The sequence below is a fragment of the Nelumbo nucifera genome, chromosome 8 (genome assembly GCF_055504915.1).
Source record: "Nelumbo nucifera cultivar China Antique chromosome 8, China Antique-T2T, whole genome shotgun sequence".
Classification (NCBI taxonomy): domain Eukaryota; kingdom Viridiplantae; phylum Streptophyta; class Magnoliopsida; order Proteales; family Nelumbonaceae; genus Nelumbo; species Nelumbo nucifera.
In genome coordinates this window covers 47,084,997-47,211,037 of record NC_142656.1, presented here as the reverse complement: position 1 = coordinate 47,211,037, position 126,041 = coordinate 47,084,997, and the positions used below count along the sequence as shown (strand labels likewise).

General features: G+C 37.9%; 2 protein-coding genes across 8 annotated transcripts; both read right to left on the bottom strand.

Moving 5' to 3' along the window:
• Nucleotides 1-4,351: 4,351 nt before the first annotated feature.
• On the bottom strand, nt 4,352-95,679 carry EMB1997 (para-aminobenzoate (PABA) synthase family protein). Of its 7 annotated transcripts, none has more exons than XM_010275249.3 (14): nt 94,850-95,679; nt 90,883-91,265; nt 90,105-90,236; nt 84,837-84,904; nt 79,735-79,799; nt 79,383-79,449; nt 72,120-72,413; nt 71,813-71,920; nt 61,261-61,506; nt 41,903-41,982; nt 29,050-29,152; nt 15,411-15,493; nt 7,982-8,620; nt 4,352-5,072 (listed from the first exon to the last, which is right to left on the bottom strand). In XM_010275249.3, the coding sequence occupies exons 2-14, from the start codon at nt 91,205-91,207 to the stop codon at nt 4,580-4,582; spliced, it is 2,703 nt and encodes a 900-aa protein (XP_010273551.1). In that variant the 5' UTR covers nt 91,208-91,265; nt 94,850-95,679; the 3' UTR covers nt 4,352-4,579. The 7 variants fall into 7 exon arrangements, with proteins under 7 accessions (XP_010273551.1, XP_010273552.1, XP_010273548.1 ...); XM_010275250.3 differs by lacking the exon at nt 94,850-95,679 and adding an exon at nt 91,976-92,131 and having other exon boundaries at nt 61,261-61,460; nt 71,800-71,920; XM_010275246.3 differs by lacking the exon at nt 94,850-95,679 and adding an exon at nt 91,976-92,131.
• Nucleotides 95,680-111,425: 15,746 nt separating this feature from the next.
• On the bottom strand, nt 111,426-116,592 carry LOC104609051 (protein CHLOROPLAST IMPORT APPARATUS 2-like). Its single transcript, XM_010275253.3, has 3 exons — nt 114,714-116,592; nt 114,049-114,201; nt 111,426-111,872 (listed from the first exon to the last, which is right to left on the bottom strand). Exons 1-3 carry the CDS (start codon nt 115,719-115,721, stop codon nt 111,822-111,824), a joined length of 1,212 nt encoding a protein of 403 aa, XP_010273555.1. The 5' UTR covers nt 115,722-116,592; the 3' UTR covers nt 111,426-111,821.
• Nucleotides 116,593-126,041: the final 9,449 nt, after the last annotated feature.

Genomic DNA, 126,041 nt, shown 5'->3' with positions numbered 1-126,041 from the left:
ACTTACTTTAGGGTTTTGGAGGACAACCACAGTGGTTTTGGCAAATTTTATAGAACCTGCTCTGGTATTAACATGTTCAGGAGTGCCGCTCGATGGAAAGAGGTTTGGTGGTCTAGTCTCCTATTTTAGGAAGGTTATTGCTGGCTATAGAAAACAATGAATGTCTTATATTCTTTAGGATGGGATTGTTTGGGAACAGGAACTTGATGAAAATTCAGTCATTTTTTTTTCACATGGTTGTTGCTAAGGGAGTGTATGAGCCAATTGATGCTAATTACATACAAGGTAGGTTTAATCCTCCCAAAATTAAAGCTTGTTATATGACTTCTGTTAGCCTCATAGAGTTCTTATGATGGATCACCCAATCAAGTTTTGAATTTTTAATATAGACTCAGGTAGGGACCCTACTGGATTGGTCAAACGTTTAACCCTACAGTCCAGTGTCAGTTATATGCTTCAGAAAAAACTTTATCTCTTGGGGGCCAATAGTTTATGCTGTTGAGAAAATTTTTGAGAATGCCACGTTACCATGAGAATGGGTAAATTAGTAATTACATCTTAATTTATTTTTACTAAAAACCAAAGCATGGGCGTGAACTGGTGAACTGCCCAAAACATGCCCAGCTTAAAAACTGTCTCAACAGCCTATGCTGTTGGGCCCCAAAAGCCAAAGTTAACCCATATGCTTCACTTTGTGTTTGATGGTTTCCATAACTACCATTAGCCCCTTAAAGTTATTGTTTTTAAATATAAAAAAATACATGAAAATTAGGGTTATTTTCAAGGTTCAAAGTATCAGATACACTTAGCGTATCGCGAAGACAATTTTAAGATACGTATCGAGATACACCTTGGATATGCATGCGTATTGGAGAAAAATTAAGATACGCATAGATATGCATAGAAATGCATAGATACACATAGAAACACTAAAAAACTTCAGTATAACATAAACATGCATCAATAATGCTAAATATAAGGCTTTAATAAGATATATACATTAAATTAATATTTTAATAGAATTTATGAGGAGTCGCATCATAGTCAAACATACATGAACATCTAAACAATGTTTATTAGAATTATAATCACATCAATATTTAATAATTAAATTCAAAAAAAAAACATAATCCAACACACAAGATATTAATGTCTAATAATTAAAAAGTATTTGTTTTTAATTCTAAAAATTACAAAAAAATCAACAAAAAAATCATATTTGAAGAAAAAAATATCAAATGATCTATGGATATGATAAACTCTCCATATATTAAGAATATATTCAATCATTATAGGCAAATTACGATAAAAATATATAATTAATATTTGTTTTTAATTCTGAAAATTACAAAAAATCATATTTAAAGAAAAAAATATCAAATGATATATGGATATGATAGATCAGACATATATTAAGAATATATTCAATCCTTATGGGAAAATTACAATAAAAAATAACTAATTAGTATTTGTTTTTAATTCTGAAAATTACAGAAAAAATCATATTTAAAGAAAAAATATCAAATGATCTATGGGTATGATAGATAATCCATATATTAACACTATATGCAGTTCTTATGGACAAATTAGAATAAAAAATAAATAATTAATATTTAATTTTTATTCCGAAAATTACAAAAAATTAAAAAAATCATACTTGAAGAATAAATGCTAAATGATCTGTGAATATGATAGGTCAGCCATATATTAACAGAATATGCAGTTCTTATGGACAAATCACAATAAAAAGTAAATAATTAATATTTAATTTTCAATTCCGAAAATTACAAAAAATTCAAAAACAAATTACACAAAAAATTTTAAATTTTACATGGATATGGTAGATCATCCATAGGTTTCTAACATATTTATTTCTTACATTCAAATAAAAAAAATGAACATTTTTTTTTCAATTTTTTCTTTATTTTTTATTTTTTCCTCATAAAAATCCATAGATCTACACATATAATAAAAAATTTTGTGATTTTTGACATGGAAAATGTAGATCAGCCAAGATTATAACACATTCAGCATTCATACAAAAAAAAAAGCAACAAATCAAAAGGATTAAATGAAAAAAAAGTTGAAAAAGTCACCTATTTTTGCAATATTTTCGGAAACTTGAAAAGTTAACTTTTCAAAGATTTGGAGTGGTTTGGGGGGGGGGGGGGAGGCTTTTTTTAGGAGAAAGAAACCTTCTTTCACCCGTTTGTTGTTTTAAGTTACCGTCCATATCGTTTTGGTAGTGTATCAGTCGATACGCCACCATATCGATAGTGTATCGACCGATACAACATCAAAATGCCCAAAACACTATCGTATCATATCAATACGGTACCAATACACATGAAGAAAGACGATACATCCAATTTTCATGCATATCCTATATCTCCTTTTCAAAGATACGATGCAATGTCCTGTATCAGGCATATCATATCGATACTTTAAATCTTGGTTATTTTACAAATGTGGCAATGTTTCAGGTCAAAAGATTTCTTTCATTAATACAGGGTTTGGAGGAGGCTCTTTTTGAGATTCAAATTATTTCAGCATGTTTGTAAACTGAAAATTGAAAAAAAAAAAATGCCACAAACAAAGCGATTACACAAATAGCACTATTTTAGCATCTATAGAGAGGTATACATAGGAAAATATTAATTTATAAACAAAGGCAGCAAAGGTGAAATAAAATATATTGATTATTAAATTTAAAACAATAAATAGAGATGAACAAGGGAAAATGAACATAACAACAATCTAAGGTCCTATTGAGTTGATATTTAAAAGGAGTATAATCCCTACTGCTATAAAACAGAGAAAAGTAGAAATAATAATACTTAACAACATCAACAGGGGCATGGTAAAAATAGATAATACACTCCCAAAAAAATGAGCAAGAACCAACACCCTTTTACAGCAATTAAAATGATAGCTTTTTTTTTGTTCTATAAAAAAAAATGATAGCCTTTTGTTGGAAAGTAACTCGTCTTAAAATTAATACTTGTAAAATTCTTCAAAGAAAATCAGATTGCCCCTTTCTCAATTCTCATAGATGTATTCACTGTAAGATTGGGAATCACTTGACATTTCTAGTTTCTTTCTCTATTAGGCTGTGTTTGGTTTGATAGGAAATAAAAAAGAAATAGAAAGTTGCGGGAAAGTTCTTAAGGAAATTTGTGAAATTCCTTTTAAAACATCCCTCAATTTCCTGATTTTCTCTCTCTTATTTTCTATCAAATAATCAAACCAAACACTGTCTCATTACTAGCATTTGAGAGTATATACTTTTATTCTCTTTGGAGTTTGGTAGATTCCATCAACACTGCCTCTTTAGTCCTTGATTCTTCTTTCCTCCAAGAAGACAAGGAAAGATTGTGTGGAGCTGCCTCAAAAGTTGTAGTTTTATTATTGATATGGGAAGAAAAAAATGTTCAAACATTTGATGGTAGGACCCATATAGAAGTTGCTTTTATTTGAGACAAATGCATTGGTTCAAGCCATTAGAAGAATTCCAGATCTTTAGCACAAACGTCATTATTTGGAACTGATAGGTGGTGACTATCTTTGCAACTAGGGGGTGTAATAACTCCTTCCTATTGGTCTCTCCTGAGCAAAAGTTTTTTTCGAAAACAGGGTGAAATTTCGCTAGTATATTGAGGTCCCATTGGCAATTGAAATTCAATTTGGTCTCGGCTATTTCCTTTATTTCAAGGGATTGTTAACCTCATTTCCACTCAATGACTGTATATTTGTATCCTAACCCTATTGGAGAGGCACGATTTTTGGCATCTATATTGAACACCTAGTTTAGGTGAAATTTCTTTTCATGTTCAGAAAACACATCAACCGCTGTTCTACCTTTCTGAAGAGAATCCAGATAACTAAATAATGATTATTCAGTTGGAATTCCAAGTTAGAGATTTGTTTTGAATAAAAAATTAGTTCATTGCACAAGCATCCACACCATTAAAAAGAGCAATCAGAAAGTCGATTGGTGATTGGGTTATGGCTCATCCAGTTCAGACATTAATAAAAGGGATCTGGGGGAAAATTTGAGGGAAGTGCTGGAAATCCAGATATGTAATTGTAAAAGGTGCACTGAGTTTGGATACCTACTTTCATGGTTATAATTGGGTGATGGCTCATTACCTCATCTTCTATTTTTCTTTTATTTTAATGAAATTTTCGTTTCTTACTTATCAAAAAAGAAAAAAAATAAATAAAAAGAGCAATTATTGAATAGTGCCATCTATTAAAAGTGAAACAGTAATTTATAAAAACAATTTATGTATCACTAATGATTATAGTTGTCATGAAGGGAAGTGAGTGCAAACCGTGCAAGAACAAAATGTTAAGCAAATTGAAACATAAATCAGATGCATTCACGTGGTAAACATATCCTGGCAATCATGACCACAGGACGTGAATCAAACAACAAATTGAACTGTTTTACAAGTTTGCCAATTTAAATAAGAACTTGGACAAGTTGTCTAATTCTATGATGATTACACAACCCCACCAAGGGAATGATAATAATACAATGTGAAATGGTATAAAAACAGAGGATACTAGACTACTTTCAACCTGATTTGCTTTGATATTCTAAAACAGTATTTACTGGTGCCCGTGTTTTTAAAACCATTTCTTCATATTCATTTTCAGGGTTTGACAAAGCAACGATAGCCCCACCAGCTCCTATCGAAGCTTCACCTTCATGTATGACAACTGTTCTAATCACTATATTCAGATCAAATGTTTGGTTGTAAGAGAAGAATCCAATAGATCCAGAGTAGATGCCTCGAGAACAGCTTTCAAGAGAATCGAGAAGTTCCATTGATCTCAACTTGGGTGCACCAGTCATTGAACCTCCAGGGAATGCTGCTCTGACACAATCGACTGGGCTCACGTTTGATTGTTTTTTTCCTCGGATTGTACTAACCAATGTATGGACAGTTGCATATGATTCCACCTCCATCAGATGGGGCACGTGCACTGTCCCAGGTTCACAGACACGGCCAAGGTCATTCCTCAGAAGATCAACAATCATTAAATTTTCTGCTTGATCCTTTTCGCTGTTCAAACAGTAAAATAAAAAAAAAAGACCAGAAAAAGAACTATTTAAGTTCATATGGATGGAACAACATATCATTACAAGTTTCTATTGAACCCTACCATATAATTTCCTGGCATGGGAAATGAGGATGAGAAATCAAATCTTATATTGAGATGACAGTTGAAATCCATGAGATAGTGGTTATAGTCATCCATGAACAACATATACCTACAAATGCAACTCGGGATGGGGTTCAACTTGAAAGTGAAACCAAACTCATCAAACCAGATAATATGAATGGCTTGTATTCTGTTTCTCTCTTTTTTTAACCCCAAGTATTCCTGGTGGAAGGGTGGCCGCCATTAAATTTATAATTTGTTTCTGCTCTGTTTCAGATTTCTGGAATCTGAGCCCAATAGTGTACAACATTTACATATACATGTCTACCAAAGCACAAGCAGCCAAACGGTATATAATTAGCGATTGGTTAATGTCCAGGAGGGTGTAAGCCAAGTTTTTTTTTATTCAAATTCATTATAATTTGCTTTTAGCCTACATGATAAAGTAACCCAAACCTGAGTCCCCAACCAAACTCTGCTAGTGTCTTACACTGCTGGTCTCAAGCCCAGAAATAGGAGGGTTGTGTCTGGTTGGCAGCCAGCATAGAAACTTTTTCCATACTCTTATGAACATGGATCCTGAATTGTCTTTTCATCGAACATATTGAGGAGGAGGTCTCATAATGCGGGTTATTTTCTGGTAACATTGTATTAATAGATGAAACTAATGAAGGGTTAAATACAAAATTAGGTTCATGGGAAAATGCCTTGGAAACAAGAGGTTTTAAAATAAGTAGGACTAAAACAAAATATATGCAATGTAAGTTTAATAATAATGTGAGAGAAAATCAGGGCTAGGATTGGAGACCAAGAGATGACTAAATATAATCTTTTCTGTTACCTTGGTTCAATAATCCATAATAATGAAGAGATCGAGAAGGACAATGCTCATGGAATTAGAGCAAGATGGGCAAAACAGAGGGGTGCATCTAGAGTCTTATGCGATAGGCAAATGCCACTTAGGTTAAAAGTAGACTTTTATAAAAAAGTCGTAAGGTCAGCAATATTGTATGGAGTGATTTATTAGGCAGTAAGAAACAGCATGTCCAGAAAATGAATGTTGCAGTTGCAGAAATGCGAATGGGTGGAAAAGATAAAAAGTAAAAGACTACAAATGGACTTATTTGAAGGAACCAAGGAGAATCTCCCATAGGTGATATAATGAGGGAAAGTAGACTAAGGTGGTTTTGGTCATGTGCAGAGAAAACCATCTATAGAACCCATAAGAAGTGATATGTTACAAAGGGCTAGAAGAGCTAGGGGCAGACAAAAAAGGGCATAAGTTGTAGTAGTAAGAAAGGATTTAAGTTCTTATAATTTGACAATGGATATGGAACTGAACATAATGGGATGATGAAACAAGATTTATGTGGCCAACCCCATATAGTTAGGGAAGAGATTAGATGATGATGATTAAGGTTCAGTCAGGTCAGGTTATAAATTGACTGTTCAGTTATTGCATTTGGATTTAATCTGGCACAGGTTGCATCCTAGATGTAATTTTTATGTCATTGGCAGACTACTATACTGAGTCCACACCTCCAGGAAAGAAAAGATCAATAAGGTTTTCAATATTATTTACAAACCCAAAAATAATAATAAAAAAAAAGTCTGAGAACCAAAGGAAATGAAATTACTATTACACATACTGATTTTTCTGGTTCAATAATTCTAGTGTACTGACACGGTAAGCTAGTTTTCTTCAATAACAAAATAACAAATTTAACCAAAGTCCAAATATTCTGTATGTTTTTGGGGTTATTGAGATAGAATGTAGTTGCCAACATTTTTTCATATTTTACCAAATGCATTTTAAGGTCCCATGCATTGATTGCCATCCAACTAACACCATCATCAGAACAAGCCCAAAGCAGTAAAGGCCCAAAATTGGCATAATGATGATTCCTTGTTAACAGTTTTCAGTCCATTCCTGGGGCCATTGCTTGGTGTAATGGTAAAATCTTGGGCTGATGATTATGAGAATGTGGGTTTGAGTCTGAGAGTGGCCACTTTGTCCAAAAGAAGTGCCAAAGGATAGGTCCCCATCCACTGCACTCTTCCAAGAGACCAGATAGCTAGGACTGACATTAGGTAATGGTCTTTAGTTTTCAGCCCATTTCTGTAGTGAATAACTATGATTTAATGTATAAATCTTCAAACAATTAATATAAACTTATGGACTTATACTGGTTAGGTGATGATATATAGAATATAAAAGGCACAACATAAAGGGGGAACAGTTGGAGAAGTTTCCTTTAGGTCATCCTCCAATTAGTGGTTTGCTGGTAATGAGTTGGAAGTTGCCAAAGAAGCAATGTCAGAAAGGCAATGCTGCACTATCTTCAAAAAACTAAGATTTCAACTCCATATCTCAGCCTATTTGTCCTGGCTTTCTATGTAAACTTAGAATGTATACTAAATGCTTTATATCATATCTTTTACTGCATATTTGTAGTCTCTGTTAGCTTATACATGAAATTTCATCCAGATCTTAAACTTAGAATAAATCTTTTTTGTAATTGGCTAGTCAGGCCTAGGCATTGACTAGTTACCACATTGCTCAGGGTGGTGAAAAAAACTGGTCATCACCTCACCACATTAACAACACTGCTATGACAAAGGATTTTGGTTCCAAAGTGATCATTCCACTGCCATTGAGGGTTAGGAAGTAAATGGGTATCACATTAACTCCAGAGATTGACCTTTTGCTGTCAGGAGAAAAATGCCAATTTCCATATCAAATAGAATTGAAAAAAGCTCTAGAAATGGAGGAAATGATGATATAACAATGCAAAACATTAATTTTTACCTATGCTTAAGTTGCAATTTAAGCTGTGAATCTTCTTCTATTGTTGAACCACGTCGAATGGTGCCCTTAATGGGTTTTGCTTCTAATGTACCATTTCTGTCCAATCTTAGGAACCTCTCAGGGGAAGAACAGCAGATACATAGATTTTCCTTGGAAAAATTAAGCCAGGCTGCATATGGGGCTGGATTTTTTTCCCTTAGGCTAAGGTAGAGTCCTAGAGAATCTATGTCTCCAATTTTCTTCTTTATCTGAGTTGTAAGACACAATTCATAGCTCTCTCCATCTTTGATAAAATTCAGACACTTTTTGACATCTTTCATGTATTGGTCCTTTGATTTCTCAGCAAGAAAACCCACATGACATGGGGTCAATTTTGTTGCTTGTGACTTCTTCTCCTTGAAAGTAGTAGATGTTTTTAACTGTAGAAGCTTCTGCTCAGTATCATCCAACCATGATTTTGCAGTTGACCCTTTATGTGGTACTGAAGCATTACCAGAGTGGTGGTGTATGGATAGAATGTACACATCATCATTATCATGATCAATTACTATAAGATTATCAGCAAAGAAAAAACAAGCATCAGGTGTCCTTGACTTATGATGATTATATGTGGAACCACATTCGACTTTTAGGTCATATCTGCATGGCAGGACATATCAATATTAGTACTCGTGTATCCAATGCTATAAGGTGTTCATGCATCTGCAAATAGGAGTTATGGGAGATAATGGATAATGTGTGAATAAATTCGAAACTTAAAATTGTTTCCTAGATTGCTCTTATTTGAATATGTTTCACAATTTTTATATACCTCAAAGAGAAGTTTAAGAATGGCATTAGTGGGCATATTTTTTAAAAAACAAAATAATAGTCTCCTGAAACAGAATAATGTAGAGCAACCGTTATTATATGTAATTAAATAAGAAGATGAGAAAAGAAAGAAGGAGAAGAAGAAGAAAGAAGAGAGGGAGAAGAGAATTGAAGAAGCCACCAAAAAATTGAGCTGGTGGAGCCTCATTTTCTTTTGATCAACTTTCAATTAATAATTCAAATTTAAAAATGTTGCAACAGTCAGAATACAGAGTGCTGAAAATGATTACAAAGCAGCAGCACCCCCCCCCCCCCCCCGCCGGGTCCCTTGTTTAGCTAAACTGGCGGAGCCTCAATTTTAATATATACTTAGGGTGACAACTATACAATAAAATATGAATTCTGACAAAAAAAGCCCCTACAGCTACATACTAATAGAATTACAACATTCCCCTAAAATGTGACAAAACTCATTGTGCCACAAGTAGTGAAGACCTTTTGTAAGAACCTCTGCAAGTTGTTCCTTAGAACTGATATAAGGAGTACAAACTTCACCCTTTTCAAATTTTCTCTTATGAAGTGCTTATCAACTTCAATGTTCTTGGTTCTGTCATGAAGAACTGAGTTGGCAGCACAATTAATGGCTGCTTTGTTGTCACAGTAAAGGGACATCGAGCTGTCAACTCAAAAACCCAATTCAGCAATTAGATTTTTCACCCAAAGTACTTTAGCCACTCCATGTCCCATGGCCTTATACTTTGCTACAGCACTAGATCTAGCCACTACACTTTGGTTTTTGCTCCTCCAAGTGACTAAGTTTCCACCGACAAACATGCAGTACCCACTAGTAGACTTCCTGTCATCAATTGAACCTGTCCTGCCCAATCAGCATCAGTGTAGACTTCAACTCTCATATGATTATGTTTCTTAAACAATATACCGATCTCTGGGTACTTCTTCAGATATCTGAGACAACTTCCAGGTGGGAATTCTTGGAAACATGCGTGACCATGTTCCTTGAACAATATACCAATCCCCGGGTACTTCTTCAGATATTTGCGAACCCCCTCCTTAGCTTCCAGTGGGAAGTCTTCGGGGCATACATATCCTCAATTCACCTAAGAGAATTTTAGCCAAAGTAGTTCAGCATTCTGTGAGCCATGGCCCTATACTTGGCTTCAACACTTGATCTAGCCACTACAGTTTGTTTCTTGCTCCTCCAAGTGACTAGAGTCCCATCTACAAAGGTGCAGTATCCTCATGTTGATCTCCCATCTCTAGGAGAATCAGACTAGTTAGCATCAGTGTAAGCCTTCACATCAATTTTATCATGTTTTTTAAACAATAACCCCATTCAAGGACATGTTTTGAGGCATCTCAATGGTGGTGGATCAAAAGTAGCGCTCCATTCCTCTCTTACCCCACTAATAGTGGCATTGCCGGTTTGGTCACCCTTCAATTTAGATGTTTAAGTTGCTTGCTCTGTTAATACAACATGTCTCTTTGTTGGATTGTGAGTTGTATTAATTTGCTAAACATCATTGTGTCTTTTAGTCCTAGAACTGTTTGTCGGGTATTGAGTCCTTTTTCTTTGGTTTCAACTACTTCATAATTTTCATTGGTGACTATTCATTGTTGGCTTGGACACCCTACATTTTAATGCTAAACATCATTGTTGAGTCTTACAATTAGGGGTTATCACGGTTTGGTTAACTGAACTGTGGGCTTACTTTTAGAATCGAACTGGTATCACCGTTTTATGGAAAATCAGTAATCAAAACCGGATCAAAGCCGATTGGTTAACCGGTTGATCAGTACAGTTTGTCGGGTTTTTTATATTTACAATATATTATAAAAATATATAAAGATATAATAAAAAATCAGAAATATATAATATTATATATATGTTTATATATATAATGCATATTTATTAATTTATAATATATAGAAAATATAAAAAATATATAATATACATAAATATACCTAAAAAATATAGAATTATATGTATACCGGTCAGTTGGTTAACTGCCAATTTTCTATATTGGTTAACTGAAACCGAACCGATGCCTTTGGTTTTTAAAAATACCGAACCGAAACTGAATCGATTGATTCAGTTAACCGGATTTTCGGTTTGGCTTCAGTCGATTTTCTTGTTCGGTTTGGTTTTTTCGGTTTTTCTTGCTCACCCATACTTACAATGGTTTCAACTACTTTGTAATTTTCATTGATGACTATTCTTGAATCATGGCTTCATCTTATGAAAGAAAGACCAAAATTGTTCTCCATTTTCCAAATTTTTTATTCTGAAATTTGCACTCACTTTGGAATTCCAATTAAAATTCTTTGTTCTAAGAATGACAGAGAATGTTTCCTAACATTCTTTCAGCAATTTTTATACCAAAACAAAACAACATAATTCATCAGTTTTCCTATACTTACACCCTTCAACAAAATGGGGTAGTTGAATGGAAAAACCGTCATTTACTTGATATTGCTTATTATCTCCTTATCCACATGAATGTATTGAAAAAGTTTTGGAGTGATGCAGGCTAATAGCATGTTTCTCATTAATAGGACGCCCATGTCTATTCTCAATTTGCTCTTGGACTAGACAAGTTGGATGTGCGAGCCACTAAGAGTATCTTTCTTGGTTACTTTAGGACTCATAAAGGGTATAAATGTTACAATCCTACTCTCAACTATTCGTTTCTTTGTCTTGATGTCACTTTTTTAAGACTTTTGCATTCTTTTGTAGCACAAACACTTCCACTCCTTCATCTCCTTTATTTCCTCTAGCAGTACCTATTGAGATTGAGTTGTTACTGGTAGATCACTAATCAAGTGAGTGTATATGCAAAGATATGTACCAGCTCCCCCACAATCTTCTCCATCGCCAGAGAATCCAGTCATTAATCACATTCAAACCATAGCACCTACACCACCTACATCTTCCACCTCTCAACCTTCAAACCTTGTTCTTCCAAATAGCACTTTAGAAAGGTGAACATCATTGTACTATTCATCCTCATTCCAATTTTGTCTTAGTTTCTCATGCTATCTCCCTTACATCAACACTTTGCTTCTTTACTATCTTTTATTCATGTCCCTAAGAATGTCCAGGAAGCCCTTGCCTCTCCAGGTTGGTAGAAAGCAATGAAGGAGCAACTTTCTGATCTTGAATATGATACATGGAAACTTACCGCTTTTTCACATGGAAGCATGTTGTGGGTTGTTGGTAGGTTCATACTATGAAGTTTCTATCGATTGGTAGTGTAGAACAACTTAAAGCATGGTTGGTTGCAAAGGGGTATATAAAGTTGTATGGGGTGGACTACATGGAGACCTTTTTTTTTTTCTAAAGAATCAAGAAAAAAGAGAAATTACATCAGAGAGGTGATAAGTCATCACCAGGAGAAGAACGGTCTCAAGAACCCCAAACAGACCCTCAAACCTCACACATTACAGCCTCAGGACCCCTAAACAGATCCATTAACCTCACACTTTACAAACATGAGGTTACCCCACCCAATCCATCTGAAGATCAAATCAAACCCCCCCAAAGAAAGGCACCCTAAAATACGCAAGCCCTTGACCCAACAAAACAAACCTGAATCAAAACCCCTCCTCGCCGCCCAACCAAGACTTCAATCTTCATCTGTGGACGAAACTTCCTGGTCCGAAAGTTCCTCATCCCATGACTTAGCTCCTTTCCAATAGTCTCTCTTCAACTTCTCTTCCCTTTTTGTTTTTCTTTCGAATTCTTCAAAGCCCTTTTGGAAAACTCCTCACCTCCCCAAAAGAACAAACCCAAGCTCTTACCAATACTGACATCTATTTCCACTACTTTTTGGATATTCACTTCACCTAAGTCCCCATTCTTTTCATTATTATTTTGCTGTAACACTGAAATTGTTTTCCTGTTGTTCCTCGTCTAGAAGGGGAACCGAAGGCTGAATTTGCATCAATGTCCCCTTACGATTAGAGACGGATGTCCCTTTTCCACTCAATCTTTTCCTCCTGTAGACCCATTTGTAATTTTTTGTCGGTCCTACTCCTGCCAAGCTGAGTTTAAGCCTAGAGAATATCTTTGTGACATGCACAATATTTTGATTTCTAGAACTACGCGGTTTGTTGCTTGCTGTCCCAGCAGTCTGGCCCCCTTCTTTCTCTTCAAGAATGTTTTTCCTGCCCAAGTCTATACCCAACCTTCCAATCCTCACCTCTTCAAAATGCGGAGCATTCCCACCATGATCAACATGTTCATCTATGTATTGTTTGGCACCTGAAGCTTCCTTGTCTACCACCTCATCTGTACTCACAACCTTAGCATCGCCACTATCACTCCTTTTTCCATTTTCCTCCTCCCCACCCCTTCCATCCTCTCTGGACCAACAAAAAGCATCCCCATTTGAAGCCACAAACCTTGATTTTTCACTCCCACAGCTGGCTGCAATTAAAGCACTGGGATCGGAGGGGATGAAAGTCCCATCTGGGACACTTCTTTCTTGCATTTCATCTCGTGTGCCCTCAATTGCCAAAGAAGGCATACAGTTGTCAACGCTCACTACTGAGCCGACCACAAACATTTTCTTACCACTTTTATCAAACTTTGTGATCACCCATATCCAACTTTCTCCCTTTCTAGCCCTACACTTCGTCAAGGCACTCTTCCTACCGTTCTGCTTCTTTTGAAACTTGGTCTTTCCTCTGCCAGATTTCCTAGCTCTGTTTTTCTTACTTGCACTGTACCCATTGGTGTTAAGGTCTTGATCTCCCATCGGAGACTTTCTCTCATGTTACTGAGATTGGTTTATTGCATGTGCTGATTTCTCTTGTTGCTATGTACGATTTGGACATTATTTTAGCTTGATATTAAGAACGCTTTTCTCCATGGTGGCCTACTTAAGGAAATATATATATATATATATATATATACATAGAGAGAGAGAGAGAGAGAAACCACCAGGGTTTATTGCTCAAGAGGAGTATGGTAGACCATGTAGGTTGAAAAAGGCAATTTATGGGCAGAAACAACCCCACATGTGTGGTTTTGCAGATTTAGTAAGGTGGTAAAAAATTTTGGGATGAAACAATGCAATGTTGATCATCCTATTTTAATTATGATTCTACACTAGGGTAGATCCTTTTGGGAGTATACATTGATGATATAGTTATTAATGGCAGTGATGTTTAAGGTATTGAAAGGTTAAACTATTCTTACAAGAGCATTTGGAGACCAAAGATCTTGGTAAGTTGAAGTACTTTTTGGGTATAGAAGTTGCAAGGTCAAGACATGGTATTAACTAATGCTAGAGAAAGCATGTCCTTGATTTACTTGAAGATACAGTATTATTAGGTGCAAAACCAACTAAATCTCCATGGAACTAAATGCAGAACTCAAAATACAAAGAAGTTATTTGATAATCCAGTAACATAGAAGGTTCGTTAGCAAATTGAATTATTTGACTATCACACAGCCAGACATTATTTCACAATAAGTGTAGTCAGTCGGTTTGCATAGAATCCTCATATTCCTCACTAGTCTACAGTCATTAGAATTGTATGATATTTGAAAGGAGCTCTAGGATGTAGATTATTGTATAAATTAGGTGGAAAACTTGAAATTGAAGGGTATACTATTGTTGATTGGGCTGGATCAATCTTTGACAGAAGGACCACAACAAGATACTGTACATATCTTGGAGGCAATTTAGTCACTTAGAAGACTAAAAAGCAAACTATGGTTGCAAGGATTAGTGCTGAAGCAGGGTATAGATCCATGGCCCACACCATGTGTGAGCTTACATGGTTAAAATACCTACTTTAAGAAGCTCGATTCACCATGGAAAGTCCTATGAAGTTGCATTGTGACAACCAAGCTGTAGTCTATATCTCTTCTAATCTAGTGTTCCATGAGAGGACCAAACACATAGAGGTTGATTGTCACTTTGTGAGAGAGAAGGTACTTGGTAGAGAGATCAACACATATCATGCGAGTTCAGAGAAGCAATGGGCAGGTTTGTTTACAAATAGCTTGAGCTAGAAAAGGGTTGAATTCATATGTAGCAAGCTGGGACTGTATGATATATATACCCTCCAGCTTGAGGGGGAGTGTTAGCAATCAACTAATAGGGGGTGTTGCATCATCTTATGCTCTTTGAACATACTATAACATTTAAAGGAAAATCAATGTACTTCACAATATGAAATGAAGAGAAAATGTAAGGAATAAATTATAAAATGTAAGGGCCAGTTTAGTTCATAGTCAGAATCGAAATCAAAATTGAAATCCCTTGTAACCAGAATTGAAATGGTCAATCCCCCCACCTGTTTAGTTCAGAAATTGGAATCAGCTGGAATAAGATTCTCATTTCCAGGGGGGGTGGCCATTCCCTCAAATGGAGGAATGCCATTCCACCAGTTCCACCAGGAATGGGAATCAGATTCTGATTTCACCCAACCAGATGGTTGGAATCGGAATAGGGCATTCTGGTTCTGATTCTGGACCCCTATTTCCATGAACCAAACAGACCCTAAGAGAAAATTACAAAATAGTAGTGAAATTTTGAGATATAGATATAAAATATATAATTAGATCTTGAAAATTTTAACTTCTTACCCAATGAATCCAATGTATCCCCCGCAAAAATCAAATGGTAATCCTTTGTAATCTTCCTTATCATAACAAAATGATTGTAGTTCCTTCACATGTAAAAGAATTAAAAATTGGAATCAACAATGGCCACGAAACCATAGGACAGATCTTGATACATATGTACATTAAAATACATATATAAAAAACTCTGTGTAGCACATGCATGTTGATATCAAAAGGAGAAACACTCTTAAGTGTTAGAGGGAACCACAATGGATGTATGAGTCCAAATACAATGCATTTATGAATATTTGTTGCATGTTAAATCAAGATTCAACCAATCAGGTTAAAGCCAACACATGGTCTACTGACTTTTTATTAGTTCACATTTCACAAGGGTACTTATCATCAAGACTTTAACAATGTTAAAGGTGTCAACTGTATGTGTTGTTGTATCACTAGTTCATGTTTTTTCTTTACGGTGCAGTTCATGTACCATAAATTTTGCTTGGATGTATATACAATTGTGACTAGAAAGGCTTCTGATTACTTGTCTTTTCTCTTACCAACACTGCTTATGCTATTGGTGCAGTTAATTGCTCTTTATACTCCAAGGAGTACTTAGCTTCAAGAAGCATATATTTCATTGATGAAAGTTAAACTGGATTGATCACAAATTTTCAATCAAATGCTGCATATTGTACTCATTTGGCATAATCTACTAACTTTCATAAGTATTTAAAAGAAAAAAACACATACACACAAGTTCATCTTTTCAGGATAAGTATTGCGAAATAGGCTATAATTGCTTTCTGTTCTTTCTTATTTGTCAATGGTATTATTCATTGTTATGTGTTTGGGCCTTTGATTAGTCATTATGGACCTTTATTTTATTTCTTTTCTTGTTCCTAGCAACTGATGTAAATAGCAACGCAAGGCATAAAAATAACAATCCTCACGATTTTAGTGTTCTCTTCCATGATTTACCTCTACTCTCTTCTCTCTTCTCACTTCTTCCGATATTATTCTTAATAATTCTGCTGTTTTCGTTAGAGGTATATGTAGAGATAGTTAATAGTGTGTGTGGTTCCAACCCCACACTTCTTTATTATGTTTTTATTTCCTTTTATAGTTGGGCCGGCTGGACCTTGTTTATCTTTTTTTAATTTGTGTTGGAGTTTAAGTAGGGGTATTAGAGTAACTCCTACTCTTGTAAGGAGATTAACATTTATAAATAACAACTAATGGGGCGGCAGTAATATATAACCGAACCCCTTCTTTCTTTCTCTCTCTCTCTCTCTCTCTCTCTCTCTCTCTCTTCTTCTCTTCGAACCTGTGTTTCTTTTCTTAAATTACATCAGACCATTGCAGTATTCTATCTGTTTTGTTCAAGTTGGTATCAGAGCAAGATCTAGGGCTTCTCATGTGAGCCTAACCCAGCCGACCACATGAGAATTACCTAGGGCTGGAAGATTAGAAAGGAGCTTTCTTTGCCTGATTCTTGGAGATTACCAGAAATCTTTCGCAGCTGTCCGAAGATTGGAGAGTGTTTTTTGGTAATCAGGAAGAACCAGAGAACGTTAGAGGAATCAAGATTGGTTTTTTATCAGGATTGAAGGTGGTGATCAAAGTTTTCTGGGTAAGTTTTCATCTCTTCTGGAGGCCAGCAGTAGTAAGAAATAAGTTAGATTTATCTAGAAGGTGCGGCTGAGAAAATCTGAGTTTTCTAGGGTTTATTCTTAACCCTACGTGTTGGAAAACGTGGGGTTACTGGTTCAGATCTGAAAATAGAATTGTATATATTCCTAGGATTGTGGAAGGATTGATTTAGAAAGTTTTTTCTTTCTATTTCTTTCTTTCTATTTCTTTCTTTCTATTTTTGTACTTTCTATTTTCTCTTCTTTCTATTTTTTCTTCTTTCTATTTTTCTTTCTTTCTATTTTTCTTTCTTTCTATTTATTGCAGCAACTTACTGTATAAATATGCCCATTGGCAATAGAATGAAACATATCAGTATTCTACCATTCCAAAACATGGTATCAAAGCTCTAGGTTTGTCAACCTTGAGATTTTCTCGGCTTTCATTGCCAGTTTTTTGTGTTTTTCTCTTCTGGCCTTCAGTGTTGATCTGTAACCAGAAGTGTTCCTTTATTCTCCTTTCCTGCTGGCCTTATTTTTCCTCCATTAACAATGTCCGACATGACTGCAACAAGTGCTCCCGTCCAAACCGATGAAGGAGCAACAAATTCTCATCCTCACACTGGTGATTTGCAGAATATTCAAGCAACATATAGACTGAATGGACAGAATTACTTGAAGTGGTCAACACTAGTGCGTACCTATTTGAAGGGAAAAGGAAAAATTAGTCACCTCCTTGGAACAGGACCAAGGTTGGGCGAGCCAAATTTTGATGCTTGGGACGAAGAGGACTCCATGATTATGTCATGGTTGTGGAGTTCAATGACACCCGAGATCAGTGATACTTGTATGTTTCTTCCCTCTGCAAAGGCTATTTGGGATGCTGTCCGACAAACCTATTCCAAAGCCCATGACGCTGATCGTGTCTATGAGGTCAAAGTGAAGACTGTGGCGACCAAACAAGGGAGCAAGAGTGTTACAAAGTATGCAAATCTGCTGCAAAATTTATGGCATGAGCTTGATCATTATCGGGTTCTTGAGACAAAGTGCACAGATGATGCTGTGATCTTGAAGAATTTTATTGAAAGAGATAGGGTGTATGATTTTTTGGTCGGACTGAATGCTGAATTTGATCAGGTCCGAATACAAATTCTTGGCAAAGAAGAAGTGCCTCCATTGAATGAAGTCATAGCCCTTGTCAGAGCTGAGGAAAGCCGCCGTGGAATCATGCTTGAGCCTAAAGATCCCGAAGGCTCAGCCATGGTGGCAAGTGGAGGAAGTTACAGTGGTTCAAAGGGTGAGAACAATCACAACTTGGCTCGTGACACAACCACCCGTGACTCTAACGATAACCTCTGGTGCACCTATTGCAAGAAGTCCAGACACACGAAAGATCGGTGCTGGAAATTTCATGGGAAACCTCCCACATCCAGCAAGGAATGGGGAAATCGAGGAGTTTCAAAAGGAGTTCAACAGGCCCATAATGTCTCCACAACCCCGCAGCAAGAACACTCAAGTCAGGGACCATTTAATGATGAAGAAATTGAAAGGCTAAGGTGCTTCCTGAAATCCTTGAAACCAGGAAGTGGTTCTACCTCTCTTGCTCTCTCAGGTGAGTCTTTATCTCTAGGATTACATGCCTCGGCTAGTGTTTTTCCATGGATTCTTGATTCTGGAGCTACTGACCACATGACACCCTCTTCACTACATTTTCTCACCTATACACTCTGTCCTAGTAATAGAAAAATTTCTATTGCTGATGGTTCTTTCACCACAGTGGCAGGAATTGGGAATATTCAAATTACTCCATCCCTATTACTTAAAAATGTGCTTCTTGTTCCTAAGTTATCCACTAGCCTTATCTCTATACATAAACTCACCCAGGATGTGAACTACAATGTTGTGTTCTTCCCTTCTTACTGTGTATTTCAGGACCAGGTTTCGGGGAAGAAGATTGGACTTGCTAAGGAAAGAGATGGACTCTACTACCTTGAAGCAACCATCAAATCATCTCACACTGTTATGCATGTCACACACGAGTCATTCTTATCTACCTCCAATAAAGATTAATTTGACGTCATCATTTCCGTTTTGGTCATCCTTCATTTCCTATTTTAAAAACAATGCTTCCTTCCTTGTTTAAAGGAATTGATGTTGAAACCTTTCATTGTGATGTTTGTGAACTTGCTAAGCACAAAAGGGTTTCTTTCCCAATCAGCAATAAAAGATCTTTAACTCCTTTTTATTTGATTCATTCGGATATATGGGGCCTTTCTCAAATTCCCAACATTACTGGTTCCAGATGGTTCGTCACCTTTATTGATGATTGCACTAGGGTCACATGGATTTTTCTTCTTAAGTCTAAATCTGATGTGGGTACGATTCTTCCCAACTTTCATAACATGGTCCAAACTCAGTTTGGTGTGAGAATTAAAAGGTTTTGATCTGATAATGCTACAGATTATTTTAATCAGAATTTGTCCCCATTTTTTCAGAGAGAAGGCATTCTACATGAATCCTCCTGTGTTAACACTCCCCAACAGAATGGGGTAGCTGAGAGAAAAAATGGCCATCTTTTGCAAACCACCTAAGCCTTTCTCTTTCAAAATCAGGTGCCAAAACAATATTGGGGGGAAGCTGTCCTTACTACTGCCTACACCATAAATAGACTACCATCTAAAGTTCTTGACAACCGAAGCCCAATACAAGTCCTTTCTCAATTTTACCCTGATATTCAAGCTTCAAATAATCTCACACCAAGAATTTTTGGCTGCACTGCCTTTGTTCATGTCCATAATAAGGGAAAATTAGACCCACGAGCAATCAGGTGTGTCTTCTTGGGATATTCCCCAACTCGGAAAGGTTATAAATGTTATCATCTAGCCACCAGAAAATTCTACACCTCCATCGATGTCACATTTGAGGAAGGAAAATCATTTTTCACTCAACCTTATCTTCAGGGGACTCTCCCTAGATGTTTTACCCTCCTCACAGACATTCAATCATCAAGAATCACATCCCTCTGAGTCACATTCCTCTGAGCCCCACATTCCCGAGTCTCAACAAGAGTCAAACAACCCGACCATTGAACCAAATTCGGACACTGTTAACCCCACGAATGATGTGCATGATAATGTGAGATATATGTAGGTTTACTCTAGGAGGAAAAATCCAGATCCTCAACCTGTGCAAGTCCAAGATTCAACTCCTAATCCTAGAACTGAGGGATGCTTAGATCCTGAACCTACACCTTCACAGTCTGAGTATGAGTATGACCTACCTATTGCACTGAGAAAAGGAACTAGAGAATGTACCAAACGCCCATTGTACCCTTTAGCCAAATATGTATCATTCCAAAGATTCTCTAAATCCCATAAAAGTTTTCTAGCCAGCCTTAACACCATTCCAATTCCTAATACTCTAGCTGAGGCACTTTCTAATAAGGAGTGGAGAAAAGCCATGAGAGTGGAAATGGAGGCATTAGAAAAAAACAACACATGGGAAGTTGTGGATCTACCAAGAAACAAGAAGACGGTAGGTTGTAAATGGGTGTTCACAATTAAGTACAAATCTGATGGGTCATTAGAAAGGTACAAAGCACGTCTGGTAGCCAAGGGATATACACAGACTTATGGGGTAGATTATCAGGAGACTTTTGCCCCAGTAGCTAAAATGAATACAGTAAGGGTGTTACTGTCGTTGGCTGCTAACTATAATTGGGATTTGTAACAGTTTGATGTAAAAAATGCGTTACTCCATGGTGATCTAGAAGAGGAGATATACATGGACATTCCACCGGGTTTTGGAGAAGGCATTAAAGGGAACAGAGTTTGTCTGTTGAAGAAAGCACTATACGGTCTCAAACAATCTCCGAGAGCATGGTTTGGAAGGTTTATGAAGGTAATGCTGAGTACAGGTTACAAGCAAAGTCAAGGTGACCACACATTGTTTATCAAACACACAGCCTCAGGGGGAGTTACTGCACTATTAGTCTATGTGGATGATATAATCGTTACTGGGAATGATAAAAAGGAGAAGCATTGAAAAACTGCCTTGCCAGAGAATTTGAGATAAAAGACTTGGGGAGACTAAAGTATTTTCTCGGAATTGAAGTTGCACATTCTAAACAAGGCATCTTTATCTCTCAACAAAAGTATGTTGTTGATCTTTTGAGAGAAACAGGAAATATGGCATGTAAACCAGCTTCCACGCCTATAGATCTCAATCATAAACTTGGAGAAGTCCACGAGAATGCAAGTGTAGACAAGGAGATGTTCCAAAGACTAGTTGGAAAACTCATTTATCTTGCACATACACGACCGGATATTGCATATGCTGTAAGTGTAATAAGTCAGTTTATGCATAATCCTAAAGAAGTTCATTTGCAGGCTACTCATCGAATTCTGCACTATTTGAAAGCCAATCCAAGAAAAGGAATTTTATTCAGAAGAAATGGAGGACTGACTCTTGAAGCATATACAGATGCCGATTATGCAGGATCTCCAATAGATAGACGGTCCACTTCTGGTTACTGTACCTTCTTAGGAGGAAACTTAGTCACTTGGAGGAGTAAGAAGCAAAATGTAGTGGCTCGGTCAAGTGCAGAGGCAGAATTCAGGGCTATGGCACAAAGAGTGTGTGAATTACTCTGGTTGAAGATAATTTTAGAAGACCTGAAGATTCCACGAGAAGAGCCTATGAAACTACATTGTGACAACAAGTCAGCCATCAATATTGCTCACAATCCTGTTCAACATGACAAGACGAAGCACATCAAAATTGAGCAACACTTTATAAAAGAGAAACTGGACAGCAAGTTGATTTGCACTCCCTATGTGTCTACAAAAGGACAACTGGCCGATGTACTTACTAAAGGGCTCAATAGTACAGACTTTCGGAGAATTATAGCCAAGCTAGGAATGGAGGATCTCTATTCACCAGCTTGAGGGGGAGTGTTGGAAAGCGTGGGGTTACTGGTTCAGATCTGAAAATAGAATTGTATATATTCCTAGGATTGTGGAAGGATTGATTTAGAAAGTTTTTTCTTTCTATTTCTTTCTTTCTATTTTTGTACTTTCTATTTTCTCTTCTTTCTATTTTTTCTGCTTTCTATTTTCTTTTCTTTCTATTTTTCTTTCTTTCTATTTATTGCAGCAGCTTACTGTATAAATATGCCCATTGGCAATAGAATGAAACATATCAGTATTCTACCATTCCAAAACACTACGAACTGTTTTTTGACTGTGAGCCTCTCTTGGAGGGTGTGGCTGGAAAAGATCTGACCTTGGACCTTTTTTTGGAGGGTGTGGCTATAAAAAAAAAGAAAAAAAAAACTGACTGTGAATATTGGACTGATTACAGTCCAGGCTTGTCTACCAGGGAGTTGACCTTTTGACTGTGTTTGCACTCTTGGAAAGGATGTATCGGCTGATTACAGTCCAGGTTTGTCTACCAGGGAGTTGACCATTTTGATTGTGTTTGCACTCTTGGAAAGAATCTATTGGCTGAGTTTAAGTTCTTCGAGTTTTTTCTTGCTGAGATTAAAATTCTGGGTTGTCTTCTCTATTTTTTAGTGTTGCAGAAAAAACTATATCCTTTTAGGTCTTCTTCTTGGAATTTTTTAGCTTATTAGTGCTCTCTTAGAATGGAGAAGTTTGGAAGTGAGTTAAAAACACAAGGGGAAGGATTTTTTGGGACTGGTAACATGACTGAAAACTCTTTTCAAATTACCACTGTTAGATTTGATGGAACCAATTACTTGGAGTGGGCCCAATCAGCAATGATGGCTATTGGAGGTAGAGGTAAATTAGGCTATGTGACTGGGGATACAAAGAAGCCAGCAGAGGAAGATACATTATATCCAAAATGGGTTGAAGAGAATTACTTAGTAATGACTTGGCTATGTAATTCCATGCAGACCCATATCAGCCAAAACTATCTTTGGGCAAAATCAACAAAGGAGATTTGGGACAGCATGAAGGAAACTTATTTCCAACCACTCAATGTTGCTAGGGCTTATGAGCTGAAGTGTGAAGTGAATAACCTCAAGCAAGGGGAGAAGCCAGTCTCAGTGTATTTTGCTACTCTGAAATCTCTTTGGCATGAAATTGATCACTTGGAAACTATTGAATGGGAAAGCCAAAGGGATGCAGCAACATATAGAAAACTGATTGAAACAAATAGAGTTTTTGAGTTCTTAGCCGGTCTAAACTCAGAGTTTGACATTATAAGACAGCAACTTCTCACTAGGGAGAGTGTGACCTTATCTCAGGCCTACTCATTAGTCCACAGTGAAGAGAGTAGGAGGAAGGTTATGCTATCTTTTCAGCTCACAAAAGTAGCCTTGGCAGCAATAAAATCTAAGGTTGGAGGGGAGAATGAAAGGGAAATTAAGAAGGAAGACAAAAGAGATATTTTTTGTGATCATTGCAAGAAGCCCAAACACACTAGGGATACCTGTTGGAAGTTGCATCCTCACCTAATGCCAGCTAGACTTAGAAACAAGAAGGGGAGTGCTAATATAGCAACTACTACTGATAGTGCATCTTCTTCGAGCACAAGGACCACATCCTTGGGTGCTTTAGCAGCTGTCCGGGCTGCACTGACACAACTAGAGAATGAAGCTGGTATTTCTGGATCTACATCTCAGTCTTCAGCTACCACACCTGTTCATCCTACTTCAACCCTTGCTCATACAGGTACAAGAGCTACCGCATGTCATGCTTCTGTCCCAGGTAACACTAGGCCTTTCTGGGTAATAGATTCATGTGCTTCAGACCATATGACCAGCTTATCTACTTTGTTTACCACCTATTGTTTATCCTCTGGGAGAGACAAAGTTTCTATTGATGATGGCTCCCTTGTGCCAATTTCTGGCAAGGGAGACATCAGATTTTCTGATGCCATCTCCCTATCCTCACTTTTGCATGTTCCTAAGCTTAGTGCTAACTTGCTTTTGGTTAGTAGTATTACTAAAAATCAAAACTGTTTAGTAACCTTTTTTCCTGATCAGTGTGTTTTTCAGGATCTGGAAACGAAGAAGGTGATTGGGATTGTCCGTGAGATGAATGGAGTTTACCTACTTGTTTGTCCGTGAAGTGGGGAAATTGTTTCTCTCAGTCTTGGAGTAAGATTATGCTTTGGCATAACCGATTAGGTCATTTGTCTTTTGGGTCTTTGAAGAGTCTTTTTCAAAATTTATTTGAGTCAGTCGAAGTGTCTAGTTTTAAATGTGAAAGTTGTGAAATTGCAAAGCACAGCAAATCATCTTATCCTTTGAGTAATAAAAGAAGCAACCTTCCTTTTGAAATTGTGCATACCAATGTTTGGGGGCCATATCATACTCCCACCATGGTGGTGGGGGGGGGGGGTATAGATATTTCTTGTTATTTGTTGATGATTATACCAGTTTCTCATGGGTTTACCTTATGCACTCTCAAGATGAGGTTTCTCTGACCCAGGCTTTCCATCAGATGGTTCTAACCTAGTTTGAAATCAAGATCAAAATTCTTAGATCTGATAATGCCAAGGAATACTTTGCAGGACCCTTGGCATCCTATCTCCTTGATCATGGGGTCATTCATCAGAGCACCTGTCCTCGTATACCTCAACAAAATGGGGTTGCAGAGAGAAAGAATAGACATATTTTAGAGGTAGCTAGAAGCATCATGCTCAACTCTAATGTTCCCATACGCTTATGGGGGGATGCAATCCGTACAACCATTTACCTTATTAACAGGGTTCCTTCACGTGCTCTAAACATGCAAACATCATTCAACCTTCTGTATCTAGATAAGGACCTGTTCACTATTCCCCTCAAAACTTTTGGGTGTACTTCAAATCCTTGGACCTCATCGCTGCAAATTTGATCCCAAAGCTACTGAATGTATTTTCCTTGGGTATGCACAAAATCAAAAAGGATATTGCTGTTATGAGCCTGTTTTAGGGAAACGTTTTGTGTCCATGTATGTCACTTTTTTTTTAGGATATGCCCTACTATTACAAGGCTTCTCCTCAGGGGGAGAATAGTGAGGAAGGGGTTTCAGTTTCATCCCCAAAAGTTCCTTTACTTGTCCAAGTTATTGAGGGGGAGTGTTGTGAAGAGGGTTGTCAAAAGTGTAGGGGGTTGAGAGTGTACCACAGAAAGTGGTGGAGGTAGGTCAATTCCTGTCCACAACAGTAATTCGAGTCAATCCCAACATCTTCTACAGCCCTAGATCCAGACACTACCATTGCTCCCACACTTGAGCCTGCTATTAATATGCTTAGCCTCCACCGTCAAATGACCTTGATCTTCCAATTGCAATTCATAAAGGGAAGCACCATTGCACCTTATCCACTGCCCATTGTATCTCCAAGTTCCTTTTCTATGATTGCCTCTTAGAATCCTATAGATCTTACTTGGCATCTATTGCTACTATTCCTATACCCAGAAAAGTGCAAGAAGCCCTTTTGATACCTGGGTAGAAGGAGGCAATGAAAGCAGAGACGGATGCTCTTGTTAAGAACAACACATGGTAACTAGTTAACCATCCTGAAGGGAAGAAACCTGTTGGATACAGATGGGCGTTTACTGTAAAATATAATGCTGATGGTACTATAGAGAGGTATAAGGCCAGATTAGTTGCAAAGGGATTCACACAAACTTATGGCATAGACTATATGGAAACCTTTGCACCTGTTGCAAAGATGAACACTATCAAAGTCCTACTATCCATTGCTGCGAACTTCTCATGGCCACTATTTCAGCTAGATGTTAAGAATGCTTTCCTCAACGGAGACTTGCAAGAAGAGGCATACATGGAGTTACCCCCTGATTTTTATAGTACAAAAGCAGGAAAGAAAGTTTTCCTACTGAAGAAGGCTTTATATGGGCTGAAACAATCTCCGAGAACTTGGTTTGATATGTTAAACTGGCTTTGGACAAATTCAGCTACATACAGGCTCAGTTAGATCACACTCTATTCTTTAAGAAGATAGGTCTTTCCCTGACCCTACTTGCAGTTTATGTAGACGAATTGTGATAATAAGAAGTGATATTAGTGAGATTGAATCTCTTAAACAACATCTTCACAAGGAATTTGAAGTGAAGGGCTTAAGGGAATTGCACTATTTCATGAGAATTGAGGTAGCTCGACCTAAGCATGGCATTTTTATCTCTCAGAGGAAATATGTTCTTGACTTACTGGAGGAAATTGGAAAGTTAGGAGTGAAACCAACTGACACACCTATTGAGCTTAACCATAAAATAAGTGCAGAAAGTGGAGAACTTCTTGAGGACAGGGCTATGTACCAAAGGCTGGTTGGGAAACTTCTTTATCTCTGCCTAACTCGGCCAAATATTTCATATGTTGTTAGTGTTGTTAGCCAATACATGCATTCTCCTAGGACCACTCACCTCCTTGCAGTGGAAAGGATTCTTGCCTACTTGAAGAGATGCCCAGGGAGAGGTATACTCTTCAAGAATAGTGGTCACATGGAAATAGTAGTGTATACAAATGCGGATTGGGCTGGACGTGTTGATGACAGGAGGTCTACCTCTACGTATTGTGCATTTGTGAGGGGAAATCTTGTTTCCTGGAGAAGCAAAAAACAGAATGTTGTTGCTCACTCTAGTGCAGAAGCTGAATACAGATCCATGGCCAATGGTGTTGCAGAAGTGTTATGGCTGAAATCCTTGCTTAATGAGCTAGAAATTGATTATGAGAAGCCACTGATGTTGTATTGCGATAATCAAGCAGCAATTAATATTGCCCACAACCCAATACAGCATGACAGGACAAAGCATATCAAAGTGGACAGACATTTTATCCGAGAGTGAGTTGCATCTCAAGAAGTATGTCTTCCTTACATTGCCTCAGACATGCAGTTAGCTGATCTCCTTACTAAAGCAATCACAAAGAGCAAGCTGGAGACAGATTTATGCAAGTTGGGAATGACAAACATCTACTCCCAACTTGAGGGGGAGTGTAGAGATAGTTAATAGTGTGTGTGGTTCCAACCCCACACTTATTTATTATGTTTTTATTTCCTTGTTTATCTTTTTTTAATTTGTGTTGGAGTTTTAAGTAGGGGTATTAGAGTAAATCCTACTCTTGTAACGAGATTAACATTTATAAATAACAACTAATGGGGCATCAGTAATATACAACCGAACCCCTTCTTTCTTTCTCTCTCTCTCTCTCTCTCTCTCTCTCTCTCTTCTTCTCTTCGAACCTGTGTTTCTTTTCTTAAATTACATCAGACCACTGCAGTATTCTATCTGTTTTGTTCAAGTGTATAGTTCTGAAGTAGCAGAGATCTTGTGGTTGAAGACTTTATTACTGAAAACAACTTACAATACCATGCAAAGTCCAGATATTGTGAATAAAGAAGTCCTGACCATATTCATGGCACATATTGTTACCAGAGATCCAGAATACGATTGGGGCAAACACATTCAAGTGGATCAGAATTTAACTTGTGAAAGAGTTGCATAAACTAGATGTTTACTAGTTTAAGAATTGCTCTGCCAACCATTTAAAATTGTAAAAAATTCTACTAGAAATTATTGTAAATGAAAAAATGAACAAAAATGAAAAATCATAGCACACAACAAAGAATTTGCAAAACAAAATAATTAGTCAATATTGTTATCAATATGACAACAAATAAATTTATAAGTATAGATTATCCATATGGAATAAAGCCTGATATAAATAAACATATTAAAACAAATATACCAGTTGTGCTTCCCTTTGTATTAAACGAAATATACCAGTTGGAAACAAACTCACTGTATGTGCAGGGGTAAGGTTGTGGACATCTGTCCCTCCCCAAACCCTGCATTGGCGGAAGCCTCGTGAACTGGGCTGCCCTTTTTATTAAAAGAAATATACCAGTTAAACAAAGCCACCTCATAAATAATGTTAGGCAATATTCTGTAAAAAGGCAGCCTAGGTTGCACAAGGCTCCTGCCAATGTGGGGTCTCGGGAGGGACATACAAAGAGGCTGTTACCATGATTTGAACCCTGGTCACCTAGGTTGCAATGGAGCAACCCAACCATTGCGCCAAGGCCCACCCTCTAAGGGCAGACTTTGAGATAGTTCCAAGCATTGCACTTTGGCAAAGATACAAAGAGAGATGACTTGAAACCATTGACTCTCATCACCTCAATTTCTTGTTTCTTCTCAGAGATAGAGAGACAGGAACAAGATATTTTAATGAGTTTTTTACCTCTAAAAAATATAGCCAAGGACATATTTAGAAAGAAAAGAATAGGTATTTATAAACGCTAAGTTCTTTTCACTACACTGCTATTTATAAATAGCAACTTGTCTACTGATTTTGGTAATACAAAAGATAGGATTTGCATCTTTGATTTCTCTTCTTTGTTAATGCTGAAACTAAATATTAGAGTTATTTTACTATTGGGTACTAATATAAAGCAGTTTGAGATATGCTCTGCAATAGACAATGGTAACTTTTTAGTAATTATAGTTGTATAGAGAATAAGGATCAAAGTGAACAACTATCATGGGAGCACAATAAGATGCTTAAACTTTGTAGGTTTCCCTAATTTAAGAAGGAAGAGGGCCTTTTTAGAGATTCTTTTAGATTTTGAGGGGGATCCATAATAAGAGCTCCCAATGCTGTCTTGGTGTTGTCAAGGAACTTAATCATATCTGAATTGTGTGACATAAAGCTATACACAGAAGAAATTTTTCTCACTGCCCTATATCAATACATGAGGATTCGTACATGCATGTGTCTGCATAGAAATATCACATACATGTGAATTATAGCATGTTTTTCTTAAGGGTATGCAACAACTAATTAGTGTTAAAATATTCATAAATGTAAATTCCTATAATGAGATGCATTAAACTGGTAATTGCTACTTGGATGTGTCATGAGCTTTTTTTTTTTTTCAACTGAAGACATCAACATAAATTTCTGATTAGAAGCAATGTTGCAACAAGAAATACACTAATTCAAGGGTGGAACAATTAAACAATTATTAAGAACTTTTGAATAATTATATACCTTATTTAGAAAACTAAGGAAACCATCCTCTGTATATGTACTTCTCACAAAACCCTGGGCATCTTCAATTGATAAATAACCTCCACAACTAGAAGTAGTATCACTGAGAAATGATGTCAGAAATCATTTTCTTGAATACATATACAATTCAAAGACCCATGTAAATGAAAATAAAAAGTTAAAACACCAAATATACAAAATGTGAATATATAGCTCCATATTCTTTATTGTATGTATGCCTTCATTTCCATTTGATCCACCTCTTAAATGGGCCACTAGCCATGAGCTTAAAACATGCTCACTCAATCTTATATAATGTTGCATGCACCCAGGCATCAAAGTTTCAGATCTTTACTAGAGTTGTAATGGCTTATAATTATATTAGGAGTAATTGCTTTCTATTTCTACTCATATTTTCTTATTGATAACGAAAAATGTATTAATATAAAAACAAGGTATACAGCAATCAGCAGCTTATACAATGAATCTCTACACTCCAGAGACTGAACAAACTTAACCCTAAATCCTATAGAATAGTGTAGAGATAGTGAAGATTAAAGTTGTAATTTTATTCGTATCTTGTACATATTCTTTATTCCCTTTGTTCTTTTGTATCTTCAGGACAGAAGTGTCCTTTTGTTTTATTAATATAAGTACTCTTTCTTTGGTTGGTCAAACTACTGGACACACTACAAATCTGTTTACCTTCCTCTTGTTTGAACTACACTAACATGGTACGGAGCAGCTTCAATCATTCATTGATTTCTGCTATCATTCCTCACTATTAGATAATCAAATAAGGATTCATATCACCTTTTTGCACTGGTATCTGTTATCAACTTGGGGCCTTTTCAATCAGGACAAGAAGATCATATTTTCTGGGAAAATATGCCATTCATCTTGCTATTTATCCTGTTTCTCACAAGTGATTGCTCCATTTGGGTTGAAATCTAGATCTAGTGCCTCCCTAGGCTGTTCCTTCAGCCTATATTTTTTGATGAAGTTTGGATTGGATTTACTAGGGTTTTGATCCAACCTATTCGGCCAACCCGTGTTCTTTCCTTCTCTTGAGTGTTGAGAAATTTTCAGCATTATCTTGCACTTCCATTGGTTGATTTCTTTACTCTGTTGTTTTCGATAGCTTCCGAAAGAACTGATGTGCTTCCATTAAGTTTGATGGGCCCAACTATGCCCTATGGCAATTCCATTTTCAGTTTTATGTTGAAGGAAAGGGTCTGTGGGGGCATATTGATGGGACCACTGTCAAGCTTGATGAAACCGATGCAAAGGGACTGCAAACTTGGAAGAATAATAATGCTCAGATTGCTTCCAGGATTCTTGGTTCAGTGGATACTGATGTGGCTATCCCTATGAGAGGTCTCCGAACAGATAAGGAGATGTATGATTACTTGGAAAAGGTTTATCAGCAATCAAACATCTCTTGATGGTATCAGATTGAGAGAGATTTTTTTTTCATATTTCCAGGGTGAGAGAAAAATTCGAGGGTTTTATGCTGGTTTCATTAACCTTTGGGCGGAATATGAACTGGTTCACACTGGGGAGGTATCATCAACCTGTTGCATTAAGGCCCTAAAGGAACATTTTGATAGGAGAAAAGTGATGCATTTCCTAATGCATCTTTGGGCTGAATATAAAGTAACAAGGTCGAATATTCTGCATAAAGATATTGTGCCATCCCTAGACACTATTCTTGGTGAGCTTCAACGTGAAGAAACTAGAATGGTTACTCAGTCTTCTGTCAATGCAAAGAATGAAGGGGTGGAGACTATGTTTCTAGCTGCAGATAAGTCCAAATCAAAGAAAGATTTATCTGAAGTACAATGTTATGAATGTAAGGAATTCAGAGTGTGGTGTCTCATTGTAGGAAGAACTAAGAACATGTGTACCTACTGTAAGAAGCATGGGCATATTATACCTGAATGTCCCACTCGACCACCGAAAGGGAACCATGAAAAATCAACACATGGCACATTAGACCTAGGTTGAAGGATAAAACGACATACCATTCTCTATTGCATCGACAAAGGGAGATGCTCCTAATGTTATGACAGAGGAGAAGATTAAGAAGCTCATGTCCTCGGTAATTACGTCTGCCTTTTTTGCTTCCGGCTTGTCTGGTGAGTTTACCTATTATTGTTCTTCACCTAATCATCTCTAGATCATTGGTTTTGGCATCTCTAATTATATGATGGGGGCAACTTGTGGTCAATCTTCCTATCCTATCCCCTCTAAAACATATTGTTGCAGCCAATGGTGAGAAGTTTAACATTGTTGGTTGTAAGGACTTAGCCTTGGCTACCTCACTCCTCTCCTTTCTTATTGCCTTAAACCCTGTTTGCTCCTAAACTTACCACTTATCTAATATCTGTTAGTCAACTTGTTGAACATGGTAATACTGTCATGTTCTTACATGATGGTTGTTTGATACAGGAGCAACGCACTAGGGAGTGGTTGTAGAGTGGGGCAACTCTTCGCACTGGAATTTGAGAGGAAGCCAACTTCTACTACTACTAGTTCTTGTCTTTTGTGATGTCTTGTAATAATGATTAGAACCTTTGGCATCGTCGTTTGGACAATCCTTTTGCAAAGAAACTTGAGTCACTTTTTACTTTTGGATGTTTACCTTCATCTGTCACTTTTGTGATTTCCAGTTTCAACTACACATGCTATTGCTCCTTTTCAGTTATTGCATAGTAATGTTTGGTTGTCTCCTATGATTTCTAGAATGAGACTTAAATGAAGTGGTTGAATATGATTTCTACACATGCTATTTTCTTTGCAGCAACATGGTATACAATCCCGAAGATCTTGTCCCGACACTCAACAAAATGAAGTGGTTGAATGCAAGAATGGCCACATCTTGAGTGTTGTAAAAACCCTGCTACTAGATTCTCATCTTCCAACAACCTTCTAGTTGGAAGCTGTCTACATTGTTGTGCATCTCATTAATATTCTTTCATCGTTTGTTCTTGAAAGTTTTTCTCCAACTCCCCTCCTAACTTCTCAATACTTCATGTCATTGGGTGTATCTGTTTTGGGCATCTTCCTCATGAGCATACTAAGTTGACGGCTCAATTTGCTTTGTGTTCTTTCCTGGGCTACAATCCTAACTATAAAAGATTTGTTTATTATGATAAAAAATCTTGTAGTCTTGAATTTATCGAAATGTGATTTTTCTTGAAAATCTTTTTTTTTTCTTTGAACATGTTACCAAAATTCCTACTCCTTTAGTGTCAATCTTGCAACACTTTGAACCTACAGGTCCTTCTAAAGCACTTCGTTTTTTTTGGTTGCCATATCATGACAGATAGTTCAAAAGAGATAGTAAAAGTTGAATGGCTGTGTCAATTTGTCTACACACCCAAAGGATTTGAATTATATATCACAAGTTTACATAAAAGTGAAAGAAACATTGTGCCCTTCACTAAAACAAATAAGAAATAAGATAAGTTTACAAGAAAGAATAAAAAATACTATACAATAAGGTACAAGATAAAATGGTACTCCCAATTGATCAGCCCATAGTATCTCTACACCCCCCTCAAACTGATGTTGAGGTAGAAGCATCAATTTGTTAGCCAAGAACTCGTGGTGAGGATGCATCATAGCCTTAGTGAAGATTTCAGCTAGTTGAAGGCTAGACAAAACATGGGGAAGAGTAATGAGACTGGCAAAGAACTGATCTTTGATGAAATGGAAATCATCCTCTATATGTTTGGTACGCTCGTGGAAAGTAGGATTAAAGACAATCTTGATAACACTGATATTATCTGCATGGATGGGAATAGGAGTAGGAGTCTGGAGGTGAAGATCATTGAGAAGAGCTCGAAGCCACACAATTTCACTACAGACAGAGGACAGCTCAATATCTTGCCTTAATGGAGGACTTGGAGATAGTTTGTTGTTTCTTACACTTTTAGGACATAAGGGAATCACTCACGAAAACACACTGGCCTATGGTAGATCTTCTAGTGTAAGGGCAGCCAACCTAATAAGCATATGCATAGTCTAGCAGATTTAGAGATGACGATGATGAAGAGAAAAAATAGTCCATACGAGACAGTACCCCTGATGTACCTTATGATCCTAAGAATTGCTGTCTTATGGGGCTGTCTAGGAGAAGTAACAAAGTGGCTGACAACTTGAACTGAATAGGAGATATCAGGTCTTGTCATGGTGAGATAGAAGAGGCTATCAACAAGTTTCCTATACAATGTAGCATCAGGAAGGAGTTCACCACAATCCTTGGATGATTTCAGGTTCACCTCAAGAGGAGTATCCACCTATTTCTCATCAATGAGAAAAGCTATTCGAACCAAATCCATAACATACTTTTGCTGATTTACAAAGTATCCTTAAGGGGAATGACTTACCTCCATTCCTAGGATACAAGTCAGGGAGCCAAGATCCTTCATCTTGAATGCTTGGCTCAAGAGATTCTTGAGTTGGGAAATACCCTCATAGTGCCTGCTTTAAGACAGAGAGAATAATCAAAAGGGCTTTGCATGATAGAATGAAACCTCTCAAACCAAGCTCAAGGTTTTGTCTGGGATTCCTTTTTTTTTTTGCTTTCTTTGGTTGCAAGTGGATTACTCCTCAGGATGTAGTGAGTCTCTTCAACCCAAATTTCATAAGGCAGACGATGAAAAGAAGAAAGAGTTATGTGTAAAACAATTAGGGTAGCAGTGGTGTGGACTTCCTAAGGCAGCAGACGAAAAGAGGAAGAGTTACATGGAAAACAGTTAGGGCAACAGTGGTGTGGACTTTTTGGGAGCAAAGAAATGCAAGGATCTTTAATGAAAAGCACAAGTCAAAAGAAGAAATTGTGGATTCTATAAAGATAAAAGTTGCACACTGGCTAAAAACACTAGAGCTCTTCCAAAGTTTTTCAGTGGTTGACATAATAAGAGCATGGAATGAAGTGGTACACTCTTCTAAAGAGAAAGACAAAAAATGTGATGGATTGGAAGCCCACAGCTAGCAACAAAGTCAAGATGAACTTCAGTGGGAGCTCTTTAGTGAACCTGGGACTAGCAGGAAATGGTAGTGTATTTAGAGATTCTTCAGGGGAAGTACTGGCAATGTACTCAGGTCCTTTAGGGGTAGGAGACTCAATAAAGGCTGAGCTGCTAGCTCTGTTACAAGGTCTAAAACTTGCCAAACAAGCAAACCTTCAAAATTTGAAGGTTGAAGGGGATTCAAAACTGGTTATCTCTTGGACTACCACAAGGTGTAATGTCCCCTAGATTTATAGACACACCCTGAGAGAGATAGAAAGCCTGGCAAAGGAACTCAATAAAGGCTGAGCTGCTAGTGCTGTTACAAGGTCTAAAACTCGCGAAACAAGAAAACCTCCAAAATTTGAAGGTTGAAGGGGATTCAAAACTGGTTCTCTCTTGGACTACTATAACGTGTAATGTTCCCTAGATTTATAGACACATCCTGAGAGAGATAGAAAGCCTGGCAAGGGAACTCAATGATTCTTTCATTTGGATCAGAAGGACTGCAAATGGAATGGTCAACTCATTAGCCAAGAAGGGGGTCCATAGGCAACAATTATTTTGGGCACAATTGTAATTTTTATGGCTTTGTTGACATATTGGTTGTATTGTAATTCGACACCTGTTTCTCACTCGTTATTAAAATTAATTTTTCTTTGCTAATAAAAAAAAAGCTCAAGGTGCCTATTTGAGATTATAAAGAGATCTCTTGAGGCGACAAACCATAGATAGTCGGATCCTCACAGTATCTAGGAAGAGGCTTCATAAGCATTGTTTTCCTTCAATGACCATGAAGGAAGGCATTCTTGACATCCATTTGATGAATATTTCACTGCTTTACTGCTCAGATAGCTAATACCAAGTGTACTGTAGTCATCCTTGCAACTGGTGCAAAGGTCCACTCATAGTCAATCCCATAATCTTGCTTGTATCCTTGTGCAACCAGATGAATCTTGTATCTGTCAAGGTTACCATAAACTTCAACTTGACGGAGTGAACCCATCTACTATAAATGATTGAGACATCTGGGGGCATAGGGATGAGGTCCCAAGTATCATTCTCTATAAGGGCCTAAATTTCTACATCCATAGCTTCTTGCTAGTACAAAACTGCCATAGCCTACTAATGAATCTTTGGAATATCTATAGATGACAGGATAGCAGAGAAGGAGCTATGGTTGGTGGGAGAACCATAGCGGGGGATCTAGAGATATAAAAGGAACAGTATAGAAGAGGAGAGGATGAAACATGAGTTGAGGAAGAAGGCTTTGGATTAGTACTTATAGTGTCAAGAGGAGTGGAACTATATGAACCAGTTGAGAAGAGAGTAGAGGTGTGGGCGGCCAATCGCTTCCTTACATACTTGGGAAGAGACTCCAAGAAGGTAGAGGTGGACTTCATAGTACCTGTAGAATCAAAAGAATGCAAAACAAACATAGGAGTAGGGAGTTTTAACAATTTGAGCAAAGAAGAAAATATTCTCAAGAAAGACAACATTTCTAGAAATCTGAATCCCCCTCTACAGATATTCCTCCCTTACACACTTCTAGAATTTCTAGACCACTTGACTGCTATGCTTTTCCTTCCAACTGTAGCTCCTTTTTTGCTATGCTATCGTCTATAGATATACTGTCATATCAGTAGGTTTTTTCTCATCCTCATTGAAAAGGGGTCATGGACACTGAGATCTCTACTCTCCTTGACAAATGGAAGTCAGTTCCTCCTCATGATGCTTCTGTCATTGGAAGTTGGTGGGTTTATTCAGTAAAGTTGAAGTTGACAACAAGCTGAACCGAAGAGAGTCTATCACCATGTTTCAGGGGTGTCGAAGAATGAATCGATCCCCACCCCCAACCAGCCTTTATATATTATAATATGTACAATTACAAGAAGGTCCTTATAGGGTTGAAAGATTACAAGAAAGCCCGTATAGGGCTGAAAGAGAGAAAAAACAGAATAAGATAAAATACAATGGGAGCTATTATAATAGGATACATCAATACGCTCCACACTCTCCTTCAAACTGGTGCGACATCATAGTTTGCTCACAAGAAAGAGATGTTTTGCTCTTGCCATAGCATTTGTAAAAATGCAACAATCAACATATCTAAGGTCACATAAGCAAGTGAAATAGAACAAACAAAAAAAGGTCTATAATAAAGTGACAATCCGCTTCAATATGTTTAGTCCTCTCGTGAAAGACCGAATTCGAGGCAATATTGATAGCACTGGTATTGCCAACAAGAAAAGGAAAAGGATAGGAAGGTGAACACCAAGACCATCAAAGAGAGATGACTTGGAGACTGTTGTTTCTTGCATTTCTAGGAAATGAGGGAATCACTTATGAAGACACACCACCTAGTAGTAGAACGTCTGGTGTCTAAGCAACCTGCATAATTAGCATCAACATATGCCCTCAATAGAATAGGAGGGGAGGAATACAACAGTCCCTAGGATAATGTTCCACGAACATGCAAAATAATCTAATGAACAACAATCAAATGAGGTTGACGTGGGATAGAAACAAACTGACTAAGAACTTGAAATGCATGGGAGATGTTAAGACGAGTCATAGCAAGATAAATGAGGGAGACCACAAGTTGTCAATAGAGTGTGCATCAGGAAGTGGTGAATCTTCTGTCTTTGATAACTTGACATTCAACTCTAAAGGAGTATCAACCTGTTTCTCATCAATAAGACCAACTAAATAAGATTAGAAGCAGCACCCAGACATATAAAATGAACTATGAAGAAGGGATTCAAGTTCTCTAATTCCCTCTTCCTCATCCCCAATCAACAATATATCATCAACCTACAGAAGAAGGTTGATGATAAGATTAGAAGAATTCGAGCCATAACCAACAACAACAACAACAACAACAACATCATGAAATTCTAAAACCAGGCTCGAGGATCTTATTCCAGACCATATAGAAACTTCATTAGTTTGTAGACAAGAGAGGGATCACTACAATACCCAAGAGGAGTTTTCATATACACTGACTTCTATAGTTGGCCATGAAGGAAAACATTCTTCACATCCAGTTGATAAATGGACCAAGATTGTACAACTGATAGAGCCAAAAGAACACAGACTGTAGTAATCTTGGCAGCTGGGGCAAACATCTTTTCATAATCAATACCATATTCTTGAGTATGCCCCTGGCTAACAAGACAAGATTTATATCAGCATAGGGAGCCATCAAATTTCAATTTTATGGTGTAGACCTATCTACTCCCAATGATAGAGGCATATGAGGGTGCAGGCACAAGTGTCATCCTCATGTAAAGCATGAATCTCTGCACCCGTAGCTTCTTTCCAATGAGAGCTACTATTGGCTTGCTAGTAGGTACAATAAATATCTATAGAGGATAAGGCAACAAACAAGGACTTATAGTTTAAAGGGAAGCCATAGTGGTCAGGGATTCTAGAAATGTGAGTGAACGACGAAGATGAACAAAAGCAAGAGGGGTATCACTTACAGGCACAGTTGTGGAATGATCTTGAATTAGTAGGAAGGGGGGTCGCAGGTGTAGGGACGGGAGCACACAACCACTTGCGAGAGAAGGAATGTAGTTGATCAAGAACATAGTCATACTAGGCTACTAGCTACCTCAACCCAAAAGGAAGAAGGTGCAATTGACTCCTAAAACAAGGTCCTTACAACACTAAGAACATGTCCATTCTTGTGCTTGACCACACTATTCTGCTAAGGAGCATCTAGATAGCTTCATTGAACTTGTATCCCATTAGTCTTCAAGTAAGAAAGTCTCCATTGATGTTTTCTCTCCCTGAATCTAAGCGAAGGATATGCATACAAGACTAAAACCAGACTTGTACCATGGCATGAAATAGCTGAAATGTTGGGAATCCATGTATGAAACAGTGCACTCATCAATGAATAATTCAAAATACTTGTATCCTAAATGAGAAATAATAGATACGTATCCAAACATCAGTATGTATAATTCCTAATGAAGAAGTAGCATGCTCAAACTTGTGATAAAACGACAAAGTATGGCTCTAACTCAAACAACAAGAAATACATGAAGTATGAAAAGTTTGCAAAGACGAATTTTATTTCTTATAAAACCAAAGTCAAACAAAAGCTTTAATTTTTCAGAATGAGGGTGACCCAAAAGTTTATGCTACAAGTCCCAAACATTGTTTCTTTGACCCAAAAAGAACTAGATGAGGAAGAATTGAAGATGATGACTTGACTATGAGAGATATCTTAAACTCCAATATAAACAAGTGGCCCAGCCTACGCCCCTTCCCTTTCACCTTCCCAGTGCATTGGTCCTGAATCAAGAAACCATCAAAAGAAAAAGTAAGGAAATGACCTTCATCAACAAGATGACCTACTGAAATAAGGTTTGTAGTGAGATTGGGAACAAAGAAGTCTTGGTAAGGGAAAAGCAAGTGGAGAGTGAAATCTTAAGGGACAAATCATTACTACCAATGATGCTAAGTTTTTTCACCATTGGTAGTAACAATTTTAATGATGGGTTTTAGTATAATTACTTGAGGGTTCAGGGTAGGCTCCGGTCATATGATTAGTAACTTCATAATCAATAATTCAAATAGCAGAAGAGGAACAACCAGAAAGCTCACTGGATAAGCCAATAGCAAAGAAAGCAAAAGAGATAGCAGAGGATAGGGGTGAGCATTATTCGGTTAAAACCGAAAATTTTAGTTTCGGTTTCAGTTTTTAGAATTAGAAATTCAGTTAACCGAATTAACCAAACTTTTCAATATAGCATGTAATATATAATATATAACATATTATATTTAATATATAATATATTTATATATATATATGTTATGATATATATATATATAATATAATATAGTATATATTTTTAAAATTCGGTTTTAACCGAAAATTTCAGTTTCGGTTATTTCGGTTTTCCTCTAATTCGGTTTTGGTTCAGTTTTCATTTTTCTAATTCAGTGTTTAAAATTTTGGTTTATTCGGTTTGGCTTTTAACTGAATAAACCGAATGCTCACCCCTAGCAAAGGATATCAGTTGCAGAATTTTCTCTTCACCCAAAGGTTTAGATGATTCACTTTTAATAGAAGAATCAAACTTGGTGGAAGTGATGTCAAAAGTATCGCCCTTAGTCACCTAATAATGCATGATATGATTCTTCTTTTGAACACTCTTATCTGGTTGACCAGGGCAATTTGGAATAATGTAAACATGTTTCTTACAGTAAGTTCACACATTTCTCTTCTAACAATGTGAAACAATACGATTGAACCCTTTACACTCATAGCATTGGACCATTGAAACATCCTTAGTGGCTGGTTTCTTACTTCCATGTGCAATGAAAGCAGTGTTATCCCCAGCATCAACTAGCTTTCCATCAACTCCCACAACAGTCAAAAGTCTAGTGTCCTCCCTAAGGAGTTCTCCCATCATTGAGTCCAAGTATGGATGGGTCCCTCTACTCAAGATATTAGACCTGATTATTATAATAGGAGGATACAACACAAATAGGAACTATTATAATAGGGTACATTAATAGAAGTTTGATGGTAGCCTTGAGAAATATAAGGCTAGACTGGTTGCTCAAGGTTACAAGCAAGAGTATGGGATTGACTATGAGGAGACATTTTCTCTTGTAGCTAAGATGACCACAGTCTGTCTTCTCATTGCCACCTTGACGGATAAAAATTGGGTGATTCATCAGATGGATGTAAAAAATGTCTTCTTACATGGAGATCTAAAAAAGCGGTGTATATGAAGCCTCCTGGTTATTTTGATGACCCTAATCTTGTATGCTTCCTTAAGAAGTACCTCTATGGTTTAAAACAAGAACCTTGAGCTTGGTTTGAGAGATTTTGATCCACCACTACTGATACTGTTTTCACCTAAAGTTCCTCAAACTACTCTCTTTTCACTTCTCATTGTCCCTTGGGGATTACTCTCTTCTCCTATATGTTGATGATTTTCTTTTAATTGGAGATGATTTCATCATCTGCAACAACTCCTCAAGGGATTTCTCTCTTTTTCAGCATAGAAGTTCATCATAACTCTTGTGGTGACTTTGTCAACCAGTAAAGGTATGCTATTGATTTGGTGAAGCTTGCTCACCTCACAGACTCCAGACTGGTTGATACCACTCTAGAGATAAATTTTAAGCTTAGTAAAGATGATGGTCCACTCCATAAAGATGCCGCCCTTTATTGTCATGTTGTGGAGAGTCTTATTTACCTCACTATGATGCGTACAAATATATCTCTTACAGTTCAGACTGTCAGCCAATTTGTACAGCCGCTTTTTTGCCTCTACATCATCGCTTCAGTTGTCAGCATATGATGATGCTGACTGAGCTGGTTGTCTAGATACTCACATGCCATGCCATGTCATCCATTGAAGTGGAATACCAAGCCATGCCATCAACTTGTAGTGAAATCATTTGGCTCAAGTCTCCTATGCATGGCCTTTGCCTTGATCAAACATCTCCTGTTCCTTTATTAGCTGACAATCTCAGTGCTATCAATATCTTTCTAATCCAATTTTCCATGAGCAGACTAAGCATATTGAACTGGATTGTCACTTTAATAGGGATCTCCTTCATCTCACTTCCTCATGTTTCTTCTAATCTTCAACTGGCAGATATTTTTACAAAGGCTATGACGAGCCAAACATACCTTTCTTATGGACAAATCAATGCTAGAGAGTGAAGGTTAAAGTTGAAATTTTATTTGTATCTTGTACATATTCTTTATTCCTTTTATTCTTCATTCTTTTGTATCTTCACTCTTTGTATCTCAAGGGTAGAAGTGTCCTCTATTTTATTAATATAAATACTCTTTGTTTGTGTGGTCGAACTACTGGACACACCACAAATTTGTTCACCTTCCTCTTGTTCGAACTGCATTGACAAAGAGAAACATCACAAGCCAAATCAAATAAAGAAATCAAATGAACCCGACCTAAACAACATCCTAGTATTCTAGGAAAGCCAAACAAGGGTGAAAAATAAACCAGCTCCTAAACCTATTGCTCCTTGTCAAACATGAAGTTGTAAGAAACCTTCATCACCCGTTTTTTGGGATGTACATGAATCGCAAAATTGTAATTCTGAAAGCTTTCTTTGACTTTCCGCTTTGGTGTCTCCTCGACACCGAGTGCCTGTAATCATCCTTTTTTTATCTTAATGAAAATTTTCTTTTTACTATAAAAGAAACCTTCATCACCACTTGACCATTGCCTATCCCTATCTTCATTATTTACAAATCCCCCCAACCACACATAAAAAGCACCATTTCATTTATAAAATAGGTATTGAATTCAAAATGGTGGTGGCACTCACACTACTAGAGACTCTCCAGCCAATACAAATTCTTGTATCTCTCCCATGGGACTTAGATCCCACATAATACAACTCCAACCAGAGATTTCATTCCCATATCTCCACTTGGTTATTATCCTTACAAGCATTGCCTAGAAGAAATGTTTAAAGTCTCCCTCCACCAATTTAAGTTTCTTTGGCTATGTTTTAGATTCTTAAATTTCTATTATCCAATGATCCATATTTGTTCCACCTTTTGTGATCCATTGGTGTTAATTCTTTTAAAACCCTTGTCAAATAGGCAAACTGTTTGCCTGTGTGGCCAACTTTAAATAACATAGTTTAATACTAAGGAAGCAGCAGTATTTCCCTTAGAATAAGATTGGCTCACAAAAGGAACAAGTGTTTTTATCACAAGACAGTAATCCTACCCTCAAAATTGAACATGATAAAATAAAATGAAGTTATTTATCCATATAACAAAATTGAAATTATTATAATATTAAAAGATCAACATGCATACCAACCTTTGATTTGACAGCTTAAAAGTGACTTGCTTCCACAGAGGTCCACCTTTGCCACCCATAAATGAAAAACGTGCCCTACTCTAGAAACAAACACAAATGATGTAAGAAAACAGAGGTTTTCAACATTACGAGGTGAGAAAACAAAATAACAAGTTTCATCAAATTACTAATTATTGAATATGAGTCCAGGTTGTTGAAATGTATAAGGGGCATTTTAGTCACTTGTTATATCATTGTATTTCCCCTGTTAAGAATCACTTAACCAGGGGATTTTTGTACTTTCACATATTCTAAAGAAGTGAATAACAGTGCAGGTCGACAAGGAGAAGAAACCCATTCATATCTACTTCCTTTAGACCCTTTATCTCTCTTTTCACTTTCTTCTTGTTCCCTACTGTGTAAGACAGATTCCCCTACCATTTTCCCTTCATTTCTCCCCTTTTCCCCTTTATTCTCAGGTTGTAACACAGGTTATAGATAGCTGGCTTGAAAATGAAATAAAGTCTGTATGCTGCATTTCTTTAAAAAGATGTACAATTTCAGGTTATAGGAACTACCCCTTTCCAGGTTTTCTATATCTTACTAGGTAGCTTCCATTATCTTTTATATATGAATATCCATGGACGAAAAGATATCACTTATAAAAAAAAGCTGTCAAGGAGTTTTCAGGAAATCATTAGGGGAGATTACTCAAAAAAAAAAAAAAACTGTTGTGGCTAATGTAGAAGGGTCTAGGGATGATGCCTTCTTCAATGGTGAAGGGAGCTTTTTTCCTTGGATTACCTTGGCTACTCCCATCAAAGTTTAATTTCACGAAGTCTTTGGCTGGAGGTGTCCACAGAACCTACTCTTTTACTATTGAGGAGGAGCCTTTTGCCACTGCCTTCCAATTTCTCCATAAAACATCAAAGGACCAATAAGAGGAAGAATTCAGGGTCCTAAGCTAATGTATCACCCTCACCAATATACAATCTCTTACCTCTTCTTTACTTTTACTATTGATCCTTCCCCTCTTTTTAGGCCAAATGAAGGTAGAAGGGTCAAAAAGTTTATCTACCTCCGTTGGCAAGGACCACCTGCAATCATACAAAGAGAAAAGCCATCCCCAAATATTGAGAGATATATTGTATTTGGTTGTGTTTGGGTTGTTGGAGGTTACAGGATATAGTTGTAAAATTGATAAATTCTGGAGACCTGTATGTATTTATGGGAGAAAAGGGGGCTTATGTGCCATTCTGATATAATTTGGTCTTTTTCTTATTTAAGCTAGTGGTTGTGTGGGATTAGGGTTGAGTGAGTGTGTATGTGTGTGTGTGTGTGTGGAGGAGAGAGAGAGAGAAGAGTTGTATCTCTTGTTCTCATAGTGGATATTTTTCCTCTTCTCCCGTGGATGTAGGCTACCAAGTCAAACCACATTAAATATTGGTGTTTTCTCTATTTCTTCCTATTTTCTCCTTGATTTGCTAATTGCTATTCTGCTTTATGTTACTGTTGAAATAATTTAGTTATTTGTGTTAGGGTTTGTTTGGCTAGTTAAAGCGTTTTTTATTTTCTGTTATTTCTGTTATTGTACTCACTTACAGAAGGGGCACAAGAGTCTTTTTCCTTCTTATTTCTGCCACCCTATATAATATAATAGAAGCTGGTGCCGCTAGTACTGTTCCATTGCTCCAAACCTTTTCTTCTTCCTTTCTTTCTTCTTCCCTTCTCTTCTCTACTTCCTCGTATTTCAATCGGATTTATTGCCAAGATGGTATCAGAACAAGGCTGTTGAATTGGGCGACCAAGTTTTTCTCTTCAAGTTGCTGAATCTGGGCTGGTCAAATCAGATCTGCAACTGGTACAACCCTAAAGTTTTCTTTCTTCTTTTATTTCTTTCCTTGGTCGTGTACCAAGTGGAGAACAAATGAATCCAAACCACTGAATGTCGGCAGACTTTTGTGAGGGTTATACCTTTTTTTATTTGTTGGATAGTGTGGTCCTGTACCTGTGAAAAGGTGACTGTAGGTCATAGATGACCTGTTTTCTCTGCTCGTTAGTCTGATTTCATGTGTGTTAGGATCTCTCTTATTAGTTAATGCTGTGGTGGAACTTACTGGAAAACCAGTAGGCTGGGACTGTTCTTCATGCAGATCTGAAAATCAGTCTCATCATAGTTCTTCTTTGGAAATTGGTGCTGTATTTTGTGCTCAGATTAAGTCCAGAACTGAACTGTTGTGTGTGGAGCTTTTGTCGATATAAGGAGGGATCCTAAGTTGAGAGTTTAGATAAAAAAACTTTGTGTTTACCATGTTGTCTGAGAATTCTGCTACTTCAGATATTTCAGGGAGCCACAATGGAGTGAGTGGGGGAATGGATATGAATTTCCCCATGGCTGTTATTCCCTTTGATGGTCTGAACTACCTTGAGTGGTATAGGGGAATAAAACTCTACATCACTGCTAGGGGGAAAATAGGATACATCAACGGGAGAGTGAAAGAACCGAAGAACGGAAGTGCTGAATATGATAGGTGGAACCAAGAGAATAGTATGGTGATGTCATGGCTCTTGGTTTCCATGCTGCCACAGATAAGGAAGACTTTTATGTGGGCTGAAATTGCTTGTGAGATATGGGAACAAGCAAAGTCCACCTATTTAAAGCAGAGACACTATGCCAAAATATACCAACTGCAAGCTGAATCCTCTACTTGCAAGCAGGGGGAGAGGAGTCTCTCGATGTACTATTCTGATTTGACATCGATATGGAAAGAACTTGATCACTACCAGAATGTGAATTGGAAGTGTGATGAAGATGCAAAGGCATATAAGTCACTTGTATCTCAGCAACGGGTCTTTGCCTTCCTCTTAGGGTTGAATCCTTCATATGAGTCCATCGGGGTGCAGATCTTGGGTAGTAAAGACTTTCCATCAGTTCAGGAGGTGTATGCCTTAGTGCAGTCAAAAGAGAGTAGAAGAAGTGTGATGAATTGTGTAGAGGGGGAGCCAGTTGCCCTAACTGTCCGGGGAAATTCAGATACAAATGTCGGAGGTGCTTTTAAGAAAGGTGACTCTCAGAAGAGAACAGATGATAAGAGTAAACTTTGGTGCACTCACTGCAGGAAGACAAGACATACTAGAGATAGATGTTGGGATCTCCATGGAAAGCCTAAATGGGCACAGGATTTGGGTAAGAAGTCAACACCTGTTCAAGGCAAGAAAACCAAGTCAGCAGAATCAGAAAAAGTATAACTCAGCTAATATGGCGTCTCTAGAGACTAGTCCATTGGTAACTCAGGAGAGGCATCCCAGTTCTGACCCTAAGGAAGAAATTATCAACTCCTTTCATGACCATTTGGAATTGTATGGTAGGACTCTCCGTTAAATGGATTCTGGTCCTACTCCCTCTACCTCTTTCGCGTCTACATCAGGTAACGCTACCACTGCCTTCCATGTGTCATCTCATACCACTGATTCTCCTTGGTTTATTGACTCCAGAGCCTCAAACCATATGACCGGTAAGTCAAATTTATTTCAGACATATAACCTTCTCTTTGGGAGAGATAAGGTGAGACTAGCTGATGGTTCTTTCTCTACCATAGCTGGCCAAAGTACCATACCTCTCCCACACGGCCTTACCCTTTCTAATGTACTGCATGTTCCGAAATTACCTATAAATTTGCTGTCCATTAGTAGTATAACTCACTCCTTGAATTGTTCAGTCACTTTTTTTTCCGTCTTCATGTGTGTTTCAGGATTTGGCCTCGGGGAAGACGATTGGTAGAGGAAGCATGGTGGATGGTCTCTACGTGTTGGAGAATAAACCTGGTCTTGTGGCTACAAAGTCCATGAGTTTGTCCCAAAGTTGTTTGAGTCCTTGTTAGTGAGTCAGTTACAGTGTCAGACATGTCAATTGAGTAAATATTGTAGAAGTTCTTTACCTTTGAGAAATAAAATATCTGAATTTCCATTTCATATTGTTTATTCTGATGTTTGGGGCCCTGTTACTCTACCCACTGAGGCTGGATATAAGTACTTCATTACCTTGATTGATGATTACTCTAGATACACTTGGGTTTACCCTATGCGATCTAGAGATGAAGTGCCAAAAATTGTGAAAGACTTTCAACGCATGGTGTTCACTCAGTTCCAAACTGAAATCCATATATTCCAGTCGGACAATGCGAAGGAATACTTCCATAGTGATCTCACGGAGTTTTTTGCTTCGAGTGGGTCACTTCAACGAAGCTCTTGTGCCAGGACACCCCAACAAAACGGTGTTGCTGAATGAAAGAACTGTCACCTTCTCGAAGTAGCTCGTGGCTTATTAATTCATATGAATGTGCCAAAACGTTTTTGGATGGATGCAGTTTTGTGTGTTACATACATCATCAACTGTATGCCATCTCGGTTACTAGAGTATAAAGCCCCACATCAGCTTCTGTTTCCTACAACTCCGTTGTCCACCATTCCGATGCGTGTTTTTGGGTGTCGCTGCTTTGTCCATAACTTGTCCCCTACTCGAAGAGGTAAGCTTGATCCTCGGGCTATTCCTTGTGTTTTCCTTAGTTACCCTTTATCTCAAAAGGGGTATCGTTGATATGATCCTACCTCTCGCAAGTACTATGTCTCCATTGATGTATCCTTCTTTGAGAATCAACCTTTCTTCTCGGCTTCTCTTCAGGGGGAGAGTAGGGCTGAGGAGAAACAGGCGGCTCAAACTCAACTACCTCCTTTACCCGATCCTCCTCCATTCTATGTCTTTCATTGTCGCCATAAAAGCCAATAGAGTTCAAGAGCCATGGAACCTAACACTGTGCAACCAACATCATCGGATTCGCTAGAGGCAGATCCGTCTCATCAGCCAGGTACACTTGCTCCTATTGATATGCCTGTTCCTCTCAATGTTGATTCCCCTGTCATCAATGATCTTGATGTTCCTATTGCTAAGAGAAAGGGTGTTAGATCTTATACCACTAATCATCCTATCTCTAATTTTGTGTCCTATGATCATATTTCACCTTCATTCTGTGCATTCCTCTCTTTTGTGGACAGTGTCCCCGTTCCTAAGAATGTGGCAGAAGCTTTATCTAAACCTGAATGGACAGATGCAATGCAGGAAGAAATTGATGCATTACACAAAAATGGCACTTGGGAGTTGGTGGATCTTCCTGAAGGGAAGCAACCAGTGGGTTGCAAGTGGGTGTTCATAGTGAAACACAAGGCTGATGGAACTGTTGAAAAGTACAAGGCTAGACTGGTAGCAAGTGGTTTTACACAGGTATATAGAGTGGACTATGCAAAGACTTTTACTCCAATAGCCAAGATGAACTCTATCAAGATTCTTCTTTCATTGGCAGCAAATCTTGACTGGGAACTTCACCAATTGGACATCAAAAATGTTTTCTTGAATGGTGACTTGGAAGAGGAAGTGTACATGACCCAACCTCCAGGTTTTTGTGCCAAAGGCAGTGAACAAAAGGTGTGCAGGTTAAAGAAATCTTTATATGGGTTGAAACAATCACCTCGGGCTTGGTTTAGTAAGTTCTACTTCGCAGTTCAACAGATGGGGTTCAAACAATGCCAGTCAGATCACACTCTATTTGTGAAAAAAGGTGAAGGGAAAATTGCAACTCTAATTGTGTATGTGGATGACATAGTGATACCTCAAGAAGTTAAAGGTGGAAGTATATACTGATGCTGATTAGGCAGGAGCAGTTGATGACCGAAATCTACCAGTGGGTATTGTGCCTTTGTAGGAGGAAACCTGGTCACAAGGAGAAGTAGAAAACAAAGTGTGGTGGCTAGATCTAGTGTTGAAGCAGAATATAGAGCGATGACTCATGGGGTTGTTGAAATCATGTGGATAAGAAATCTGTTAGGTGAACTCAATTTTTGCAGTGAGCAATCCTATGTCACTCTACTGTGACAATAAAGCTGCCATCAATATTGCTACTAATCCAGTCCTGCATGATAGGACGAAACACATTGAAGTGGACAAGCATTTTATTAGAGAGAAACTTGTAAATGGAGAAGTGTGTAATCCATATGTCAGCTCAGAAGAACAACTTGCAGATATCTTCACCAAAGGTCTTCATCGTGTGTGGCACAATGATTTGTGTGACAAGTTGGGCATGATTGACATCTATGCTCCAACTTGAGGGGGAGTGTTGAAATAATTTAGTTATTTGTGTTAGGGTCTGTTTGGCTAGTTAAAGCGTTTTTTATTTTCTGTTATTTCTGTTATTGTACTCACTTACAGCAGGGGCACAAGAGTCTTTTTCCTTCTTATTTCTGCCGCCCTATATAATATAATAGAAGCTGGTGCCACCAGTATTGTTCCATTGCTCCATACCTTTTCTTCCTTTCTTTCTTCTTCTTTTCTCTCTTCTTCCCTTCTCTTCTCTACTTCCTCATACTTCAATCAGATTTATTGCCAAGAGTTACTTTACATGGTATCAGAGAAGGTTGCTCTATAATTTGTGTTTACTCCATGCTCACTCATGAACCTCTCAAGGGCTTCTGATTTTTGGGTGCATCGATTGAAGATAAAGCAGGAGATGTGAAGGTCTAGTAGGGTTACCTTTCACAGTCAATCTATCTAGGGTTTCTTTCTGGAAGGTTGATACTCACTGCTACAAGGGATCAGACCAGTTTTAGTCCACTTTCTTGGTGATTAGTGATGGTTTTTGACCATCACAACTGCTATGTCAGGTGAATCGAATCCCTCTAGTGGATCGAAGTGACAAAAATATTTCTAGGTTAGTGATTGATGTTGTGAAGGGTTTAATAGTTGTATGATTAGGGGTGCAAATGGATCGGATTGTGATCCGGTCCAATCCTATTTGGTCAAACTCGGATAACCCCTGTTTGGATCGGATTCAGATCACACCCTTATCCGATCCAATATTTATTTTATATTTATAAATATAAATATATATATAATGCATACATATGATATTTATTTATTTATAAATATATTTTTATATCATATTTGTATAAATTTGTTATATTATCTATTGTTTTATAAAAAACATGTATATATATGATGAAAATAATTAAAAAATACTTATATTTTTTGTTTTTACTTTATCTAAATTACTATATTTATTTTTCTATTAATAATTTATTAATTTTTAAAGAAAATAAGTTGGATCGGATCAGATCCAAAAATCTGACATACCGATAGGATTTGAATTCAAATTGAGTCCTATTAGATCTGATCGGATCCAACATGAACAGTGTCGGATCGGGTTCGAATATACCCTGATTCAAATCTGATCCGATCCGTTTGCATCCCTAGGTATGATAAGTGATTTTTGAGCTGTGAAGGTGTTTCGGTTGCTGCTATTTCATGTTCAGTTGAGGTATTAATCAACTACTAGGAAATTTCTTCGTGTAGTAATCGACTTCTAGGAATAGAATACTGATACTAGTCGACTACTACGAAATCTCTTCGTGTAGTAGTCGACTACAAGCCTTAGGTTGCAGTATTTTGTGAGTTGGAAAACAGGCTTTGATGCCTCAATTTGTGGCTGTCTGTGAGTTGGAAAACAGGCTTTGATACCTCAAGCTGTGGATGTTTGTGAGTTGGTGATGGTTTGTGGTGTGGTGATAACTTTGTTGGTGAGTGTGTGAAGCTCCCGTGGTATTCGAAAACAATGTAGTGATGTGGTAGTTTATGGTGTAATAGCGGATTGTTGGTTAACATGTGAAGCTCCCTTAGTGTTCGAGAAAAGTATAGTGATGTGATAATTTGTGGTGTATTGGTGAATTGTTGATTCAGAGATCCCTTCAACATCTCAAGGTTCATGGCTGCTGCTTCAATAGTAAACTTATTTCCATGGAGGTTGCTTCAACATCCTTACTTGCAAACTCAAGCAGGTTTTCCCACCTTAAGTTTGAGAGGGCGTGTTGAGAGAGATATTGTATTTGGGTTATTGGAGGTTATAGGGTATATCTGTAATATTGATAAATTATGGGACTTGTATGTATTTATGGGAGAAAAAGGAGCTTGTGTAATTCTAATATAATTCAGTCTTTTGCTTATTTAAGCTAATGGTTGTGTGGGATTAGGGTTGAGTGAGTGTGTGTGTGTGAAAGAGAGAGAGAGTTGTATCTCTTGTTCTCATAGTGGATATTTTTCCTCTCCGCCCGTGGATGTAGGCTACCAAGTTGAACCACGTTAAATCTTGGTGTTCTCTATATTTCTTCTTATTTTCTCCTTGATTCTCTATTCTATTTTATGTTACTTGACACTAAATATCTGCAGCAAAAGGACAAGAAATTAGCATGTGGAAACAATTCTCTTCATTTGATTTACATAGAGTGCACCAGTTTGGGAATAAGCACATGAAAGGTCTTTTTTTTTTTTGTAGCATATCCAGAGTGTTAATCTTCCCATGATACACTTCCCAACAAAAAGCTCCGACATTAAGAGGAATAGGCTGACACCACACTTCCTTCACAGGGGAAAGGCTAAGAAGGAGAGGACAAGCAAAGAGATTTCAAATTCCAATTGTGGATTCTAAAGGCTGACACGACACTTCCTTTAGGACGAGGAACCCTGATACGCTTGTCCGGTTTAGTAGGAGCTAAACAAATGGATTCAAGAAGTAGCAACAACCCATTCAGCTCTGCAATTTCAGCATCTCTCAACCCTCTTCGGAACCCAAAATTCCAATTGTTACTCAAAGGAAGAATAGGAGTAAGAAAGTCCAACACACCCTTATTTCTATACTAAGAGACAAAATAAAGAGAAGGAAACAAATTCTTGAGAGCTGAACATCCAATCCAAACATCTTCCCAAAATTTTACACCCTCCCCAGAACATACATCATACCTGTGATAGAACAAGAATTAGAAGAAATTGATATCTTTCAATTGAGAAAATAGTACATATATATACAACCTTATAGACACTAAAAAGGAAGAAAATCATACAGCCTTGCAGATACAAAAAAGGAAGAAAATCATACAGCCTTGTAGATACTAAAATAGGAAGAAAATCAAAGAAATAGAACCAATCTGCTAAGGTGACTGAAGAAGGAAAAGTGTGTGATTGGAAAGTGGAAAAGAGACTAGGATTACCTGTCATATGATCTGTTGCACCAGAATCAATGACCCACTGAGAGGAAGAAGAAAGAAGACATGTATTGGTTTTACCTGACTCAGCAAGGGCAGTGATGGACTGAGAGGAGTTCTTTAATGCCTCTTGATACTGGGTAAATTTCGCATACTCATCTGCAGAAATTGTAATGGTCTGATCTAACGATGGATGAGGAGCATCACTCGTAGTTACAACATGTGCTGACTGAGACCCAGAAGACTTCTGGTTTTTCTTTAGCAATTTTTGGCAAGTCCTTTTAGTGTGTCCTGGTTCATGACAATAGTAGCAAACTACTCCCCCTGTGGCCTGAGTTCCAGCATTCCGACCACTATTACTGCCACCTCTGCTACTATTCTGAGAACGAGACTGGCCAGTTGATCCACTATTCTGACTGACAAGTGCACTAGGTTGTTGTACAAGTGCACTAGTAAAGACCTCTTTTAAAGAGGTAATCTCAGGATTAGACAAAATCTGTGACTTAGCACCATCAAATTGAGGATTAAGGCCAGCCAGAAAACTCATAATAGCCATCTGTTCACGTTGAGTCTGCTGAACTTTGATATCAGTACTGAAAGGTAACAAGGCGTTCAATTCCTCATAAGTGCGTTTGAAATTCATGAAATAGGTCTGAAGAGACTGATCCTATTGTTCAGCCCGATAAAATGTCTTGCAAACATAAAAAATACGGGAAATATTTTCTTTACCAGAGAACAGAAAAGCCAAATATTCCATTAGTTCTTTTACAAACTCACAGTGAGAGACATGACCGACGTACTCATTCTCAATAGAATTGCGGATTTGCAAAAACAATTGAGCATCAATCCTTAGCCATTCAGTGCGGGTCTCATCAGTAGGAGGGTCCTTAGTCATATGGTTGTCCTTAGAGATACTCCGTAAATACAAACGAACAGTCTTACTCCAGTCTAAATAATTAGTTCCGTTTAGTTTTTGTTCAGGGATTTTAGACATAATGGGGATAACACTAGGCATAGCCAAGTTCTTTTGTTCAACCGCCATCATAAACGCAGGAAAATAAACTTTTAGCAACCAGCAAAGCCAATAAAACACACTTAAACAGAATCGGCAGCAGATGCAACACCCAAACAGCAAGAAACCACAACTGGCAGCACCGAAATATCAACTGTAAAAAAAAAAGAACAGAGAGGAAAGACTTTCCTGATGGGAAAACAAACACCACAGGAGTAACACCGAGGCTGAGGCGATCGTCAGAAAAGAGACCGGTGAAGGTGGGTAGGCCGATCTGGAATTCCGTTTCCACTGGTAGGGGCGGTGAGATGCAGATGTCACTCGGAATGGGTGACCTAGAGATCGCAGCTGCTGCTCTCTTGGGCAACGTAAAGAATTCAAATCTGCTCACTTGGGCAGCAGAGGGAAGAAAACCAGAAATTAGTTTCAGACTGGAATTGGTGTCTCCAGCTCTGATACCATGTGATAGAACAAGAATTGGAAGAAATTGATATCTTTCAATTGAGAAAATAGTACGTAAATATACAACCATGTAGATACTAAAAAGGAAGAAAATCATACAGCCTCGCAGATACAAAAAAGGAAGAAAATCATATAGCCTTGCAGATACAAAAAAGGAAGAAAATCGTACAGCCTTGTAGATACTAAAATAGGAAGAAAATCAAAGAAAAAATAATTCCTATAATCAAGCTATTCCTAATTGGGCTAATACTACATATTTACAGCCTATAATTTCATAACAATACCTAATGAAGCTGAGAAATTGGTGAAGAACACCATGAATAGCTTTCCATGGTGAGGAAAGGGTAGCCCGTTGAGACACTCCTACATCCCATCCACAGTTCGCCCTGCCATGAATGCTAGCTATCACATCGTGCCACAATTTGTCCCTTTCCAAATGCCAATCAGTCAAATTCACCCAACAGGGTGGAGGATGATGACAATCAATAATGCTTCAAATTCATTTTCTTTATAGTAAAGAAAAAAATCATTAAAAAAAGAAGAGCGAAAGTACAAGGTCAGGTGATAAGCTGTCACCAAAGAAACAGAAATTGGACCATAATAAAAATCCTCCCACACAAGGACAAGTCCCTCCACAACCACCCTAGAAAACATACATAGACCACCCCAACAAAATCACTAACCAACAAAACCAAACTCCTACTCTTCGATGCAAAACTCATATAGGACTTTGAGAAAGATTGATGCAGCAGCTCAAACTCCAAACATCTCCCCATCTAAGTTGTAAACTAAGAAGCTGAACTCGAAGTAGTAAAGAAGATGATGAACTTCTTAGATGCAGAGAATGTCGAACTGTGTTAGCAGTCGACTAGGCCTTTATTTAAATATAAGTGAAGTACAAAGTACAATAAAATTACTGGTATACCCCTAATTAGTAATGGGACAACCAGAATACTTAAAACATAAACAGGATTAGGCCCATTAGCAAAGGCCCAGTTACAAGATAAAATTAACATAAGAATGGGCTAATAGGAGACCCTATCAGCCGAACACACTCTAGCATTCTAACACTCCCCCTCAAGCTAAACATGGATATCAATCATGTTCAGCTTGCCAAGTATGTCCTTGAACTTTGTAGTTGCCAGCCCTTTTGTTAATACATCTGCAATCTGCATTTCTGATGGAGTATAAGGCACACAGAGTTCCCCTGAAACAATTCTCTCTCTGGCAAAGTGTCGATCAATTTCAATATGTTTTGTCCTGTCATGTTGCATGGGATTGTTGGCAATGTTGATAGCTGCTTTATTATCACAATACAACTTGAGAGGACCTTCAGTCTTGATACCAAGCTCATTAAGGAGAGTTCTGAGCCATAAGAGTTCAGCAACCCCATGTGCCATAGCTCGGTATTTTGCTTTTGCACTTGATCTAGCCACAACATTCTGCTTCTTACTGCGCCATGTAACTAGGTTTTCTCCCAAGAATGTACAGTAACCTGAGGTTGATTTTCTGTCTCCAACAGACCCAGCCCAATCAGCATTAGTGTAGGCTTCAATTTCAGGTCTACTGTTCTTCTTGAATAGAATTCCTTTCCCTGGGCAAATTTTCAAGTATCTGAGAATTCTTTCCACTGCTCTCATATGAGGAGTCTTTGGTGAGTGCATGAATTGACTGACAACATGCACTGCATAGGCAATGTCTGGCCTAGTGAGGGATAAGTATATCAGTTTTCCTACCAATTTTTGGTACCTTTCCTTATCACAGTATTTCTCACCCATTGATTCTTGTAATCCATGGTTCGGTTCTATTGGTGTGTCTGCTGGCCTGCACCCCATCATGCCTGTTTCTTCTAGGAGATCTAACACATATTTTCGTTGACATATGTAGATTCCTTCTCTTGATCTAGCAACTTCAATCCCGAGAAAATATCTCAGATTTCCCAAGTCCTTGATCTCAAATTCTGAAGCTAAGAACTCCTTCAGCCTCTTCATCTCTTTCACATCATTTCCAGTAATCACCATATCATCCACATAAACAATGAGAGTTGTAAGTTTTCCATCCTGCCTCCTTGTAAACAATGTATGATCCGCACTGCTCTGAGTGTACCCCACTTTTTCCATGGTCGTACAGAGTCTCTCAAACCATGCCCGAGGAGATTGCTTCAAGCCATACAAAGCTTTCCTTAATTTACACACCTTCTTTCCAACATTATATCCAGGTGGGGGTACCATGAATACCTCTTCATGTAGATCACCATTTAGGAAAGCATTCTTCACATCCAACTGATAGAGTTCCCAAGAGAATTTTGCAGCTAATGACAGTAGAACCCTGATTGTGTTGAGTTTTGCTACTGGGGCAAAGGTTTCCTTATAGTCAATTCCTTCCTTTTGTGTAAATCCCTTTGCCACAAGTCTGGCCTTGTATCTTTCAATTGACTCGTCTTCCCTGTGCTTTACTGTGAATACCCACTTGCACCCAACAGTGCCTTTCCCTTCTGGCAGGTCCACCAATTCCCACGTTCTTGCTTTCATTAGGGCTTTCATTTCTTCATTCATGGCTTTTTTCCATCTTGGATAAGATACCGCCTCTGAATATCTGGAAGGGACACATATAGAGGAAAGAGCAGACACAAAGGAATGATAGGCAGGTGATAAATGTGAGTAAGAGACATAATCAGCTATGGAATGCCGAGTGGTACACGAACAGGCTTAAGGAGAGCAATAGAAGATCCAAATCTGAATTGAGAGAGTCAGAAATACCTTGGATTGCAATCATGAGGTTGAGGGCCCCTTTTCCTTCTATTGTATGTGAGTATCTCTTTCTCTTTCCTGCTGGAATCATCAGAAGCATCAGCTGAAGTTGGAGTCTCACTAGGTTGACCCGGAATGTTACAGCTAGGAGTAGTGGAAGGTGATGAAAGGGGAACAAAAAAGAAGGGAGACTGAGAATCCTCTTCCATTCCACTAGTCTCCCCCTAAAGAGGATTCTGGGAAGACTGGAAATTGGGTTGAGACTCAAAAAAGACTACATCTCTGGTGACATATTTTTTCTTGGAGACAGGATCATAACACTTATACCCCTATTGTGTAGGAGAGTACCCCAAAAATATTCCCTTTGTAGCCTTAGGATCCAGCTTGGTTTTCTTTGGATCCTTCACATGTATGAAGCATGTACATCCAAAAACCCGTGGGGGAAGAGGAAATTCTGGAAGAGTGGGACACAACACAGAGAAGGGGGTCTTCATACCCAGTACCTTAGATGGCATCCAATTTATCAGGTATGATGCAGTGAGGACAGCTTGAGACCAATATTGCTTGGGCACATTGTGCTGGAAAAGTAAAGCTCGAGCTGTCTCCATTAGGTGCCTGTTCTTGCGCTCAGCAACTCCATTTTGCTGAGGGGTGTAAGCACATGATGACTGATGTAACATGCCTTCGTCTTCCATGAACGAGTTCAGGGATCTTTCAAAGTATTCAGCTGCATTGTCTGAACGGAATTGTTTAATCTTCTTCCCAAATTGTGTTTCAATCATCTTGCAAAACATCATAGTTATCCGTGGAACTTCTTCACGTCCTTTTAACAGATAAATCCAAGTGCACCGAGAATAATGGTCAATAAAACTGATAAAATAACGAAAGCCATCAATGGAAACAATGGGTGAAGGACCCCAAACATCAGAATGGACCAAATCAAAAGAGGTTTGTATTTCATTACTAGAAAGTGGATACATTGATCTGCATTGTTTTGACATTTGACACACATCACAAACTAAACTTTGACTCGGAATTCCCTTACATAAATCGGAAAACAACATAGCTAAAGAAGAAAAGGACAAGTGACCTAGCCTAGCATGCCACAAGTGCAGCCTTGCTCTTGACTCCACACTTTCTGGACTAGTAGTAGCAGAAGCTTGCAGTGCTGAGCTGACATCCGCATCACAATAGTAGAGGCCCTCATACTCACGACCACTCCCAATCGTTCTCCTCGTCAATCTGTCCTGGAAGACACAATGAGAGGGAAAAAAGTTATACTGCAGTTCAAATTTCTTGTAAGCTTTGAAACAAACAACAGGTTTGATGTAAGACTAGGAACATGTAAGACTGATTTAAGAGAGAGATCCTTGCTTAGGTCAACCACTCCCTTTCCCGAGATGGTGGAGAGTGACCCATCAGCTACTCTCATCCTATCCTGGCCCGACAACAAATGATATGAGGAGAATAATGAGGACATGTGTGTCATATGGTCAGTGGCCCCTGAGTCAATCACCCAAGAGCTAGAATTAATGGAACTAGTTGCACTAAATGCAGAGGCTGTACCTGATTTGACAAGAGAGGTGGAAGCTAAAGGATTGTTCTTCAGACGGGCTAATGCCCGGCTGAGAACCTCTACCTCACTAGCTGTAAATCCCAAGGTACTTGGTCCAGCAGAATCAGCAACCTGCTTTGTGGTGGAGGAAGACACTGGCTGAGTACTCTGTGAGATGTCACTACTGCTGTTGGTGGCAAGATTCCCACTTGCCATATGGCCCTTATGTTGCCTTTTGTCCTTTCTCAGAGCAGCTGGCTTCAGATGAGGGTGCAATACCCAACATTTCTCCTTTGTGTGTTTCTCACCACCACAATGGGTATACTTGAGGGTCTTCTTGTCTGAAAATCTGTTTCCCTTAGTGGAGACTAAGGCTGAATGTTCTCCAGATAGTTCTGTTGCTTGTGTCTGGGAATCAACTTGCATCTCCTTTCTCCTTACCTCTTCATTCCTCACCAGGTAGTAAACATGATGAATTTCAAGTAATTCGTCTCTCCCTAGAATCTGTGACCTTACACCTTCATATATAGGGTCTAAGCCTGCCAGAAACTTGAAGGCTCTACCCTCCTCAATCTGCTTGTCATGCCTCTCCTTATCCCTTGCATTTTCCCAATCCAAAATCAAGTGATGGTCAAGCTCTTCCCAGAGGCCTTCCAGTGTTGCAAAGTATGTTGCCACAGACATGTCTCCTTGCCTTAGGGCTGCAATGTCTTGGTTCAGCCTATAGATTCTGGCATTGTTCTTCTTTTGGCCATATGTCTTAGATACTTTGTCCCAGATTTTTGCGGCTGTAGGGAAGTGATGAACAGTTCTGGCCACCCGAGGAGTCATGGAGGCCAGCAACCAAGACATGACTGTGGCATTTTCCTTGCACCACACAGTGTATTCAGGGCTGCTGATTTCTGGTTCCTTTTTGTCTCCATCCAAATAGCCTATGAGGTCACGAGAGGTAATGAACAGTCTTGCTGAGACTGACCACTCTCTAAAGTTATACTCATCCAATAGCACACTTGTAATCTGCAAGCTATGCAGATTAGGGTTCTCCAAGTTTGAGGACCTTGTAACAGATCTGTTATCTCTAGAAGAAACTTCACCAGATAGTGATGACATCACTTCGGTCAAAGAGTTTGTTCACAGTGCAGTAGGTGGTTCTGGTTAGGGCTGGCCGAAGTGGTCACAGAGTTCACAGTGCTGGTAGCACACCGGATAGGTTTCACTTCAGAGTTCACAGTGCTAATAACACACTGGATAGGCTTCACTTAGACTAAACCAGTTCGAGTACAGGCAAATGAAGGTCTGTAACTGAACCAGTTCACAGAGCTGAAGTAGTGCTGATACCAGAAGAAGGGCTGATAACCGACCTGGAAATGATCTGTAACTGAAGTCGCCACAGTTCTGTAAAGGTCTTGCTGATGCACCGAAGCTGCAACTGTAGAGGAGGCTATGCCTTTACCACTGTTCTGCACAAATCTGGCTGGAGCACCAAAGCTGCAACTGTAGAGGAAGCCCTCCTCCTTTCGGCTAGTGCTAGGACTGCTGGAATCAGTCCTCAACTAGGTCTGTCTTGTACAACAGAGCTGAAGTAGTGCTGATACCAGAAGAAGGGCTGATAACCGACCTGGAAATGATCTGTAACTGAAGTCGCCACAGTTCTGTAAAGGTCTTGCTGATGCACCGAAGCTGCAACTGTAGAGGAGGCTATGCCTTTACCACTGTTCTGCACAAATCTGGCTGGAGCACCAAAGCTGCAACTGTAGAGGAAGCCCTCCCCCTTTCGGCTAGTGCTAGGACTGCTGGAATCAGTCCTCAACTAGGTCTGTCTTGTACAGACCTCTCTTAGTAGCCAAATAGCTACTACTTGCTAAAAAAAAACTAGTAGGACATCTACTTCTGGGTCTTACTTCCCTTGAGTCCTACAACCAAGAGAAACCCTAGGTTCGAACTTGTTGAGTTCCCTTACACTCCTAGGTCTTCACTGCAGCAACCCAGAAAGAAAGGAGAAGATAAAAGAAGGCAGCAAGAGAAGATAGTGCACCGGTTGAAACCAGGAAGGAGCTAATGCTCTGATACCATGTAAACTAAGAAGCTGAACTCGAAGTAGTAAAGAGGAGGATGAACTTCTTAGATGCAGAGAATGTCGAACTGTGTTAGCAGTCGACTAGGCCTTTATTTAAATATAAGTGAAGTACAAAGTACAATAAAATTACTGGTATACCCCTGATTAGTAATGGGACAACCAGAATACTTAAAACATAAACAGGATTAGGCCCACTAGCAAAGGCCCAGTTACAAGATAAAATTAACATAAGAATGGGCTAATAGGAGACCCTATCAGCTGAACACACTCTAGCATTCTAACATAAGTAAAACAAAAATCACACTTTCATACAAAAGTGTAATAACACTTTCATACAGCCAAATTGTAATAACACCTTACCAGCTCCATAAAGACTTCTCTAGCAAATTATTTGCTGCCTAAGGAAAAAAACAGAACCTTTTTTTTCAACTTGAATTTCCTACACCACCACCTGAACATCCAAGTTCTTAGATACTTTAGGACATTTACTTTGATAGAAAAGAAGAAATTTTCAATAAAAGACAATAGGGAGTATAAGAATTGGTGATAATATATCATTATATCACCAAAAGAAGGAAAGAAAAAATTAACAAGCTCTGCCAACTCAGAATAATCAATCAACCTCCTAGCATCATGCCAACTATTTCCTGTTATGCAGAGCCAAAAACATATCAACTCAGCCCGTAAGGCTACTACAGCTAAAACAATGCTTCTACACCTGAACAAATTTTCATCCACATTTTCCATTCTCCCCTTCCACTTTCTACTTCACAACAAACACCCCCCTGCCCCATACCATGGACTCCTAATCTCATCCCCCTACATACAATATACTCCTCCTTTGAACAACAAATGCTTTTAAGTCCCGCTTTGTAAGTGAAGGAAAAGTCGTTCCGGTGAGCAGTTCAGTAAGGAAAGTACTCGATGAAAGAAAAGCGTTTTAGGGTAGTCGGCTTTAGGAAAGCGAAGCGTCACTAAATTCCCTCTTCGGCCTTCGAGTGCCGATCTTCGCTTGGGCCGGCTCCGAGGCTCTACCCTGGCTTTTCATTGGTTCCTCCCAGGGGCCCTTTATCGTATCGCGCGCGCATCTTCAAGCAATTGGGGGAGGCGCCGAGTACATAGACGAGGCGGTCCCGGGAATGAAAGCCTCTCTTCCAACACCAACCCTTACCCTCTGATTTAAGCCTCCCTTTCTGTACTCAATAGCCTACACTTACTTTCTGATCTTCCACTTCTATTAACTTGGTTTTTCTTTTCTCCCAACTATAAAAAAATCTTCTTGCCACCTATTTTCACCCTATATAAATGATGTCCATTACTTTTCCAATCTCGATTTCTCTGTCAATAACTTCACTCGAGTTCATTTTTGCTTACTTTCCTCACTTCATCAACATACACCTCCTATGATAGACTTACCAGACAACCATGTCTTGTATGTGACTACAGATAACCTCATTTATGTCTCTTTCTCCATTGTTCAATTTACTTATGCTGCAATAACTGATTTCCTTTTATCCATTAAGGTCCTCCTCTGTAGACCCTGTTAAAATTCTTGGAATGTCCAGTTGCGTAAAGGCCTTCTTTTAAACTCGAGAATACCTTTGTGATATGAACCAGACTTGGGTCCTTCTGACACTTCAAACTCCTGATACTACCATATTTGTCCTTCCCTGCATAAACTTTGACAGATGCATTCTGCAATCTAAACCCATGCTTCAGAATCAATTGATCATCCAATCATTGACAAGGTGAGGAAGGCGAACTTGGATGTTGGAAGGCTTGTCAAATCAGTAAACCTGAGAAGTTTGGGGTGGAGAGAGGGACAAGATGTCAAGTACTAGCTATCATAGTGTTGTGAATGCTTTGGACCAAAAGGTGAACTTGGATGGTGGATTCTGTTGGCGATTGGATCCAAAAGGTCAAAGGGGAGTGTGGATGCCTGAGGAAGCATCCGCCTATTTTGTTAAGGTTGAGCCCACAGTGACTGGAGGAATGTGTAGTCTGAGATTGAGGTGCTTCTAGATGCAAAGGTGTGTGGGTTGGTTATTTCTCCTGTCAAATGCTTTCTCCTTTTATCAATGTTTTATGCACTTCTGGTGTTATCTTGTTCCCCAATGAAACCTTTTTTTCATTAGGTGGGCTATATAGAGGTTTCACCTTTTTTTATTTTCGTGCTCGTTTTATTTATTTCTTTTTTTTAGGGGTGAATGGCAGGTTTAGAAAGGGTTGTTCTTTGATCCCTCATAGTTGGTTATCTTTTTATTTGAATGCCATTCGGTTCCCCTTTCTATATGTAGAGTATTCTGTCACTTTCTCTCTCTCATAAAATTTCCATTTGTTATCAAGTGGAATAAATAAATGAAAAATGAAATTTGGCACAAAAATAAAAATGTAAAGAGTATTTAAAAGAAAAAACAATAAGTAATGAGAGCTAATACAAACCTGTTCTATTGAGGAACTGTCCAGCCAAAATGTATCACTTGCTTTCTGATCCCCAAACAATTTACAGAAAATATTTTTTGCCCCTCCAATTTGACTAGCCAAGTGGTCAAATTTTTTCCACTTCAACTTCAGAAATCTAGTTCTGGTGCTTTCAATCCCAAACGTTCTCGAATTGCACATACTAAAATGGTTACTATAATCTGCATTATTTACAAAAAGTTTGCTTTTATACTGTTCATTGAATACCTGCATCCATGATAAACAGACTTTACTTCACAAGAAAACTGAAGAAATAATATATATATGGCACAAAATAAGGATACAGAAGTTATTCACCAATTGATCTCCTAGTTAGAACTATGTTGAGATGTTTGCAGCAGCCTTATTTTTTTTGTTTTTTATAGTTTATTTATAGTTGTTGTTTTTTATTTTCTTTTAGTGCTGTTATTTTATTTCTTTTATATTGCTGTGGGCGGCCATGGGTATTTTTGGCATTGTACATGTTTCTCTTTTATTATAATTAGATAGGGGATGGGTGGCAGATAATTTTTTTGCTTCTCCTATTCTTCTCATTCTTCTCTTTTCTTCTCTTTTCTATACATTCTAGTTTACTTTCCTGATTGAATGCAGCATCATTTTTTTCTTATTTTATTATTCAACTCTTCAATTAACTGCAAATGTGCGGAACTTTGCCAGATCAGCTCAGGATTGTGATGCTAGAAGGGGTGTCCATGAAAAACCGAACCAAACTGAGAAAACCAAGCCGCAAAATGTGGTTAACCGAACCGATGGGTTTGGTATTTTTGAAAAACCGAACCGATGGGTTTTGTGGTTAACCTACAAAACCCTACAAAACAATCGGCGGTTATCCGAACCAACCGGTATATATTTGTATGTATATTTTATATATATGTTTAATATATGTCACCTATTTTCTATATTATATATAAATATATATTCATTATATACATATATTATATTTATAATAATCTATTTATAAATATATTATATATATTACATATTTTTAAAATATTTATAATATATTATATATCATTTATTATTTATAATATAATATTATACACATATTTATATAAATATAAATAACCGAAAAACCAAAGAACCAAATCGGTCAAAAACCAAAACCGGCGGACCGGTGGTTCGGTTAACCGAACCGTGGACACCCCTAGACACCAGGATGGAGCTAAGTGTTACGGACCTAGACTTTCACTAGTGTCATGCAGCACTTGAAGTAGCACTTCTCTGCGCACAAGTCAGCCTTCCCACTAGCACCCTCCAGCTCTAGGAACAAGTATGCACCTTACTCAACCCACACACTTAGGCAACTTCTTAGTCCTTAGGCAAGTTAGAGACAATAACACACAAAAGGAAATTAGGAAAGAACTCTTGTATTGCTCAAAAAAGAGATACTCTTCTATTACTGTGGAATGATAATCCAGATGTATTGTTGATTCAAGAGATCAAATTATCAAAAATAGATAGAAGGTGAATTAGAAGTATTTAGGGAGCTAGAGGTCTAAGTTCAGCATTTGTACCATCTTGGGGGGCATTAGAGGGCAAGGAATTTGCTCACTATATGGAAAGAGGAAGAAATGGAATGTCTGAAGGATGAGAAACTAATAATCCAAGTAAGGCTTCACCTTAAGCATGAGAAAAAATTTAACAACCTGATTGAGTCCTTTGATCTGAAGGAACCACCCTTGCTTCAAGATGAATTTACTTGGTCAAACTTCCAAGCCAACCCAATTTGCTCAAAACTTGATAGGTTTTTCTTTTTGGTAGACTAGGAAGACTTATGGGCAAACTTAAAAGCAAAGGTCCTACCTAGGATAACTTCAGACCACTGCCATATTTGTTTAGGAATAGGAGCTTTTTTTTTGGTGGTCCCTGTCGGCAAATTAAGAAAGATAGGATTTGCGGCAAATTAAGAAAGATATGATTTGATTGATTAAGAGATTTGAATAAATTTAGGAAGGACTAGATTTGAATAAATTTAGGAAAGTCATATCCTAGGATTAAGGAAAAGATTTAGTCTATCCCTGATTGTGAGAGATTGTAGAGGTTTGCCTTTCCCATCTTTTCTTATTTAAGTTGTATGCTCAATATGTTTTAATTATCAATAAAGAAAATTTTCTTCTTTTCTCCCTCTATATTTCGCCACATGGTATCAGAGCTTTAGGATTCGATCATGAATTTTAAGGCCGCCATGGTTGGCTCTGGTTCAACCTCTTCGGATGCTACCAGCGGTGTGACGTCTTCGGAGGGAGGTATTCAGTCAGCGGCCATTTCTCTTTCTGAGAATTCTCTTCAAATTACCATTCACAAATTGAATGGAAAAAATTATCTTGCATGGTCTCAGTCCATGCGGTTGGTGATCGACGGCAAAGGGAAACTCGGCTATTTGAACGGCAAAGTGAAACCGCCAGCCACTGATGATCCAAAGTACAGGCAGTGGCGTTTTGAAAAATCGATGGTTACCGCCTGGTTGATCAACTCTATGGATCCAGTGGTTGGAAAACCATTCATGTTCCTGCCGACGGCTCGCGATGTGTGGGAAGCTGTTAGGGAAACCTATTCAGATTTGGACAATCATTCACAACTGTTCGAACTGAATACCCGAATGTGGAAGATGCAGCAAGGTGAACGTGAAATAACAACTTATTATAATGAGATGATGGTTGTTTGGCAGGAGTTGGATTTATTTGAAGAAGAATGGGAAAGTTCGAGTGACAGTGCTCGGTACAAAAAGAAGATAGAGAGAGGCCGAGTTTTTGTCTTCTTGGCTGGTTTGAATAAAGAACTCGATGAGGTTCGGGGACGTATCTTAGGGTGAAAGCCCTTGCCTACTATAAGAGAAGTTTTTTCAGAAGTGCATAGAGAAGAAGCATGGTGGCAAGTGATGTTGAAGAATGTTAGTGAAACAAAAACAGAGAATGAAAGGTCCGCTCTTGTGGCCCGAGGTGCAAACTTAGATGGAGATAGACGAGGAGAAAAGCAAAGGCCTTGGTGTGATCATTGTAGAAAGCCATGGCATACTCGGGAAACCTGCTGGAAGCTGCACGGGAAACCGGCGGGTTGGAAGAAAAAATCAGGCAGTGATAACAAGTCAGGGGGAGATGTCCGCGCGCTTCAAGTAAGCAATTCGGATCCAGGGCAGCAATCATCCTTAGAGTCTCTTCCTTTCACAAAGGAACAAATAGAGCACTTATATAAAATGTTTCAATCTCAACCGTTAGGAAACTCTAACCCATCCTGTTCTCTAGCCCAGTCAGGTAATTTTTTCACTGCAGCCATTGCTTGTACCAAATATAATGGCTCCTAGATATTAGAATCAGGCCACTGATCATATGACCGGCACTTCGCAATTCTTTTCTTCATATACACCCTGTGCAAGGAATCAAAAGGTTAAAATTGCAGATGGTTCCTTTGCTACTATTGCTGGGAAAGGAACTGTGTCTATTTCTCCTTCTCTAAACCTTAAAGATGTTCTGCATGTTCCTAACCTATCATACAATCTCTTGTCTGTCAGTAAACTAACCCTTGATCATAATTTTCGAGTTAATTTTTGGTCTTCTCGTTGTGAATTTCAGGATTTTACCTCGGGGAAGATGATTGGGGGTGCTAAACAGGATGGTGGCCTCTACCTCTTTAATAAAGGATCAACCTTTGGAAGGCAAGACCGACAGACTTGTTTCAATTCTATCTTTGTTTCTAGTGACAGTGAAGTTTTGTTATGGCATTATCGATTAGGACATCCTAGCTTTCAATATTTAAAGCATCTATTTCCCAAGTTATTCATGAATAAAAATCATTCAGTTTTCCAGTGTGAATCTTGTGAATTAGCAAAACATCATCGTGCTGTTTTTCAGTCTCAACCATATAAAAAATCAAAACCATTTACCATGATTCACAGTGATGTTTGGGGTCATTCTAGAGTAACAACTCTTTCTGGAAAACGTTGGTTCATTACTTTTATTGATGATCATACTGGGGTCACTTGGGTTTTCCTTTTAAAAGAGAAATCCGATGCTGAAACTGTGTTCAAAAATTTCTACAACATGGTTCAAACACAACCATTCACTGCTGAAATCACCTTCCTTGATGAAGAAAACTGTGCGCAGCAGAGAGCAACGAACTGTGATGTCTCAGACCTAGGGCGAACCAGCTCTCTCCATTAACTAACCAGAAACGAAGAAGAGGGTGTCACGAACACAGCTGAGATGCTTTGCAAGCGGAAGCAGGTCAGAAACCTCGCTCCGATACCATGTTTTGGAGCAGCTACAGTAATCCGAACCAGTGAAGAAGGAAGAAGAAGATGAGGAAGAAGACAAGAGAAAGAGAGAACAGGAGGGTTTAGTCGAAACTGATTAGTCGCCCATTCAGTCGACCCCCTTATGTTTATTAGGTTCTAATTACACTTACAAAGACTAAACTGCCCACACTTAAGTGTGGGGCAGAGTGCTCTAATAAAACAGCCACATAAGCAAAGTACTTAACTGACATGAGATTACTAAACTACCCCTATTCGGCTCACTCTAACAGAGATTTACCTAATGTAGGTGAACTCCCCAACCTAATGTTCAAAGCCTGTTTACCACTTCTTTCTTTAGGTGGCCTAAGAAAAGAGGAAGAGTGTTGCGGAGATGTGTAAGAGCTGCGGTGAGCTAGACCATAAAAAGAATTCTAGAATTTTCTCAAACAAGGAAAGAAGAAAAAAGGGAATTATTGAAACCATTTTGATTAGAGTGATATTATGAATAACTGGAAGGAAGTGGCTAGTTCAGATCAGTGTTCTCAACCAGTCGTCGACCCAACCGGTTGAACCATTTGAACTGTCACCCAACCATGATTCTGGGTCCAGTTTTATTGAAACCCGACATTCAGTTAAATACCGTTGACTTGGTCAAAAATTGTCCGACCCGGGCGGTTCCAGTGTTTTAAAAGTGCAAGGCGCAAAAAATTAAAAAAAAAAAAGCTAAAAATGTCAAAAAAAGCAAAAAATATTAAACATAATATTAACAAAAATGTAAACTTAGATTTTAAAATAAATGTTTTAAAAAACCTATTATCCAAACTTAAAATACATAAACATAACATGTAAAGCATATATTCAAATGAGAATTTAAAATAAAACCAAACATATAAAACATTTTCAAGCATATAATACCCACAATCTCTTTTTTTTCTCAATTTCATTACTTCAAGTAGCTAATGTAATGTAAAACATATTACATTCCTGATTCTACAAGCCTCCTTTGTGCCATGCCCCTCAAGACAAGCCGAAACAAGTCTATGTTAGGTCTTAAATTCTTAGTTCTCACACAAAAATAATGATTTTATAGTTTTAATTGCTTTTTAAGAAGACATTTTATTAGGATGAATGATTGAACAACATTACCAAATAAGGGGTTCTTGAAGCTCCGGTCCCCGGCCCAGCCGCTAGACTCAAAAAAAGCAAAAAGCATCAAATTTTCAAAAGGCGCACACCTGGGCTGAGGTGCAAGGCACATGCCTAGGCGCATCAAGCATGTGCCTTTTGAAAGGGTTGCGCCTAGGACCTGGGCAAGGCACCTACTCTAAAATTCACCTCACCTGTGTGCCTAGGCGCGCTTTTTAAATCACTAGGTGGTTCAACCATCAACCTGGTCATCGGGTCGCGGGTTGCACATTCAATGTATGTGCAAACTTTCAAAGGCCATAACCTTTGCACTTTGATGTCTGATTGGGGTGATCCTTTTTTTTATTTTGGGTAACTTTTCAAGATCTATGTGCCCTATTTTCACAAAAAAAGACCTTTTTTGGCCTCAAATCGCAATTTTTAACATTTTTTTACAAATAAAAAATTAAAAGCTGAATTAAAAAAAACATAAATTAAATATAAAATAATGCATATATTACATGTAGAACATAATTATACATTATTTATCCATAAAATACATGTTTATACCATAGTTGTCAAGGCGACAAGGCGACCTTGGAGGCTTCCCTCACCCAGTCGCCAAGCAGTTTTGTGCACTGGGTTATAAAATACTTTTATATTTTTAATTTTTTGACATTATTAAACTAGAATATTCATTTTATGTGTTTATATACTGATTTCTTTATTATTTTCTTATTTTGTTAGGGTTTAATCAACACAAACATTGCTAACTATTGTATTGAACCCATGGTTCAAAGTTTCGTACGCCTCTGTGTATTGGCATAGGCGTATCGATACTTATAACGATACTCCCCCTATTTTTTGTATCTCTTTGGTTTTCAATTTCATTTATATATATATTATTTAAAAAGTATCGGGACCCCAAAGATACAATACAATACACCTGATACAGGGCATATCGTATCATCCTTGATCGAAGCCTCAAAAATTTCAAAACCTGAACCAATAAGCAAGGGAAGAACTTAAAATTTTGTCTAATCAACACATTTTCTTCTTCCACCTTTTCTTTTCTTCTCTCCTATAACAAAAGTAGGGGTTCAGCCCCTATATTTTTTGAATTTTCTTTCCTTTGTTCTTTTTCTTCTCATAAAATGTTGATTTTCTAGACTTAAACATGAAATTTATACTTCTCTTATGAAAATTATGAATAATTATTAAGGAAAGATAGTTATGGGACCTAGGGAACTACCCTAAGATATATGGTTTTACTTAAAAAAAATCCATTGCCTAGGTGACTAGGCCTAGCCTCACCTTGGCGCCTTGAAAACTATGGTTTATACATACCTATACACACACACAAATGTGTGTGTATGTATGTATATGCATGTATATATATACATCTATATGTATGAATTTACATATCGCTGATGTAGCATGGTCTGATGGATTGGTTGAAAAAGGGTGGAAATGGCTTTTAGATGTTCAATAGTGAGAGGAAGAAATTCAAGTGGCTGACACAAAACATGGAAGTGGAATTAAGTTGAGTTAAAAGGACTGCTAATGCTTTTGCTGATGCACTAGCAAAATAAGGGGTGGGAAGAAATCAAATGTTTTGGGCACAATTGTAATATGTACTATGCTTATAATTCTGGTGAGGAGAGATAAGAAAGTTTACCTCTCCTTTGTTGTATATTTTTCCTCTTTTTAATGAAATTCTGTTATTGATAAAAAAGAAAAGGCTATAGAGATATCCTTTAGAAAGAGAAAGACTTTAGCACAAGGTAATTACAAGTAATCATGGGCGACCGAAGAACAAATGGGATGCAAAGGTAGTCCCTAATGCAAATTCAACCTCTTCTTGGAAAGTAATACATGAGGCATATCCTTTCTTTCTTAACCATATTTGGTTTGATGTGGGGAAGGGGCTATGAGTATTATTCTGGGAGGACCTTTCGGTAGGTAAAAGCCCACTTAAGGTCCATTTTCCTATGCTCTATGCACTCTCCAACTACAAGGCTGAACCAATTGCTAAGTTTGTGGTTTTCTCCTCCTTGGGGTTAAATTGGGATTTTGGGTTCAGAAGTGGCCTTCAGGACCATTTGGGAAAGAAGGAATGGAAGGATATTCAGTGAGAAGAGCAGATCTGAATTGGAAGTCTTGGACACAATAAAAATAAAAGTTATGTATTGGGTAAAGACTTGGAAGCCTTTCAAGTATTCCCACTGAATGACATTTTGAGAACTTGGAAGGAAGTGGCACTTTCGGCTCAAGAAAAGGAAAGAATAATCATGGAATGGAGACCTCCAGAAACCAACTTGATAAAACTTAACTTTGATGGAAAGGCAATCAAGGTGTGTCTACGTTAAGAGGGATCTTTTGTGACTCAGAGGAAAAAGGTACTAGCTTCAGGACCTCTTGAGTGTGGTGGTGATTCATTGAAAGAAGAATCAATGGCCTTACTCCATGGTGTAAAGTTCACAAAGAAATTTGGGTTCCATCAATTGGAAGTAGAAGGGGACTCTCAGGTGGTCATTTCCTGGACAAGATGTAATACCCAAATCCCTTGGATCTATAGACACACCTTTTGGGAGATTGAAAGTATAACAAGGGAGCTAACTGTAACTTTTAAATGGGTGAGGAGAATTGCTGATGGGATATCAGATGTTCTAGCTAAACAAAGGGCTTTGAGGCATCAAATGTTTTGGGAAAAATTGTGATCTTTTGTTTGTTTAGGGTGGAGAATATTATTTATATATCCTTTTTGTTATAAATAAAAAAGAAAAAGTATAAATAAAAGGAAGAGTATGTCAATCAGGAGTTTATTTGACGTTCTCAAGTGATAGCCATCTGTCAGGAAGGCATTTCTGGTGTGTAACTGTGCAGGAGATTGTGCTTCATCTACACTTTGGTTGTTCTATTTCAAAGCTCTATTGGGGATGTCTTGGGGTGAAGAATATTATCACCTTGGTGTAACTTCCAAAATTTCCTTAAATTCTTTTAGATGATCTAAAAGCAAGTAAGGGATACGACCCTTGGTCATTTCTCCAAATGAGAGGCCTCCCCTTACAATGAATGGCTAAGATCATTACAAGTGTCATACATCTAACAGCTAGGATCCTTCTAGACATCTTCTAGTATACTATACAAGAATTCTTCTTGAAAAGAGATAAAAAAGAAAGTTTATTAAGAAAGAAGACGAGAGAAGATTACAATTAGGTAATACCTGCCAACAAAAACAAAAACAAAAACAAACACAAATTTTCTCCCACCAATTCCCATAGATTACATTTCCAAATCCTGTCCGGAAAAACCTTGAAACTGCCCACAACAAAGCCCATAAGGTCACAAACCAGAGTTTGTACTTAACCCCCTAACTCGCTAATCCTGCATTGCTGCTAATTAAACACCCAACTCTCCATCCCAAAAACCAAGCCTATAAATTCACCCAATGAACTAAACACCACACTGCATAGTTGCAAGAGAGCTTTACCCAATTCCACCCAAAGAACCAAACCCCACTTAACAGTTGCAAGAAAGCTTTGCCCAATCACTCCATATTGCTGACGGTTGAATCAGGAAACTCTTTATTTTTCTTCAAAAAGTTTTTGTTTTCTTTGCCCTCATATTGAGTCAAACCCCATACCTTTCATTCTAGCAAATACTTTTGATGCCAGGACAGTCCAATTATTTTTTGGTGTTTGAATCTTCTTACTGCATTAGGAAGAATCACATGATTCTTCTCAAACACTTACTCTGCTACCACCTCATCACACTTCTTCCTCGATTGCATTTACAATTTTAGAATCTTCAACAAAAGTCAATGTGTCCTCTCTACCCTTAGAAGGACCACCAGGCTTTTCTTCCAACTTCTTATAAGCTTCCCTTGCAAATTCCTTTCCCCCAATGAATAACAAACCAAGAGTTTTACTCATTTCCCTTTGTGTTAGCCACTGTTTCCAAGTCGATTACCCTTCCAACTTCATGAGTTTCATCCATCATAATTTTTTTTGATGAATGATCATCCATCATAATTTTGTCACTTGTCCATTTCTTCCTCATCTTCATTTTCAACCCCCCCCCCCTCTTTTGTAGAATACTCTACATGAATGCTCTAGAACAACTCTAGAATAGTGTACAAGTATCTTCGAGGCTCATGAATCTTCTGGAACACTCTAGGAATCGCTTTAATCTCTTGGGTCTTCTGGAAAACTTTTAGAATCTTCCATTAAACCTCTTCCATCTGCCCTCTTCTGTCAGGGTCCATGTCACATGCCTAAGGTAATGTCATTCCATGACACAAGTCTTGGTTCAACTTCTGGAAAACCTGTAATGTTGTGCTAGTCAACGTTTTCCACTACAGTATCAGCTTACATAGAATATTTGCGGCATCAGACCTTATTCAGAGTCAAGTTAGAAAGCCCACAAAAACCAGGAGCCAAGGTAACAAGCCAAAATCATTGAAACAAAAGTAAAGTGGCAAATACTGTAAAACAATGATATTGATCTATACCCAACAAATGTGTAATAGAACAGAACATAGTATAATATCCAAGTCTAGCCCATCCTACCCTGGCTCATGCTCATTTAGATAAGAAACTGGACTTGACGCTTTGAGGTTATAGCACAGTTATCAAGACAAAATAAGACCCCTTCATGGTAACTGACAACTGTGTCTAACCTAGTCCTAGAACTTTATGTGGTGACACAACTCCCCATAAAATTTCAGCATGTCCTAGACACAAGGTAGATACATTCAGGAGACCCTATTTGACTTTGCTTCAATAAACCACTTGAAAGACATTCAATACAATCTATACTGTGCAACATTTGGCTCAATCCATCAAAACGGAGATCGGAGGGAGAATATCACAGCATGTACCATGTTTCACATAGACAGTGGTAAATATTTATAACGGTCTACCTTGGGCATACCATAAGCATCCTGAAATAATTAAACAAATGAAAATGTGGATATTTCCTTGTTGGCATTAATCGCAACTTGTATGGGTTGATTCTCAGTTAGAAAAGACAAACTAGCTATAAGGAAAAACTAAAAGGAAAAGAATAAGTATAAACGAACAAGGTCAAAATCAAGATGTATTATCCAACTAGAAATGTTCTCTAGGCACGCTCTAGTTTACCACTACTATAAACCTTTCTTTCATGGACTTGGGATGATCTCAACCAATATTCCTCTGTTATCTTTCTGAAGTTCTCAAATATTTGCCTTCCTTGACATGTAGCAACACTCTCTGGATGAAACTGAAGATCAAGACAAAAGCAAAGAGTGTAATGTCACCAAAAAAAATAGAGCTGGTGAAAATAGCAATTTACAATTTAAACCCATTTTATCTTTTGGTTTTTCAAGGTTTACACCCTCATATAATTAATAAATACAATTATAATAAAACTCTATAAATTATTGATCAAAAGGAGTATTAATACAATGACTGCCACATACCTGCACACCATAATGAGGCAGTGTAGAATGCATAATGCCCATAATAATTTTTTCTCTTTCCATCCCTTGATTTCTTCCAGAGTTGTTGGAAGACCAAAAACTTTTATTCTTACTTTTGTTACAATAATCAACAGAAATATGCCAACCATCCTGATTTTTACAAGCATCAGGGATAACATCAGGCCTCTGGGTCTCAATAAAAGGAAGTGTCTCCCCAGAAGAAGTCCAAGCTATTGGAATTAGTTCTTCTGGAAGTGAATCTGCATCTAACACAAGGGAATGATACCGCACAACCTGCAATAAAGTATGATCAGCTGGAGCTTAGAAGAGATGTTCATATTCAATGTATGCTTCCATAGTGACTGCATATTTTAGTGGTTATGGAACAAGACAAAAAAAAAATCCAGTCTTGAAAATTATGGCCCTTCTGAAATCTCAAAATGTTTTCTGCATATGTAGTATTGTAAATTTTAGGTGCTAGGATGCAGAAGCAATCTGGTCATTGTAATTGCCTTTTAAAACACTGTAAAAGTCATTTTGAGGTGCATCGCCAGAAACAAAATTCTCTCTCAATCGCGTTTTCTCTCATCCTTTCTTCTTCCAATCTATGATAGAACAATGGTATCAGAGCATTATATGTCATAGAATGCAGATTGATAGAAGACAAGGTTGATGGCCAACCTTTCTTTAAAATCAGGCAAAATATGCTCTGAATCTAGGGGAAAACCCAAAGAATGGCTATTGGTTTTCTTCTAGAATAAGAGAATTACTAGAAAATAAAAAAGAGAAAAGAGGAAATAACACATTTTTTCACTACTAATTTAAAGTGAAGAAAAAAAGAGCTATAGAAAAGACCAAAAGTTTTATTAAGAAAATAAGATAACTGTTACAGGCATCCCACTGAGAGGAGCAACGCGCAAGGTGCAACCTCCCATAAAAGTGTGAAAACCACATAGCACTATAGATAAAGATTACAAGGTAGCCTAGTACAAATGTTCCCTCAAAACCCCTTGTTTAGCAAGATAATATGCCATAGCATTTGCAGACCTGCCAACCCAAAGTATGCTAACATTCATATTTCTTAATAACTAGCTGGCCTTCTTTGAAATGTTCTTGTAGCACCAAATGATTGAGTTCGGATCTGTTAGCCAACCCACAACAATCTTGGAGTCTCCTTCCATTTGTAGATTCTCAACACCAAGTTGATTAGCAATCTGAATACCTTGTAAAGCTGCCAACAACTCAGCCTTATTTGAGCCTCCTATTCCCACTGGGCCTGAGTACAAGGCTAAGATATTACAATCCTTATCTCTCAAAACCCCTCCTATGCCTAAGGGGCAAGGATTGCCTTGACTACTTCCATCAAAATTCAGCTTTACACAACCTTCCGGCAACAGAGTCCAAATTATAGAAGCCCTTTCCTTCTTGAAGGAGCTATTTGCCACCTCTAATCAATTCCTTCTAAAGTCATTAAAGGAGAACAAATGGAAAGAGTTTAAAGTTCTCAACCAATGAATTGCCCTTGTTAAGATGCACTCTTTGATATCAGGGAGACTCTGTTCCTTTTCTTGGAATATTCTTGCATTTCTTTCCTCCTAAATTGTCCAAAGTGTAGTTGCTCTGATACATTGCCACATGATCCTCCCTCTTTTTGTGGGCCATACAAAGACCAACGGGTCAAAAAGCAAACTTACATTAGTGGGTAGATACCACCTGCAACCAAATAAGGAAAAAATCCAAGCACAATTAGCAATAACAAAGGAGCAGGAGATTAGTAAGTGGAAGCAGTCCTCACCATTAACTTTGCAAAGAATACACCAGTTAGGGGACAAGCACATAAAAGGCTTCTTCTTCTGTAAGCAGTCTAAAGTATTGATTTTCCGATAAAACACTTCCTAGTCTGATTGTCCGGTCCGGTCCGGTTTTGAAAACCATGGTCTTTATAGGCAGAGAAAAAGCTTATGTTTTCAAATTTTTTGTTAATTTATATTTTCCCCAAATATTTTCATGAAATTTCCATAAATCTATTGATAGCACAAAAAAATTGTGATTTTGAATGTAAGAAATGTAGATCAACATAAATTTAAACATTCAAGAAAAAAAAAGAAATCACAAGATATCATAAAAGATTGAAAAAGTTTACCTATTTTTGACATATATTTCCAAAATCTGCAAAATCTTTAAAAAAAATAATGGTTCACACTTGTTTCTTGCAAAATTTTGCAAATCTAGCACTCTAGGAATGAAGTTTGGAGTTTTAGAGTCATTTGGGGGTGAAAGGCTTATTTCGGGGAAAAGAAGCTTGGTTTCCCCCTTTAATTTTTTTTGGTTTTTGGCCGTATCTTTTTCGTCGATACGCTACCGATACACCCCCGATACGGGTCTGATACGCATGAAAAAAGACAAAATGTCCGATTTCCATGTGTATCTTGTATCGGTTTTTAAAAGATACGATATGATACGCCTCGTATTGGGCGTATCGTATTGAAATTTTAAACCTTGAATTTAGGTTCTTCCCTTGTTATTGGTTTAGGTTTTGAAAATTTTGAGGGTCTAATCAAGGATCAAAATTTTGATACACCTATTTACAGGTGTTTTCGGAGACCCACTTTTTTAAATAATATATATTTAAAAATGAAATTGAAAACCAAAGAAATGAAAAAAATAGGGGGAGTATCGTTTTAAGTACCAGTTGCAGAAATTAGGGTTTCAAGAGAGTGAAAGAATGAAGAGAAGAAAAGAAGAAGAGGAAGAAGAAAGGGAAGTGTCGAGAGGTGTGTGAAGTTCACTATTCACACCCTCAAAAGTTCACTTTATAATTGAAAATTGATAATTACAAGAAGGCCCCTATCTGGGTGCCCAAATACAGAGAGTATAAAAAAGAAGAAAATGACCAAAAACACCCCTGTCTAACTATTCTCAACACTCCCCCTCAAGATGAGCATATATGTCAGTCACGCCCAGCTTGGCAAGGTTCTTAGCAAACTTTGGATGGTGAACACCTTTAGTGAGGCAATCAGCTAGTTGGTCTTCTAACCTTACAAAAGGAAGGAAAATCTCTCTGCTAGCAATTCTTTCTCTAATAAAGTGTCTATCCACCTCAATATGCTTTGTACAATCATGTTAAATAGGATTGTGAGCAATATTTATGGCTGCTTGGTTATCACAATATAGTCTCATTGGAACATCTGCTTGGATGCCCATCTCAGTCAATAAGGTCTTCAACCAGAGTAGTTCAGACACTCCATGAGCCATTGCCCTGTACTCTGCCTCAGCACTAGAATGAGCAACCACAGATTGTTTCTTACTTCTCTAGCAAACCACATTGCCTCCAACTAAGGCACAATAACCGGATGTAGATCTTCTATCATCGATGGACCTTGCCCAATCAGCATCTATGTAAGCCTCAATCTTTAGATAGCCATGGTTGGAATACAACATCCCTTTGCTAGGACATCCTTTTAGGTAGTTAGTTGCCTGCATATGAGAGGTCATGGGTTCATGCATATATTGGCTAACCACTCCAACAGTATGGGAAATGTCAGGTCTAGTCAAACAAAGATACGGAAGGCGTCCCACCAATCTCTAATATACCCCCCCTATCTGGAAGAACTTCTCCTTCAGTAAAGTTCAACTTGTAGTTGGGATCAATTGGAGTTTCTACAGGCTTACACCCTAATTTCCTAACCTCATGAAGCAAATAAGTACATATTTCCTTTGTGATAGAACAATCCCCTTCTTGGATCTTGCGAGGTCCTTAATCTAAAATTCAGAAGCAAGGAATGACTTTAACTGAGAGATACCTGTGATATCAGCACCTGTCACAACAATGTCATCAACATATACTATCAACATTGTTACTCTACCATCAACTCTTCTAATAAATGAGGTGTGGTCAGCTTGAGATTGAGAAAAACCAATCTTTAAGTTGGCATTCCTGAACCTATCAAACCATGCTCTTGGAGACTGTTTTAGCCCATACAAAGACTTCTTCAAGCGGCACACTTTTCTATCACTATTAGGGAAACTTACCCCAGGTGGTAAGTCCATATACACTTCCTCTTGTAAGTCCCCATTAAGGAAGGCGTTCTTTACATCCATTTGATATAAAAGCCACGAGTAATGGGCAGCAAGAGACATGATCACACGAATAGAGTTCATTTTAGCAACTGGAGCAAAGGTTTCCAGATAACCAATGCCATAAGTCTGAGTGTATCATTTGGCTACAAGCCGGGCTTTGTATCTTTTAATTGAGCCATCTGCCTTGTGCTTAACAGTATAAACCCACTTACACCCAACAGAAATCTGATCTTTAGGGCAAGGAACAACCTCCCAAGTCCGGTTCTTTATTAGAGCCTCCATTTCTTGGTTCATAGCTTCCTTCCAATTGGGGCACTGCGTTGCCTCTATAACACTACAAGGGATGGAAACAAAAGAGATAGTAGAAATATAGGCACAATAGGAAGAGGAGAGAGCATCATAAGACACATAGTTAGTGATAGGATACTTGCTACATGTCCTCTTCCCTTTTCGAATGGCAATAGGAAGATCAAGGTCAGAATCAATAATAAGGAGGTTCAAGATTACCTGAGTATGGGGAATCGGATTGTGATGGGCATTCTACTTCAGGAGCCACCCTCTTACTACACCTGATAAAAAACTGCTGCCAGGACCGAGGTCGATACACAAGAGGAGGAGGAGGAGGAGGAGGAGGAAGAGGAGGCGAAGGAATAGACGTAGGAAGAGAGGGAGGAATAAAGGTAGGAATAGGAAGGCAGAAGGGAGTCCGATCTTCACTTGCATTCTCCCCCTGAAGAGAAGGACGGGATGACTGGAAAAAGGAAAAGGATTCCAAAAAGGTAACATCCTTAGAGACATATCTCTTTCCAAAAAGAGCATCAAAGCATCTATAGCCTTTTTGGACTGGAGAGTAACCAAGGAATACACACTTAACGGATTTAGGATCAAACTTGCGTTGGGAATGACTCATATCATGAACAAAACAAACACAACCAAAGACCTTAAGGGGTAGATTAAAAGGAGGTTCATCAGGGAAGAGTAGTTGATGAGGAGAATGAAGGTTAAGGTTTTGGAGTCTTTGATGGTTCAATACAGCATAGCAATGCTTGTGTTGATTAAACCCTAATAAGTAAGAAAATAATAAAAAGAAATTAGTATATAAACACACAAAATGAATATTCTAGTTTAATAATGTCTATTTTATAATTATAACCTCAAAAAATTAAGAATATAAAAGTTTTTTATAACACACTGTACAAAACTGCTTGGCAATTAGGCGAGGCGGGCCCCCAAGGGCGCCTTGTCGCCTAGGCATCACCTAGGCATCGCCTTGACAACTATGATGCTTTTATCACCTTTCTGTTGTTGTGTAGCCTAGCATTGTGGACTTGGCCCCATTTGTAGTCCCTTACTGGGTTTAATGGGCCTGGGTTTATTCTGTTTTTCATGTTTCTTCCATCCAACTAATCGGGGACAGATTGGTCATTGTATCTCTTTCTTATTGCCCTAATATAAAAGATTGTTGGGGGATTTTGTAGAGGCTGACACCCATTTCTTTCAAACTCTTATTCTCTTATGCTTCTCTTCTTTCTTCAAGACTGAATCACTAAATACAAACAACTGTAGCTGAAAGTACTCCTGAAACAACTGATACATACTAGTGATGTTATCTTTACCCAAGTAAAGTATTTGTGAATGTTCCCAAATTTCTTCTAGGACACAAACTTAACACTCGCCTTAGGCTCCATGCTATATTCCATATCCAAGTCATAATTAGGGCATTTTCTTGCACCCACTCGTCATATAGCTACTGGTTTCCCATCTTTCAAGTACTTTACTTTCCCTTTAGCTGTAAGAAAGACTTCTACTGATTTGGACCAAGGTATATAATTCTCCTCATTTAGTTTAATAGAAGCCATCTGCACTCTAAAGAATTCAGATGGAACCAAACCACTTAGTGTAATCTTTTTACCACTTCCAAATGCTGTCATGATGTCTCCAAACTGCTACACACAACTCCAGAAACAAGAGTGAAAACAATACTGACTCCACACCACTAACAAGCCTATTTCAGGAAACTACTGCTCAATATCTCATGCTGGTCACTACTAACACACCACAAAACATGATCACTACATCCACCAGCGCAGAACCACTTCCCTCCTTCGTAACATTAAACAGAGAGATTAAACCACCACATACATCATTCTACAGTCACACATGGTGACTGTAACTGAAGAAGAAAGAATCGAAAAGCTTCTTCCTAACCTGTAGATGCATAAGAATAAGCATTTAAGAGAGATACTTCAAGAAAAAAAAAGAATTCTTGACTTTTGGGGATGCTCCTAGAAGATATCACAGCTTTGTATCCTCGTATATGTGTGATTGCAAGCCACAGCAAGCATATAAAACAGATTGGAAAGCTTCAAGAGAGATGAGAAACCCTTCTAACATGTAAATGGTATTCAGTCTGTAACCTGTTTTGCTACATGTAAATGGTATCCAATATGTAAGGAAGAAAGAAAGACAAAGATAGAGAGGATGAGAGGAAAGAAATCTATCTCGCCCTCTGGTGCCAGATTTATTTATAGATTAAGAGTAGGTGCAACTTGGGTTGGCCTTAGAATTTTACACCCACTCAAATTTTGACAAAAGACCAACCTGATCCTGCCCAAGTTGCACCCCTGTCAACACACTTCTTAACAGGCTGAAATATCTTGCTGATCAAAAAAAAAAGGCAGCAATATCCTCAGTTTTATTTTTTATTTTCAAAATTTGGGCAAGTCCTATTTGACCTTCAGAAAAGCAATCTAAATCCCTTTTCTCTAATATCATGAAATTTGATGTTTAGCAATCTAAATCCCTTTTCTCTAATATTACCAAAAAAAGGTATTAATAAGATCACTTATACTCCAATTCTAAAAAGTACACAATTTTGCTAAGCTGGTCTTTTAAAAATCCTAGAATGTATTCCCATAAAACCTACAAAAGTTCCTTCTTCATAAAGTGTAAAGTTCCTGAAATCAACATGTTGACCAAAATATAGTAAATGCAATTCTTAGAAGAGTATGGAAAGTATGGAAGCAAATCCATAAAAGGTAATGAACGCAGATAACTAAATACAAGCACACAAAAGAACTTAAAATAATTTCTACCACATGTAGAGCATGGCATAAACTAAAAATTTGTCACATTAAAAGCTAATAATAAATTCAAAATGTTTCACATAAGAAGATTGACTACCTTGAACCCTGAATTTCTTCCAGAAGGGATCCCATGGAATAGATTGCATCCAGTGTGTTCAATTTCACTGAAAGGATAAGAAATAGGTTAATATCACCTAATGTCGACAAAGTATTTATTTAAACATTTTTAGGGAAGATAAACCTCATTAATAGATAAGCTCTAAGGCTAACATGTAAAAAGATGGAAGTAAAACATGATAGCATCAAAAAAGAAGAATAACCTTCACCAAAGCATCAACATGCTAATTATTTGTTTTCATGTAAAAAAAGATAAATTCTTATGAGAATAGACTATTTAAGCATATGCAAGACTAAGATTTGATAAATCTTAGGGTGAGAGTTTAAGATACCTCAAACGTCCATGGACTGGTTCGGGTGCGTGGATAACTCTAGCACCATGTACATATCCCAATGCCTATAAAAAATATGTTAGTTGTAATAATCAATCATAAAGAGATAAAAACAGAAAACAGTGATAATACAATAGATAAACCCTTTTCCATCATCAATCAATATTCTAGATGTTTCCTTTCCTCTAAATATTTTCATTTGAGAAACAGCAGATGGAAATGAGAAGCATCAACATGCAGAATAAATTAAGAAGTGAACAAATGTTGTATGATGGGCTGCAGAGTGGGAAATCAAGACCCATATTCTATGACCCACAACCCCATTGTCATACACTGTTCATTTTCTATGTAAAAAAGCATGCCTAATTTCTTAATTTTGGTATCACTAGAAAGCTTACCAAGTTTTCTATCCAACAATATAGGATCAATCAATTAATAACAAATACCAGTATCATTCAAATTAAACATGATTTAAGCAAGCTGTGACCAAATTACAGACAGGGTAGAGGCCTGTGACATGATTATCTGTCATATGGGTATTTTACATACCATTCAAATTTCACTTGAGTTATTTAAGATCTATGATTTGTATACATGGAAATTTGTGTTTTGTTTTGACACCCAAATATGACCATATTTCAGCATCTGTTTGCTCAATTCTCAAATTTATATTGGCATATTGGTCTTCACATCGGAAAACAACAAACAGGACTTTGATATGAACGGCATCAATGTAAATAAGTTGCGATAGTTGTGATAGAGGGTGTGTAAAATGTAAATACTAATTCAAAACAGGGACCCAAACATAAGAAGGCATCACATGCGTATGCATGCATGCATACATGTATGTATATATGTATGTATGCATGAATGCATACATGAATGTGTGTGATTTAAAAACTAGAGATTTTGTGTTAAGGGCATATTTATAAATAACTAAATATAAGGTTGTTCTAGTACAAAATTAAGAAAGGAAAGGCCCCAACGTGAGCATCAAGGTGGTCCTAGAGTGAACCAAGAAGTATTCTGAAATTTTTTAGTAATCTTCTGTTCTATGAGCATTTTTGGTAAACTTACTTCATTTCAATTAGGTCTATCTGATTTTTTTTTTGTGGATCAGATAGTTATGCTATGTTATTGAACCCTATATAAGGTTAAAGGTTCGCAGTCATATTATAAATAGAATAGGAATTATGATGTGTTCATTGAGATGAAGCTTTTCAGTGGCGATTTTGTAATTTTGGTGAACAGTAACCCGAGCCCTATTACCTCTTTACAAATATATCTTTATAAGTCATGTTTTGGAAGAGAATGAATTGAAAGAGTATTTTAAAGTGGTGCAACATTGTATTTTCACTCTTTTTTTGATAGTAAAGGAAAATAAATTTCATTAAAGTTAACAAAGAAGTCTGACTGCATCCAAAAAACAAGGTGTTAAGGAAACACCTTCAAACAAAACCAGAATTACTCATAAGTACAACCAGAATTGCTAATTTGCAACTCAAGGTTTTCCCAAAATTTCTCCCCAAATTCTGATCTGTCTACTTGAGTGAAATCTGGTAAGACCAACAAACAGTCAACTATTAGCTTTCCAAAATCCACCACCACTTTCCCCAAGCTCTGAACCTTATCCTCAAGCAGTCTTTTGTCCCTCTCCTTCCAAATGCCCCAGAAGACTGCAAACAGAATGCAGCACTAAACCAGTCTGCCCCTTTTGCTCCCTCTAATCTTCGGTCAAGAGGAAAATATTTCAGCAGGATCCCTTGGCTTAAAGCCTCTCACACCAAAAAGGGAAGAGAAGAACCGCCAAATAAAATCAGCAACTTTGCAGCATACAAATAAATGGCCTCAGTCTCCTCTTGCTCAAGACACATATTTCACACACTAAACATGCTGAACCCTCTGCTCTTCAGGTGCTCTACCATTAAAATGCTGTCTATAGCAACCAGCCATGCAAAAGCCCCTACCCTCAGTGAAATGGGATTGCCCCATATGCCTACATTTTGTGTGGATTCCTGTTGCTTTCAAATTAAATCTGCATAGTAGGGATTCACAGAGAATATTCCATTCCTGCACTCCTTCCACCACAACTCATCCCTTGAAGAGCTCAAAACTTTTGTTTTTTTCTATTCTGTCCAGCAATGCAATATACATACGAGTTGATCACCCCTCATTTCATAACATTGATTAATACAAACTAACATCATGATCAGTGATCCTGTACAACCGCAGACACAGATCACAAAGCTTTCCCACTTCCCACCATTCATCCTCCCAAAATCTAACCTTAGCTCCATCCCCCACTACAAATATTATTAAATTTATCAACTCTTGGTCAAAAAGACATTATTCCTTCCAAATAATCACCCCGCATGAAGCAGAAACCTCCTTTGACTCCCACCCAAACCTCACTACTCCATATTTCCCCACAAGGCCACAATAACCCTTCTCCAAAGTGATTCCCTCTCCCTCTCTAGACCAAACCTCCACATCAATTTTCCTAACAATGCCTTCTTGAAAATTCATACCCTTCTCATTCCCAGCCCACCTCCACACTTCAGCCTATGAACCTTTTTTCCTTTGACAAGGTGGAATTTCTTGGAACCACCCAAACCTTCCCGTAGGAACCTGTAGAGGAGATGGGCCGAATGGCCCATAGGCTGTCATTCTATGTTATGTTTATGTTTTCCTCTGTAATGGGCCTTATTCTGGGCCCATACTCTTATGTACTCTGTTTTTTTGTAATTTCTTGCCCACCCAAGGGCCTCTCTGTAATAATTCAAAGATTAACTTAATAAAATGTTTTAGAGTGTTAGAAGGAGGTTTAGTTAGAACCTCTCACTCTCTAACTCTCATTGCCGCCAGCTCTCTCTCTCTCTCATCTTCTTAATCTTCTCTTGTTTGTTTTCTGGTTTTGCATCTAATCTCAAGCAGTTCTATACTTCAAGAGGGCGGTTTTCAACTGAAACATCTTTGAATCTTCTCCATTCTTCTTGCCACTTCTGCTGGAACTCTTATGAGTGATAATAGGCAATAAGTAGGAAGGCTTGACAGTGCACTTTTTATAAGTGTAATCCTGCCCACCCCCCCACCCCCCAATGATAAATATTTAGCTTTCCACTCATCTAATCTCTGCCCTGCTCCACCCTATCAATAACAGGGCACCATATAGATGCTGGATTTGACTTGGAACCAATGGGGAAACACAAATGAGTAAATGGGAAGCTCCCCAACTCTACAATCAAAAGCTGCCACACACTCCAATAGCAGCTCATTTCTATCTTCACCAATTCCTGTCATAGTGCTTTGGGAAAAATAACTTTCAGAACTGTTAAATTTAATCCTCTCATCATTCTTCATTATTATTCACCATACCAAGTTTCAATCCAAAATTTCAACTAAAACCTTAATTTTCACAATTTTTAGGTTTTCTCTAATCTCATGAAGGAGGATTTCTTTACTTTATTCCTCATTGCCCTAGAATCTCTTCAAATCAATATTTTTTTGATCAGCAAAGAAGAATTTTATTTGATATTAGATTTAAAATTTTACAACTTTGTGTATGGGATTCGAACTCCCACACTAATACATATTTCTGTCCCTCTTTACATTGCAGCCCAAAACAATTGTTGCCTCAAAGCCCCTTGTTTAGCAAGATAATCAGCTAGCCCATTTGCACTCCTTCTAACCCAACTAAATTCAGCCTCTACCTCCCTTGCGACCTTTTCCACTTCCCTTATCACTTGTTTGAAAGTCCACGGAGTAGTTCTATTGTTTTTATCCCAAGAGATGATCACCTTGGAGTCCCCTTCAACCTCAATATGCCTCATTCCGAATTGCTTAGCTATCTTCAATCCTTGTAGCATTGCCATTAACTCAGCTTTTAGAGAGTTGCCCATGCCAATAGGTCATTAGGTCCAGAGAATAATGCTAATATAAACCTCTTCAAATCAAATTTCCCTATACATCTCAATATTCTAAGTTTGCACACCAAAAAAAGTCCATTCCAACACCTACTTTCTTAGTTCTTACTTCTTACAAATGCCACCAATCCAAGGAGACAAGGATGAATTATTAAATCTGGCCAAAGAGCCATTACAGGTCTTTCTTATATGTCAAATTGCACAGTTTAGATATCTCCATTCCCCAATAACGACTCCTAAAGCTGCAATTAACCTTCTTGAGTCATTTGTCAAATTTAAAGCACACCTAGCTTCTGTAGGAGACTTCTTCTGTGCAAAGAGCAAAAGTATATTTTGTATGGCTCCCTCCTTTGGGGCTTTTCTTCAGACAATTGACCCCTTTTTGAATGCAATTAACCTTCTCTCTCCCACACTTTTTAGCAGCAATAGCCCATGTTCTATTCAGGTTCACCAATTTTTGACACATAAAATTGAATTTTACTAATAATCAATAAAGAAGTGAGTGTGTGTGTGTGTCTGTATGTGTGTGATATGTATACAAAAGCTAACAAAGCAGCCAAGGTGTAGGCCACTGATTAACCATGGTGCTAAATATCAGGTATAAAAATTATACTGAAAAATTCACTATAACTCAGAAAAATATCAAACCACTTTTGATCATTCCAGAAATACACCAAGCATCATCTATTTCAATTTTTTACATCCCCGCTTTGTTACCAAGTTGAGTAATCAGAGTATTCCAGTTGCTCTTCTAATCAAAAGAAATCAGAAAATAGCAACCATGAGAAGAGAAGATGGAGAGAGAGAGAGAGATCATGGGGACAAGATTGGGGAGAAAAGAATTGTTGAACATGTACCCACTTCTATTAGCTTATATAAGTTACAAATAAATAAAAAGACCAGAATACCCCCATTATGTAAACATTAAAAAGATAAAGTTAACCCTACCATTCCCTACAATTTACACATACAGTAAAACGTTTGATGAATTTTTTGTAATAGTACAGACCAGAATTTTTCATTTCATAATTTTTGTAGTAATAATCTCCAACAAAGACAAGAATTTTTGTGACGAAGGCAGATAACTAATCTACCACATTTAGTTATTCAATAGCCATAAGACTAATTAACCAGACTAGAGAAAGAAAAAGCACATTGAAAAGCATGAAACAAATATACCTGGTGGCCGAGGCAGACACCCAAAATCGGAATATCCTTGCATTCAAGCAGTAGCTTTAAACAAATTCCTATAAAATCAAATGGACATGCCAAGTTATCATGGCAAACTTTAACAAATCAAATCAAAAGATTGAAAATGATTGGAATTTGAACAATTTGAGTAGAGAGGTTCAAATGATTCCTTTCAGTTGACAATTGAAGAATAATTTTTCAACTTCAGGTGTATAAACATATTTTGTGAACAATATCAACATAAACTGTAACATACTGCATTTTTTACTAATGTGTGTATTTATCATATCAAGGGTTAACAATATTGTTTGGTATAGTGTTTCAAAAGGAATGCCTAGGTTCTGGTGAAGCACATTTTAATGCATTTACCAAACTTGAGCCTAGGTGAAACCACTTTCAAAAGGCATGCACCTACGCTGTGGCACAATGCAACTGTGAGCATCTTTTATAAGTTTGCTTTTCTTAGTTACTTTTTATATATTTTCTTATATGTTTTACACTTTTGCAATGGTCTATTATTACATTCTAAAAAACCTTTTATTGTTCTTTGTGCCCTAATAATGGTCTACTTTTAAAAGAAACAAAAGCAAAGACATTTTGCATTCTTTTAAGTCCTAGCTACTGAGGATAGAATCCCAAATAACAAAAGTTCCTCTAAAGAAGAAACGATATTTGATCCCTAACTGTAAAATGTAACACACTATTATTAAAAACACAAATTGACCCACTATTGGCCTTCTACCTCTATAAAGGCCCCAACCTCACAGAATTAGGACTGCAAGATGTCCAATATCATAGTAGTTACCTAAAGTGATGCAACTAGGAGAAAATACATGGAAAGTTTCATAGGCTTGAAGTGATTGATCTTCAAGCACTTTTGTATGATCTACATCTGTAATAGGTATATATAATTTTTTCAGTCTTTCTCTTTTCACTAAAACAGGGATCCACTGAAACAGGGGCTATTCCCCACTTCCTCCTCTCTTTCTTCTTTTCCTACCTATAGTGTGGGCTCCACCCCTACTCCTCTATGTTATGTTTGGCCTATCTCCCCTCATGTTTGTTCTTTATGCCTCAGTGTAGGAGAATCAGCAGATCACATTTTCCTTCACTGCAAATTCACCCAAAAGATTTGGTTCCATTTTCTGAAAATGGCTGGTTACAGTTGGGTTATACCAAAGCATGTCAAGGACTTTCTACATCAGTGGCAAGAAACAGGTTTAAGTAAGAGGGCTAAAATTTACTGGCAATCAGTGTTACACGCAGTGCTGTGGGGTGTATGGGATAAAAGAAACAAAAGGCTTTTTGACAACAAATCAAGGCCCCTGGAGGAGTTAATTTCAGACATCTCTTATCTGTGCAACCTCTGGACGGTGAATTTTGATCTCTTCAGAGGAGTCTCAGTCAATGACCTAAATAGAGATGCTCACCTTTTCTTATTTCTCCCTCACCTCCATCAACCACCCTTGAGAATTCCTGAACCCACCAGTGAAGGTGTGATGATCTTAAACTTTGATGGAAGTGCCTTAGGTAATCCTGGATTAGCTGGTATTGGAGGAACATTAAGGGATGAAAGGGGCAACATCGTTTGGACCTTCAGCGGTCCTATTGGCGTGGCAGATTCCACAAAGGCTGAAGTAAGGGCTGCCCTCACAGGAATCAGAATAATAAAAAGTTTGGGAATTCAAAATATAATCATTGCAGGTGATTCAGCAAATACCATAAAATGGTTAAGAGACAAAGAGGGGGGACCATGGAGATTAAGTCACTATTTAGAAGAGGCCAGGGACTCTTTGGAATGCCTAAATGTAAAGTTTGTTTGGATTCCTAGGGAATACAACCATACAGCAGATGGCTTATCTAAATGTGGTGTGTTCTTAGAGCATCTATATAGCGACAAACTTCCTCCTTTGTAAATTGTAGTTTGTAGGGGTTCTCCCCCTTGCTTTGTACACCTCCTCATGTATCTCGTTTTTTATCAATGAATCCCGATTAACTTTTCTCAAAAAATGTTGTCTAGAAGAAAGAGGACTAAAGTTTAAGGTTACATTTAGTATAAGGAAGTTTATATCAACCTCAATATGTTTGGTTCATTCATCTTGAACAAGGTTATAAACAATGTTAATAACTGCTTTGTTGCCACAATAGAGCCTCATAGGACCATTGCTTGTCATTCCAAGCTCTAACAAGAGTTTCAAACATGATAATTCTGTAGTACCATGGGTCATAACTCTAAATTCAGCTTCAACACTCAACCAAGCTACAACATTTTATTTCTTACTCCTCCAAGTCACTAGATTCCCACTAACCAATTGTGGAAAAATAAAGAGGAAGAGAAGAAGAAATGAAGAGGGAGAGAAGAAGAAATACTTCTGTATTGATAAAACTTGTTGAGAATACAACTTAAATAAGAAAAGATAGGAGAGACAAACTCCTAGGATCTCTCTCAATTACTCCTAGAATCTCTCTCAATTAGGGATTGATTAAATCTTTCCCTTAATCCTAGGATATGACTTTCCTAATTTTATTCAAATCTAATCTTTCCTAAATTTATTCAAATCTGTAATCAATCAAATCAAATCTTTCTAAATTTGCAGCAAATCATATCTTTCTTAATTTGCCGCAAATCATATCTTGCCGACACCAATGTACAATAACTAGAAGTAGACCTCTAGTCATCTTAAGAATCTACACAACTCACATCCAAATATGCTTCCACCTTGAAGTATCCATTATTAGAAAACAGAAGACCTCTTCCTAGTGAAGACTTAAAATATCTTAATACCTATTTGGCAGCTTCAAGGTGAGGAATTCTTAGAGCATGCATGTATCAACTAATACCTCTAGTAGCATAAGCAATGTTGGGTGTAGTCGATGATAGATACAAGAGTACCTTACTAGTTTTTGGAGCTTCCCCTTTTCTTCTAAACTTCTCCATCAGTAGACTTATACCCCAAGCTTACCAATTTCCTTCAACACATCTAATGTAGACTTATGTTGAGTTACGAAGATACCTCTCAAATCTTGCCTTCTATACCAGGAAAGTATTTAGGCCCCATTCATTTGCCTATATTTAGTGGGGGTAAGTTGGTCAACTAGTAAGTTGACCACAATACCCGCATTCATTTTCCGCTATATTGGGCCCCATGGTAATTCAAGATACCTAATAGTATCAGTTACCTAAGTAATTGATACCCTCTTGCGAGGTGTGTAACAATTTACCAACCCGCTTGTTGAAGCCGATAAACGCTTTCTCCCTCTCACCGATATCTTTACTCGAGCAACTGATACCATACAAGAACATTAAAAACTTTGCTTACCTGGGTAAGTTTTACATGGGAAATACTTGCTCTGGTAAACGTACTAGAAAATCCCCCCAACTCTTAATATCAAAGGGACTATTGCCAGTTACCAAAATATCATCAACACAATGTATGCAGTAATCAAATCACCTTCATACTTTACAAATGAGGTGTGATCTGCCTACTTGACTACTTATAGCCAAACTTCTTTACAACCTTACTAAATCTAGAAAATCCTGTCCTTGGAGATTGTTTCAACCCACATATTACCTTCTTGAGAAAACACACTTTTTCAGCTTTCCCTATGCAATAAAACAGAGGTGGCAACATGTACACTTCTTCCTGCAAATCCCCATTGAGGAAAACATTCTAGACATCTAATTGATTTGATATATATCACAAGAACAGAATAGGGTGATGCATTGCATATTTGCATACTGGAATTCAGTAGCTGAATCAATACCCGATCATGCTAGAATCTTTTTATGATTAATAGCATACACATTATGATGGTTTAAAGGTAATGCTGGTTATTTTTAGGGTGTTTTTTGATTAAATCAATAGGCTTAGATTCTATGCATGGTGAATTATGTTGAATATTTGATTGGATTAAAGATGAAGTTCAATGGTGAGCGGGATGCATAGTTTGTCAAGGCGACGCCTAGGCGACAAGGCGCCCTTCGAGGCTCGCCTTGCCTAATCGCTAAGCAGTTTTGTACTTTCTATTATAAAATACTTTTTCTTTCTTTATTTTTTGACATTATAATTGTAAAATAGACATTATTAAACTAAAATACTCATTTTTGTGTGTTTATATACTAATTTCTTTTTATTATTTTCTTATTTGTTAGGGTTTAATCAACACAAACACTGCTAAATGCTGTATTGAACCCTTAAAGACTTCTTCTACCATTACTACTACTACTACTAATACTTTTTTTCATTTCTTCTTTTCCTATACCAAAAATAAGGGTTCAGCCCCTATATTTTTTTAGTTTTCTTTTCCTTCTTTTTCTTCTCATAAATATGTTGCTTTTCTATACTTCAAATGAACTCTATACTTTTCTGATGAAACTTATGAATAATTATTAAGCAAATATGGTTATGGTACCTAGGGAATTACCCTAGGATCTATGTTTTATACATAAAAAAATCCATCACTTATGTGGCTAGGCGACAAGGTTCCCCCCTGTCGCCTAGCCTCGCCTGCGCACCTTGAAAGCTATGGCGGGATGCTTTTGTTGAGTCTTAGTATGCATGCCTATTTCTTTATTTGTGGTTGATTGGCTTTATATGAATATTCTTGTGCTCCTTTCATCGATGATTTCATGGCTTAGATCCTACAATTTTTTATTTCTCAAAAATTGCATAATTTTGAAAATCGTGTTTTTCATGTAGGATGCATGTAGCCATGTAGATCTAGGCTAGCATAGGTAAATTGTTTTGGGAATCTCCAAGATGACACCCACTCCCCTCTTAGATAATGGCTTTTCCCATTTAATCAAGCATAACCCATGATTGGGAGTTTCCCCAAGCAAAGGTGGGTGCCTAATCCCTTCCACTTTCATACCCCTACCCTGACTTATTTTGCTTAAACCATAGGATGGAGTCACCACTTTGCCTTTTATGTCAAAAAGCCCTGTACTTTCTATTGCACAGCCATGTAATAAGTTAAATATTGTAGACCTCAAGTATAATGAAACACAAAACCATCAGTTGGAACATTATTTGCATATATCTTGTAGGTTATTTTTTTACTTATTTTGCTATTTGTAATTGCTAATACACATCAATTATAAAACCTCCACCATCCATTGGGTTGTGGCCCATACCCCTTTATGTGCAACTCAAATTTTGGATTAAACATAAATCATGCTTACAACAAATGGTTACCAAACCATAGATCACCATGGAAATATAACTAAAAATGCATAGTAAAGCTTATTTAAGTAACCTATATCTGCTGGACATGTTGGAGATCCAGGCCCTGGAGATATGACAATATTATCGAAAGCCCTTTCTTCATATAGCTTTTGGAAAATATACTCCCATGTCCACTCATCATTATGCACCACAACCGGAGGCACTGAAACAATAACAAAACAAAAAGAGTAGCAATTTCAGTATAGTTGGCAACCTCATAGACCAATAGGCAAATTCACCATGGAACATCATGATTGTTAGAGCTCAACATAGAACCACATGACTGAACTAATGTGCCTCTGGCTTTATCCCACAAAAAGGAACTTTTGAATATAGTGATTTTCCCATAGAAGCATGCATGAAGCCACAAAAACACAGGAATCAATGCAAAGCATTGTCAAATAAATGAAAATTCAAAGTTAAACAAAAAAACAAGAAGACACTTTAACAGATAATAACAGTTTCATTCCTTTCCAAAAATGGTTCATGGCTGCAGGACAAGTTTGCCAATCAAAACAATAGAATAAGTTCTAGTTCTTTTTTAGAGAAGTGAAATATTTGCAACATAACAAAGCAGGATTTCAACCTTGTGGGATTTATGATCTATGTTACAAGACTCTGACCTAGTTCATGCAACAGAAATATATTTCCGCATTTATGAAGAAAGGAAACAAAATTTAAAATAATAAAGACATTAAAACTATATAAAGATGTGTTTGTGTCCATGTATGCATATTTGTTTCTGAATGTGTATGTGTGAGTGAGAGAGGGAGGGGAGAGAGAGAAAGAGAGAGAGAGAGAGAGATTACCCCCATTTATGACAGACAGCTCCTGGTAAATATTATATGTGTAACTATCATAGTTGTCAATTAGCAACGTCCTCACATATTTAAATTTCAGATTTTCTTTGTCAAGATGCTTCTCCTTCACGTACGATTCTTGTAAGTGTCCTGGCACTAAAGCCCGAGAAATCCCCACCTTCACAGTATCACAATTGAATTCTTGAAGAGAGTCTTTCCTATTCACACATCCAAGCCGAAAGGATGACCTGGATACTGAAAGTTTCTCATTCATATTATGTAAACCTTTGAAACAAAAGATCTCAGATGATGATGATCCCAGGCTGAAATTCATTTTTTCTAGACAAGAAAATCAATGATTAGTCCCTCTTGCTGAACTGCCTCTCTGTTTTCTGCAAACAACACCATAAACCAGTGAGACATGACAAAGAACTTGAACCGGGACAGTTGCATGGACTTCATGAATGAATTACAGTTACTGTTTTGTGGGTATGAAATCTTTTCCCGATGAACTTATCAAATGACGATAAATATCTTCAGATACACTTGACTAGTTAATATTAAGCATGGTTCTCTATTAACGTAAGACAAAAGAAAAGACAAACAAACTTATAAAGCAACCAAACAATTTTCAAGCAATCAAAACTATATATGTAACTCAACATGGATGAATCCAGTGTAACCAAATCTCCAACTTGGTATACAGAACAATTGGTTTTTCATATCTGGTGGTGAATTTTCTCATAAGCATTCTATCAAATAGACAGTAAAAAATCAGAAAGACATAATTTTTACAAATCAACAGGCAAAAATGGAGAACAAAAAGAGTCCCAATTACCACTACAACTACCTTCCTTCCACAGAGGGAAGCACAACCTTAAACCTCTAACTAAACGACCATGATTGCAAAAGACTACATTAACAAACAAGATGAAATATTTTCTAGCGAACCATTCCATTTTCTTCATTGGGTACTTAAAATCGAGAACAGATTATGATTTTCTGAAAAAAAAAATAGTAATCTTAAAAGATACCCAGATGAGAAAACTAACAGTTTAGATTAATTCATGCCTGGAAGAAGCAATAAAACGCAAAACCCCACCTTTGTATTTCAACAGTTAGATCTAGGAAGGGGTGCTGGGCCTGGTTTTCCCGAGCTTGCTTGGTTTTAAAAGCAACGGAAGAGCCGAAGAGGGTTTAGATTCATACGTCCTCGAATTTATAGCCTTTCCTTTTCTATTTCTGTTTTTATATTCCTGGTTTAAATTAGATTCAGATTCCCGTTGTACTTCAATAGTAGGCTTTAGGTTCGTGATCGAGTCAGCCTGAGATGGACAACTTTGCTGTCCTCCACAAATCAGAACCCTTGAAGGTTGAATGTTCTATGGACAAGATGTAGCCTCCAACGAAAATGTCTACGTAAGGTATCAGTCTTCCAGCCTTCCAATAAAAGATTCCAATCGAAGGGTTTTGAGGCAAAGAGAATAACCGCCCAAGTCGATCTCATTTTGTTACTTTTCCACAGCGTACTGACAGGGCTGTACAGCCGCCAGGCACCAACCACGGCCAATGTTGAGAGAATCTCTCCACTGGAATATTTTAGGTCAATTACAGATTATCATCCGGTTTGTTCGGTTAAACCGAATTTTGCCAAAACCAAACAAACCGAAGCGAAATTTTTTTCGGTTATTTTGGTTGATTCGGTTAAAACCGAATTTACTTGCTACAGAGAGTTTATACAAGATGATGTGGCAACTGGCAAGCTCCAAATTCAGTGACTAACAAAAATGCACTAAAAAGCTGAAGAATCTGGTGGCTGAAAATTTCTACAGTCCAAATCTTTCGATGGCCAACAAAAATACAACGAAGAAGCGAAGAATTAAAGGGGAGAAAAAGAAAAAAAAAATACTTGTATAGTTGTATTCAAAGATTCAGGTGGCTAAGAAGAAAACACAGGGAAAGGGAGAGAACTGAGAAGGACCAAAGAACTGAAGATTGAAGAAGAGTGGCCGGACTTTATCACTTGGCGATGTCGGAGAAGTTAATTTACTGGAGGCTGGAGCAGTGAAAGTGGAACTCTCAATTCCCTGCTACGTTGCTCGCTCACTGCTGCAAGCATGCAACTGAGATTTGAGGTCGCCGACGGCACGATATATACTAGACTGGAGGTCTGAGTGCAATGGAATCTCTGGATAGTTAGGGACTTTGGAGTTTTATAGAGTTTAGAGGAAGAACGTAGATGGTCGAAGACTTATATGCCTAATGGGGTTTGGCCGTTTTGGGTTTTGGCCCAAGGCTAATGGCCTTTGGGTTTGGGCTTTTCATTATATATCCACATATTTATCAATTTGCCCCTGAAAGTTCGATTTTTTTCGGTTAACTGAACCGTAGATGTCACAACCGGAACCAAAAGTCGAAGTTTAACTAACCGATTTTTAAAACTGAAACCGAACCGATTTCTCAAAATAACCGAACCGAAAACAATGAAACCAAAATTTTGGTTTGATTATTTGGTCTCAACCGAACTATATTCAGCACTAATGAAAATATAAAGAGGGTAGAGTAGAACAGTCTTTTCCTCCTGAAATTAGAATAACCCCCAAAAAAACCTCTTGAATTCGCCATTCTCTTTGTTTACTGCACCCACCAACCATTCTCAGCAAGATTGTAGTTTAGAGCATGATTTTCAAAATCAGACCGGACCAGACGGTCGGACTGAAAAACTAGGGAACCAATTAGGTGATCAGTTCTATTTTACCCCAGAATCATTATTTTACTAAAAACCATTTTTTGGTCAACAAATCATTGAGCTAGATGGTCAAATCATCCAACGATTTTAGCCATTTTTTATTTTTTTTAATTTTTTTTTAATTTGTTTTGTCAAAATGAGCTGTCTATTCGATTTAAACAATCAGACCATTCGATCCAAAAACTAAACCCTTATAATATTGGTTTGAACTATTTCCCCAACTGAGATCCCCAAAACTTTGGGGGTCATAGGGTTTTATTCTACATTATATTTCTTCAATGGTTGATGATTTTACGCTGTACCTTCAGCTCTTGCACTTTTTTAATTTTTTGAATGACCCCACTAAAAAGTTTCCTAGCTACGCCATGTTGATGGTTGTCTTTATTTTTCCATAACTCATGTTATTCCATTGTCCATATTGTTATAGGAATTAAGGTTGTTTTGAATAGGCCTCCACCATGTCAACCCAATCCGTGACTTCACACCCTATTGCAACAACCATGACCATGACGGTGAATCTAAACCATCCTCCTCTGGTGAGCCATCTCATTCTAATTAAACTGAATCATATGAACTTGTTCTTCTTGATGATTGTGAGCGTCGGAAAAATCGGTTCATTTTTTTACTTGGTCTGAAAATAGAGTCGTCACTCATTGAGTAGATGAAAATAAGGTGATAGGACATCCGGGATTTGCATCGAAAAACATTTGTGATTTATTAATGACTCCGAAGCACCGACTAATCAGTCTAAGTAAGACTCAAATGAGAGACACCCCTCTCCCGAGTCTAATAGATGGAGCCCACATGGTGACTTAAGAGAACATAAACACAAATACATAATTAATGAAAAAAGAACAAACTCCCATCAACTCGTAAGGATATTCCCTTCCATACTCACAGATCAATCTCGGCCTGAGGCCTGAGGCCTGAGGCCTGAGCAACCCTCACCCTCTCAATAACTTAAAAAACGACGACAGTGTAATATAGGCTAAACAACAGTTAACAAAGCAGACAAAATGACAAAATGATGTTTGCCATCTAGATTCACATATTAATTAAAACTTTAGGGAATAATAATTATTATTGCATTGGATTGGCGACAATGGTTTAGCCAGAACTGGTTCATCCCGCTATCCCGCGACAAAACACAGGAGAGGCAAAACGGAAAAATAATAGAAAGAAAAAGAAAAAGAAAGATAAAAAAGAGGAGAAACGATAACAGAGTACCTGACTGGGATTTGGGATTTCGGCCTGGACACAGTCGGCAAAACAGAAGGACTTTGATTGGGATTCCGGTCTGAAATCTAACGCCGCAACTAGGAGTGTGCGTCTAGGTTGCTGATTTCGCTGAAAAAAAAATAGAAGAGGACGATTTCCGTATGATAACCGTTAATGATGTTTCGCCTGAGATGAGGAGAGGAATCCGATGAGGCTATTGTTGATCCGGTCCGATCGAAAGGAAAATGAGGGCAGGGGTGCGTCGAATGATTGGCGAGTTTGAAGATGATAATGGATAGGAGAATGGTGATGAGAAACTAAGGATAAGGTAATAGTTCCGGCGACGGTAAACGGAAAACGGGAGGACTGCCGCTACTAATTCTCTGTTCTCGTGAGAAGATGATGAACAGTGCAGAGTTGGAAGGGAAAGAAGAAGAAGAATGATAGAAAGTGTGGGAGAAAAAAAAAAGAGAGATGAGAGAACTAGGAAGAGGAGATTTTCTCAGTTGCGGCTGCAAAGGAGAAGAGATGCCGCAGCGAGCTGAGAATTGCCGCCGCTTCTGTTCTTTTCGAACGGGGAAGAAGGGGAACAAACGATTTCGGGGGTTCTGAAGAAGAAGAGGAAGAAGAAGAATGAGAGAGGGGAAGCAGGCGGGAGAAGAAACCGCCGCTGCCTGAAGTTGCAGCGGCGGTGACTGATGAAACAGAGGGAAGAAGAAGAAGAAGAAGAAGAAGAAGAAGAAGAAAGAAAGAAAGAAATAAGGAGAGGAAGAAGAGAAGAGAGAGAGAGAGAGAGAGAGTAAGTGAGAGGGGGTGCCGCCGCTGGTTGTCGTTCGAAGGGGATCGACGATGAACAGTGAGTCTTTCGAAATTCTCAGATTCGGATGAATAAGAGTTTATGTTGAATTTATAATAAGCACCAGAGGCATTTTCGTAATTTTGGGTAATTTGGAGGGTGGGGGCATTTTGGTACTTTTGACAAACTGGGTCAAACCGGATCCAATGGGTTAAATCGGGGTTCTGGTCCGATGGTTGGTGGTTTTGGATCAAAAAAGGAAGGTTGAGATGGATCTAACCGCTGAGAAGGGTTTTGTGTGAGTGGCTAGCGAGATTGGCCGAGATTGGCCAAAATGGATATTTTTAGATGGAAGGGTAAATGAGGGAAATTTTGGCTAAAATTTCATAGGGTAGGTTTTCTGGTAATATGAGGTGACTGGTGGGGTCATCTTGGCCCAATTGGGCCCGGATTGGGCAGATTTGGAAAGGATTCAATTCGGTGAATTAGTCTCAAAACATAATCTTAATGTGATAAAGGGGCAAACAAAGGCAGTTTTGGATCAAATTTCATAGGACAGGATTTTTGGACAGTATGAGGTGATTGTTAGGGTTAAATTGAGTCAAATGGGCCTGGATCGGGACTTCGAATCTACTCAATTTGGGACCTTGAAATGGAATCTTGGTGTGATTGAAGGGTAAACTAAGGTATTTTGGGCTGAGATTTCACATGTGGGTATTTGGGACTGTCTAGGATTTGATGACATGGTTTGATCTATCTTCGGAGGGCCCAGGTCGTAGGAATTTGGGTCAACGATATTCTAGAATATAAACTTTGTTTGATGGACCAGCAAATGGGGGAATCTAGGGCTGGAACTTTATGGGCAGGTGTTTCCATGTGTATGGGGTTTAATGGTATGGTTTGATCGGTTCTGATGTGTCAAGATCAAGGGAATCTGGGTTCTGAGTGTTTAGGCTAACAAGAGAGGTTAAAATGGAATCTTTATTTGATGAAAGGGTGAACAAAGGAATTTTAAGCTAAAATTTAATGGATAGGTATTTTGGAGTTTCTAGGTCTAGTGGTTGTGTCTGATCTAATGGTTGAATTGTAAGTGGAGGTTGATCGGGGCCATCAGATAGGTATCAAGCATGTTTAACGGTGGATATGAGGACTCTTGGGTGAAATTCAGGATTTTTTGGTGTTTCGGGGAGATCAAAAGTGTTTGAAGTGAATTGGAGGTTCAGGCAACGGACCGAGCAAAAATCAGGTGCTGACAGTGATCCAAGTTTATTTAAGGATATGTGGATAATAACATGAACGTAGAGATGGAACTGCTGTTTTGAATCCTAACTTTGTTCTTTGGAAGCAACTAGGGGTGTCAATTGGACCAACTTGGTCCAATCCGATCCACTCCAATATGAGTCCATTACAAATGGATCAGGTCCAATCCAATCCGATGAATACTTTGAACCATTTTTTACCAGTCTAATCAATGTTTGGATCGTTCAATCTGTTCAACTAAGTTTTAATTTAGATTGGTTTCAACCCAAACCTGGTCCTTGACACCTGTATTTATATCTTCTATCAGTGGACCGGATATTTGTTCAATCTGACCCAATCCTATATAAATACATTACCAATGGAGCAAGTCCAATCCAATCCACTAAATACTTCGGACCATTAAGTCTAGACTGGTCCAATTCAGTAAGTCTCATTGGTCTGTTCAATTAATCCGTTCAAATTGATTTTGATTTGAACGAGGTCCAACCCAAAACCGATCCAATGACACCCTTAAAAGCAACAGGATCAATTGCTTCTCACTTGGATTCCGTCATCCCTAGCTCATGAAGAAGTGTCAGCCCAGGTTAATGGGTATACCACACCGAAGGGAGTATGAAATGCTTTATCCAAAATTTTTGCTTTCAAACTGAGAGCACCTGTTGTGTAGGCGTGTAACTCCGATTTGAACAAATACAAATATATACATTATAAATACATACAAAATATAAGGTTTTGCATTCTACATATTTGTATTTGTATCCCTTGCAAACTGGGCCTTAAGAGAAGAAAGAACATTCATTCTTTTGAGTCATTCCATCCCCAAGCCAATCTTGCTAATCCAAAATTGTCTTAGGGTGGGCCCCAAGGACGACAATTATAAACTCAAACCTAAGCCAAATGACTCAAAAGGGAAGAAATCAAATCCCTATCAAGGGGGTTCTATGTTAGATCTATTAGAAGATGAATCATGCTGCTTATAAAATGTCAAACATGCTTTCACAAGAATTTTCTTCTCGAAGTTCGATTTGAAAAGAATACAAATATAAATATATTTAAGTATAAATATATATAAAATAATATAAAATACAAGATTTTGCTCCAACTACTGACGACAGTTGGTACTCTGACTTGGACACTAGTCATCATATGATAGTAGGCCTTGCCAATCTACATTTACATTCAGAATATTTTGAGCCATATAAAATATTTATTGGGAATGGACAAGTTTTGTTTGTAGTTTATATAACGCATTGATACTTCTAAACTGCATTCTCCTTCTCAATCCTTAAGGCTGTGTTTGGTTGCAATGCAAATAAATATGCATTGATGTAAAACTATGGCAGTGTAAATTCTGACCTATTTTTATTTCAAAATTTAGTGTATTTTGTTTGATTGAAATACAAATGAAATAAATTAAGGCATATAATCCAAAACAAAATTAAAAGAGAATTTATTTATTTTTTCATTTATACTCCCATGCATTTGTATCAATGCAAATAAAATTATACTGCAACCAAACACGACCCAAGTTTTATTTGATGAATTCTTTGCGAAGGCACAGCAGACATGCAAAGTACTATTTCAAGGTCATTGTAATAAGAATGGTCTATGAGTTGTAGGGAATACAAGTGGAGTTATGAACAAAAACTCTTTGTACCATTACATGGAATCTATACTTCTACTGACAAGTGGCACAAAAGGCTAGGTCATCTAGCTCCTCAATTTGTTCGATATGTTGTCAACTCCAACAATCCTCCTTTTTTTATCTAAAAAATGATGTTTTGTCATTCATTCCGACTTGGATATCTCATAAGTTACCTTTTTTTCTAGCAATACTCAATATAAATCTCCACTTGACCTTTTCTTTAGACTTTAGTGATGTTGGGGCCCTTTTCTTGTCAACATTGGTTCATGGGTATTCAAATACTACATTATAATTGTTTATGCATTTGGCAGTTGATGGTGTGCGATTTGGTGCTCCTTGCTAGTGGATAGTTTGAACGTCGAACTAAGTAGGTCACTTAGTTAGATGTGTTCGGTTGCTTTACTTGGGGTGGGTACTTTGATACTTAAGTTAGCGAACTGGTATTTGATTGCAAAAAAGTAAGAAAGCTAGAGAATTGTGAGAGCTAAATCGTGCATACCTCTTCTGTGAAAGGGGATGCCTTTATATAGGCGTAGGTTGCTATGGGCTTCACACACCACGCTTGAGATCTCCAGGAGAACATGGCTCACTGGTCTGACGTCCTTAGAGGTAGTTTCATACATGGACTAGGCTTCCATGTGAAGTGATAAGGCCTTAACCGGTCGCCTCTGGAGTGGACGGTGAGGGAACTGACTTTCAAAGGACTTGAGTGCAAGCAGAGGAGGTCAGTGAACATGTCACCCATGTCGCCACATGGACCTCAGTTAGGTTGGCAAGTCCTCGGGGGAGATCGTTTCTCATGCCGAGGTCCTTTGGACTAGTAGTGATGAGGTACAACAAGTCGGACTTGGACGAGGTGCCACTAGTTGCTCTTCCAAGGTGGATGAGTTGTATGCGAGGTGCTCAGACTGGTTCTAAGGTTTGCCTCCTTGACTTAGCAGGATTCATGATTGTCTGTGTGACACTGAGGTGTCATGCGGTTGAGGACAAATGCCACATGTTGCCGGGTCACTAGAGGGCCAAATCACCACTCATCAATTTCCCCCACTCCTGAGTCAAGACTCGAGATCGGTTTGGCGAATGGAATATCTCGTTGTGGTTCCTTGGCTTAGAAATGATGCTCAATCAGTTCGTAGGCATCAGCCTGATCTTGTCCCCTGAGTCGGAAGAGTTTATGGGCTAAGTACAGCACTATGCAAGACTTCGTCGTCTTGACAATAGGGGCGCAAGAGTGAACTCATCAGCTCGAGGAGAGGTGGAGCAAACACTTCGAGGACATCCACCGTACCGGGGATGTAGCCATCAAGGAGTTCCGTCACTTGTCCAAACACCTCAAGAGTAGAGTTCATTGTGCTCACCCTCATGAAAGGCTTCAAACTGTGTCATCGCTTCCTCAAGTTGCTTCTCTTACACAGATTTAAATGCGGTCATCTCTCAAGCCGGTCCTCAAAAGGGTAGCCAACGAGGTTGATGCAGAGCCTAAAAACGAGGTGGAGGATAGCGGAGAGGGCGATAAGAATGATGTTGATGTGGGTGCTAACGAGGACAATGGTGAAGTGTAATGTTGTCGAGTTGTTTAGATGGGGATCAATCTGCCTAGATCGGCCACCTATTGTCGACATGTTTCGAGGCTGGCTTAGGGGTGCCTTAGAGCTAAAAGTGGTTTGGCTTTTCATTTACTCTTTAGCCAAGGTGATGAGGTGCACCAATGCCTACATGCTAAAGCAACTAGACTTGTGATTTCGACTAAGTCAAAACTTTGTCGAGCTGCATATCTCCTTGGCTAAGTCGAAATGCTGTCGAACTACCAAAGTCTTCTGAGATCGACCTAGGGGGCCTTAGAGCTAAAAGCAATTTGGCTTCCCTTATTCATTTTGCCGAAGCTCTTACTACATAGACTGGCTTGACCAGGTCGTCCTGGCAGGAACTCCAAAGTCATTTTGTACTGAGTGTAACTTAAAGCTTTTGCGGATGCAGCTTGGAACTCCAAAGTCTTCATAGATAATATATTTCCTTAGGTTGTCGACATTCCACACACAGGGTACCTGCCTACCCTCCAAGGTTTTGAGCTCATACGTGCCTTCATCGATCACCCTTAATACTCGGTAGGGGTCTTCCAAGTTTAGATCCAGCTTCCCGAGCTGGGCTTAGGCACCATAACTTTCTTGAGCACTACATCACCAAGTCAAAATTGGCATTTCCTAACTCGGGTGTTATAGTACCGAGCTACCCATTGCTGTTACACCATGGTCCGGATGTAAGCCAAGTCACAAACTTCCTCCACTAGGTTGAGGTTAGTCCACAACCCATCATCATTAGCCTCTTTGTCCTATGCCTTAGACCGTAAGGTTGAAACTTCGATCTCAGTCGAGAAGACAACTTCTATGTCGTATGTCAGGATGAATGGTGTTTCACAGTTGCCATCTTCATAGTCATGCGATATGCCCACAAGACACTGGGTAGCTCATCCACCCATAGACCCTTAGCTTGAGAGAGTAGAGCTTTGAGGCCTCATAAGATGGTTCTATTGGTCACTTCGACCTACCCGTTTGCTTGAGGCTGAGCTACTGAAGTGAAATTTTGCTAGATCTCCATCTTGATGCACCAATATAGAATTTAATGTCTTCAAACTACTTTCCATTGTCTGAGATCAACATGTGTGGTAGTCCAAAGTGGTAGACGATCATCCAAAAGAAATTTTGCACATTTCGAGCTATAATAGAGACCAGCGGCTTGACCTCTATCCACTTAGTGAAATAGTCCACCATAATGACCAAGAACCTTCTCTGCTTAGTTAATGGTGAAAATGGATCGAGTATGTTGATCCCCCACCATCAATCGGCACCATATGTATGAACTGGATGGTGTCCACCTTCATCGTTAGCCAGTAATATCCTTGTCGTAGCGCTTTTTGGGCTAGCGCCCTACAACCCAAGTGTCCACCGTAGAGACCTTCATGGATCTCTTGTAGCACTTGGTTTGCTTTGGTTGGACACAAGCAGCACAGGTAGGGAAGCGTGAATGACCTTCAATACAGTAGTTTGCCAATGATGACATAGCGAACGAATTGCTTCTCTACCCTTCGCGTTGCATTATGATTTGTAGGTATGGTCCCATGGCACAAATAATCAACGAGCAAACTTCTCCAGCTCGGCTCGATCGCCAATATGAGGCTACCTTTTCTATCGCCATCTCGACGCTTAGGCATGGTAGGTCTTCAATGTAGATAGTCCTCCAAGTTGTATCTATCGTACCAACCAAATTGGAGCGTGCATTAGCCTTGGTGTTCTCGGACCTTGAGATTTGCGGGATGTACCAAGAGTTGAAGTTGTGTAGGAGCTCTATAACCTTAGTCAAGTAGGCCAATATGGTAGACTCTTGGGCCTCATACTATCCGTTCACTTGGTTCACCACTAGCTATGAATCATTGCACATGATGATGAGCCTTGCTTCAAACTCTTTCTCCAGGGAGAGGCCCGCAACGAGTTCCTTGTACTCAGCCTCGTTGTTCGACACTGGGAACATGAATCGGAGAGTGTATTCCACCTTCACTCTGCTAGGTCCGTAGAGGATTAGTCCAGCTCCAATTCCACATTGGTTGGATGAGAGCCATCCACATGGAGGATCTAAGGCTCCTCGTCCCAAGTCGAGTCGGGTGTTGCACTGGTAGTATCCTTCAAGGTGGTCACAAGCTCCAAAACCTCAGGGGTCGGTGTGTTGAACATGCACTCGGCGACAAAGTCTGTCAGGACCTATGCCTTGATTGCTATGCATGGCTCCAATCGAATATCGTACTCATTAAGCTTGATTTCTCATTTTGTCAACCTTCCTGAGACCTCGAGTTTCTGAAGAACTTGCCTCAAAGCTTGATCAATTAAGACTATAATGGAGAGGGCTTGGAACTAAGGGCGTAGTTGGCAGGCTGCTAGCTCCAACGAGAAGGCCAGCTTCTCAATATTGGGATACCTAGTCTCAGTGGTGTGTAGGACCTTGCTCACGTAATAGACATGTCGTTGCACTCTGTCCACTTCACGAATTAGTACCGAGATGACTACCTCATCACTCGTAGAGAGGTAGAGTTTTAGCTCATCTCCGAGTTCCAACATAGTTAGCAAAGGCAGGGAGCTAAGGTATTTTCTCAGCTCGTCAAACGCAAGCTAACACTCTTCAGTCCACTCAAAGCCTTGGTTTTTCTTTATAGCTTTGAAGAACGGAAGGCACCACTCAACTAACTTAGACATAAACCGGTTCAGGGCAGCTATCCGACCTGTTAGCCTTGAACCTCTTTAATTGACCTAAGGGGTCTCAGATCTAGGACAGCTTGGATTGAGTTTTAGGTTAAATTTTCTAAGTATGTTAAACACATCGGTCAGGTCGGCAATTAGAGTTTTAGAAGATTTACTCTTTGCGACCATGTCATCTACGTACACATCAACTTTGTCGCCAATCAAAGGGGATAAACTTTTGTTTACTAGACGTTGGTAGGTCGCCCCAACATTCTTTAGGCCAAAGGGCATGATCTTGTAGCAGTAAAGACTTGTCTTGGTCACAAAGGCCTTTTTTCTTGGTCGGTAGGATCCATCTAGATTTGGTTATAACCGGAATAGGTGTCCATGAAGCTCAACAATTTGAACCCCAAGGTCACATCTACCAGGTGGTTTATTCTAGGGAGTGGGAAGTTATCCTTTGGGCAAATTCTGTTCAGGTCGATGTAGTCAACGCACATGCGCCACTTTCCATTGGCTTTCTTCATGAGTACTGGGTTCACAATCTAGCTTGGATATTCGACCTCATTTACGTAGTCTGCTGTGAAGAGCTTCCAGACCTCCTCACCTACTATTCTCCACCTCTCTTAGGTGAACTTCCTTTGATTCTGTTTTATTGGTCTAATTAAGGGGTCTACATTCAACCTATGGGTTATTACAGAGGGGCCTACGTTGGGCATGTCAACATCCGACTAGGCAAAAACATCTAAATTTTGAATTAAAAAACTTACCAGTTCTGATTGTAGCAGTTCCTTAAGGCGTGCGCCGATCTGGACTATCTTCGAGGGGTTGGTATCTGAGATGGGCACTAGAACAGTGTCTTCCATCAGGCGAGCACTTTCTTCATTGTTCTCTGGGGGCAGTTCTAAGTCCATTTCTACCTACTTCCCTTTGTCCCTTAATGCCATAACGTAGTACTTTCGCGACTCAAGCTGGTCATCACGCACTATTCCTACTTTCGTGGTTGGTGGGGAACTTCACCGCAAGGTGGAATTTTGAATACACCGCTTTGAGGGCGTGTAGGATTGGTCAACCCAAAATGGTATTGTAAGGCGACGTCGTTGCCACCACCAGGAAGTCATGCCGAAACCTCGTCCTATTTGGTGCAGTCCCTACTATCACAAACAGGTTGATTTGCCCAAGAGCTCAGATTACTTTACCACCAAAATCGATCAGAGGCACATCGATTCAGGTTAGGCCTTTCTTCTACAGCCCATTTGCTCGAAGGATCCAAGGAACAAGGTGTCTGTCGAGTTTTCAGAATTGACTAGTATCCTTTTCACCTCATAGTCATGGATCACGAGCTTAACTATGAGGGTAACAAACACTACGTGTGTTGTATTCAATGAAGTAGATCACATTTCCTACTCTTTGTCGCTTTGGTGTGGTCTCTTCTCACGGTTTAGCTCGTGAACTAAGGTTCGACTAGTCGAGGTACTAGAACCTACTACTTTTGATCCTCTAGTGATCATGTTAATCACGTTGTGAGCTAGTGGGTTGTCATATTGCTGCAGGTGAGCTTGAGGGTGCACCCACACTAAACATTTACCACATTATATAAGATTTTCACTTGTATAATTGCATTTGTACTCCTTTCAAATGGAGCCTTGGATTCTAACACTGTTGCCCCATTCATGTCCATGGGATTGACGAAGGAAGTTAATTTATTAAAATACCCTTTTGAGATTTTTTTGTGTGAGGACAAAATTTCGAAATAACAAGGTGGCATTTGTGAAGTCTTTTTATGTGGTCTTTCATGCTTTTCAAAGATTGGAAGTTCAAATGTTTGGTCTTTCTCTGTTGGGCAATGAAAGTTGGGAAGGTAGAAAAGACCAAACTCATGGAAGCCCAAATTGGCCAAAAATTAGGATGCTTCAAATGAAGTCTCTGATGAGAACAAAAAATATCATATTTTTATTTTCAAATATTCAGTCATTTATACTTAATTAGTACTTAATTGGACTCGTTGTTCTTATATTTCGGTTCAGGGCATGAAAGAAGGCATTAGGAGAAAAGCAAGGCTAATCGGGTAATTTTACTCAGTTTCAGCACTGCGAGATGATTTGAGCATAACTCTCCCATCTGGAATCCGATTGAGAAGATTAAAGATGTATTGGAAAGATAAGGAAAAAATCTATAACTTTCATGTTTTGAGTTTTGATAGATTCGGACTGCATTAAGGTCAAAATCGGGCCCAAAGTATAACCAGATTGGTAGAGAAGCTCAGTCCGTAGCTAAAGCCCAGTTCGCAAAGAAACCTTGCAGCGGCCCAATTCATTAAAGAATCCCAATACGAATGTAAGAATAAAGAGTCCTATTAGATTTAAATTTCTGATGTAATTCTAGAAGATAAAGAAGATTGAGATTAGAGATAGGATATGATAGGATTAGATCTAAACTAATTAGGACGTTCTATTTTTGAGAGATAACTCCAAGAAGGAGTTGGAAACAGCCCCTCCTCTTAAAGCTATATAAAGGGGGGGGGGGGGGGGGGGGGGGGACTAGCTTTAGGCATCAAGCATTCAAGCTCTCTCTGAAGCAATCAAGAAATCTTCAAGAAGGAGGTAGCGGCAAGGAGAAGACAAGATCTCGGCTTCAAGGGCGACATCATGAGTTCTTTCTTACCCCTTGTTTGTTTTATTTTCTTTATTTGTAGCTAGGGTTGTGGGAAGCCTAACCATGACAATGAATTTATTTTTATTCTGATTTATTCAAGATTGTTATTTTCATATTGTCTATGAGTTATTATGCATAATGCGATTAAGAGCTTGGCCACCTCTTAATTAATTTGGTTTATGTGAATGAATCGAGAAAGGAATTCACATAATCGACTAAATAATTCATAGTGTGAATTGAATGGTATATAGAGATATATATAAGTGATTCATCTGATGATATAAGTTTTTTATAAAACTTAATGCATTTCTATCACGAGAACTCTAGTCGAGAGATTGAAGGGTTACTTGATAGAGTTAGATTTGATATATCCTGAGAGGGAATATTAAATAAATTTGGAAAAACTTCAGCTTATGAAAATAATAAATTATCTCGGTTAATCTAATAAATTGATATCCATTGGAAGTGTTAGGTGGACCAATAGTCCTAGCGCTTCTAATTAGATCGTTACAAGTTTTGTTATTAATTGTTCTTATTTTTATTTTATTCTTAATTTTTAATAGTTCTTAGATCTGAAATTCGGTTATCCAAATAATTAAGGAAGACTATAGTTCTAATACTTATTTTGTTAAATCCTCGTAGGAACGATATATTTATACTACTTGATAATTAATGCACTTGTTAGGATTATATAATTATAGCTATCAATCTCTTGTCTTTTTTTGTCTAAAATCTTTCATTTTACACCTTGGTAGACCATGGTAGACTAGAATACTTACCAAATGGTCTAGAACTTTAAAGACAACATCCCAAAAACGCTAGATTGAACACTAATATTCAATCGCTGTTGTTGAACAAAAGCTAAATTAAATCCTAAATGGAATAAACAAAAGATGTTTCAACAGATTTTGCCTTCATTAATTGGACATTGATAGTGTGTTGATGACTAAGTAGGTGTTTAGAACCAATGCCATTTCTTCAAAAAATGGTGTCTCATCAGCACCACATATGAAATCTATTTTTTCAAACAATGCTTGATGTTTGGTTATGCATTTTTCCAAAAAAAAAAAAAATTCTTCAAATCACGCTTTGGAAATCGAAAAAGGTGTGGTTTGAGAAAACACCCTTTTTAGTATTTCTCAAATTTTTAATGTTGCTAGCAACACATGCTGACATGGCATTGAAAAATACAATGGTGTAACGGCATGTCAATGTACACCATTTTCTCAAAAAATGAAACTGGTTCCACCACCTAAATCGATCTGCATTGTGCTTTTTCTGTTATGATAAAGAAGAAAGAGACCTAAGAGTTTATAAAAATATATAAGGAGGAGGACAAATGATTGCAAAAACTGAGGAAAGGATAATTTGAGAACTTGAAAAATGTTTAACAAACACATGACATTAAACTCATATTAGAATCTTTTTTCAAAATTAAGGGAATGGTAAGGAGGGGGCAAAGTATTGGACTTTGAAAGTTCAGGGACTATTTATCTCAAAAGAAAGTTGAAGGAGGTAAGTGTTAATAATTTTCCATGGTTTTCAAAAAACGAACCAATGACCGAACTGGTCAGGGGTCCGGTTACTGGTTCGAACGGTTCGGCCGTTTGACCTGAACGATCAACCTGTTTTGACAAAAAAAATAAAAATTAAAAAATTAAAAAATTGGAAAACGGTCAAAACCATTCGAACAATTAACTGGCCGGTTCAACGGTTTAGTAACCAAAATCAACGATTTTGAGGAGAAAAGTGGTTTTGGAGGAAAACGAAACCGGTGACCGGTTCCCAGTTTTCTCAATCCAATCCGATTTTGAAAACAGTGTAATTTTCATTTAACACCAGGGAAAAGTTGGGCTGAAACAATACAGGTTTTCAATTATTTTTTTGAACTTTAATGGGCCAACCCTATTCAGATACACGTAACTATGTCCCTGTTTGCATGACATATGACAAGTTTGCACAAAAAAATATTGGTGCTGTTTGCACAAAGAAATATCGGTGCTCCATTTGGTTCTAACTATAACAAGACTGGTATTGGTATATTGGTATACTAAGGTTCAAAGTATCATACACCCAATAGCCAAACATGCATATTAAATGTTTCGAGTCGATCCACAACTTTGTTTTAATTTTTTATTATTGTTTTGTTTGTGTTTTGAATTTTTTGTGATGATTGATAACCTGCTTCATAAATTCGCTCTGTTTCATAGTAGATGGATCCGATCCAAATTCAATTTATGGAACCGAATTGAATATAAAAATTTTCATATTTTTTGGGTTTTCCCTTTTGTATACTTAATAGAAAAGAATGAGATATTGGGTCTATTAGGTTTTTTTTAAGGATAAATTTTTTAAATTACCTTTACTTAAATATATCTTTACTGTTTTAAAATTAATTAGCAGTATCCATTGTTTTTGACAATTGGCTAATACTTTCCTTACCCTTAAATTGTTAATAGAAAGACGAAAAAGACTATTTTATCCCACTATTTCTGAGAAGCAACGAATGAACCGTCGCACCTTTCATTCTCTTTCTTCAACGACAATGGAGTGCTCTGTCGAAGAAGCAGAGAACGAGTGAACCGAATAGAGGCGGCGGTGGCGGTGGCAACCCCCTCTGAATCTCTCTCTCTTTCTTTATCTTCTTCCTCTGGGCGACGGTGACGGCAGCTGCAACTCCCTGTGAAACCCCTCTCTCTTTCTCTCTCTTCTTTCTCTAGGCAGCGGCACTCCATGTTCAGATCCGCCGCTGCAACAGGTGACCCAGAGGCGATGAGCAGCGGTGAAGAGCGGCGGTGAACAGAGGTGAACGAAAACAAAGGTGAACCAGCTGTGAGCGGCGGTAAACAGATTTCGATAGCAGCTGAGGTGGTTCAAAACCTTGTTTTCTCTCGTCTTCGCGCTTCTCTCTCTCATCTCCATATTTATTGACTTCAAAATTTGTGGTTGATTTCTTTTGAATTTGGGTCTGCTTACTACTCTGCTAAGGCCTTGCTATTGGAGGTCTTCGGAGATCAAATTCAGGCAGATTAATGTCATTTGGCTTTGCTGATAACAATACATATGTACTGAGCATCGGTGTCTCTTTCAGCATTATTAAGCCTTCTACCATGACATTTCCGTGATTTGATCGTCCTGATTGGACATGAATATGCCAAGCTGAATTCCTGTAGATGATTCCTGTGATAGTCGTTTCCTCGTTTTCTTCTTTAATCTGAAACCACCTCATTTCCTCTGCCGAGCTCTTGAAGTTCAATTTACTTCACAGTTTGGTTTTGTCATTTGAAGGTTCGATTTGAACGCCGTTATTACGGAAGATAGTGAGATTTGCTTTTGCTTGTTCTGTTTCTCCCGTACAATACACTGTACATTTTATGAGGATGTTCTGAGTTCTGACTCCTTCTCAGAAGCTTCCACTTCTTTTTCTTCTAGGAAGGGGAGAGAGAGACCAGAGGTGGAGGGGGAGGTCAGAGAGAAGCAGACGGGGAAGGGGTGGTTTAAGAATGGAGAGAGAGAGAGTGAGGATTCATGAGACGAGGGTAATATTGGATTTTGAAAAAATTTATAAGTCACTTGTCAGAAATAATAAAGATAGTGTTAGCCAATTTTCAAACGGTAGTTTAAGAAATTTATCCTTTTTTTATGAGTGGTGATGTTGTGAGTGCATAACTCTATTTCTTCTAAAAAAACTCTAGATGTCTTCTCCATTGCTGACTATTTAGTGAATTTTTATTCTATTTTTTGTCTATAAAAGTAGGTTATAGGTCGAATCATGTAAATTAATGTATTTTTTTTATTTCTCTTCTCTTTATTTATATTTTCTTTCATTTTTGGGTGCCATTCAAATACATTTTCCTTGCATTTTCTGCAACATTTATTTTTATATTTTGATAAAGAGATTTTACTAGTGTTGTTTAACAATTAAAACCATGTTTTTTTTTCTTTTTTGGAAAAAAAAGCCTTTTGAAAAAAGGGATTATCCGTGACCTGCCAGAATGATAGATACGCCCAATAACCTTTGAACCTTGATCGTACTATACCCTTATCGTTGTTGTATACTTGCATTATTGCAACGTAAGTTAGCAGTCTTATTAGCTTTTACCTATGTCGCTTCAGCCAAAGAAGTAGAAGTTGGAAGCAAGGTTTTAAATTTCGTAACGTATATGGGCTGATACGTATCGTTTTGGAAGAGTTTCGATATATGGAATATGTCTAATTATAGAGTTTCGTATTTTTTCATTTGTATTGGATTGATACGAGTCCATATCGGTTTTGTATCGGGCCGTTTCATGTATGTATCGGTCGATGCTATCCAAAACGCGCTGATACATACCCAAAACGGACCGATACGCATTATGTATCAGTCGCATAAGTGAAATAACTTATTAAAAATCACAAACCAGATGTAACAAGTTTTGAACCCAAGTCATTTGCTTATAACAATAATTAGTTAATCATTATGCCAACATTAATTACTTATTAAAAAGACATACTTTTTTATATTTAAAGTAATATTTCTTACCTTGGTGGATGTTTCCTGACAAATGCTATAAATTTGATTATTAATATTTATATAATAATAAGATGAATACAAGTTAAATTGATTTATTAAAAATTAAGGTATATATTAACCTGTATACATAATAAATATTATCTAATTCTATATATAATAAATTATTTCAAAAAAATATTAACTAATAAATATTAGTATATATACAAACATTTTAGTTCTTCTATTATTTTTCAATGGTTACTAATTATATCCCGATACTTTATATAAATCATTAAAGAATGGTTTTTATGTTTAAATAAATTAGTTATATTCACATAAAACTCATTTTTATTATTGTTCATATTTTTAAGGATTTTTTTGAATTTTCTAGTATATACATGTGTATCTTGATTTTTCGTCTGTATCTATACGTTTCCAAAGCGTATGTTGATACGTTTCTTAAAATTACCTTTCCGATACACCTTGCATTTCTGATACTTTGAACCTTGATTGGAAGACTCCATGGAAGTGCCTCCTCTACCCAATCTGACAAAGAAAGTACACAGGTGGGCCAGGTCTACCAACCCGGCTGGGTTTGATCAAGTCTAATATTTGTTTGGGTTCAGATCAGTCTGGGCTTTGTCTGCCAAGTTTGAACTTTACATTGGGTTAGTCTAGGCCGTAGGTTGGGAATCATGTTTTAGGACTGGGCCCTGAATTGGCCCAAATTTTCCTGTCCCAACTGCATACATAGTAGAAAATTACCAATCACTTTGCAAGTTGTGCCCTACAGTCTAGACCTTTCTCTTGGTGTGTACTTATATCTTTATCTTACTAATTAAAATTGTCTACACTGAAGAAACTGGAAAAGAAAACAAAAATATGTTGATAGAGCTGAGAAAATAGACTTTTAATTGACTTGAACCATAAGCTATGGAAAGTACATGAACGGCCTGTTTGGGAGGACTGAGCTGAAGATTTAGCTAAGCTAATTCTGCTGCTTTAAAGTACTTCAGATAAGCTATTCAAAGAAGTTGAAGTATGTAGTCATTCAAATGACTGATTAACAGCCAATTTGGACTCTCTGGATTTTCTTTTACAAAATAGTATAGCTTATAAGCTATCCATGTTGGGCTTAAGGCTATCAACAGGGCAGGTATGGTTCTGAAAACAGCCTGTACCAATCTCGAACTGATTATTAATCAGAACAAAACCAGATCAGTCCCGAACTGATTATCTAACCAAACACAGGGCCTAATATCTAACACCAAGACCAGTCTAGTCCAGTAGGTCCAAATTAGCATTCTACACTGCTTTGGGCTTGGGCCTTTCGAAGAGGTCCATTCAAAATTTGACAAAAGCCCAACCCGTACCTGCCCTAGTTACACTTCTACTATCAATTCAAACCTTTGCTTGATATATAGGGAAGCTCCCAAATAGCCCCATCTGAGCCTTGAACAAATCTAAATTAAATTTAAGATAGAACAAGGAAAACCCGAGAAAAAATCAAGTGAAGATCAAGGAAACAAACATTCTTGCTAGAATGCACAAGCACTCTTTTCAATGCTTTTTTTTTCTTTTCTGAAGTAACCAACCCAATACAACTTCATTCAACATGCTTTCATTTGTGTGATTTTCAGTGAGAACAAAACTATTTTCTCCACCAAAAGGCATTCACATTTTGTATCAAATTGGTAGCCTGAACATTTTATGGAGACAAAGAAAACAAATAAAAAAGGTGAGAAAAAATTGTGAACAAAACTTATAGTGCTGTGATTTCTTCCATCAATTCAGATTCCTCTCTCTTTCTCTCTCTCTCTAAAAAAGAACTCAAAGGAAAATTGCTAAAGATGCAAGGAAGATTGAGAAAAAGGAGTAGCATGCTCACAACCCATACAACTTCCCCTTCACTTTTGACCACCACCCAATGTTGAGTTTGGCCTCCTAACAAACCGACCCTGCATCCAAACAACAAACCCAATTAGTTACTATGCTGAAGTACCATTAAAGGGCATTCTTGTAAAGTGGCATGCATGTGAAACACCCTTTCACCTTTCTGGTTTTCTTTCAACTTACCCTGACCTTCCAATACCTCTACACCTTTATGTTAGGCGTTTGTTATTAGAAAAGTGCTTGCAAGATTATAATGATGCCCTTCTATTCAATTCCATTCTTTGAACCAAAATTCCAAAAGTAGGCTCATCTATTCACCCGAATTTATTTGTTGGTTCCAACTGGCCTGGCTAAACAGGGTTTTGGGCTGGATGTAAAGAGATTTTAGGATTGAATTCCACATTCACTAGGGTTGAGTGTTATGGGTTTAGCAGGGGCAGAGCCTAGGGGACCTCATGTGGATTTCTGTTATGGTCACTGACCATGGAAAGTATGTATATTATAAAAAGAAAAAAAGTGTCTTGACAGGGGATCGGGGGACCTCCAGGAGATGGAATTTTCTGAAAACAAAAAGTGTAGACATCGGGCTGAACGTGAGAAATATCTTTTCATGAATTTAACTAGGGCTGTAAGTCGGGCGGGTTAGGTCGGGTTGAGGCCAACTCTAGCTCAATTTTAAGTTCAAAACCCCCAATTCTTATCCTAAACCAATCTGACTTATCCAACCCTAATCTTAATCCTAACTAAATTCCTTCAATCCAAACCCAATCTAACCCAACCCAATTCAACCTTATTCTCATCCCTTATAACCTCATAGAATTTCTTGATTTTAGATCTAAATACAACTTTCACTATATATATTAATCCTATGTTTCATTAATATTTGTTTGTTGACTTTTTTTTTGTTCTTTTGGTACAAAATTCAGAAAAAACAAATGTTAGAAATGACTATAGTTTATTATGAGTTATGACTTATGGTAAATTTTTTATGGGCGACAAACAACAGAGAGGAGATGAAGAATAAAATTTTCAAAAAACATAAAATAATGTTACTAAGGTTTTAATCTTTCTGATTAGGACTAAGTGATGTGATTATCTTAAAAGAAATACATGATACTATATGGTAGGGGCTATATAAATATGCATCTAAACAAATCAATATATGTTATATATTGCATATAACATATATTTATATATGACATATTATAGAATCGGACTACTTAAGAGATCAACCCTAATCCAATCCGAAGTAAAGTTGGGTTCATGAATTTCAACCTAACACTAACTGAGCATCAACCCGACCCAGCCCAACCCCACTTTTTTGGATTGGGTTAGGACTAATCAGGCCCAAGTTGCAGCCTTAAATTTAACATACAAGTATGAAAAATATTATTGATATGCAGTTGGATGCTATGTTTTGAGTGTAATTGCACATTTTTTGCTTTCAGAATATTTAAACTATATCCATAAAGGTTCAAAAAGTTATAAAAGAATGAAAAAAAAGAAGTAAAAATGAATTACATAAAAATTAAAATATAATATAAAAATTGCACAATAAATCAAAAAGCTACCAATTATGTAGAGAATCCAATGATCTACTTACTTTTCATTTTTCACCCATAGATTTTACTTTCAAATCATAACCCCATTACAATAACATTATGCAACCTCATGGTCATGGGCATCATCATCATCATGATGCCGTAGAGGGAGACCACTCACATGAGGGCAAACATTTAACCGTTGGATTGGTGTCAAGCTTTGTTCACATCCAGCCCAACCAACATGAAAAGAGGAATAAGTGAGTAACATTACATGTGCAACACTGCAACAAGGGCTGAGAAACATCACGCCTGCGACACAAGACATAATCGTGACAAGAATGACAGTCACCCAGATGATCCTAACCGTTTATTCACATTATATGTATTCAGATTTGAACTTTGAAGGTTCTCCATGTTTCACAGGCACACAGAATGTTGCCATCTGTATAATCTCAGAGAGACCCAGAACCATGGCATGCTGGATGTGTGGATCCCACCAGTGGAAACCTCCAACTTCCAGCTTCCCGAAGCCAGAAGCAGAATTAGAAAGCAAGAGAGATATGGGCCCCATCTCCTATATGCATGCGAGACACCCATGCATGCATCACAGAAGTTTGGATGTAGGAGCTACATGCCACGTGGACCTGATTAAGTGCCACGTGTCTCACAAAAGAGTGTCAGAACTGAGAGGACTTGCCTTCATTCTAGGCCGTCGATCAGCGTTGACCTTGCGGACCTGGTATCTGATCTTCTTGGAGAAGAGACGCGTCCTTCTCTTTTCCCTGTACCGCAACACACTGGCTTCTCTCACTCCGTTCTCTGAAAACAAATCGATCTGAGCGAGTCTGGCCTGCCAAGTGCCAAGTGAAAGAAAACTTGTACTTTAGTCATTTTCAAAAACATTCTGGCTTTTTGGTCAAATTCCAAAATATTTTTTAAAATAATACGACCGAAATATCCTCACTAAGCGGTTGCAAAGTTGCAACTTGCAAATAAAACTAAGCAGTACTGTTGTACTGCGTACTGGGCACTTATTGGGGGCCCATGGGCCGAATTAAGTGCTAGACAAGATGGACCACATACAAAGTATGAGTCTGAACTCTGAATCGCCTCACCCGAGAAAAGCCCAGAAACTATTTTTGACAAAAAAAACTTAAAAAAGTAGTGCAAAACGGTAGGTAAATCTTGAAAAAGTTTCAGTTTGGAGATGTTATAATACGTCGGGTGCGTAGTGCGAACGCCACACGGTCCTTCACGAAACGATGTGTAAATACGCATCAGGCGTGTTTTAGGATTTTGGTTCCGAAAACTTTAAATTGTGCTACACCTTCGGTTTTTTCCGGTGGGAAATGAGAAACGTACATGAATGTCGGATTCTGAGGCATCGGTTGTCGGGGTATCGTCGGAGAACGGCGACCCACGATCGGACCATGCGAGAATAACCTCGTTGTAATTCAATTTCAGCGACAGACCCGACTTGGGATTTGATTTGTTCGAGTTGGAGTTGGATGTGTCTGCAGGGGAAGCAGAGTCCTTCGTTTCTTCTTTCTGTTCCACTTTGTTCTTCTTCTTCTTTTTCTCCTTTTCTGATGAAGCCCTGTTCAATTTGGGCGAGATGGAAAGAACATCAACTGCTGGGAACCTCCACCAATCTCCATCGTCGACGTGTCTCAATGCTCGGACTCCTCCAACCATCCCGAACCCAAGTTCGAATTTCCCGCCAAAACCCAACTCCGTTGGATTTGCGTAGCAAGTATCGATTTGGCCACTGTAACAGGACGTATTGGATTCATCGTATGAATTGTTGTTGACGCTGAGATTCCCCATGATGCTGTCGATTCCCTCTTCCATCTCCTCGTCGAGAATTGACTCCGCATCGAAATCCTCCTCATACTCATTACATGGACTCGAAGAATTCACTGGGCAATCGTTCTCTGACGGGCTTTGGCATGGCTTTTCTCCTGAATTCGCAGGCTTTGACTCGATTCTGAAAGTGGGTTTTTCGGGGGCCAGTTGATGTAGTAGGAATCCGGCTGTGTCGAGGCCCGGAAAGGGCGGGAGCAATTCGGACGGTTCTTCAGAGAAGAAGTCGTATACTTTGGTGTGTTTGCAGGGCTTTCCGAGGCTTTTTGTGGAGAAGATGTTGGGGTAGATGGTGGAGAGGAGAGCAGCGGCTTCGTTGTAGGCTTGGTTCAGACGCTTTCGAGGTGCTCGTTTCCGGGTAGAGATTGTAAGGGGAGAATTGCCAGATTCAGAGACGGTTGAAGAGGGAGAAGAGGACTGAGAAGTTCTGGACGAGGTAGATGGGGATTTGATGATGTCAAGCTCGAAGCTATATGTCCGCCCACCACCACTCAAGCACGAAGACATTGTCAATTGAGAAAGCCTCAAACCCCTCAAATTACTGCAGATGAAACTAAGAGAACCCCAGAAAGGATTCAGAGTAAACTACAAAAGCTTGAACAAATTCAGGGAATGGTCCCGAGAATTAGGTGATATTCAAGTGCTGGAAATCTGGCAGAAAAAGAACTGAATTGAGCTAACTATGGAATGTAACAGAAAACCTATTAGCTCAAAACCAAGCTAGAATTCAAAGACCCTGAGAACCAGATAAAAATCTCAGGCCAAAATCCAATTGCACCAAGAAGGAGAACACTGAGAACCCAATTCAAAATCTAAGTGCATCAAGAAGGAAGCAAAGGAAAGATTTGAAAAGGCTACAGGAACTGAAAGAGGCTTACAGTTAACTGAATTGCAATGAAAGGGGAAAGGAAGTATACCAAACAAGACTAGACTAGTTGCAGAGACTGAATATATAGAAAAGTACAAAACCCTAAACCCCAAAAGTCTTATCAAAGGTCGTAGAATATATACAAAAGAAAGAACAGAAAAGCCAAAAAGTACCCCCAAAAAAGAAACATTTACAAGAAGGTAAAGAAATTAAAAACAGGGGAGGAAGAAGCTAGAATCTGAATATCCCACTAAAAATGAGATAGGATTCTGCAAAAACCTGTCAATCAAAACTCTCTGTTCTAAGATACCCACTTCGAATTCCAATAGTTTGGGTCCAGGAAAGTTCAAATCTAGAGAATTGGAGAAAGTTTTGGCTTCGGAAACAAGAGAATTACCCCTTTAGAACATCTATCTATCTCTGTAAACGAAGAGCCAAGCAGATCCCAAACACCCTAAAACCCAGCTCGAACTCCAGAACAATGTACTCTATATATCTCCTACTGAAACTAAAAGTGAAGTAACCCTGCCAAAACCCTAAATACCCACTTGGAGAAATCCGGAAGAGTACACAGAACCCCAGAATCCAGTCTATCGGCCCTATCCTCAGATGGGCTTTGCTCCAAAGGAATAAGAAAAGGCTCAGAGTGGGAAGTTACCAATAGGGAATTGATAAAAGAAGGTCGAAATTTCGACATCACAGTAAATTTAGCAAAAAAACAGGGGGAGACGATGGGGAAACATCATTTAAAGAGAGGAGGATTTTTCTGCTCAGTGAGTCACGAGGCAGCACAGAACAGTGAAAAAGAAATGTTCCGTTAAGCGGTGTAGAAACCGCAGAACCCTCCCTCTGGACTCTCTCTCTCTCTCTCGCAGGTGGAGAGATCAGATTAGATACAAAGAGGAGTTGAGTGTTGGCGATGAAAACAGAGAAAGCGACAAAGCTCGTTTTCACCAGTTTTTTGCCCTGGGAGTCTCTGGACCACGTTTGGTTTTTGCTCTCTTCTGTACCTGTCTCAGCAGTGCAATTATTTTATCCAGTTCAATTACCAAAATGACCCTCTTCTTATTTCTTTTAACAATATTACCCTTCACCAAATTCGCCGAATTTGATTAAAGTCTGAGTTTTCTACATGACCCGAATCAATGGTGGATTGATTGGTGGCGCTGGGTCCAATCAAGTTTTTCTGCGGACCCACCCTATAAACAAGCTACAAACTAACCCGGTTGGTTATCAAGTTTAGCAAGTGTAATTTTGTGACGTAAGTGAGGGTGTTTTGGTAAAAATGGCACAACCGCAACTTCCCTTTGTGGGTAAAATATATAGCCATATGGGATTCACTCTGTCTCTCTCTCTCTCTCTCTCTCCTCCCAAGATATACCAGTCACGTACAACCTACGAACTTTATCTGATGACGTGGCTAAAGCCGATTGGTAGATGGAGATTTTTAGGTCCCACGTGGCATGAACTTTATTGTTAACAGGATATTTCACATGGATGTAGAGAGATGGCTGTTTTTTGGATCTGGCGCGTGGTGGAGCAATGATTTGAACCTTTTTGGTACCTTTTGCTCCGCTTTTGTGTGGCGGATCGTTGTCATACGTTGGGCACTCGAGGTTCAATGGCTTATGATTAGAATAAACGAAGATTAGGATTTTGGTGTGGTTTCTCCTGTTTCTGATGGACTGATACTGATACCATGTGTCATTTTTCTAGTGTTCTCTAGGGTTTCTAGGGGGCCAGATTGGTGGGCTCCTCCTCTGTTGGATTTTTATCCTTCCAATGATAAAAACTGTTGGATTGGAACTTTTCAGCTAGGAGATTGATAGAATACTTCATGCCTCACATCTTGAATTGCACACTCTTCCTTATTTTGGAATCTTCTATCTTGATCCTTTTGATGATAAAATCCCCCTCCACCCTTGTGGTTAATCTTGTGGACTGAGGATTCCAATCAAGTGGGTTGAGTTTGAGGAGGGGTCAGGATGGGTTTGCTTGCTAAGGAGGGCATCATCACCCATTAGAAACCTAATTTTTTGGTAGGATATTTTAATAAAATATCTGACAAGGCATGTCTTCGGCCATGCTTTTCATTTTGTGGTTCAAAAATTAATTAAATACTCAATTTTCTACAATTTAATTATTGTTTTTTCCATAGTTTTAGTTAAAAGACTATACAATTAAAAATAAAATATTAATTTTATATAATATTTATTCTTTACCCTTAATATTTGTTTTTTACTCTCTCTCTCTAACCTTCTATTCCATGGTGGGTCCACCTCCATGTCTAGTTGCATAATTATCGGTTGGAGAATGAAGAGGAAGAAAACTACAGTAGTCAAATCTCATCAATAAGGGCCCTCAATTGGAACCAAGAGATTACATCCATTAATTAATGGAAGAAATCTTATCCAACTGCTTGAGATTGGCTATCACAAAATCCTATCTTCTTAGCTTCTTAGTATCATTACAAGCTACTGAGTGAAGGATTCTCAGTTGGATTGGCCTAGCAATAGTTGTACATGAAATGGAACTTCTGATTAATTGAACTGGATGAGTTGGGAATGGTTTTTATGCTCTAAATTGCTTGGTCTAAACTAGGGGAGCCAATGGGTTTTCTCTTAGATAGGCTGAGTAAAGCCCTTGTCAAGTTGCGCTAAAATGCCCAGCCCTAGCTGAACCCAAGTTTGGAACCCAATCTAGATTAGCCAACAGTACTGTGCTGGAAAACAAGGACAAGTTGTCTAATTTTTTATCACAAATCTGGGTTTTGTCAATTTTGTGGAGGGTCAGTTTGGGTGGTGGTCTGTGGTTGAACACACACATGCACATGGGTGGTTGCGATTCGGCCACGTGGCAAGTTAAAAATCAAGTTGGAATGAGCCAAACCCTACTGGGAACAAAAACCAGCTGGGTTTAGGAATTGCAACCCCTAATTTTTATTTCATTTGTAGATATTATTCACACCAACTGAATCATTGAACCACATAGTTGAAACAATTGATCCATTGAATCTCTGGTAAATTGAATTTTTTGTTTTATTGATCACCAAGGTTCAAAATATGGCAATGTATTGAATGTATTGTATAATGGGTTTTCTTATTTCCAAAGACATGCATGGTTAAGGCTGATTCCCGTAAAATTTTGAAAAAAGAATATATTAAAAGGAGAAGTACGGACAGACCCAATGTAAATTTTTAATTTCCACTGCATAACTATAAACATAAAACCCACACTTTATACACTTATATTGAACTAGTATAAATTCGAACTGACATCTACCCCAAATGTATTTCGAGCCTATAAATTCTAACACTGGGCTGAACCATCATTCTCCTTATATTAAATGTGCCATTTAAACACCCGATATGCATGAACATGTGTATCAGATACATCAATACTTTAAACCATAGTCATCACCCCATTTGTTGACTGGGCTGGTTCAACCTCCAGCTAGATTCTAACAGCAACTGAGGTGATTTAAGTGTGTAATCAAAGAAAACTGAGAGATTTGAAAAGTTGTTGCTTCCAGGTTCCATATAGAAAGTGTGATTCTGTGAAGGTTTCAGATTAATTGTTTTTGGAGGTTCAGATAATGCTGAGAAAAACATGGTTTGAAGTTTGAAGTATGAAGAAGAGAGTCAAGAGACTTGGCAAAAGTACCATCCCAGAATCCTCTTGACTTGAATTCATCTCAGACTTGGCCAGGTTTCCTTATCTTTTTAAAGGGTGACTTGGAGATCCAATGGCCTCTAATAGTGGATAACAACAGAAGAAAAAAAGAGTCTAACACCAGAGATTTCATGATACATGTGAGTTGTGACATCTTTTCTTTTTTTCTTTCTTGTATTCTTTTTATTCCACCAAGCTTATCTCCTGTATTTCAAACAAGATAGATGCAGCAAAGAGCAGGAGATGATGGACAAGACCTTGGCTGTCAGTCAAGTACTGAGGCTACACGTGCCACAGGCCCCACCTGTCGATTCAAATCAAAGAATGGGGTGGTCCATCACTGATCCCATTTCACCAACGGTTGAGATGGCTGCATTTTGAACAAGTTAAATGGGTCCTACTGGATCCATTGAATTGTCTGGGTCAGTGAGTTTTGAACCACTTGGTATGGGATATACTGAAGAACAAAGTTTGTGTCTGGCGACAGTACAAAAGCTGTTGTTTAGATCTTGAGTTGTGACCACCCAAGCCCTAGAGATGCTTTGCAAAGAAAGTGCCAAAAGACCGAAGGAAAATGCCCATATTCTCATGCCATAGAAGATCTGGACTGCTCATCTAGGGCACCTGGTCCCCTCCTTTAGGGCTATATACTGTTACTCTAATTAGCATACTCAATCTTCCATAAGTTTAGGAGCCAATAAGATGGAATCTTTTTTCTACTCTATTCATTTTCATTTTCTTTTTAGCTCAAAATGTTTCTTCAACAATGGTGGAAAAGCTTGATTCCATGGGTTCAAACTTCATGATCCATGGGTCTTGCATGACATATCGGAGGTTCTTTCTAGCAATGTTTTCAAACTGTTCTTGACTCGGACGATCCAACTGTTCGTACCAAAAACCGTTTAGACAATCAGTTCCATTTTATTATAAATTTGGTCATTGACCAAAAACCGTTTAATTGGTCAACGACCCATTTTTCCAAATGGTCAAATCATTGATCCATTCAATGATTTTTGGTCATTTTTTATTTTAATTAATTTTTTTATTTTTAAACTTTTTTTGTTAGAATGGTTTGTCCATTCAAATCGGGCGGTTTTACCATCAAGCCAAGTTCTCATACTTTGTGACCTAAGGGCAAATGAAGAAATGACCGGTCTTCCAACATAATGGGCCTAAATTTCAAGTTTTTCAATAGAAATTTAGGTTATGTTTGGTTAGAAGGAAAATGTAAGGAAAGGGAGGGAAAGGTAGGAAAACCATTACAACCCTTGTATTGGTTTCCCTGTCTTTCCCTTCCTTTCCTGATATTTCCTTCAAACCAAACATAGCCTTAGGGGGTGTTTTCAATGTGAATTGTTTCTTCTTGTTGTAAGTTTCAAAAACAAATTAAAACTATATATATTAAAGGAAGGCTTTTAGGCTACAACTCCAACCATTCAGACGTGGCTTTTTCAAATTTAGACACATGGCATTTTCTGAAAAGTTGTTGTTAAAGCCCACTACCACCATTCAGACAAGTGGCCTTCTCATTTTCTAAAAAGCTAGACACATGGCAATTTCTAAAAAATTTATACTTAGGCCCACAACCCACAATTAAGCTATAGCCCCCCACCATTCAGACACATGGCCTTCTCATTTTTGTGAAAAGCTAGACATGTAACATTTTTTGAAAAGTTGCTACTAAAGCCAACAACCCACTACCACCATTTTCAATCAATTCCTAAAAAGTGCAGAAAATGTAAAAGTAGTTATCAACAACCACTTTCGCCTACAATATATCAATCTCAATTAATCATTAACCCCTTAAGTATCATAACAAAAGAAAACTATCCATATTCTAATAATTATTGAAAAATTATAGTTTGAAATAAAAATTTCTTGAAATTTTAATAATTATTTAAAATATTAATAAATATAAATTTAACATTATTGATTCCATAATATAAATTTAACATTACTGATTCCCCATACTTAGTACGGGGTCATTCACTAGTAGGTTCTTAAAAAAAACATGATAAATATGTTTTTGGTTGTATATGTGTTGTTTGTTTATAACATAAAAACGTATTCTTGAATCTTTGGTTTGTAGTCATGTTTTGTTTTAAATCATATAATATTTCTCATCACCTTTCATGAATCATGCAATATCTGTACACATTTTTTTTTGTTTTAAAACCCATTATTTTGATTTTTAAAAAACTTGGATTATATTTTAAAATAAAACTAACTTATTTTTTTTTTTCTCAAAACAAAAACACAATTCAAGAATGAAGAGCATGTTTTTAATTTTTTTTTTCTGATGTGTCAATTTCTAAAACAAACGAAAACAAAAATATTCATATTGTAAAACACCTCTTAAGGGGTAAATGTTTTTGTTTTCTTTTGCTTTTGAAATTGCCATGTCAACAAAGTAATTGATACATATACCGGAATTATGCTTTTGTTTTGAGAAGTAAAGTAAGTTGGTTTTTTTTTTTTTCTAAAAAAACTATTCATGTTTTTGAAACCATAACATATTTTGGAGAACAAATATTGTTGGGCATTCTTCAAAGCGAATTGTTTTTATTGTTATTTAGTTCCTAAAACAAATGAAAATCATCAAAACAAATTACTTCTTAAAACAGAATACATAAAACATGTTTTTTGTTTCTAAATTGAAGCAAAAGAATTCTCTTGAATTTCCTGTTCAAATTCATCTGGTTATTTAGTTGGTGTTCAGTAGTGTGAATATATCCTGGATTTGGTCCTATCCACGATAAAATGCGGCATGGACAATTTGTGGGAAGGATTCAGCGTGGATGGGCCACACTGTGGCATAAACAATTTGTGGGAAGAATTTGGTGTATTGAACCTGTGTTACAATGGTCCAAATACCCTCATTTTATTTAATCTTTTAACATATTTTAATTTATGTTGAATTTTTTTAAAATTGTTTATTGCTTAAGATAATATTATAATGACATATATTTATTTTATATTTATTAGTAATTATGTATTAGTGTTTATTTTATCCATTATTATTTCAATTTATTTTTGGCTTAAATTATGATTTTTTTCATCCATAATTGATTGGATAAATTATCCCACAAATTGTACATGTCCACACCCACCAATTTTTCATCCAAGTTGTACATCCTCTTAATATCATGTTCCATAAATTATATAATATATATATTATAAAATTTCTTTTTGTTTTAAAAACCATCATTTTGAGGGTTTCGAAAACATAAAGGGTTTGTTCATTTTTGGTATTTTAGGGGGGGAAAGTTGGTGAATAGGATTTTAATTCCCATTGACCAAGAAACCCATGTTCTTTTTTTCAGATTTATGTGGTGTCTATGAAAAATTTATTTTCCTTAGCTCAATTGCGATTTTGATAAATAACTTTCTTACTTGTAAAAAAATTGCCTTGGATAGAACAAAATAACTTATTAAAAGTTGTCTATTTTAATAATAAAATTTTATGACTAAGATAAAGAACTTATTGAAAGGCGAACTTAGCCAAATATTTTTCATAAATACGATCAACTTGGTTTTTGCTTTACAGAACAATAACACTGTTCAAGAGCGTGTTTTTATTTTCCACTGGGGCACATGCCATGCGCCATGCGTATGTACAATTAAAGAATAAAGATATAAATTAATTTCATATATTTCACACCTTTATAAGCTTCACTAAAATAAAGTAAGAATTTAAAAAATAAAAACATTCTGTTTGAAAATATATTAAAAAAAAAAACAAATAAAACCCAAGAACATGTTTTACGTGTTTCTGATTTAGGAAGTAATTTGTCGGTTTAAATTCTTGTCATTGCTTACGTAATTCCCTGAAGGAACCGCTGCAGTTTGCTGTCTGCAAATCAAAATCCGGTTTAATTAATGAAGCAAAGTATTAGAGTATGTCGAGTTGTTGACCTAGGACCCACAACACAAACCCTTTTTTTTCTGTCCTTCCTTTTTCCCATTCTTCCCACTTGCAAAAGTTGCCAGCTGTGAAAGACAATAGACGAGAACGTGAAAGAGATTATTACTCTGGGTTGGCTGGCTCAAAAGTCATCCCAATCAGATGAACCTTATGAGGTGTCGTACCACTTTATTTGCTTCCTGATGTGCAGAAAAATCATTGGCCATATCATCAAGAACGTCAGATATGTGGGGCCTGCAGTGGACGACCCAGCCTCTTAATTTTCCACGTGGCCCACGATGAAAGGATCAGGACCCACCATTGCTTCCGTGACAAATAACTTCTCACGGTCTCACCATCTGATCTATATGCAATCTTTTGACTATTGAGGGCGTAGTCGCATAGAGTCCTTCTATTGGTACGGGTTTGCCTAAACCCAAATCCGACCCGAAATAATACCAACCCAAAACACGACCCGATCGCCCAATTTAGGGGTGCTCACGGTTCGGTGGCTAATAATTTTTGAAACCGAACCAGGGTTATCGGTTTTTGGAAAATCAGTATTCAAAATCGAATCGAAGCCGATCAGTTAATCAGTTGATCGGTTTGGTTAATCATCGGTTCAATTTATTGGTTTTTTATTATTTACAATATTTATTATAAAAAATATATATAAGTATATAATAAAATACTAGAAATATATATATATATAATATTATATTTTAAACAATAAATAATATATTATATATTATATATTATAAATACATACTTATATATAATACATATTTATTAATTTATAATGTATAAAAAATATAATATATGTATATAATATATATAGATATACATAAAATATATAAATATATGTATACTGGTTGGTTCGATTAACCGCCGGATTTCTATTTTAGTTAACCAAAATCGAACTGATTGGTTTGGTAACTGAATTTTTGGGTTGGTTTTTTTTTTGGCTCACCCCCACCGCTTGTCTCATGTATAGCATATCTATATCCAATTATTATATACTAAGGTCCCCGTTTCCTTCACAGCAATAGGGGTCTAGAATCGGAATTGGAATTCCAATTCCAACTGTTTGATTGGAGGGAATCGGAATTCCATTTCTATTTTTGGTGAAATGGCGTTCCCCCGTTTGAGGGAATGGTCATTTCCTACCCTTCCCTTGGGAATGAAATCCCATTCCAACTGATTCCACTTCTCATTCTAACTTCTGTCTGAATCAAACGGATTATGGGAATAGACCATTCCGATTCAAAAAAAAAAAAAAAATGATTCTAATTCCAATTCCAACAGCAAACCAAACTGACCAGAAGATTTTCAAGGCAATAGTGCCAATACACCCCTACAGTGTGTGTTTTTGGGGTCTGACCTGGTTTAGGGGATAGACGGCCCTTAAATCGGTCCCTCTTAACCAGGTAAAAAACTAAAAAAATAGAAGCGGGCCTTTATGCCCCAAGTGGCATATTGGATTGTATCCATATTTTGAACCTTGCCAAAGGCTCGAATTAGTACAGGTCAGCCCAACCCAAAACCCAATTAAAACTGACCCGACCCCAACCCAATAGGGTCGGATCAGTGCAGGTTTATCACCTAACCCGACCCAATGACATCCTTAAGTCCTCCCAATTCATCACAAAATGTCCAGTCATGTATCAACACAATCAATCTCTAGGTTAGATGGATGATACATCTTGGGGTAACCTAGGGATTATTGGCTAATGGCTTATGGGGTATTTGTAATTCCAAGGAAAATTTCATGGATTTGTGCACATACTGATTGCAAATTAATCATTGGAATTCAGCCATATAATAAAGGAACTAAACAAATTAGTTTATGCCAAAGCATACCCTCCCCTTAATTACCAAGTTCAATATGATAGAAGTATTTTTGGGCATTCATTTTAATATTTTAAATTCTTGATCAATTTAAAGGACTCTAGTGAAAAGATAAATTCCATTCTTCCAAATCAGATTATCTAATATGTGGTAGGTGAATTCGGGTGATCTGGTGTTGATATCCTAAACATACATGAAACAGGATTGATGATGTACGATCTGGAAGCTCTTAGCCGGAGGGTTGTTTGGACGTATTCAAGTGATGAGTTGGAGGAAATTGCAAAACAAAGATCAGAGTGATCGGGGTGGATGACCCGGGGAGGTCACTCCGATGCTTAAGTCAGTATTCTATTGTGGTTGCGAGCAAGAATTTGAGTGCTAGAGAGCTTGGATGCAAGTAATCGCGCATACATGGACCATGGAGGGATTGATGCCTTTATATAGCTGAGCTATCACGAGTTTCCCGAAACAGTTCCAAGATCTGTGGCCTGAATGGACGAGATCCGTTTTCGCTTTAGTCGGGGAGTAATGTATC

What these genes read in the sequence shown, in the direction of transcription:
- EMB1997 (XM_010275249.3), bottom strand. Translation starts at nt 91,207, where the DNA reads ATGAATTTCAGCCTGGGATCATCATCATCTGAGATCTTTTGTTTCAAA. An exon ending in CCAGTCCATGGACGTTTGAG is followed by an intron (nt 79,450 to 79,734) that starts GTATCTTAAACT and finishes TTATCCTTTCAG; the next exon opens with TGAAATTGAACACACTGGAT. An exon ending in TGCCTCATTATGGTGTGCAG is followed by an intron (nt 71,921 to 72,119) that starts GTATGTGGCAGT and finishes CTTGATCTTCAG; the next exon opens with TTTCATCCAGAGAGTGTTGC.
- LOC104609051 (XM_010275253.3), bottom strand. Translation starts at nt 115,721, where the DNA reads ATGTCTTCGTGCTTGAGTGGTGGTGGGCGGACATATAGCTTCGAGCTT. An exon ending in CCTCAGAATCCGACATTCAT is followed by an intron (nt 114,202 to 114,713) that starts GTACGTTTCTCA and finishes GGCACTTGGCAG; the next exon opens with GCCAGACTCGCTCAGATCGA. An exon ending in ATCGACGGCCTAGAATGAAG is followed by an intron (nt 111,873 to 114,048) that starts GCAAGTCCTCTC and finishes GTTTGGATGCAG; the next exon opens with GGTCGGTTTGTTAGGAGGCC.